Below are 137,044 nucleotides of genomic sequence, written 5' to 3'. Positions count from 1 at the left end.
AAGTTTGGCCAGGACTTTTATAGACTTAATCCGCCCTGCTTTTATAGCAGACAATATTTATCAGCTCCACGCAAGCCTTCACTTTTATGGCCTCCTTTGACCTTTGCTCCTCTCACCATGTTAGCTTTCCCCCCGCCTCCGTCTGCCCTCAGAACAAAACAGATTGAGACAAAAAAGGCATAGTATTTGTCAGCACTGATTCCACTCTCTACATGTAAGGTTTTTTTTTGTTTTTGTTTACCTTCTACAAGCCATGAGACCAGAACTGATCTATTATTGTCATTGCAAAGATTTTGGCGCTTTTCCTCAAACTTACTCGCAGGCTGTTGCTGACAAACTGGTCAGAAATGGACATTTTTGAAATAATCTCTGACGGGTTTGTTCAGTCCCGAGATGTTATATGGAGCAAGGGCCTAAACCTCCATGTTTGCAAACACAATAAATTACGAGCTCAGTAAGTTTCTAAGAAAGACATCAGCTCCGATGGAGTGTGGGAGTCTTTCCTGCCCTACCCTCCCTCTGACGGGTGCCTTGACGGACGCCAGTTGTTCATTAACACTGAGGACAGGTAGACCAGCCCATACCAAGGTGGAGGATTATTGATCTCCGGCTTCCACTGGAGGAACAACTTGGTGTCAGGACTGCTTTTCACGTCTTCAATCCACATTTTCTTTACCATTTACTAAAAGGGGTGAGGGTTACTACCTTACACAAAAGTTGGTTTCCTTCTCCTGTGTGGATGCTGGACAGTGAACCAAGCGATAGTGCGAGTTCTGCTTCGTCACCGAAGAGCCCTGTTCACCTCTGGTTTTTGGACTTATGTTGTCAATGGAGAAGATCAGTTCGGGTGGATAAACCTCAAGACCAGCGTTCAGCCTGCCTTTTGTCTGCACAGACTTATCCATACTTTTGACATGTAGAAACTGTGGAGAAGACACGCAACTCTGAGAGGACAAGGAAAATTCTCAAGGATCAAGATGCGCAGCTTACACAGTTTACTTTACCTGGGAGGGCTGATAATGGCGGTGGTCACAAACCAGATGCTAGATGACTGTTTGTCGTCGAACCGTAAATACGCCATAAATGCTGTACTGCTTGAGGACAACACTTACGAGTGGAGTCGACCACTTGTGCAGAAGGCTGTGGAGCAAGCTATCGAAGAGGACACGCTGGAGAACGAAAAAAACGGTACGGACTAATTGTTCCTAAATATGGATCCCACAGGTAACAACAAGTGAAAGCAATTGACAAACACATTGCTTTGTATCGGCCAATGAAAACTAATTATTACAAAAAAGAAAGACGACAAAACGTAAAAAGTAAGAAAATAGAACTGGTAGAATTCCTCCATGGCTGTAGGAGGGACAGCTAGGACGTGAATGTAACGAGGCAAGTGTGATGTGGTTTCTTGTTTTTAAAAGGCTGGACATCAGCAGTGATATTTTAAATGACTTTAAATGTTCTACATGCTGTTGACTAAGAAGAGGTCATCACTTTGTAAATGAAAGAATGCTGACGATGATAAAGATGATCAAAATACAGCCCAAAACCTTTTGACAATTCTTTTTCTTTTTCTCCTTTTCTTGATGGAGTATTTACAGATGAATAAAAATTTTTTTTCAAATGGATTATAAGTAATATGTTCGAGCAATTTTTTAATTTCTATTTGACAATCAGTTTTGACTGGTCGGGCCAATCACAAACGTTGATCGGAAAATGGGCCAGGTTTGATATGATGACTGACAGAGAGGCGCCACTGGAGCATTTCCCTTTAGCAACCAAGATGGCTGCCGCTGTTGTGGAGAGACCTGTTGAATCTGCTAATCCCGACTAATATACAACTGGAATAGAGCATTTTCTCAAAAACAACTGCTCTTACAGCATAATGCACAGACTACCTCACGTGTTGCATCCAAATTGATAATGACTCTCGTAAATCAAAAATAAGCTGTGAGGTTCCTGGACCATTCTCAAATGCGACGTGGTCTGGCAAGCCATTAATATTATTAGACAACAGCGAAGAAGCAGACAAGACACATGCACGGGAGAAGAGAGAAGGGACATGACATGCAACAAATATCCCTGGCCTGATTCCAACCATGGATGTTGTGTGATTATGTGGCATGATTTCAACATCAAATCTTCTCTCAACAAAAGCAGCCGCAAGCAAGGATTAAATCTGATGTCAGATAGATGAGATCAGAAAAAAAATGTGATTTGAAATCAGGATGTTTTTGTTTCAAAGTTATAGAATAAAATGAACAAGACCAGATCAGAAATTCAATGTTTATTTTGTTTCTTGAAAGTTTGCAATACTCTGTGCTATGGACACATTGAGGTCGGTACCAAAAAAGCTATTGAGATTTGATTTCCAACTAGACAACCAGCGAAGACTCCAGGAAGCCACTGGTTTTGATCTAGAATGAATCGAGCAAATAACCCCATCTGAAAACCAGAGCTGGATAATCTCGGCGCTCATCAGTGATTAGTTTCTTTTTGACAGAGCCCTGCTGTTTCCCCCCATTTCTTCAACGTTTTATTAAATCTGAAATAACCTGACACAAGATTGCAAATAACATTATGTCATAAAATGTTAAACTATTCCTTGTGCAGAAATAGAAAAACGATTTTAGGATTTGACCCATTGGTGTTACCACTTATCCTCAAGCTGGTTCTCCAATAATTTTCTAAATTTCTTCTACTTTTAATTCAATAAATAAAACAATATCATCATGCTATTTCAGTCACCATGGGTGTATGTGTGTACTCTTCTTACCCCCCAGTTCATGATAAATCACTTTAATCTAATCTCAACACAGAGCAGATTGAAGGTATTAAAGAGGTCATTATTCAGTATTAATAACTCTTATCTTGTTTCCATGACTCAAGACTTAAACTTCAATTTGACGGCAAACTTCAGTGGCTTCAACACCACCGTGTACAACCGGCAGGGCTGCGGGAGCAGTACCTGCGAGGGAGTGGCGATACTCAAGAAGCTGTATGTGAGTGTGGTTCTTGGAGCTTCTGCAAAAAGATAGGTGGACAACAGTATCAATTGTGTCATTAAAAATCAAGAGTAAAAGTCAATTTCTGATTTCACACAGTCAATGATCAACCACTGTGGAAGTTGCCACTGCAGCAATAGAAATCAGAGATACAAATATCCACAACTTTTAGCTGAAATAGACCACAGTGCAGTGCAGCTACAGGATGCTGTATGTTGAGGTGTGATTCTTTCTTTTTTTTTTCAATCTCTGCAAATGCTCCTGCTTATGAGATAAGTTTAGAAAAGTTTACTGGGGATTCTGGGAAATCACAAAGAGGCATAGACCAAGAAAAGAGGTCAAAGTTACGCCAGACAGGCCCTGAAATCACAGACTGTTGATTCATATTGTTTCAAAAACTGTTTCTGGGTGACACACCGATGACAGAATAACTGCATGTACCATACAGGATAATGGCGAAATCGGATGCGTCATGCTGGGGCCTTCCTGCACTTATGCCACATTCCAGTTGGTGGAGTGAGTATAACTTTGTTCCTCTCTATATTACATACACATGCTTAACAACTGACTGATTTCTGACTCCCCCAAACCCTGTTGTTTGCCTTAGTGATGAAATTGGCCTGAGCCTGAGCATTCCCATCATCTCAGCCGGGAGCTTCGGTCTCTCGTGCGACTATAAGCCCAAACTGACCCGAATCCTGCCTCCGGCACGCAAGATCTCAGACTTATTCGTCAACTTCATGAAGGAAACCTTGCCATTTAAGGGTGTTTGGAGGAATGTCTATGTCTACAAGAAGTCCATCAATGTGTCCGAGGACTGCTTCTGGTGAGACGACAGGGCCACTTGAGTGACACTGTAGCTCCGTTAGGCAGCATTGTTCCAGCACGTGCCATTGTGTCTCCTTTTGTTTTATCGCCGCAGGTACATCAATGCATTGGAAGCACCCTCTGCGAACTTTGCCAGAGAGACAAACAGAGAGATGCTGCGTGGCGAGGACGAGCTGAAGGATGCCCTGACTGCACACAAAAGACACAGCAACAGTGGGTATTGTTCTGTTTAAGAGTTAAATGTCTGTGAGCTGCAGATCCGACATGAGTCAACGGATCAGAACTGATCTGAACAGTCACAACACATGTCACGAGGAGTCAAAACATCCCAATGTGAAACACTGAGCGGGTTGGAGAATTTGAAAAAAAATAACTGGATGTGCAAATTATTTGCTACAGAATGAGCACACATTAAAGCCTGTTGGATGGATTGTCAGTCCAGCATGGGTTTATGACCAAAACTAATGATGCAAAACTAAAACAACAGTCTCAGCTGCACTTTGTGGTGTTTGGTGATGATGACTGTACCGCTGCCAAGGAGGTTGTGTGATTGGTTCGGTTCGTAAGTTGTTTTTTTTATCAGCAGGATAACTCGGAAAAAGAAAAGAGCTGCGGAATTAACTCTTACTATCTCCTTGGCTATTACTCTAGTCAAGGGCAACTAACTGTGTCAACCTAGTTTTGTGTTTCTTTTATTTGACTCTGTTCTCATTTCTTACGTCTGGGCAGAGCAAACTTGCTCATCACTTGCCCTCTTTTGCTTGAAAACACAGGAACACGAGCTTGTCGCTCATGCTTGCAGCTGTTAAGTGTCACAGGTCTGATATCGTGAACACGGATTTCTTCATTTCAGTTTTCATCTTATGTGGGAGCCGTGACGAGATTGTTTCAATAAAGGGGATGGTGGGCCAGATACACAAGGACATCATGTTCATTCTCCTCGATGTTTACACGTAAGCTTGCTTTTACACTCTAACAATTGATGAATCTTCTCAATGCGTGATGTGACATATTCAATGTGTAGAAGGGATGCTGATGCACATTGACGCCCTTTACCTTCCCCCAGCCCGGATTATTACGTCAACACAACATCCAGTAAAGTGATGCAGGACGTCCTGGTGATCACTCTGCCACAGAGGAACTTCAGCACTGGATCGAACTCGTCGTACAACAACACGGTGAGCTGCGCGTCGCAAACAAACACTGTGTAGGGAAGTGGTTACAGTGTGGTATAACAGTCTGACTGTCTTTCTCTGTCCTCCCACCTGATGGGCAGATAAATGACTATGTGGCAGGGTATCATGACGGCACTCTGCTGTTTGGCAAAGTGCTCAGAGAGAGAATGCTCAGCCACCAGCGCCACAGGGCATCTAACGATGTGCCTCTGAGTGACAACCCATTTGGAAACACCTCCTTCAATGGTACGTAGTGATAGCGCGAGGTTAGCATCCGAGTGGGAGGCGGAATCACAGTGCAAAATGGAGTGCGTAGACACCAATTGAACACAGGCATCATGTGAAATGTGCTTATTTTTCATTCTCCGTCCTTGAAGGCAAAAAACGCAGGGGGTTCACAAGATGCTCCCGGTTCGCAAATGCAGCAGTGTGATTTGTGATGCCTGCAGTTGGAGCTGAAATGATTTGTTTTTATGGATTGATTATATTGATATATGTTTTATTATGTGATCAATTGCTAAAATGTAAAATTGTTTTTTTGTTTTAAAAACACGAAATATTTGATGGTTGCAGTTTCAAATGACTTTCTTTGGGGTCTGAGCTATTTGTCAAAAAGTTCTTTGACTACGTTGTAATTAAACTAAACATTATTTCTCTGCTGTGTGTGTGTTTTCTTCGAGCAGGTATGGGAGGACACTATGTGCTTGATGAATATGGTGACAGAGACGCTAACTTCTCTATGCTTTACACCTCGCCTGTGACTGGCAAGGTGAGACTACTGTCCATTCGGTCAGATCTGAAGCCAAACAAATTAGCTGCTTCGCTCGAGTCGGTGTAAAGGTGAACGTTTGTTTCCATGCCTTGTCCCTCTCCAGTATGAAATCCTGTTGGTGTTTGATACTTCGCGGAATAAATCCACGGTGATGCAGTTGAACCCCGTCCTGCCGTGGGAAGAGGGTCGACTGCCCAAAGACGTGCCCGAAAATCCACACAGTAATACACCATACTGCACAGTTTCTCTTTGGGTCTGAGGGAGCGTGTGAATTCTCCGTACATAGACTGAGCCTATATAAATATTAACATTTATAAACATTTGTTGTTAAGGCCACTATGTGTGTGTGTGTTTGCCTCCAGGTTTAAATATGCAGGACGTGATTGTGATCGTTCTGAGCTTCAGTGTCATTGTGGTGACGGCCATCGCTCTCATCTTCTACAGGTACAGAGGAGACACATCTCACCGCTTTATCCCAGCTGTCACATGCACAATTTACATTTTTTACAAGACAAAGCTCGAGTGTTTGTATTCAGGGCAGCAGATGGACGGGTCAACACTTCAGGCTACGATTGAATGCCACCGCGACTAAAGGCGGTTTTAGTCGAAGCACAGAAACTGTATAAAGCTTTTACCACAAATGCCCCCTGTACTCATTGTGTGGGCGCGCGCGTGTGAATATCATTAGGCAGAACAGGAAAGAGCGTCTCATGCAGAAGAGGTGGTCGCACATTGACTCGCACCTGATTGGTCCACTGGATGAGAAGGAAGTCTCACTGAAGGTAAACAGCCTCATTCATCCACTGCTTCCTACATGTCAGTTAGAGTACACGTACAGTATATAGCAGCAACTGCTTCTGTTCACGGGCCACAGGTCGAAGTTTAAGTAGTGGAGGGAAAAGTTTAATATATCCCTCTGAAATGTATACGCTGAAGCACAATACGGGAACTTGTTTTATTTTATTTTGTATAATCCTGATTTGAGCTACTTTCCTCCACTGTAAAGAGTACGTTTTTAGACGCATTTGAATGAGTTGACATTCGTCACTCGCTGTTACCATAAAGGAGGTACCGCGTGATGACCTGTGTTTCATTGCAATCTCCCCTCCTCTCTCACTGGACATGGTGCATCTTTACGTCACAGATTGATGAAGTTAAGAGGAAGGACAGCGCGTTCTTCTCTCACCGAGGACGCTATGACAAGAAGGTACCAGCAGTCCAACCTGCAAAAATGAATGCTTAGTCGTACAGAAGCGTCAAGAGAAAGAGACGACCACGCCTTTGTGTTTGAGTGTGTCTCATCTTCGTCTCTGCTCTCCAGCCGGTAATCTTGAAAGAGCTGAAACACTCAGACGGCGACTTCAACGAGGACCAGAGGATTGAGCTCAACACGGTGAGACACCAGAGGTTTTTAAAGCTTCAGAGCATTTGGACGCCGTCTCCCCTCCTCACCTGCTCCCCTCCCTCCGTCTCTTCATGTTTCAGCTGCTGCGCATCGATTATTACAACCTGACCAAGTTCTACGGCACAGTGAAGTTTGAGTACGGTGTGTTCGGCGTGTTTGAGCTGTGTCAGCGGGGATCCCTCCGGGTGAGAGCGGAATGTCACTTACTCTCACTCACAGCTTCCACCGTTCCTTATTCCTTACTATCGGTGTATTTCATCCTTCAGTAGTTTATCAGCACAGTGGAGGACACTCCCCCCCCAAACCCCCAATTTGCAGGGCAAAACACCTTTAACAATTTCAAGGAGGTTAAGTGATCTTTATCTGTTTTTCCCCCTCTAGTACATCCTGAACGACAGGATCTCCTACCCAGATGAAAGTTTCATGGATATGGAATTTAAGATATCAGTCATGTACGACATAGCCAAGGTTTGTCAACTGTTCCTTTCGTTTCTCCTCGTTTGTGTATTTAGCTCTTCTCTCAGGAGGACAAACGACTGTGGGAAGCGAACTACATCGTTTTCAGTACTTAACAGGATTTATTTCCCCTCAGTAGTATTCGATAAAGTTTTGCTGTTCTGTGCAAACATCCAGGATTAAAGACCACCCCACTGCTTTTCCTCCCCTGCAGGGCATGTCATATCTCCACTCCAGTAATATTGAAATGCACGGACGCCTCAAGTCCACCAACTGCGTGGTTGACAACCGCATGGTGGTCAAGATCACTGACTTTGGCTGCCACACCATCCTCAGTCCAGGCCGAGGTGAGGTTGAGCTTCTCAACCGTCATAGCGGCTGATTATCGATCCGAACCCTGAGAGGACCAGCAGCTCACTCTCTCCTCTCCTCCCCTCCCCTCTCAGATTTGTGGACAGCCCCGGAGCATCTCCGTAAAGGTGGGGTGTCTCAAAAAGGGGACGTCTACAGCTATGCCATCATTGCCCATGAGATCATTGTGAGGCGTTGCCCGTTCTATACACAGCTCTGCTCTGACATCACAGGTAGGCCGTTACAGCACCATCATCGGCAAAACAAACAAACCGTCTCAAACTCACTTGATCAAATGTGAGCAAATGTATATTCTGTTTGATTTGAAGGGAATATTTTGTACAATGGCAATAATTACAAATTGATTCTTTTAGAAATCTACATTACTAATGTATTAACAGATGCGGACTGACTTGAATTTCAACAATTTGGTCTGAGCCCAAAAAACAGTGTCAGGGCAAGAAGCACATCATGAACAACCGCGCACAATAATCCTGCTCACCTTGTTCTCCTGACGATTGTGTGATTCCCTCAGAGAAGATCCACAGAGTCCAGTATCCCACCGACATGAGCGTGTTCAGACCGGAACTCAACTATGAGAGTGCATCAGAGAGGGAGATCGAGGTACGAGAGCCACCGAACACTGAGGAGGACATTTGCTGTCACGGTGACACCGCAGACTGAGCGCAACGTTTGTTGGTTGAGAAGACGCTCCCCTCGCTCTGATTCTCTCTCTGTCTGCATGTGTGTGTGTTTACAGTTGTACATGCTAATAAAGAACTGCTGGGACGAAGACCCAGAGCGGAGGCCAGATTTTAAAAAAATAGAGGTGACTCTGGGTAAGATCTTCAGGTACGTAAATAGCACACATTCATGTAGTTGGAGTCCTAATCATTTATGTAACATACTACACGGCCAATTGTGTGTGGACACCAGTTCTTAACACACACATACAGTACATGGTTGGTGATCATCTCAGTTCAAAACAGGGTTTCCACAAGATTTCATGTAGGAGCGGGAAAAAAAAAGGTCAGGGAGGATGTCCACATATTTTTGGCCATTTGGTGTATGTCATACTCTTCGGTGCAATTAATTGTTTAATTGATTAATTAAATCAGAAACATTCAAATGATATGAACAGTGTTAGTAATTATGTATACACTGTACGTTTCCTCTTTCCCAGTAACCTACACAACCAAGCCACTGAGACGTACATGGACAATCTGATCCGGCGCCTGCAGAACTACTCGAGGACCCTGGAGCGTCTGGTGGAGGAGAGGACGTCTTTGTACAAGGCTGAGAGGGACCGAGCTGATCGGCTCAACTTCATGCTGCTGCCCGGGTACGGTTTGTGCAATATCTGTGACACAACAAAAAAACAGGGAACGTGTTCAGAGCTTGACAAAGGGTGAGATGTGTAAAAGACGTTGCCGCTATACTGACAAAACCCACGGATGAATTATCACTCATCCCTGCACAGTCTCCCCCCAGATGTGTAGAGCACTTTTTGTCTATACTGATTAAAAACGCTGCTGATGAGAGCATAATTTCCAGCAATAGCAGGTATATATTTTCAGTGAAGAAGCTTTGAGAAACCCACTCTATGCTTCCCGACTTGTGCCAAATGGCAGACAGACATGTTTGCGACTGGCTTGTGGACATGATGTACAATATTTGGTCAAGATTTTTTCCCCCTCTTGGCGGAGCTAGAGGGAGGATGGCATTTTGACTTATTTGTGAGGGTGCAACATACAGCAACATTTAAAAAATATACATATTTTAACAATTTTTTTTATCAAGTCTGGATGTAGGATCCGTTTTTGTGTTCATGTTGTTGCGTATGTTAAGGAATGTTTAGGATTTTTTCCCCCCAGCTTTGAAGCAAAACATATATGTAACTGCAACTCGTCGCAATTTGAACGTCATTGATAAGGGAAGGCTCTCCCTCTTCCTCAGCCCAGTGGTGCGTTCCCTGAAGGAGACCGGCAGAGTGGAGCCGGAGCTGTTTGAGGAGGTGACTATTTATTTCAGCGACATCGTGGGTTTCACCACCCTCTGCCACTACAGCACGCCCATGGAGGTGGTCGACATGCTCAACGACATCTACAAGAACTTTGACAGCATCCTCGACCATCACGATGTCTATAAGGTACCTCATCCATTGAGTCTTTGATGATCGACTGTCAAACACGCACACACAAAGTGGTCGCAGGGCCGTGGTGGTGGAAGTCCGGATGTCTCTGTTGGATTTCGGCCTCAGCGTTGCCGTGGCTGGACGCATCTGTTTATCCCACTCTTGGTGAACGAGACATGTCAGTAATGCTTTGAGGGATGTTTCTCAAATTTGCTTCAAACTTTCACTTCAACTGATTAGATTCTGCTCTAACTCAAGGATTCACGTGCTAATTACATAATACACTTAAGACCTTTTTACATTTTCACTTTCGACTCAAGGATGAACTGACGAAAGGTCAATGTGATGGTGACCTCACAAAAAAATTGTTTTAGGCCATAACTCAAGCATTCACACACTTATAACTTTTACCTTTTATCAAATTCCTAAATGTCTGGACAGGCATTGATGTAAACTGCAACTGGTCGGTGGAGGCGTAAAAACTGTGAAGCTGTAATTCTAGTTCTGGTTGTATATCTCGTATTATGAAGAAGTTGAGATTGGGGTTAACGAGTATATGTGGTTGGTTGACTGTTTCATGAATTTTTTTAAGCAATAAAGCTTTTCATCCATTGTGTCTCAGGTTGAGACAATAGGAGATGCGTACATGGTTGCCTCAGGTTTGCCCAAACGCAACGGCAACAGGCATGCAGTGGACATCGCCCACATGGCCCTGGACATCCTGGCTTTTGTGGGGACTTTTGAGTTGCAGCACCTGCCTGGCATCCCCCTGTGGATCCGCATTGGTGTACATTCAGGTACCAGCCATGTTTAATTTGATCTTATTTAATGTACATCTGTCGAGCGAGTCCACTTTATAGCAATATAAAGGCATATGTTTTTGGTCTCCTAGACTAGCAGTTTAGTTTAACTTTGTTTTTTATCAGTAAGTAATAACATTGTTTCTGCTCATGTCAGATTGGAAGAGAGTGTGTCAACACTAATATTAGAATCCCAGGAGGTGGCACTGTTACAACACCTGGCAGACTGGCATAAATTACAAGCGAGAAGATGAAGCCCAAACCAAAAGAAGGCTCATAACACAGTTTTGATTATTTCTTGTAATCATGTGACTGACAGCAAATGACTGAATTATATTAATGATAAGCCGATAACAAATCAGACACCGACAAACACGCCTTTGAGAATGATAAAAAAGTTACAAAATAGATAGAGATACATAAACTTATATCAATTGACTGGATAATGACATTAATGATGGTTGTGTGTTTCTGTGTGTAGGACCATGTGCCGCAGGAGTGGTGGGGAACAAGATGCCTCGCTACTGCCTCTTCGGAGATACAGTCAACACCACCTCGCGCATGGAGTCCACAGGCCTGCGTAAGAGACAGCACACACACACACACACACACACACACACACACACACACACACACACACACACACACACACACACACACACACACACACACACACACACACACACACACACACACACACACACACACACACACACACACACACACACACACACACACACACACACACAGTCAAATCCACAGAATTTAAGAAAGCTGAGGGTTAGACTCAGAGGTTTTTTTTCCTCACGTCGTCTTTCCAGCTCTGAGAATTCACGTCAGCCAGTCCACCATCAGCATCCTGCAGAGGACAGACTGCAAGTTTGAATATGAAAAGAGAGGAGAGACGTACCTGAAGGTGAGCTGGGGCTTGCTTTGGCTTTTTATGCGCTCATCTATCAAGGCATTGACATCTAGTGTGAACCGTGAAAATAGTGGTTACTAGATCACATTGGTTGTGTGTGTGTGTGTGTGTGAAAACTTTACTCACAGGGTAAAGGAAAAGAGATGACATACTGGTTAACAGGGGTGACTGGGGGAAAATACAACCTGCCAACACCACCAACAGCGTGAGTAGATTTACCTCGAACACTCTCTTGTGAACACATAATACTGAAAGTTTCCTGCTCATTTGATTCATCCCTTCTCTAATATTTACTTTGATTTAGAAATTTGACAGAAAATGACAGGGCTTTGGCACTTGTAGTACATTTATATCATTCAGGACTTGTTTGTATCCACAATCCCAAATAATCATGATGTTACCGCTCAGGGAGAACTTCCAGCGGCTCCAGCAGGACCTGGCCGAGATGATCGTGTCCAGTCTGGAGAAGCGTGGCGGGAGGGAGGGCTTCGAGAAGAGGAAGACACTGTCCACCAAAATCCGTCGGAGGGAGACGAGCGGCAGCCTGCAGAGCGACAGCCCTCCGGAGTACTTCCACCTGGCTGTCACCGACAACCCCAGCACCTACTTGTGATCACAGGGGAACTCTTAGTACAATGTTGGCCAGGAAGTGGACGTTGTCGGAGTGCGTCACAACCTGTACCCGTCTGAATCAGCACTGTGGGGTCTCCTTGGCCAGCTCTGCTTGTCCAGAGCGAGCGGCTGCGGAACAAGCAGGCATGTCAAAGGGGAGACTTGTGTTCATGTAATGATAAAAGCGCCCGCCAAAGGGTTTATTCCTCTTTATTTCCCCTGACGTCAACGCTGCACACGTGTCCCCCCCCCCACACACACATCCTTCACCCTCCCTGAGGACACACTATCCTTCCATCACCCCGAATTAACTGCTTCTTGATGTTGATTTTGGCTCAGCAAAAGAACATCTTAAGTTGTATCTCATTTCCTTTTTGTATTGTGTGGCACCGACACATTTCCACACATACTTTGTATCATCACATTTGATCTTTTATTCATTATAAGAAAGAAACATGACCAAAACGGTAAGAAATGGCATAAAGAATACTAATATGGGTTTTATCTTTCTCACTTTATTAAAGGTTTATTAGTTGGTGTCTGCTATGGTCTTATTTTTTATACTACCACATGGGAGCATTTTCCAATTCCAAAGAATGTTAGCAATGAATTTGACGAGGGTTAGGGTAAGTGCTTTGAGAGGGTTATACTTTGTATATCATGGTCAGTTCTCTCTCTCTCTCTCTCTCAAAAGAAAAGGAATAGAGATATTGAGGAAAGATATCATATGTACTCTTGTTGACTTTGCCTTGAACAGTTTTCTATTTATGTTTAGATGTTGCCTGCTGGAAGCTCACTGATTGAGAAAGTTTGACAAAATTATTTACCATGTAAATAGCCTTTTTCTGCTGCAAAGACAGTGAAACTATATCCACACAATACTTGTCAATAATAGTTCTCTTTTACACCACAACAATTCTACCTTTTTTTTCAGAACATCAGAAATGTCTCTGTGATGATTTTTGTTTTGTGTTTTATTAAATGATGTTTGAAATATGGCACAAGTTTGAGAGCAGTTTTCTTTTTCTTCTTTTTTCTTTTGGCAAAACTTTGCAGTAAAATACATTGAACTATATACAGTGTCATATTATTTGTGGACACCAAAGTACATCACAACATATTTTTTCAAGCAGTAGAGAGAGAAAAAAACAACAGCTGTAAAAAAAGGAAAAAAATGGGGGGTTTAATGTTATTTAACCATTAAACGTGTTAAAAAAGAAAGATATTCAACATTTCCAACACACGCACGCTCTATACAGTTTTGGTTGTAACCAATGCAGTTCCCCCCAGCTCTGTGGCAGGAAGTGGGAGTCTGTTGTGCTCCCTCATTGTGCTGCATGCAGACTGCCCTCTGCCTGCCTCTTCCCCAGCATGCTTTGCATGGCCCCTACATGCAATGAAGCCCTCCTCCCGCTCGGAGCCCCTTTGGGCCCCCAGGTGCAGATGAGCACAGGGGGACACGGCCTCTGCTGCTCTCAGAAACATCTCCTCCTGACCGTTTCTTTCTGAGGGCAGCGGGTGGATTGTGGCCTTTGGCTCCGTTTTCTGAAGCGACTCCTGTCCTGGCTCTGCCTCCCCTATAACGCAAACAATAGAGATATGAGTGTCTCGGAATATTTACATTGACTAGAACATATTGTGTGATAGGATCCGGACAAAGATCAGCACATGTACGGTTCTGAAACTAAACACATCACTTCTTTTTCTTCTGATATAAATTACAAATGCTCCCCTTTTCTTTTGCCACAAAGATTTCCAGTCAAGTAAATATAATAAACAGTGGCTAGACAAGAAAACAGAGGCATTTTGGTTCATCAACCGTGCAACCGCATCCAGTATCTAGTGCCTACTTTTCTTCTTATATTGTATAATATTGTTTTCACTTGATTTAAAGGCTAAAATATGTTAGATTTGTCAGACTCTTTCCTGGCACTGTGTCACTATCACGTTATTCACTTCAGCTCCTCATTTGATTCATTAGAAACATAATCAGATGTTATAAAGTGTATGAATGAAAAAAATGGTATTTGAGAGGGTGCGAGGGTAGAAAATATTTTAAATAAAGGCTTATAATGTGTTAAAGTCCATTACAACATACCTTGACTAACCTTGTTAAATGTACATTTATTGGTTTATTGGCCATATTGGTTTATGTCAAAGTGTGAAGTGGCTGCATACCTATACATTTTTTTTACTTTAAGACAATTAGAGGGTATTATTTTCATGTCAAACCAGAAATTGTTAAAGGATGCAAAATGTCAGACAGAAATATGTAGGAGATTAGTGAACAAAAATACTTTCAAACATGACAAGACAAGCGTCAGACTCTTGTATTACATCACGAGCGAAACCAATGTGTTTCACAACAAGCTGAGCGGGCAAAGCTGAAGACCTCCACTCTGCTGATGAAGATTTTACATTCCTACTCGTCCTGTGGATACAGGTCTATTGACAGACAGAAGCATGCTGCTGATGAGTGAGCGCAGCTTCCCCTCATTGTTTTATACATAACTGGGTTAAGAAGACTGCACACAAGCTGCATTCCATTAGATTCAAATTATGGCCATGTTGGCATATTTACCATATGGAGCGATCGAGACCTTCATCAGGACAAGATGTCATTCAAAGCAGCCGCTGAAGACTTGTCACAGGACTGCCGGGGTTACTTTAGATTCAGTAGTTTTCACAAAGTAAACTCAGACATCAGCAGTTTTCACATATCCAGTTTATAGATACAGAATGAGGCTTTCACCTGGTCCCGCTCTTACATTAAGTTCATACATAGCTGGATGCAAGAGATTCAGATTTTACTGCTTCTCTTTTTGTCAGTTTGTGTTTTCATGGTTATATATCATCCTGCTCTCCAACGGATTTGTGTTCACACCAGAATAGCCGGTAGGAGAGCGGGGGGCAGACCCATGGGACGAGTGAGAAGAAGAGAACAGGAACTGTGGTGTTTCTGCTGTGATGATCGTCACACTTCATCGCCTGCCTGCCTGCAACCCCACTTCCTCCACTTGACGAACGCTTGAAAAACGAAATGTTGTTGTCTGCATATAAAGTACTTCACTGCTTAAATAATTAGGTGGGGAGGATCAGAGAACTTGAGCGACCCATTCCTTTACCTGTCACATTATAGTGTCTGACACGCCTGTGTTTGCTTCACGAGTCACACCGGCTTAGGCCTCTAAAGCTCAATTATTGAATAAAGGCACAGAAAGATGGTATTTTAAATATATTGCTCTCCCAATATCTTACCTCTGCGAGAGCAGAAAAGCCTAAAATTAAATAAAATCATCTTCTCATATTAAACATCAATGCAAGTTGTCCTTACCTGGGGTGCTGCTGGGTCTGGTTTGTCGTCTGTATATGACGAACCAGAGAGCCAGAACCAGGATGGACCCCACAGTGGCCAGCACCACGAAGATCCACAGCGCCGGACTCAGCGCCGTCACTGCATCAACCTGGGTGGCGGGGGCCGTGTTTCTCACCTGGTCCACAATAGCCGGCAGGGGCGGTTCTGAGGGGAACAGACGGATTAAATACATTTGAGAGAAAAACAGTTTACATTCTCATCATCTGTAAAAACCCAATTTATTCATCCGGACGTGAGCAGAAACATTTACAAGCATCAGTTTTAAAAATAACACCCAAGATATCTTCTTTTTTTTTTAAAGCCAACATAGGTATCTATCCTAATGTGGGAGCTCTGTGCCTCCCTCTTCAACAGACAACTAAATTAATCAGAGACCACGAGCAGGCGTAATCCCTTAAAGGGTTGGCTCCAAAAAGAAGACGGAAAACAACGTCAAGTCCAACATTGACTCTAAAACTAAGACAATTAGGATTTTACGACAACTACAAAAAAAATTTGGCACAGCAGCTCTGCTCAGGTGCAAGGAAAATCTTTTCAAAGGAAAAGAAAACAGTCAGCGCTGACCTGTTGGTGGTTCAGTCTTGGTTAGGGTTTTCTCCCTGGAGACACAGTCGTTGACGAGGGTGTCCCACTTCTGACCAGCAGAACAGTTCTTCTTGACCATAGCTGAAACAGGGGGAGCAGTGCGGAGACCTGCTGCAGCGTTACCTCCCTCTGAACGTGCGTTGGTGACTGTGAGACGCAGAGGAGGGATGTGACGCGGGCATTTAAAACGAAATGCAGACTGCCCCACAGATGTTTCAGTTCCCCCATTTGATAGTAGAAGGGTGAATCACTGGGTCTCTGGGGACACAGAGAGCTCACTCTGTATCTGTTTCAAAAACAAAAAGGTGCTGACCTCCAAGACCCTCATAGTTTGGATTAAATGTAGTAGTACCGGGTGTGTGACACTGGTGTGTGCCAGGCCACGGCGAAGAGGACCGAAATGGAGACGACCAGGTGGGCGGGTTAGTCATTACGATGACAAAAACACAAAACTTACATAAGTAAGTAAAAAAAAAAGAGGTACAGAAATAGAACAGAAGCAACAGGCTAACGGGGATAGGGTAGGAAAGGTTCAGGTTTAGATACAGGTAATAGAAGCTGGAAGCCCATGCTCCACAGTGGAGTGAGTAATGACGTTTGAAGGAAATTATTATTATTGTGTGTGAACAATGCGAGTTCATGTGTCACATGGAGACACTTGAATCTCTCCAACACAAGACACAGATCAGCTGTGACGGTGACAAATTCTGTCCCTCAATGGTTAAGAGTCACTGTTGTGCAGGGAAGGATTAAAGACAGGACAGTACTGGTGCAAGAAGCAACACTTTAATAAATCCATTAACACATGAAATCATAGCACGATAAAAGAATGTGCAGCATTTCACAAAGAAACAAAGGCTTGTTCAAAAGTACAAACCTAAAACCTGACTTTCATTTTGCACAGTGCAAAAAAAATTGATCACACTCCCAACTTCCCTGAGAATGGCATTGCACAGATTGTTTTTATTTACCATTGCAATGATAGTGTTTTCATTTATGGACACATTCAAGCATTTCAGAAAAAAATCAGCACAAAAGGACGAGACGTCTGCATTTCACAATATCACAAAGTGTTCAAGGCACAAGTGGCTGCAGGTTTTAAAGACACTTCTGATTTCTACTGTATTCCAAAGTTAATCAATCCTGAGTACAGGACTGATTTAAAATCAATTTGGCTGTTTAACAGATTGAAAGGCAAGTCTCGCATTTTATCAGGTGGAATGAAGAACTGTTACTCAGCAAATGTTTACATTGAAAAGGGAGCACATGTTGGTGGGACGCAATTCTGATCCTTAAGCAGCAGATAAAATAAAATCACAGATGAATGAACCGTAATAGTAACAGATTGTACCTTTTACCCTGAGAATTCAGTAATACGTATTATTAGAACAAAAGCATCTGTTTTCATCTCTCTCTCACACACACACCTCATGGCTGGAACAGGAGAGGCTGCATCCTGACGAAGGTGAAGTTGTAGTACTGCGGCAGACCTTGGTGGCTGATGCTGCTGAATTTATCCCAAGAGAACGGCAGGAGTCCGTCCTGTGTGGTCGGCCCGTTCACTGCCTCCGCACTGAAGTCGCCAGCCATTTGGAAATCTGTCACCTGGACGGAGACCAGCACACACACGGGCACAACAGAAAATCTGAGCTGATCTAAAAAAGCATTTGATGCCACAAAACATTTGAAAGACGATTTTGGTGACGGGATTCTACCTTAGTGTCATAGCAACCTCCTGGCGAAGGCCTCTCTGACCTCAAGTCGTTACGGCAGCAGATGGACTTGCAGGGGTCACCTTTGGAGTACGGATCCTTCTTGTAGTCTGAAATCAAGCAATCAGACGAACAACCAACAGTGAACATGTGGCCACAAGTTTATGACATTGAGGCTGGGCTAATAAGTATATCTTTATTTGGCATCATGCAAAGAAAAGATGAATGATTACTTGGTGAAAAATGCACCAGCTGCAATGCAAACCATAACAGTCAATTCAACCCAAAACTCCCCAAATTCCTAACCCTTAATGTTATGTATTTGTGAAGATAGATTTGTCAAGTTTTGCCCTATCTCGAAATGGTCACGAATCCTCAAAAACATTACCTGGATCCAGATCCAGATCCAGTACCAAACAAACAAACAAACAAACAAACAAACAAACAAACAGACAAACTGAACCAAATATAACCTCCTTGGCAAAGGCTCCAACCGACATCGACAGCCGGCAGAACGTGAGTCGTAAACTAATTCGGTCAGACAGAGCCACGCACCATTGAACCTCATGATGTGCTTCAGGGAGTCCAGGTCCTTGACATCGGCCTGGTCGCGGCGGAAGATCTTGGCTCTGGGACAGAGATCATAGGAGAAGTCCTCTCCGTGCGCTTTCCACATTTCTCCGTAACCGCTGAGCGAGTAGATCTTCCTGTGGAAAGGTATGTTGTAGGACGGCCAGTAACCTGTGGCAAAGAGGCAGCGAGACAGGTGAAATCTACCGATGTAACAAAGACTGTAAGGAACAGAAAAGAGACTCTGCAGTTACCTCTGCGCAGAGCCTGTGTCTGGTCCGAGTACTCCACCAGGCCGGGGATCTGCTCCACCACAGTCAGAGCACCGTCATCAACACTGTGGCCCAGCTTCACTTTGCTCCTGTCCAACACCATGTATTGGTTGTTGTATGTACCTACAGGAGTAGAGCGTGGGTGTTGGTTTATCAGTTCATCGGACCAAATCTCCATGAGGAGGTTAGTCTTTTTTTCTGTCAACACTACAGCATCAGGGAGGCAAACATTACTTCTTGAAAAAAAAAAAAGCAAAACTACTTGCTCTGATTTAAAAATGTTTAACCAATATTTTAAGTGTTTTCATCTTTCTTGTTACCTTTTAAAACCGTTGGAAACAGAGCTTAGTACAACACAAATACATGAGCAATGTGCTCCGCTCACCAGAGTTGTACATGGAGAAGGTCTTGGCCCAGTCCTCTCCGGTACGAGCCAGACTGTGAGCCAGCCGGACCCTCTGCCATGCCAGCAGGCTGTGGGGGGTGACCATGTCGAAAAGGGAGGAGTTGAAGACATTGTTGGTGGTCTGGGTCATCATCAGACCACTGCCCAAGAGGTAGAAGTCATCCAGAGACACCAGGAAGCCTGAGGGAGAAAGATGAGCTTCTGAAAACCTTCAGCATCACATGCATGCATCACAATTTAATCTAGTGATGCCCTTCTTTTTTTTTATTATAACATTTCAAAAGGCTGTGTGTGTGAATCAATTGTGGAAAAAACAAGTAAACTGCGTGAGCCCAAAAAAGAAGAAGTGAGTCAATGATATTAGGATCTTAAAATAACTGTTTTCTTTTTTCTGTTGCCATTGAGATGAAATGTCCAAAACAGGCATTACGTTACAGGCTCCAACTGTTGTAAAATTAGTTGCTGTGGTAAACCAATTCTGGAGTGTTTTTTGTGCAGTAACTGTGGTTACAAATTGCTGTCTTTGATGAACTATTGTTCTCGAGGCCTACACACCAGGGTAGCTGCTGAAGGACAGTTTCCCCGTGGCCGCGTGAGGATCAGTGATGCGGAAGTCCCAGTGTTTGTAGATCCGCATGGTGGCAGCGTACGTGTACCAGCTGGAGTGGGCAAACAGGAGGTTCTCAAAGCCAGGAAGCATCTGAGGAAGAAAACAGAAAAGTGGAGCTAAGAATCAGGCTTCAACAGACATTCCTGTGTCTCAGTGTGACCCAGCACCTCAGCACAATACTTTAGGGTCAGAGGTCAAGAGGCGGGATACTCCTGTTTCACATCTAGAATCTCTTCAACCAAACAGACTCCTCCGTGATTCCCAATGTTTCCAAAGAAAACCTAAATTATCCGGCTCAATTTGCAGGGATATGTTTCACTGTCAAGCGTCATATTGCTGCAGCTGTAGCTTGGGAAAAGATGCAGAAAGCAACTGCGGCTGTGCTCAACGGTGAAGCAAACACAACTGTTGCTACTTTGACACCACTTAAGGGATTGATGAGTTAATATGTTGGTGCAGCTACTTAATCACCTGCAATTCAAGTAATGTGGATTTTAGTAAATGCTGCACTACACAGACATGGGACAACAAATACAGTTAGAATAAGTAGATTGGTGGCATAATAAATACATAACACAACATAGGAAAGATGTTATTTTAAATAAAACAAAGAACAATACTGCACACAAATTAATGTGCACACATTACATCTTAAATGCGTCAGATTCATTACCACATCAGGACACAACATTTTAGCAGTCTGTGTTACTAAATATAATTTTCACATTGAGTAAGACAGAGGGATCTGCTGACACTGACACAAGGCACTGTAATCCTGTTGTGGCTGTTAAAAAAGGGACATAGGAGAAATATACACTACACCACTTTCATACTGTATGCATTCTACACAAGTTGCATTGTATTTTCATATACGCTTTTCGTGTTCCTTATGTGAAGTATGCTACAGCCTGAAGACGAGATGTTTCGGCCTCTGACCTTGATGAGCGCAGAGCAGTGTCCCATCCCTGGAAGTTTGAAGTCTCTGAGTGGGGGACTGGAGCCGGGGACCAAGGCCGGGATCAGATCCAGGAGGTCTCCCACTGCATTCAGGAACTGGATGGCAAACAGGGACAGCGGCTGTGGGAAGGACAGCAGAAAAAAACAGCTGTTAGTCTGAAAATGAAAACAAATAGTACGGCTGCCGGCTCGACGGTGAGACAGCCACCCAAGTTAAAATAAGTCTTTTGCAAAAACAACTGATAAAATGGTGAAATGAGAAAGAAAAATATTCAAAATCACTGAAGGCATGAGAGATTAGGAGACTTTCTCTGTCTATTTAACCCTGAAGTGATGATTAAAGCTCCACTACCATAGTACAAAGTATACTGTGTAGACAGAGGGAAAACTGTTTCATTGTTATATAATAAGACTGGCACCATAAGTTGTTTTCTGTGTATAATAAACAAACCATAAACTACCATAGTACAGTATACTGTATAGACAGACAAAACATACAACCTCATGTCCCTTGATTTTTTTGAGTGAGAAAATGGCACATGTTTGTTTTGCATTGGAGGTTCCTCATTTTAAATCAGATCTCGGCAGAGCACTATTTAAAGGTGGTGAGCCTGTCAGAAAAAGTTAGTGTCATGAGAAGGTGGAATTCTAGTTTCTTGCTCTTATTTGCCTCACACAGAAGATTGTAATATGCTCCGATGAAATAATCTTGGTGTTAAATGGCCTTCATACCTTTTTTCCTTGTTTCTTGGCCCAGTCCCTTACACCCGCGTGCAGTCCGTCCATCTGGGCCACGATGAAGCCTGCATGCTTCCACAGAGGATCACAGCTCTTGTTCTGCCTCACTTGTTCTCTGACCCATGAGTCCTGCTTCCTACGAGCACAAGAGTGACATTTTCGCTTTACTGCTGTCATTAGTCGTGAAAATAGTTTGCTGTAAAACACTACAAAAGCAAAAAGCCAAACACGGAGCTCTTTCATAAAAGCTCTGTATGACATTTTTAAATTTACTTAAACTGAGGTATCATACATAAGAAATGTATGAAATATGATCCTCTTGGATCACTCAAAACCTTTAAAATATTGTTAAAACAATACTCATAATCAATCAGATTGTGAACTAATTTAAGTCGGAGTCCGGTCAACAGCAGCCGAATGCTGTTCCAAAGAGTGACACCACATCCTGAGCTGGGCATTATAGCATGAGCTGAAGTGAACCTGTCTGAGAAGAGGATATGAGATGATGACAGTGACGTGTGATCGTGTTCTGTGGGTGACTGTGGTGCTGCTGCTTTGGTTTTTAGTTATTCAAAAAGGAAAAGAGAACAGACTGACGCCATGAAACTATGAACCGGGCCGAGGATCTTCGGGTCATGGATGAGCTGCGGGTACATGTTGGCGTAGTGGTCCATCATCTGCCTGGGGAGGGAGAGTCAAATGTGATATTAAATGAATGTATTCAGAATAAGAAAAATACAGAGTTTAGAATCTTGAAACTAAGTGATTTATAATAATCGGTTTAAAGTTTACTTATCAGCAGACTCAGGACGGAAGTGGCCACCTGTTCCACATTACATGACCACCCAATGAAATTCGCTTTGTTTCGATTATCAGATGTTTGAGTGGCGTGAACGGGGCCTAGAACTTTTTTGTGAAATGACAAGGACGCTAGAGGAAAACGGCCCATTCGTGGTACTGACTGGGCGGTGAGGAAGCCTTCGAGGTAGCCGGCCAGGAAGAAGGTGAGCTCGTCAGTCTCTGGGGTCTGTCCGTAGCCGGCGCGGATCTCTAGCACGCTCCAGCCTGTACTGGACAGGGTGTCGTTCAGGTACCCGTATGCATCCCCCTCCGTCTCCAGCACCCCTTCCTTGAGCAGGACCGTCTTATGTTCGGCATCCCAGTACACCGTGACTGCTGTCATCTCTGAGAGGAAATCACCAACACAAACACACTGACCAAACCGCATGGCCACACGAGATCTACTACAGTAGAGCGGACTGAAGGACAAAATAATAAAAAAAACAATCCTCCAAATCTAAAAATTCAAATGACTGATAATGCATTTCAAGTCTGATAGTGGAATCACATGCGACTTGAATGAGTAACTTTCAGTGCATTTTTCATATTTTTAGCAGGGGTGACAGATGACATCCACAGCACTTGAGGAGAGGCTGAGTCCCATTTACTTCAAGTCTCCTTCTCTCTTCCCTCCTACATATGTGAACGCAGCAGTGACTTATGATAACAAGGATTTACAGATCTTGTCGGAAATGAAAGTTAAAAACAATCGCTTCTTCGGAGTCACTTTTAAACAACACAAGATGTCATATCCAAACGCACCTTAAATCTCGGCAGCTGACCGAGAGTAAATATCACCGACGCAAGGCGGCACGCGGTATGCGGAACATTTCAAGCCTCTCGGTCCCGACACAACCACCACGCGTGATTCAACGACGACGCGACCGACTTACTGTCTGCAGGGGCGAACGCCGCGACCGCCGCGAACCACAGAAACACACAGAGGCTCTTGGCTGAAAGCATGGCCGGGTGGAAGCAGGAAAAGGGCTAGAACGACTTCAGAACTGGCGACAAGGACCAGCGTAAAGTGGACCCGACGGAGGAGGAAACCAGTCGTCCGCTGTCTTGAGGCGGAGGGAAGGTCCGAGCGAGCAGGAGCGGAGCGGTTCCTGATTGGCTGCAGGCGGGACGCAAAGGGCGGAAGACAAACCTTCAAGTGTCCTTTTGAGAGGTGAGAGGGTACGAATGGAGGGAACAGGGTTGTGTGCCCTACGTCCGTGTAGGTAGCAATTAATGCAGCGGAGCAAAAGCGTCCACCCCAGATGGGACTCGAACCCACAATCCCTGGCTTAGGAGGCCAGTGCCTTATCCATTAGGCCACTGGGGCTGTGTAGCACCCGCTGGTGACAACTGACAGTCTAATTCATGACCAGATACAGGACAAATATTCTGTGTGTGTTGTTTCCATAGGCTGTATATCAAAAGAGGTTACTTCATTAATTACTTTATATTTTTAATGGACTCTGCTGCATCCAAAATTAATAAAGCACAGCAGAACCTCGATTACATGCTGTGGATAGTTCAGAACAAAGGATAACACTCGTATATCCTTCTCAAAGAGACCAAACGTTGAAGTCATTCATATTTATTTTTGATACAAAACAAACGTTGAACTAGGTCTTAATAACCCCAGCACAAGACAAGAAGAGGTGCTGTGGTCATTTATGAGCCAAATGGTGCAACAGAAGATAACATATAGGAGGTCCCTTAGATGCATGACATTCCAGTTATGCAGAAAACACATTTGAAAAACATTTGCCCCAAAGTGAAAGCAATTGCCCCCAACAGGAAATCATTGAAATGCACAAAATCATCTTCACCCTCATGAGACAAAATTAAAGACAGAGAACGGACTCACATGATTGAATAATTACATTCACAACAATATATAATTCATATTTCCCGTTAAAACTTTCAAATATATTTTGAGAAAAATAATAAATAAAGTTGGAATGACACCAGTTTGTACAGCCTTTCTGCTTGTACGTCCCTATTTACATGTGTTTGTATTCCTCATTCCACAATTGAACCTGTCAGTCACTATCTTCAACAACTCCTTTCACATCTTGTATATTCATCCATCAGTTTCATTTGCCAGTGTAAAGTTAGGATGAGGAGAAAAATCCAGTCTTTGTCGTGACACTATTCATCACAAAATAATATTTTATGGAGCAAAGTAAGTGTCTCTCCAAAACGCAAAAATAAAATCAAAAACGTAAATGTCAAGGTATAACTTTTACAATCCACAATATGCACATTAAAACAAACCAGAAGCCATTAGACTTCATTTAACTAAGAACTACAAAGGCACAACTCATATGCATATAGTTCCTGCTCTGCAATGTGAAAACCCCTCCACGTTCCTTTTTGTTATGATGTATGTGTGGAGGACAGTCCTGTTGAAAAGCAAAAACATTGTTTGAAAAGAAAAGGTCAAGAGATGTAATTTACTATGACAAACACCGACAGATGAGAATACAGCATTATAGCAGCAATGAGTGTCATATCAGTAGTATTAAACCTTTCGAAAACAGTTCTTATCACTTCCCCGCTATATTGCACTCCAAAGATCACTGCTGGGTGACTTTAATATTATATAGCAGTGGACTTCATTTCCACAATAATGAACACACACACACACACACACACACACACACACACACACACACACACACACACACACACACACACACACACACACACACACACACACACACACACACACACACACACACACACACACACACACACACACACACACACACACACACACACACACACACTCATTCGTCATCGATCAGTTTCTCAGCGCCGTTCTCTGCTTGTCTGCCCCCTCCTCCTTCCTCTCTGCCTCTCCCATCATACTCCTCCTCCTCCTCCTCGTCTTCTGTGTAGGACAACGACTGGCTGCCGTAGTTGATCGTGGTGCGGGAGAGGTCCACTTCGATGGGAAAGACATCCGCCTCCTTCAGGACGGCGTAGCACTCGTCGTAGTAATGTGACATGCCCGAGACGAAGCGCTGCAGCTGGAACACAATGTCCTGGACTATAGAAGAAGCAGAGAGGAAGGAAAGGAAAGAATAATGTTCTATTGTCAATAAATGGAGGGACAGGTACAGTTCGCCAAACTGGTCATTGAAGTTCGTTTTAAAGTATGATTTTTGTTAGGGTTAACAAGAGCAAAAGAGAAAAAATAATGATGGTGTGGCAACAAAAATGTTTTCTGACAAGAGTGAGAATCTGAGATTCTGATACCATGGAAATGGCTGCTTTACTCTGAGTAAATTTTTGAGTTTCTACACTTATAAAAACATTTCTCTGTATCTCTCTTTAATTATCTATTATATAATTTTAATTACAATGAATGCAACATGACTGATTATCTAAAAACTTTGAATAAACATGCAAACATGCTTTCTCTTCTGTGCCCCATGTGTTGCATGTATACTGTGCTACCACTTCCCCGCACACATCCTGTTTTAAAATATAAACTGTCAACGTGAGCAAAAAAACAGTCTCTTCTATGTGTATTTAGACCTGTAACTTAATACAGCCTGTCATGATGGAGAAAACAGCTGAAACAAAATAATCACCGACCATGTTTCTGATCTAGCAGCTCTATCTTCTCCAGAACGTCCTTCCTCATTTTGGCGAAGCGGGCCCGGGCCTCCTGCCGACACCGCAGCACCAGACGGTACTCATAGTTACCGGTGCTCACGCGATACATGGGCTCTCCCATGGCCTGCAGAAAGAAGCACATTATTCCCTGGTTCATGTCAGGTCAGGTCAATGTTCATGAACATAACAAATAGAGGACACCCGGTGTGCTCAGCCAGAGTAGTGTGGCTCTAACCGTTTAGTAATATCAGTAAATGGTGACAAACTGTCAGTAACATCAAGAAAAATAAGGCCAGCCCCCCTGGACAGTGAACAGGCAGTACGCAGGGGTTTGGTCCTGACCCTCAAGGCCAAACTATCACAATCACATCACAACAGAATATGACTGAGAAGTTTGAACAGGGTAGCCATGAACATCTATGACCAGATACAGTGTTTTATCGCATGAAGCCAAATCTTTACATTGTTCCCTTATCTGATACTTTTCACTTAAGGGAAATAATCTGATGTGTCGCAAAAGAAGAAGAAAAAGCAGCACATTTTCCCAAAGGCAACATTTAAACCTTGTTTATATGATACTGATTTAATTCCCCATACTAGGATTCAAATGGCTACTCACAATACTGGTGTATTCTTCATCATCCATTTCCTTCACCTTCAGACAGTAAGACTGAAAGACACAAGGAATTCATACTTATTGTTCTGATGTTTAACAACTTACAAGTGGGGGCACTGTGCTAAACCAGAAGAACAGAAAGCCGTGGCTTTACCAGATACTCAAACTTCACATCCAGGTACTTGCGGATGGTGAGCTTTGTGTCGGGTATGGCCTTGTGAAGGTACGTGTTCAGGTCATGGAGCATCTGCACAACCAGATATAACTTGTCAGAGGGGTTGATATGACGTCAGACAGACAATACAGTCTTGGAATGACATCCATGAAACACACACGGCCAAAAGTTTGATAAAATATAACTGGACCAAAAATATAAAGCACAGAAGACGATGGTACATCATAAAATTTCACTCAAACCCTTTCTAGTCTTTCTTGTCCTTCACAATTAAAAAAACAAACCTCTTTGAGAGGCCTGATTGCGTTCAGTGTGATAAAAGCTTTTCAAAGCCAAACTCTGAGCTGTACTCACAGGTTTGATGGTCTTCAGCAGCTGAATTCCATATTTCTCAATGTTGCGGTGAGCATCCGCAAACTTCACAAACGCCTCGCTGGCTGCAGCCTGGGGCTCTCGAACCCCGATAACGGAGAAAACATCACCAAACGCTGGAAGGACACGTAACCAAATACCAGTCAGATATATTAGACGCCAAAGCTGAGATACATTGAAATTTCTTAAGATGAACTGTCATCTGTTTTTCTTTCTCTCTCTAAAAATAAAAGATGCACCAAACTATCCAGTCATGATGTTGTTTTTTTAATTTCTGATTCTGATCAGGGTAACTCACATCTGTGAGTCTGAGAAAGCTCAAAAAAAGCTCGGAGCAGTCTCTTTGTGTGCTCCATCAGCCCTGTAGGCAAGCAGAGGAAGAATGTCACACGAACAGCAACAACTAAAACATCATCAGACTAAAAGTGACCTGATTCTGTAATTACAGATGGTATTTACAAGTGTGACAATGTTTTGTAATTTAATTATTCTTTACCTTTGTAGAGCTCTGCTGTTTTCTCCAGCTCTTCCAGTCTTTTGACGAGTCCATCTGTAAGTTAACATGAATTTATAGAAGTAAATATCAATTTTATAAATAAACAAATAAACCCATAATGACCCAAAGAATAATCTCACCGTTGCAGAGAATAGCTCTACTGAGTCCAAGAGCGTCTGCTGTGCCCGAGCTCATATTCTCTACCAGCCGATGTTTGACCTTTTTCAGCACTAAAACACCCAAAACATGTATTTAGCTGCATGATAATACATGATCCACAGAAAGTAATAAAAACAAATAGTGGATCGGGACATAAAGTGAGTATGTGTGTGTATGTGTGTAGTAGAGGAGATACCTATATCAAGCGACTTCCCCTGTTTTGGGTCGGCCTGCAGTTTGTTGTAGTGGATCGTTGCTTCTCCCTGATGGAGAGACATTTACATCAACAACAGCAAAAATGACAAACACATTCAAAAGAAGACCACCTCTAGAAAAAAAATCCTCCAATCTTTGAATTTTACTAAAATAATAATAATGAATTAATGATTTGACGACAATGCTTTATCCTATTACATGTAGTAAAATTAATATTGTCCAACGTTTCCAGGTTCCTGGTGCCAAGGGCGAAATTCACATGAATGGGTAACAGCAAAACAATCTAATCCTTTAATTCCCACACTGGATATTCTCTTTAATCCACTTTGCAGGAAGTCATGGAATTTTCTGGGTGTGAACAATGGCTGCCAAAAACAACACAGGCACTCGACGCTGGTGACGTTATGCCGAAAGCTACGGGCTATTGTCCTGACCCCTTTAGCGTGGAATTGCAAGCCATTTAAGTCCCACCTCCCCACAGTCCAGGCGAGAGCGTATACCAATATTAAGTAAAGCGTTGGACTATTCACTGATAAAGCCACGGCCACAGCGGGACACCAAAAACGTGAGTAATTTTATTCATCTGACATGTTTCTATTCATGTCCATATGTACTCACTCACTCTTCACTTCACTCATTAACTCTGTTGAAAGGTGGCTGGGGTTAATTTCTTATCACTGAGTGGACTGTATAGAACTGGTGAAATTATGGACCATCAATCCACAGATGTAGGAGGCGCAAATGATAAGCCATCTGACTATATTTTGGTATTGTTCAGGACTAACTTTTGACTGTGATTCTGTCCCCAGAGCTCCTGTACCTGGACAGCTTGAATCATCTTGGCCACCTCCACTTTAGTCTTTCCCTTCACTGGTTTCCCGTTCACGCCTGTGATTTCATCGCCTGCTGCCAGCGTGCCTTCCAGAGCTGCTGGGGTGTTATCAAAGACCTGTGAGACAACAGTAACCACATTGAAAAAAGGTACCAATGACACGGAGTGTAGACATTTTCCCTCTGACTTCTGACTTGTGTACCTACCTGGACAATGTAGAGGCAAGGACAGTACTGTGCCCCACCCCCAATGCTGATGCCAATAAGGTTGTTGGCATCTTTCTTCAGACACACAGTACCAGGTACCGTTGGTATGCCCCTTTTGAGGAGAAAAAAAAAATCATACACTGAGATTTACAGCATTTAGCTGACCCTGTTCTAGGACAATTTTAGGAAGTACATCCTTATAGTATGCAACTCTTCATTGCTCAATACACAAACAATCAGCAATTAGTTCAGTAAGAGTGAGTAATGGGTGCAAAGCTCATATCAGGACTGATGTCTCTGCATTGTAAATTTATTGCCCCATGTGTGAACAGAAGAATCAAACATTGATATCTCTTTGAACACTCTCAAATTCTTGACTGGTTCAGATCATTAAAAAAAAGGTAAACATAACTATGACTCACAGCTTGTCTTCTTCCAATTCATAGTCCATGTCTGTGAACATAGCCAGGCAGTGTCACTCCTGTTCCTGTGAGTGAACATAACAAAGTCCATAACATTAAATAATGAGTGACAGTAGCTGAGGGCTGGTATGATGAGCTGCCATTTGCACAAACAGTGATGCAGGCATAATCAGCAAGATGGGCCAGATCACTCTGGTGGGGACTGCAGCATCTAACAAATGCGCTAAAGTGTTTGAAATAAACCAAGTGGCCCTGTCAGGAGAGCTTCAGACACTGACTCGTGGCCAGACCCCTGCGACGGAGGACGCGCCAGCTGCTGCAGCATATGCACTAACAGCTGATAACTAGCAGACGCTGCTAACTTCCTGTGCTTAGCCTGTAAAATGGGTCTAAATTAAGGTAGCACTTCAATTAACGCAGTGTGCCTGCAATAAAAACAACCACTGTAATATTAAAACAATTTTATTAACGGAGGGCAAAATAAATAGCTTGCTAACGCTGGCTAATAAGCTGCTAGCTGCTCTAGGCTACTTGCAGCTCGCACTTGTTCAGAGTCGCCACCAAGCAATTAACGACTTACCTTTATTAGAAGTCGCACCAGTATCTCATACAAATGTCAGCTATTATGCATTAAAAAGCAAAATATCTTTCTTTCCCTTTAGTCGCGACTCTGGATTTCTGAGACAACTGACAGCGCCTCTGTTTACTTTATTTTGTCACTTCCGGTAGCAAAGCGGAAGTTGTAATTGAGCAGAGTTTTTTTTATTAATTTTAGTTTCAAGTGGTCTCAGTTAGAAACACCAACCCTACGTTATTCACTATATATAATTAGGAAAATCCACACTGTCTGTCTGTATTAATAAACAGCTTGTTTTCATGCATTACAAAACGTATATAATTCATTTGATTATGACGCTTCAATGCCCTCTAGTGGTCACAGCGAGGACCCGCAATTGATTGAATTCTCAAACTACAGTAAATGCACTTTCACAGTAAAACTGATATCTTCTCATTGTACAGCTTCCCTAAGTTACAACCTTCGTCTGATTCAGGACAGTGCATCAGCCTCAAGACAACTGGTCCTTTAATTTGATGTAGAAAAATCAATCTAAAAGCTGAAAAATGAATAGCCAAAAATAAATTAGGTTCTACAAAAATGCATTGTTGATTCCTCCTATTCAATCTCACATTAATGACTCAAAGCACAAGTGGATGAATAAATGAATGATGCCAAATTAAAAAAAATGTAGAGCTAACTATCAAATCGAAATTCAGTTCAGTCCTTATGAGGAGACAGAGGAGGGGAGTATCGTTAGTAGATGCCCAAATGATTATTTTAAAAATCCAGTGTGATTGTGACGGAGAACAATAGTCTAAATATCAATGATAATCCTCCATGTCTTTATATTTAATTCTTAATGTTTAAGCATACAAATACAAAACGAAAATGTTGCATAATAGACGGGTACAGTTAAGTCCCCAAGGTATCTGATGCAATCAAAAGTGTCTTGAGGACCCTCCTCTCTATGGCTCCCAATCTCAACTAATTTGTTCATGCACACCATGTCACTCTGTTACTCTTGTTTGGTGATCAAAGAGGCAGTTGATCATGTTAAATAAATTCACCAGCAGTGATTAAACAGAGCAGGGACTCTGCATTGAATAGGCTACCTGGCAGGGATGATGGTGATTATGATGACATAATGCCATCACTACATCTTTTGTGCTTGACATTATAAAAGAAGAGAAACTTTACAACCACTCTCACTTATTTTTTTGTCTTCTGGGCCTGAAGACTGTGCCTGTGTGACAAGACCATTACCAATCACCTGACATTAGCTCCAGGACTGTTCACTCATACCAGGACCCAACGTGAACATGGTAAGTTTAAATCTGCAGCCTGTAGTTTGTTGTCTGTTGAGTTAAACAGTTGGCAGATATCAATGTCTGATTGTTCCCAAGTCTGCTACCATTATGATTAAGAATAATATTTAATTTTCTAAATAAATTGTTTGAAACAACACAACTGTTTCTCAGCAACTAGAACTGAAGAATGTGGAGCTGCGAGTTGGGAATCAGCTGAAAATAAAGGGAGTCATTCTGCATGATGCTGCGAGGTAAATAACCAAACACATTACATTTATTTTATATCAGCCTCTTTACTGAATAAATAATATGTTCATCTATGCAGATATATAACGGTTTATTGGTGTTGTAACAAATTAAAAATTTGGGCTTTTTGGCTGTAAATAGTCATTTTACATGTATCTATTGTCTGTGTGTTGCTCCCCAAACAACTGGATGTAAAGACTACAGTTCTTGTATAATCCCAGATTCCAGATCGACCTCGGCTGTGATGAAGACAACCTGGCGCTGCACTTCAACCCTCGTTTCCATGATGAAAGTGATGGAGCTGTGCTTGTGTGCAACTCAAGGACTGATGGTTGCTGGGGCCTTGAGAAACGGGAAATAGACAACCCTTTGGAGAGGGGCGCAGATGTCAAGGTGAGGGAAGCTGACTGAAGGAAGAGAAGATGTGTTTTCTTGATGAATCATTCTGTAAAAAGGTTTTGCGATGAGCTTTTGAGAGGCTTTGCTTTCTTTCCCCCAGCCATGTGGATAGTTTGAGTGTTTTTTGGAGCAGTTTTGATATATATATATGTCTTAGTTTTCTTTTTAAATTAAAAAGCAACATTTCTATTTTAGATTGTACTGAAGCTTGCTGGAGATGTGTTTGAGGTGGAACTTCCCAATGGACATGAAGTCCAGTTTCCTAATCGTGTTGGCATGGACGTCATCAACTACATCAGAGTCACTGGGGACATTAAACTGACGTCTTTCAAGGTCTGCTAAAAGATGCAGCTTCAGCAACATGTGCATGCTGAGTTTATCAGTTTGGTTGAAGTGACTTTGAGATATGGTCAGTTATTGTAAGAAAAATATTTAGGTATGCAGCTCCTCAGTACATGGGAGGTGTATCTACATGTCCTGTAGTGTACAAGAATATAAATTGATTAAATTCAAATTATTTTGATTTGTTGTGTCTAGGAGTCCTTTTTATAAACTAAAGCCTGATCCAAGCTTTGAAAAATATTTTCGCACATATAGTAACATCAACTGGGCTTAAAGGAAAAGTATAATATAGACAAGAGAGCGGTAATCCCACTAAAAGGGGCATTATACAACTTTTACATTTCAAAAAAATATGAATCGACCAGTGAAAAGAGCAGAAGTAGATTTGCTGACATAATGTTTGGCATCTGGCCTTAGTGATGTCACTAAGTAAAACCACAAACCTGACCCCAAATCTTACAAAAGTAAAATGAGTAAAGCCAAAGTCAGGCAGACAATGCACTGTAATAGTCCATTATGAGGAATAGCTAATGGGTGAAATACTGCAGCCATCACCTTGGAACTGACTGCTCCAAGGTAAAGACAAATAGAGACAAGAAGGTTTGCAATGGACAGTCTCTCTGTGAAGTTATATAAAAGTCTGAAGACAAATGTTGTAACTTGCATGGAAACATGCCAATGTGGTTAAATGATTGTGGCTGTGAGCTTGACTTGACCCTAAACTAACAGGTCATGTAACACTGTCATGTGTTTACGGTTGGCATTTTGGCATGAAAGTGATTGAAAGAAAAGGTCAAAGATTTGTTAAAATGCAAGAGAATCGTTCAGTGGGTCACAATGATCTAATTACAATGTCCCTATATTGTCTATTCAGCCAGTGGGTTTTCATATAGACCTACATACAGTATGTCATGTGATAAGTTTACCAACAAAGGTGTGATGGAAAAATTGATGCAGTTGAATCAGGAAGACGGGGACCGTAGATGTCTTAAGCAGAAGTATTTATTACAGGAGCTCAATACGGAGGGGATTTCTGGTTTGCACAAAGATCAGAAAAGTGTAAGTGCATAATGCCTCAAAACCCTCCCTATCCCGGTCAGGGTGATGTATTTCACTTTCAGAATCATGTCGTCATCAAACAGATAGAATGGCTCCTTAGTATCAGGATGTCTTAACTAATCTAAGACTATGATGTCCAGAGACAGTGACTATCCTGAACTGCCAAAGATAAGATGACCTTGCACAGTGTCCAAAGCACAGTCTCTCACACAGGAGAGGAGAGACATTTTGTGGAAAAAGGCCTTAGCAAAACTATTAGCATCCTTATCAGTGAGCATTTTGCTTTAAAATGTATATTTCAAGGTTTTACATTTTCACTTGCTCACCCATTTATTAATTTATCGACATCAAACCAACTTTCCTGTCTTGGACATCCTCTCACAGCTATCAGAGCTGTTAGTTTGTGAAAAAGGCCATAGCAAATCCATTAGCATCCTTATCAGTGAGCCTTTTGCTTTAATATGCATATTTCAAGGTTTGTATTTTCAATAGCTCACTCACTCATGAATTTAATGACATGAAACCACTGCTCATGTGTATGTGATATCCTCAGACACATGAAAGTGAGCTATTTTTTATGTAGCAACCTAAAATGCTGTTGCTTTCACTAATCCAAGTCTTCAAATATTACGAAAGCATGGAGTCCACTGGATAATATTGTACTGGGTTGTAAAATATTATTGATTTATTCATAATTAGAGAAACCATAGGAATTATCCACATAAAAAACACAGATTTCAAATATATGACTCATAAAATGTGAAAGTACATTGTTAAAGTAAAAAAAGCCTAAGAATGTTAAATGTTTAATAAACAATAAATATATAACATATGCCCCTGTAAAAAAAAACAACAACAAAGTACTCCTAATGACAGTTAACTTATTTATTACAATGTACGCAGACTTTTATAACATTTGTTAATATGAAAATATAATCCAGTCCATATGCTGTGTTATCCATATTCATGCAATTAACATTGTTTTTGAACATCACAATTATGTAGATGTTGATGTACTGTAAAAGTAGTCTTACAATATCCTCTGTTCTTCAGTGTCTCCAGTCAGTCAAACAGACATACACATAGAATCCTTCAGAGTCCTTTTATGACTTATACTATAGTTTCCGTTATAAAAAAAATCGTACAATATCACAACTGCAATGTTGTGTAGAGAGAAAAGGGAAGTCCAGGGTCCAGATCATCATCAGATCAGTTTTTCTACAGCAACTGAATAAAGACCAGGATCTGGTCGCTGATCAATGACGCCTTCATGTAGATGCATGTGAGAATAGGAGCAATGCTACTGTGAAGGGACAACAGAACATCATACAAACTTGTTTGACCTGACATACAAAAAGGTTTTTATGATTCTAGTGGCTCGATAAAGTTTGAAGCCTGTCTTTCGATTAGAGTTTCCATATCTAGACTTTGATCTCTTCCTCTTCCTCAGTGAAGACAAATGGTGTTTTGCGGTTGCAGGAAACAGCAGGAGACGGCCTGGTGTTGCTCATCCTCGTTTCCTTTGAGAAGGACCCTCCACCATAATGACGAGAGAGCACGTCGGCGGCCCTCTGGAACCTGTCTGCCTCCATCACAGGCTCCACTCTCTGTGGAGACCCAGTGGACGCATCTGGTGTCTGCAGAGACCTCCCGTCCTCCTCTGGCTCCGTCCAGTTAGAGCTACAAGGGCCCTCTCTGGTGTTCACCTTTCTGCTGAAAGACCCACTGCTAATTGAAGGGTTGGGCGAGGTTACCCCAGGGCTCTGCACAGGCGTCTCTGTTAGAGAGTCGTCATCCTCATCCTCCTCATCGCCCCCCCCTGCTGCCTGGCTGTGATAAGTCATTTGAAGGCAGCGGGGGTTGTCAATCAAGCTGAGCACCTCGGTCATTAGGGAAGGGCCGATGTCTACGGTGAACGAGGCGAGGGAGTCTGAGCGTGTCAGAGTGACGCCGCTGCTGTCCGGCAGAGACGCTTTCCGGACGTCTCCATCTTGAAACTGTCTGTCAAGGCGAGAGAGGCGAGGCAGAGTGACAAATCCAGACTGCAGACCTGGAAGAAAAAGAGAACACACTGGCGTCGCTCAAATGATCAAAACTAATTATACAACTGAAAGAAAACATCTTTCTGACACTTGAACTTTGATAATGGCAACATCTGTACAAGGATGATATCCATGTGGGTATGTTACACGGATTGTTTCCTAGACATGTGTAGTTGTTGGATTTTGGAGTGATGTTGTTGGATTTAAGTTGTGTTTTCTCTACATTTTCTACTGGCAAAACAATCCAATCTAAATTACATTTCACATTGGGCTATTTCAGTGATTTGAGTAAGTGATGGTAAATGGACAGTATTTATATGGTGCTTTTCTAGTCTCATCAAAGTCACATTCACAATTTCACACACAAATTCATACAACGTTCCTATGTACCGCGGCAGTGTCACATTCATACACTGTCGGGCAATTTAGGGTGAAGAGTCTTGCCTGCTGACTGGGGGAAGAGGAGATCGAACCACTGACCTTCCGGTTTGTGGACGACCTCTCTACCTCCTGAGCACCAGCCTCCCAAGTAAGTGTGTTTCACTAATTTCAACAATGATAACTAAGCAGGAAATAAGGCAATGAGAAGTGAAACGGCCCATGCTGAATATGTTTCTTCTTCAGAGAATAGTAGAATTTAGAAAGAAGCTGATTTAGAGAAAATTACAACAGAGGGGTCGCAAGGCCAGCAATTTAACCTTTTCACCAGAGGATGGCAGTATGGGTCAACAAAGCAGTGATTTTAGGTGTTTTCCACACAGCACCATCTTCACTCTCACAAACTCCACAGGTCTGCAACTCTCTGCCGGGAGGGGACACATAATGTTACAACTGTCAGACAGTATCAAACAGGAGGAAGAGTAAGAGTGGTATGATGCCACTGAAAGGCAGACGAACAAGAGAGATAGAAATCCAAATAGGAAGAGAGTGGATTGACTGGGGACGAGAAGTTACCACGATGAGAGTCTGGCAATAGGAAGTAATGGGCAGAATTGCAGAGGAAAATACCTTTAGAGATCATTGTGAGAAAATGTATTTAAATGGTTTTTTTTTACAAAAAATATAACGATAGATAATAATAATAATAATAATAATAATAATAATAATAATAAATGTTATTTATAGAGCACGATAGATAGATAGATAGACAAATAGATAAAACTACATAAGTATATATAAACAATAGTCTTGGATTACTGTATTATTATACAGTATCAATAAAAGAAGTTTTCTCTTATTAATAAAAAAAATGATACCCACTTTGTACCTCGATTGGAAATACTCTTTGATTTTTATCTATAGATTAACTTATTTGTGATCTTTCTGTACAGCGATGAACAGAGAAGAACACCCTTCAGTTCACCGACTGTATGGCAGCTCCACGTCACTCGGTTCGGGCAAATTCCTCATGAATTGAGTAACAAATCTGGAGACAGAAGAGGGGGATTTTCCAGTGCGGACCCTGCACACTGCTGCCTGATCATCTCTGATTGGTTAGCTACTATAATGAATGGTGTGTTAATGCTGTGCATTCAGGCAGTCACACATGCACACGGAGAGATGACAGGAAATGCCCACTAAGTGTCTTTCTTTCTCCCAAACCGGCTGTGTGTGTTTGTGTTTATAGACCTAATTGTGTACAGGTGTTGCCTAGGTGATTCCAGATGACTCAGAAGAAGCCTGTCTGTTTGCTGGTAGCCTTGGAGGAATGTGGGAACGATGTTGAGAGGAGGACAACCTCGCCCGCTCTTTTTATGTGTTCACTGACATTTATAGTCCTCTTTTCACCAGCTCTTACAGTTTTTCTCGATTGCTAACACACTATTCCTCCACCCATTAACTAAACATCCCAAACCATATCGCCATCTACCAAAAGACAGACACATTTGCCAAAACTCTCAACACTTCATTTATCATTGGTTACACCATGTGCTCATTCAGAAGCCACTGCATTCAATACCATTAACTCAAGTCATCACCACTGGAACACCATTAGCACACACTTTCTCAGGTGGAAACCCTGGAGTCAAAGTTGTTCACGCACCAATCAGAACCTCAGGATGGATCGATACAAGGGCCATGTGGCAGGGTATGGTTTTGGAACAATGGGTCCACATGAGCGATGGGGAAGAGCAAGAGGATGAGGAGGAAGAAGAGGAAGAGGAAGAGGTAGGAGACAAATTGTTTCAGATTAAATTCACGCAACTCTTGTTGACCATGTCCTTGTCCATGGGATGTGGATGAGGGAGGCTGGGCAAAGAGTGCAGCCAAATCTTTGCAGTTTTACTATTATACAAACCCTCAGGGGTGATAAGAGACAATTGACATACTGGTCTCTACTGTAACTTTGGTTACAGCACATACATGTACTGTAGCCATTGTGCTGTATGGTGTCGGATATGCATTGAATTACTGTACCATATCACATACAGGTACAGTAACATACAGTTACTGTATGCTCTTAGTTTGTAAATTGGATGGTTTCCCATAAGTACTGCTATTTTTACAGAACTGAGAGACCAGCACCTGAAGGAGGAAGAAGACATTTATTTTAAGAAGCGTAAGAGACGAGAAATGTAATTTATGGTCATAGCCACAACATTGTTTGCCTACAGAGGAGACTGACTCAATTTCCACATCATTTACAAACATATTATTAATTACAGTATTAGGTTATTTTTTGTTGTCATCCAGGAAATGATTATACTGTATTCTATAGTACATTACTGTAAGGAGTTAAAAAAGTTCAAAATGTATACATTGGTTGTGTCTTTATATTATTCATCATTAAGAGTAAAGAGTTGTTGTTCAGGGTTAAAACCACAGGCATCATTCATACAGTAACATGTTTTTATGGAAGTGTTTTGAATTGATCTCACCACTGTTTAATGGCAGTTTGTAGTGTGTGCGAATTTGATGCTGTAGTGTGATGTCTGAAGGCAAAGTTTGGTTTTGATGTAAGAGTACATGGTTTTGAGAGTAGAGTTTGGTATTGACATGGAAGTTTGAAGTTTGTGAAAGTGATCGGCAGTTATGCAATTGGGTTAAGAGTTTTGGGAAATGGAGCATTATTTCAATGAATGTGTCTTAGCAATCGAGAAAAACTGTAATGTAACTTAATGTGAACTGTAATGATGTATCATTGTACCTGGCTGCCCTTTTTTTCCTCTTATTCATGGATACTACATGATTGCTTTACCAATGGCAGCGCACAAGTAGGTCATTGGCCACTCAGTTTGGGTTGCACAGCTCAGTGGTGTTTTGTCAACTGCCTGGTGATTGCCTCAGAGTTTCCTGTAACCTTAAGATAGTCAAAAGGAGAAAGTGTTCTACCAGTAGCCTGCAGTGCACCTCTTCACAGATACTGACATGTCACATCAGGCACAATTTGTTTCATTTGATTTCATGCTCAAGACATGCTAACCAACGAATCCGTTTTTTTGTTTTATTTGAGAGAAAAAATATATTACATCAGCAGCTAGGAACATAATCTTATCTCTTTTTAGTTTTTCTCGATCATAGTCCTTTTGCCTTGTTCTCTTAGTTCACAGTCTGTGAAACAGGACTCATTCAAACTGAAAGCTGAAATAAATCAATTCAGGGGGTCTGTGGAAATGCTTCAAGCTGTGTTTGATGAGTTGTAATATCAAAACAGACTGAGACAAATCCATTCAGCCGAGCATGTCATGGAAGTCAGCCAATTTGAAAACCGATTTTGGGAAGGATTGGAGCTGAGTGTAACTTTACAAGACCACTACATTTCCTCAGCCCACTTTTAATGAAGGTGATCTGGCGGCTAAGATGCTTTTCATATACCTCGTCCCATGCTGGAACTGATTATCTATATTATCTCACCATATGTGCAGAGGGAATCGTCTGTGGAGCTGATGGAGCTCGGGAACATCACCCTCTGTAGGCACCCATTGGGAGAGTCCATGTTCAGCTGGGGCAGGGAGACGGCGTTCTTGATGATGGGCGAGATGTCTGGTGGCAGGGAGGACAAGTCCCGGGAGTCCCCTCGCGGCCGCGGCACCGAGTTCTTCCGTACGTGCCGAAAGGTGCGTGTGAAGAACCCTGTCGTCTTGGAGCTGCTTGTAGAGTCTGGACTTCCTGGCTCCTTGATGCCCCCGTAGTTGCTCAGGAAGGAAGTGTCACCAAACACGTCCCCGCCACGGCCAACGTGCATAGTATGTCGGAAGTCACCTAGCGGTGGGCTGATCATGTCCACAGAGAGCTCGCTCTTGAAATGGCGTTTCCCCTGAGAGCCAGACACAAGGCCCTTAATCCCTGGCAGTTTTCCCAGACTCATGGTGGCAGAAAACTTGTTTAATTCCCCTTTTAACGCGAAAGAGAGCGTCTGATCACATGTCAGTCAAATTTGAGTTCCAGTGTCGGGTCCACTGTAAAACCAGAGAGAGAAAAAAAATAGATTAAAATGCCGGGACGGTGAGGACATAAAACACAAATATGTGGTCGTTCAGTCAGCAGAGAATGCGTGTACAATCCATTCACCACAGGACCAGAGCCAACTATTCATCCAATGTCCGCCCACGGTTTCCCTTTTGGACCTACACTGACAGATGCCCGTTTGGATGTAGAGTCGGTTAAGTCCCAGTCGACATCCCCTTTTCATTCTCCTCTCTCTCTCTCTCCATCTCTCTCCCTCTCTCGTGCCCAGCTAGTTCTGCATGTCTGTCCAAAACAACCAAACGCTCAGAAACGCACTTCTCCTGCACAGCAACAAACCTTCATTCACGAATTGCAAGGTCATAGTCCGTTTCCTCTGGCAACCACAGCTCATGTGGCAGGAGAAACTTGGGGCCGACTGGGAACTTGTCGTTCAGATTTGGTTCAGCAAATGACAGTTTAGAAACGCAGAACGCAGCCACGACTGCAAATGCATTGAGACGTGATTTGAGCAAACAACTCGTCCGGTTTGTGCGACGAGGAGACTGATGTTTACACTGTGTTCACTCATCTCTATGTCCTTTTAGTCACGGAGAGTTGTTGTGTTGTCAGTGTCAAGTTGCATCTTGCTTTTGCAACACTAAGAGGATCACCCTCAGCAGGAAGCCTTGTGAAACCGAAGTATGCTTGATTTGCCCTTTACCCGAACCTATAAAAGAAGCTTTTATGAAGGAGATAGGTTGATTTTTAAAGACTGGCCCATCGTCCATCCAGCACGCTTGTTTTTAGTTTATAAATTACTCTGTAAAGGAAATGTAATTGGATTTTTAACCCCATTTCCACAAGACTGTGTTTCCTATACATTATTGTTTAGGTGTCCAGTTAACTAAATGAAAATTAGTTAAAGAATTAGTTACCTGTGTTTAGCATCCCACCTCCACAGTATGCAGTAGCAGTGATGAAACACAGGCATGATGAATCATTAATTGGAAATTCGTCATCCTTTAGCGACCGTGATCCACTTCTCTCCTGTCTCCTCCTCCACGCTTCAAAGACCTTCAAATCCTGTGCTTATTAACGACAGTAATACACAAACACAGCCGCATGACGACACAGCGGCGTCTCCACTCTGTTGCTCACTGGACGTGGTTCCCTTTTTTCCGTGTGAGGATCTTGTGCGCGTCTCAACCGATAAGTTGATCTGCACTTGTCTTCCTCAAAGTTCAGGCAGGGAGAGAGAGAGAGAGAGAGAGAGAGAGACAGAGAGAGAGCTGGGGGTCCAACTACATCGCACGCACCGTGACGCACTAAAGAGACTAATCCATGCGTGCACCACGCTGTCCATAGAACTTCTCTGTCCTCTGGTTCCGCTGAGACGTCCAGACCTTGGACAGGCAATGAAAACATCAGAGTCAAGGAAAACCGAGGGGGGGGGGGGGCTTTCTTGAAAAGGCCGATAAAGTAAAGCAGCGTAATCCAGCAACTGTTTTGTCTGCTAAAATAAGGCTCCTCTAGGATTGTCCATGCACTGGATTAGCTGATAATCTCCTCTGTCTTCCCTCCCTCACTTGCTCTCTGCCTTCTCCAATCCACTTAGTTCTTCAATGGCGTGCACGGGCAGGGGGCTTCTCTCTTTTTTCTCTTTCCTTTCAGTTCACTTGAGGCCAGCTAAAAGAACAGACGGAGAGAAAAGGGGAGAGATGTGAGTTACGCATGGCACTTAGGCTGGAGGGTTCAGGCACATGTAAATGTGTCAGGCACCTAAAGTTATGGATCGACTGATGCTGGGAGTGTTTTGTTTTTTCAGTCAGCAGGTTCTCGAGAGACTGAACTTGTCAAATTTGAGTCATTTGTGTTTTTTCTGTGTTTTTTTTTTTGTGGTCTTGTTCTGTGGTAACTATGGTTAATAGTTATCGCAGAACAAGACCACTATTTGGTTTTCACTGAAATAGATTGTTAATCAATTTATCCGTTGAGGAAAGATAAAAAAAACTAAACAATATTGAAAATAATCATAAGCCCAATTGTATTTAATGTAATGGATGAATAGTTATATTCCTTTTGTGATAAAATACTACATTTTATCTGAGATGCCACTCTTGACAGTTTACATATTACATTTTTCAATTTAAATTCCAATAAAAATAATGAACAATTTTATGAATCAAAGTGTTGGAGACACTTGGTGTTTTTTCCTACACCCGAGTATCTGTTTTTCCTGGATTCACTCTGACCGTCGTCTTCCTGCCTGCTGAAGAAAGGACCCCCGGGCCAAGGGAGCAGCGCTAAGCTCCAAACCCTTGACCTCTCCAAACCGCAGCTAGTGTTGGATTAATGTCACAGTCTGATGGAGACACTAGCCGAGGCGGCGGCCATCTGGGCCTGTGATATAACAACCTGAGCAAGGTGATGGTGCCAACCGTCTCGGGCACTGTCCCGGGCTCAGATTACCCTAAATCTTCAACTAATCCCACTTTTTCGACAGTTCCAGGACAAATGTCCAGGGGGTGGTCATCATTCACTGTCACCGGCCTGATCAAGGTACGGGTGGCAACAGCAGGAGTATAGGCCATTAAAATGGAGGAGAAAGGGCGGTATGACTGGCTGGATATTAGCTGTTGCCTGACCCCCGTTGATCCCTCAACTCGTAGCAGTTAACTTGGTTTAAAGGAGCGATTAGGGCCTGTGGGACACGATAAGGTGAGAGGCAGATAAACAAGGGAGACAAACTGTCAGCAAGTTAAGATCAAATCAGAAACTGCTTCTTTTTCTCAGTCAGTTCCCAGATTGATGAAGATGCCGTTTCCATCCCTAAATCCCTAACTAGCATGCTTTTCCTTTCATCTGTCTCTTTTGATGTTGTTGTGTTTCAGTCACCTGATGTCACAGCTTTTCACGGTGTAATTGACATGTTCTCTGCTTTTATAGCTGCCAATTTCCTCTAACCCCGTATCGGCCTTTTTATATGGTCGCATTCTTCCCCTCGTTGATTTGTGCGCTGCGAATGCGGCTCAGCTCATACCTCTCCGTGTACAATAAAGTGCAACACTAGCGCAGAAACTCCCTTTGGAAACTTAACTCAGGAAATTGGCCTCGTTAGGAGCACGCAGGGAGACGTTTGGATCTGCTAAACATGTTATTTATCTGTAAATTGTACCTGCAGACGTCCATAAACAAGCCTGCTTTGCGTGAGCTGGCTGACTGATTGCAGAGACAGAGACCGATGGGTTGGAAAGTGTAATGGGAACCGCGGGCAATAGGGAGAGCAGGCCGGACGCCATCTATTATAGCCATCAAATATGGGATCTGTGGAGACTGATGAGAAACACATTTTTACCTCTGGTCTTCATGTGTTTTTTTCCCTTCCAGACTTCTATTTTAGGCTCGTCCTTCAAAAGCTCTTTTTCCTTTTGTCGTTTATCTCTCTGTTTTTTTCCCTCTGACACAAAAACACACACATTGTAAAACATACTTCCCTTCTCTGTCACTCTCCCTGCTGAGAGGAGGCTCCTTGAGTTTGTCATACATCTGGAAGCACGGGGCCACAAATTGTAGCACCGGGCTGTGTTGACATTGGAAGTGCCGATCAAAACCACGGCGGTTCGGAAAGAGATACGTGTGTAAGTCCATGTACGCACACATGCTCTTCCCCACACAAGGCTGTGTCGCAGTGGGTCAGCTCTGAGGTCGCTCCCCTCACTGGACCGGAGGGCCACGCTCCTCCTGCAGCACGGCACCAGCAAACTGTGGTTGAGGTCGGAACACCCTGACCATTTGGAGCTTGGCTCCAAAACACAACATGCGCTCAGTTCAGAGGGATCCACTGCTGCAACGTGGCACACGGTGCAGCCCGGTCCATACGGTGAGGATGTGTGTGAGTGTGGGCGACTGTGATGATGCATGAGTTCGCTGATATCTGATTTGGATGTCTGATATCTGACAGTGATGACGTGCAAGGGTTCACGGTGTTGTCTCAGCGTATCAGAGTGTAAACAGATATATGTGAATATGACATATGTGTCATATCTAAACACCCTCCAGTTAACTCCCACACTCTATGTTCTGCTGAGCAAACAGAAAAAAAACTCACAGAGGAAACATTTGAGATAAGAACTCACTGCACATTAGACCTCTTTCAATAATGGTTTCTCTTGCAAGACTTTAAAGACAACATTGCAAAACAATAGCGGGCAAAGCAAACCAATTAATCTTCACGGTCAGGGTTAACTCCTACCCTCATTCATTCTTTTTTATTTTTTTCATGTGTGGGACTTCTGTCAACAGAACAAAGGGGAAACGGGGCCAAGCACCGACAGTGAAGTGCAAACATATCTCATTCCTTTTCTAAAGCTCGGCCGAACAAAGAGCATAAGGAAACGTTACCTCACCAAACTTCCACCAAGCAAACATAAACAGGGAGGTGCAGTTAATGAAACACATAAGTGGCTATTCAAAGGGAACGCTGCAAAGTGATGCGGCAGGGTCGACTCCGTGGCCACAGCCTCACGACCTCAACGGACGCACTGAAATGTGACGATTTCCCCCTCTGAGACACTTCAGGTTTACATTATCCTTCATGCGGTTCTACTCTTATGTCACAGTCACGTCGTCTTCACCTCTTCAAAAACATGTATTGAAGCTATCTTCGCAGGGAAGACCCCAGTGTGGCACAGACGCCGGCCATTGTTCGAAATCATCCAGGACAAAAGTCTTTGTCGAAGATGGAGCTACAGTGCTTCAGAGACAGAAGCAGCGTTTCGCTGAGGGACACCTCAACTGGCCAGATGTTGGGATGGGTAAAGGGACAGTGTCTCACCATGACGCCACCTCCCTGACAGGCGTCCAACCCACTCGTCTGATTCCTGCCACAACTCTTGAACAGCTGCTCTGCGGTTTCAAGCACAGTGACCGATTGATTTTCACTGGAGAAGCTTTCCCTTCATGACAATGCAGCTTGCTTTCTACTTGTTGCCGATATTTCCGGGCACTCTTCCCCTGCACATGGGCTTTTTTAATATGAAAGAATGAGACTGATGCACCTATGTGAGCACATGTTGTTTGGCCTCTTTCAAACATTGGTCGTTTTTCCCAAGCTTGCTGCCAGATGCTATTTACATTGGACAAAATACTGATCATTTGCATTTACACCGACAGTTTGTATAACCGTGATGAAGTCATGAGGTGACCGCAGCTGCTTCACCATCTCGACGCACAAGGGAACGGATCACCTTTTACGCACAGTGATGTGACAAACATCTGCTTTGCCCCAGTGCAGCACACCAGACTCGTGAGCAGCGCAGAGACATGCAGGAACAGAGTTGCAGCAAAAGTCCGCAGGACTCATCGTTCTTTTGGGCAGAGACCCACCAAATGATAGTAAGTAAAAATAGTTTAAAGTTAAGATGGTATGAACTCTTAATGAGAATAGTCTATTGCGGTCGCCGTTGATTCCACGCGCACTTGGCAGTTCCCAGTGCATCTTATGAAACACACACACACACACACACACACACACACACACACTACACAAGGTGATTTACGAAACCATACGTTTGCTGAAAAATCTCACCTGAAAGTCCGAAAGAGTTCCTCGCGCAGGGACGGAACTTCACCGACTGTCTGCTCCGGTGCGCTCAGACATGCGGCGGCTCCGGCAAGTGGACTGGGAGGAGATGGAGTGGAGGGGGAGGAGGAGGAGGAGGAGATGGAGAGGAGGGGGAGGAGGAGGAGGAGATGGAGAGGAGATGGAGAGGAGGGGGAGGAGGAGGAGATGGAGAGGAGGAGGAGGCGGAGAGGAGGGGGAGGGGGAGGAGGAGGAGGAGGAGATGGAGAGGAGGGGGAGGAGGAGATGGAGAGGAGGAGGAGGAGGAGGCGGAGAGGAGGGGGAGGGGGAGGAGGAGGAGGAGGAGATGGAGAGGAGGGGGAGGAGGAGATGGAGAGGGGGAGGAGGAGGAGGCGGAGAGGAGGGGGAGGGGGAGGAGGAGGAGGAGGAGATGGAGAGGAGGGGGAGGAGGAGGCGGAGATGGAGAGGAGGGGGAGGAGGAGGAGGAGGAGATGGAGAGGAGGGGGAGGAGGAGGAGGAGATGGAGAGGAGATGGAGAGGAGGGGGAGGAGGAGGAGGAGATGGAGAGGAGGAGGAGGCGGAGAGGAGGGGGAGGGGGAGGAGGAGGAGGAGGAGATGGAGAGGAGGGGGAGGAGGAGATGGAGAGGAGGAGGAGGAGGAGGCGGAGAGGAGGGGGAGGGGGAGGAGGAGGAGGAGGAGGAGATGGAGAGGAGGGGGAGGAGGAGGCGGAGATGGAGAGGAGGGGGAGGAGGAGGAGATGGAGAGGAGGAGGAGGAGGAGGAGCTGGAGAGGAGGGGGAGGAGGAGGAGGAGGAGATGGAGAGGAGGAGGAGGCTGGCCCCTAGCAGCGTTAATAAGTGAAGAATACTAATGGATGGCGTTGAGGCCAACATCAACTTCCTGCTACAAGTTTATCTACACGACAAGTGTGACAAAAGGTCTGGGAAGAAAATGGAGAATGCTGCAACATGACACAGCGGGTCATGCAACCCGTGAAAAAACGAGCAGAACTATGAAAACACATTCGAAGGATGCGCATCCGTAAGTGTGTAGATGAAAAACAAGAAAAGCAGAAGAACAAGTGAAGCACGTTGCACATTGCCCATTGTGTGTGTGTATGTGTGTGTGTGTGTGTGTGTGTGTGTTTGTGTGTGTGCGTGCTTGTGCCTCTGGCTGAATATGGCTATATGTGCATGTTTATTGGCTTTATTTATTTATTTATTTTTTGATCTTCTTGTCATTCTGCAACCTTAAAATTGGGGACAGCCAGTATTCTGAAACATGAGCTGAGATATGCAATAAATGATGAAACACACACACACACACACACACACACAAACACCTGACCTCTAGTCAGCTCTGTGAACACGATCTCTTTATAGCCTCCCCAGGGTCTCATCTACCTTTCTTCTCTCCGTGACCCCTTTTGACCTCGCTCTTGACAAAAACACACTTGTCACCGGCTTTCCTTTGTGCATGCAACAACAGTGTGTATGTGCTTGAGAGGGTGCATGCCTAAGTGTACAACAATTACATTAGCCAAGACTTGTAAGCAGAGTGTTATATTCTAGATAATGAAATACTGCTGACCTTGCACTTCTTTGTGGCAAGCTCTCATCAGGCCTTCAACCAGCCCAACTCCATAGATTTATGCATGACTCTGGTCGTTGGGTTCAATGTTTGGTCATCACACATATACAGCACATTTATCAACCCATCCGAGCTTTATGGTACAAAAATTCAGATCATTTTGTGGCTGTCTCTCAATGTTCCAACAATAACAAAAAAAAAAAAAAAGTATTAGGAAAACCAGAGGACGGTGGGGAAAGAGAAAGCAACAACAGGAAATCAGACACCGTAAACTATCATGTTAAAAAATGTATATTCAAATGGGACATAAGAGAAGACAAACAGAGGTAAAATGTGAAGCTGACAAGAGGAAAGAAAGGGAGGCAGGGAGGAAGGAGGGTGAGTCAGACAGGATGAGAGGACAGAAAAGAGGTTTTCTTCACAGGAAAAGACTTGTGCTTCACAGCACAATGAGCCTTGTTCAGTATTCAACAGCTCACAGTCGCTACAGCCACACAGAGCAAAACAGCCTCAACCAGTAAAAACATTTTAACAAGTCAGGTATGAAATGGTGTAAAGGTGATTTCACCTTGCTCAGAGCACCGCTCTTCATGGTGGGTGAGTGTCCGGTGTGGACGGATCCAGGTTAGTCTCCTGTTCATGTGAGACCCAGACGAAGTGGGTTAGGTTAGTTGAAGTGTGGGGGAGTGTGATGGCGCTGGGTAAAGAGGTGCACGAAAGAGGTCGCCCCCTGTGTCTTTGTTTGGATTCTGCTCCTGTTTGTTGTGGACCTGCGAGGATGCTGAGCGTCGGCCCAGAGACAGTAGAGCATTGTAACGTCAGACCTCGGCTGCTTTCTAGGCCGCAATAGAAAATAAAACCCAGACAGACACATTTAGTTTCTGGACGGTGACTGTTCAAATTTGTTTTTAGAAGCCTGCTCTAAATTTAAGAGTCAGACGTTTTTCAGAAGTTGACCTACAATCCAGAACAGAACTTGTTATATCAGATCGACGTAGTGAATATTTCACAGGGAAATCAAGTCTTAAAGTGGGTTAAAAAAAAGTCCTCACCGAAAAGAAAATCTATATATTAGGTATTAAACAATCCCCTTGTATTAGATCGTAACATCCATAGAAGCCTTTCTATCTGCTCCTGAGGTGATTTCACATGTGGGCAGGGTTTACACGATTGGGATGGTTCACCACAAAATCTAGTGTGTCAAATGTAGTGTATTGTAAATCTAGTGTGTGAAAATCTTGTCAGAGCAGACGACGTCACAGGACAGAAGGAACGAGGCGGGTTTGCCTGAGTCGTGAGGACTCAGCAAGGGTTGAACACTCGCTCCTGTATGTCTGCACGGTGGGGAGACAGCTGATGATGTCTGCGATGATGGTGAGCTCTGAAACCAGCCATTGTGCTTCCAGACATACTGTATTCATGGTCAAAGCATGCACACATACTGTATGCCGAGAGCGCTGGATGTGGAAGCAGAGACGGAAACATTGTCGGGGCTTTGGGCAGTAACTAAATGGCTTAATGAATAACTCACATCTCCATTCATTCATCGTCTACCGCTTTATCCATTTAAGGGTCGCGGGGGGGCGCTGGAGCCAATCCCAGCTAACATTGGACGAGAGGCGGGGTTCACCCTGGACAGGTCGCCAGCCTATCATAGGGCCACATACAGAGACGGACAACCATTCACTCTCACATTCACACCTACGGTCAATTTAGAGTCTTCAGTGAACCTAACACCATTCTGCATGTCTTTGGACTGTGGGAGGAAGCTGGAGAACCCGGAGAAAACCCACACATACACGGGGAGAACATGCAAACTCCACACAGAAAGGCCCTGGTTGAACCGGGGATTCGAACCCAGAACCTTCTAGCTGTGAGGCGAAGGTGCTAACCACTACGCAACCATGCAGCCCAACTCACATCTCCAAATTCCTGTAATATAGAATAAAATCTGGCACTGTTGGACGAAATGTATTCTGTCCGTGGTGTTACATGTTGGAACAGAAACTGTCAACACACTGACACACTCTTACTTTATTGTCATACTTCCCCAGAAGACTGGTGCTTACGCTTGTCGATAGATAAAAGGGGGAAATCCATAAAACCCAGGGAATGTGCACCCGCAGCGGGTGTGGCATGCGGCGATTGTGACCCTTCACTGAAAATATGGAGGTCCCCTCCAAGTTTGCACAGAAGTGCAAACATCCACCCACAATACAGTACATGTGCTGAAATGTGAGCTTAAATACACTGCACATATAAATACTCGGAAAGACATGTGGACTGTTGAGGCCAGAAGTGTTTTGTTTACCGTGACTGCTCTATCACTATGCGACCCCGTTTCTGTTTTGGGGCAACTTTTGAGTGTGTGGTGAGCGATAGATGCATTTTTATATCTGTTTATGTATCTGGAAATTGATGTGCAGCGGTTGGTAAAGCTGTCCATGTCTGCAGTTCAACTGTGTGGTGGAGCTCAGATTTAGACAGCTATGCTACACCCTGTAATTCAAACGTGCACTCGAAACCTCACTGCCCTGGAAGGAGAGTGACAGGATGGGGAGCAGGCCGGGCCATCAGCTTTCACTGGCATTTTTTTCCTCTGTGGCTGTGTCCGAATGGGAAAAACACGGACTCTGAGCAGCGTAATGACTCAATCAACAGGCCGTTCAGATGCCATGCGCCGGCTGTCATATAGTGTGAGAGACATGGGCACTTATTGGCCAACCACTGTGGAACCAGAGCAGACATTTGTACTCTGGCCATGTTTATTTATGGCTTTATTTCTTTGTTCACACAGCTCTAGTTCTCGACGATATATCTGTTTTTGAGAACTTAAAACTGAGAAGGTGATTGTTAATATCCAGTCCCAGCTCTAAACCAAAATACATTTGGTCACCTCCTTCCAGAAGCCTGGACCAAGAGATGATACAGTGTTGTGATTTTAAGAAAAAGAAGAAAAGGGGGGGGGGCTTAACTCATACAGTGATAAATATACACTCCCTATCGTGGCCTCTAGTTTATTGTTCATTGTTTTTACAAGCTTTTTGTTTGCTTCACTAAGAACATTTTCTTCACTCTGACCCTCTGGTGTTATGGATGTTGATTCCATGTTAAACAGGAAATTGCATGGTATTACTGTGGGATAGTTACAAGATCTCATTAAGTTACACACTGTCCTATATGCAGTACAATACAGTATTATCTGCTTGGACCACATACGGCTTTCTTGGTCAATGCAAAGTTATCTTCATCTTTACAAGTAGAGCGGTCGACACATTCACTCTGTTTACATTCTCATTGATAATTCTAATAACTTTCAACTTCGTAAAGCACCGAGCGCACCTTGAGGACCAGTAGTGAACAGATCAGTGGCAAAAGATTCTGTCCCAGTATCCTGGCTACAAAGGAAGCACAAATCCCCATGTCAAGATTTAAATCTGTCTTAATTGCTGATGCCCCCACCCCTCTCTTTCTCTGCTTCTGTTTTTAAAAAAAAGAAAAAGAAAAAAATGTCAGAAAAGACACATTCTTCCCGGACACAAAGAGGCAATTCTGTGCAGGCTTGAGTCATAGACGGAGCCACGGGGGGTCAGCTGCTGGGTGAAGAGCCAGGCCTGTTGTGTGCAGGGTGCAGAGTGGAACACACATAGAAATGAAGCCCACAGACACTGGTGCTGTTTACGCTGTGCATTTTTTTCATCGAGGGTATATCTAAATGAATTCAGCTGTCTGATTTCATTGTGTGCTTAAGCTCTCAAAAGGTGTCTCCACTCCATCTAAAAGTATTAATACTCACACAGATGTGAAAAGCAAAATTTTACGGCACTTCACAAAGCTGTGAAGCTGCAGATCAAACAAAGTAGCTGCCTCATCAAAATCTGTTGTGTTGTTCAAGACTCATCGTTCAGCCTCATCTCCCGTTTGTCTATCTATCCCATACAACAGCCTCGTTTTGCCTTTATCAAAAAAAGATGCTGAAACCAACACCTGCTCACATGCTTTATTAGAGAATATACATGATGCACTTAAGGAATTCTGCGCAGTCTATTTCTGTTGGAGCAAGCTGTCCCGATATCACACATTCCAGCATGAGTAAACTGTGGGGTCCAGTGCCGCTTTCAATGGCCCCTCTGTACCGCGGTCACCTCAGAGACAACAGGAATGCTCATCCACTGCAGCTCCCCCTCCCTCCCTCCGCTGACCAAGGCCTGGACGGCCTGTTGGAGGCCTGGTGGCTCTGTCTGGAGAAGCAGCAGAAAGTCAACATTGCAGAGAGAGGACAGAAGAAAAAACAATTTGAAGAAGAACAGAGAGGAGAAGATGGAGCGATAGAAAGACAGTGGCAAGATGTGAGTTTATGAGTCATAACTAAATCAGGGCACAATATAAGATAAGAACACAAGGAGGATAGTGAATATGACCTACACTTTATTTCCTCTCTGTAAATCAATTGCACACACTACACAACTACACACCCTTCGCAGAGTGGGTTAAATGAAATGATGTCACCAATTCTAGGTTTTGCACAGCGAGTATGGCCACTGTCTTTATTTACTCGTCAACTAGAGAAACTCGCTGCTTTGTTCAGAGGTCGTTCGCTCCGCATCCTCACCTCCCCACTCAGCCACAGAGACCCTGTTAGTTCAGGGAGGGAGGGAGGAGGAAGAGGAGGAGGAGGAGGAGGAGGAGGAGGCCCGGAGACGGAGAGCAGTCTGACATTTCCTGTCCACATGCCAAGAAAAAGACACGCTCTCCTGCCGGGCACCCCATATTTCCTGTCGGCCTTCATGCTGTACACTTCACACCACACACCCCCACACTGGAGGAGGGGTTGGAAGTTACTTTTCAAAATCATATCCACCCAATAACTTCATCATTTAAAATCGTAGATGTGCATTCGTGCGTAGATGCATTTCAATGAACCAAGGACTTTGCTCACATGACACAAAACCATGTCTCTTTTTCCCAAGGCCTTCATTTCCTTCACCAGCTGCTATGGTGCAGGATATTGAGAATGTCCCAATTAAATCACACGTTCTTACATAATGTGTTTTTGGCCAGATGCTCTTGTCTGTACGTGTACGTTATTTCCCTCCTCTCGTTTCCCAGGTAAACCCCTCAGCTGCAGGTGAGTGACGTGGCCCTCTGACTCAACCGGTGTGAGTCAGCTGAGCCACACATACTGCGGTGCAAGAGACATCACAATCATTGGATCTACTATGGCTACTATAATAAAACCAACAAACGCAACGACGAAACTCTGTGTCACTGTGTTTTGAATGTGCCGGATCAGTCCATTTTTCCTTGGCAGCGCTGGTGACTAACGTGCTCTCCTGCAGGGCACAAAGTTCTCCCTCTAGGGTTTTTTTTTTTTACAATGTGACAAGCTGTTTTCTTTCCTTTTTTTTTGCTCGATTGCAGTCAAGCACCTGGGAAAGTGAGTCAAGGAGTCGATGAGTCATATTCTCTTTAAGATGCGATAAGCCTTCACAGTGGCGAAAAGGTTCCGTAGATGAGCGAAGGGGACACTTTTATATTCGGTTTAATTGATGTTAAACAGAATTCACCTAAATCCTGGGACAATGAGCGACAGCTTCTTGAACCCCTCGGCCAGTCGTTGGCTGAAAGCGCCACCTAGTGCATAAGGACCGCGCCATTCCGCCGTGATATGTTGCGGTGCGGTGGGTACACTTGTGGCTGATCGGTGGATGTGGTCGTGGCTTTCTATCCAACCTGCTCCCAGGGCGCTGTGGTTCCAAGTGGGGATTTCCCCCCCCCCCCCTTCTCTATCTGCTGCCGATTGGCTGGTTGTTGTTGTTGGCTGAGGGCGGAGGAGCTGCGTGCGCCAAGGCGCGCGTAAAAGGCAGGGACCTGCGCGCCCCGTGGTGGCGCACACACACACCTCAGTCTCTCTCACTCGGGACCGTGGACCTGAATGGGATCGTGGTAGACCTGACCTCCTCTGCGATTTACATGGGCAACATATATTCACGCTGGTTGAAGACATGAGTGGTGAGTCAACATTTTCTTTTTCTTCAGATTTCTGGGGCGTAATGGGGGCACTGTTCGCTCCCTGTACACGGTCATGTTGGTGTCGCAGGGAAATAAGTGACAGACTTAGTATATCAGGTCAAACAAATACAGTATATCAGTCAATATGTAACTACGCCCTATATGGCAAGAGGTCTGTGCCACAGCCCTTTCAGCTGGTATATTAACACTGACTGGCTACGTTTCTCAGGTAAGGGTCAACAAAATGAAGTTTACTCCCTGTACTGTCTTAAAATGGCAAACCCCGTTATGTACAATTCCCAGACACATGTGGCTCTGCAATATAATGTCTGATAAAAAGAGAACCCCAAACCAAACAATTCTTATTTGTTGAAATGGTGCATTTCTCCAAAATAAAGGATATTTTCTCAAAACGGTTATCACAGTAATCTAAACCCCTGGTAATTTGGCAAAACTATCTATCACATACTGTACATCCGCGAGAGATTACATCTGTATTTTATTTGTATTTCCAAAAGAGTAAAGAAGAGTCAAGTCTGTTAACAAATGATGGAGGCAGTCTAATGAATTATCTTATCAGATAGCACATTCATAGTTTTGTAAGATTTTTTTTTTTTTTTTTTGATGATCACCTCTAAATTGGAAAAAGGTGATGGTAGATTAAGGTTCATTTAGGTCAGCGTTTCTACTATTTTGAGTGTAAAGTTTGGGAGTTAGGTGGCAATCACATCAGTGCAATGTCTCCATAGAGTGTTTTTGGGTAATGACAGAGATTCCAGAGCATGCAGACCTGCCAAGACCTGCCTGTTAGCCGAGATAACTCTGATCGGCTGCACAGAGCCGCAGACACTCACTCTCGGTGCTGGCGAATAACCTGGCTGGCTGAAAACAGAGAGGCAGTGAGCGTAGATGTGAGGGTCATTTTTCATTTTTAAATAATCTAAAGAGTTTTTGATTTAAATAAAGACAAGAGCGGACCACTGAGCCCAGAGTGATCTTTACATGTACACACTTCATGTACAGAAAAAACAAGCATTGTAAAATGAAACGTGAGCCGCACAGCACTTGCGCTGCAATGAGACAGGCAAGTCTGTGATTATAGCAGACTTCAGTCACTACAAGACATGAGACATGGGGAGATCAGCGTGGCTGCGGAGGCCTTGTGCTGTGACTGTGTGCCTTGTTCAGCTATTTCTCACTGGATTTGAACAGCTGGTAAAAAATTTCCCTCACTTTCACCATTGATGATGGAGTAATCTATTCTGTTAACATTACTATAACATGCAGCAGTTGATGTTGTTGTTGTTGTTGTTGTTTTTTAACAAACTCATGTAGTGGCAGGTTTACTCACTTTCTCTCCGTGTCTCCTCCGGTGTGAAGTGAATGGGGCAGAGAAAAGCTTTTGTCTGTGGTCCCCTGGTGTGTTTTTAGACGTGCAATATGAGTCACGGCAGTATATCATTCCTGCGCTCTGAGGCACCAACCCACAAAGTGTCTCTCCCACTGGTTTATGACCCTCATAACATAAGAGCCTTTGCTCCACAAGAATTAGTTTAAGAACCCCTGCTGCTCTTGTGTTAACCCACACTGAGTGTTAAATAGAAGTCGTCCACTGACCTGATCAGATTTCCATGTATGACAGATTTAGCACCATATCTGCTGCCTTAGGGTAAAATTCTGTTAATCTGGCACACTCACACACATATTTTGCAGTGGGAAAATCCCCCTCAGCCTCGGTAGATTTCCAGTCACAAGCACCGTGTCTTTCCTTCACTATGCAGCAGATCGACCCAGTAATTTTTCATGCGTCCGCAAGACGTGGTTCGACGCCACAGCCATTCAGGGCTGGACAGAGATGATGTGAGGTGTCCTTACATGGAGAATGGAGGAATTTCAAACTTTTTCATGAAAGTGTCTTACAAGTTTGCTTCTGATTGCTCATGCGTCTTGCAGAAACAAAGTATCCTGCTGACCTTAACCACTTCTGATGGTTGCAGGGACTCGGATAAGCGTAGTCAGACGAAATCAAATTCCAATTGGAAACATATTTAGTTGAGGACTGGATATAAGGTATATCTGTAAATCTGGCCCTTAGGGTTGACATGTGAATGTGCAAGAGACATGGCCCATAGTATAAAACAAATAAACAAACAAAGTATTTCTTCATGACATCCTATCATTTGACCGTGCTCTTCTCCTGCAGGTGTCACAGTCTGGGCGGAGGACGGGGACATAGCCTCAGAGGAGGGGAATTCTTTACCCCCCTGGACGGAGGAGCGCTGTGAGGAGCTGTGGGAGCGCGTGGAGGGTCGGCGACACAAGCTCACGCGCATCCTGAACCCAGCTAAACTCACACCGTACCTGCGACAGTGCAAGGTCATCGATGAACAGGATGAGGACGAGGTGCTCAACTCCACGCAGTACCCCCTGCGCATCAGCAAGGCTGGTGAGAGGGAGAAGAATGAATCTGAAAAGCACAGAGAAATCAATAGTATCGTCAACCATCCAGCCAAATCTAGCTCCTCAAGCGAAGTCATCAGGTGTGATGAGGCAAAGATGCCGTATGTGGTGAAAGGGACAGGTCACGTTGGTGTTCTAAAAACAATGTCTGGTTAGTCGTTGTAGTTCGGCCCCTGTTTTGGCACATGTGCCAACATGGTGACTAGTTGCAGCAGCAGTGGCTGTGACAAACAGCTCACCTGCAATTCAGGTACTAACTCAGGGGATATATGGACAAATATAAAACATAGATATACATGTATTGCATATTGCATTTAGGTTTTCTCTAGTACCAAAGTCATCCACTCACAGTTGCATATACATCCACATTTTCGCTGCAATCAGGAATTGCTGGTAGCTTATTTGGCATACTTTAATAGTGCCTATGTGCAAAATGAGCGGACAACCTCAAGTGTATTTAATGTGATTTCTTGCATTACAGGATTGTTTCATGGAGTTTCTTCTTTTATGCAATGTTGACTTTACTAAGATGAATGAACACGAATAGTTGCCTGGAAACTAATCCACAATCTCACAATATGCTTTGTGTGGTGCTTTTGTAACTCCCCCAGAAGAAGAAATATTACGTTTGCATGATAGTGCGCTAGGTTGTCGGAGAGGAACGTGGTGAAGATAAATGTTGCAGGAACCAAGGCGAGAGTAAGATGAAAGACATTGCTAAGTAAAGGGGAGTGCAAAGACAGACAGAGAGGGAAGAATTGGGAGTGAAAGAAGATAAAGATGAAGGAGAGATGTTGCAAGTAAAGACGGGATGAGGACAAGCACCTACAGTTCATACCATTATTTGTTTCATTGCCTGTGACTTGGCTCATGCTAGAGCCGGTCATTCATGTCCTGTTCATGTTCATAATGCCTACATAACTACATGGGTGAAACACACTCATTTCAAAGAGGCAGCATTTTTTTGTGTGTGGTTAGACAGTGTTAGTGCCTGGGCAAGAATTATTACAGTTTTTCATGAGCATGTTTCTGTCTTTTGTGGCGCAGGCCGTTTGCTGGACATTCTTCGTGGTCAGGGCCAGCGAGGTCTTCAGGCCTTCATGGAGTCTTTGGAGTTTTACCACCCAGAGCAGTACACACAGCTGACAGGAGAGCAGCCCACACATCGGTGCTCCCTCATACTGGGTAAGTAGGGATTTCAAAAGGTGCAGACTCAACACACACATGAACATCAATTCTAAAACTGTCTTTGGGTTCAACAAAAAAACTGTTCCCTGTGAAGCCTGCCTATTAACTATGGGGTGCCGGATGCAAAAACTTGACTACAGTTTTCAAACTGATATATTACTTTCTTCACATTTGAGATATTAAAATAGTGTTTATATTTAAAAAGCAAAAACAAAATGATGATGAACTCGATCACTTCTCCGTTAATGTTGGATGACACGTTTTTTTCATTCGGCGAACCATAATTAAGAGCCTGTGTACAAACTTTAGTCTGTCTGGAAGGACAATGCGACTTGCAGGATTGGAGATAAAAAGAGAGGGATTATGATAATGCCACAGGGCTGTGAGGAGATTTTGAATAAGAGTGAATAAAACTTTTGATTTGATTGGAAAGAGACAACTTTCTGTCTTGACTATCTATGTCCTGCAATCGAAAACTTCTTAAAGCTATGAAATGCTACTAAGATGAATGTGTGTTAATGATTTCATAATGATAAAATGCAAAAAATTTGAGACTCAAACCCCAAAGTTACGGGGCCACTGCTGTTTGCTGGATGTCTGCATGGGAAATTGTGTGAATGGTTGTTTACTGGCAGAGTTTGAAGTTAAGATATAAAAAACGGCGAGGAGAACACATAAAGGTTAATATTTAAACGTTACATAGCTAGAAAACAGACCTGAGATACACGCAAAAAAAACAACCTTAGTTGATAAATGCTCTCTGCATAACTGAACATGGAATTCAAGGAAAAATATGATATAATGAAGGCCGTCTGACATTTGCCACTGATGGCCTCCGAGACAAAGATCATATCATGTAAAGCCAGCGTGGTGAAACATCTAACCCGGAGTAAAACATTTTCATAATGCAACTGCTTTGTCTCCTCACACATTAAATTATATATATACATATATTATAAACTCCACCTGCCTCTCTCCCCAGATGAGGAAGGTCCGGAGGGTTTGACCCAGTTTCTGCTCCTGGAGGTACGAAAACTCAGGGAACAGCTTCGGAATAGCCGCATGTGTGAGCGGCGCCTGTCTCAGCGATGCCGGGTGGCGGAGGACGAACGCAGCCGCGCCGAACGTAAAACGCAGGAGTTACGTCACAACAGACTGCAGCTTGAGAGGTTTGTTCGAGGTTCAATTTCTAGTTGGAGAAGAGAGAAAGAAAAAACATGATCAACGACAATGGCCGAGTGTGAATTGAGAGATTTATGATAATACTCTCTAATGATGCAGCTTCAAACAACTACAATTAATCCATGTGTTGTTTCTTTGTGTCTTCACCAATATGCAATATGTGTGACACAAAAAACGAATCAATGACAAATAGTAAGAAAGTGTCCACTGGATGATTTGTGATCTCAAGGCTGCGTCAGGACTGGGAGTTGGCCAGCCGGGAGCTGGGAAAACTGAAGGACAGACACCTGGAGCAGGCTGTGAAGTACTCCAGGGCCCTGGAGGAGCAAGGCAAGGCCTCCACCCGAGAGCGAGAACTACTGAGGCAGGTGGGTTGGTCAGGAGAAGCATGGCTAAACACTTTTCATCGTAGCCAGCCATATTGACAGATATGGATACCTATGGCGAATACAACCACAGTCCTCTTCTGAGAAGCTTTACTGAAGCAGAGGAGGCCCCTAAGTGCTAAGAGGAGTCTCAGTTGAGTCCAAAAGCTGCTGTGTCCTTTCTGCAGAAATGTTAAATTTGCAATTTGTATGTGCTAGTAATCAAATATTTATATTTAACACAATGGCCTGTTTAGCAGAGAAATTGTGTTTTTGCTAAACCATTTCATATGCAGAGACAGACAGGGAGAGGTATTTTAATACTATTTGTAAAGTTTTGGTCGACTGAGCTTGAGAGGGTGAGGAATGTTTGATGGCACATACACGATAGGGCGGCAAATATCTTATCAGTGCCCAAGGCAGTTGAAGTGCAACTTCAGCAGGCCTTAAACTGCAACATCAAAAACTCAAACAAGCAGTTTGGACCAACTGCGCAGATGCTATCAGGCTCTTTTTATTGTGCTGTCACAACATGTCGACCATACCACTGAGCAATAAACCACTGGTTGTGAAGATGATTAATGTTCATAACCAGCTGCAAAGTTTAAAGTTTGTAATTGCGCAATATTAAATTCTGTATATCGAATAAAAGTTGCACAGAAAATATGAGATTTTTGTTTTATCATTTAATAGTCCTGATCTGACAAGTTACAGATAGTCATTGTGAGGGGGAAAAAGCCTGTATTTATTTTTACAGCACACCTTTTTATTAATAACATGCAACCTTTTCCCCATGTCACTGCATTTTAAACCTGCTTTGCAGCAGCACAACAGTGTCTGGTGTCGAAAGGCAAAAATGTCAGGATTTGTCTTTGTACCTGCTTTGCTCTGTCTCCTTCCAGGTAGAGGAGCTGAAGTCCAGGCTGACAGAGGCCGAGAAACAAACAGTCGGTGCTGTGGACAGCACCAGGCCAGTCAAAAGAAACAGTTTGCTCTCTAATGGATTAAGTGTGTCTGCGCCAGAGAAGCCACTTCACCATTCCGATTATCAGAAAGCTGAGAGTGCAGAAACTCAGATGAGTGTCTCGCCTGTTCCTGCCCCTGGAGTCATTGTATGTTTTTAAATATGATTCGCCCCTCAAGACTTGTGATTTTGTTTTTCTGTCGTGTTTTTCTGTTGTATAAATGTTTCTTTCTATTGTTTTCCTCAGGCTCTAATGGATATCCTGCAGCAGGACCGCAGAGAGGCTTCAGAGCAGAGGCAGGAGCTCTGCAACATCATCGACAGATTACAGGGAGAGGTGCAGAGCACTGAGGAGCACACAGAGAAGGTGAACACTCATCACTCATCAGCTTCAAAATTACATATATATTTTTTAAATCGATATTTGGGCTGCAGTGGTTAGCACTGTCGCCTCCCAGCAAAAAGACTCTCAGTTCTAAAATCCTGGTTCAAACCATCCAGCGCCTTTCCGTGTGGAGTTTGCATGTTCTCCCCGTGTATGGGCGGGTTCTCTCCGGGTTCTCCAGTTTCCTCCCACAGTCCAAAGACATGCAGAATGGGGTTAGGGTTAATTGGAGATTCTAAATTGACCATAGGTGTGAATGGTTGTTCATCTCTGTATGTTGACCCTGCAATACGCTGGTGACCCGTCCAGGATGAAGCCTGCCTATCGCCCAATGTCAGCTGTGATTTACCCCTTAAAAGGATAAAGCAGTATAGACGATGGATGGATATATCAATATTTCAATAGTTAATCATGAAGTTAAAAGGTTCAATGTGCTGCAAAAAACAAAACAAGGTTCGGTATCATTGTTGTTCTGTCGTAAAGACAACCTTACTCCCTTTGAATGGAGATAGTAATGGTGAACTACGTTTTTAGCTGGAGTTGCAGTGTGAGCAGCTACAGCTGAAGATGAGGACTCTGCAGCTGGACTGGGAGACTGAGCAGAAGAGGAGCATGTCCTATTTCAACCAGATCATGGAACTGGAAAAGGAGAGAGACCAGGTCGGTGTGAACGGAGGGTCTGAATCGAGCCTGGACTCGTGGCAAACATGTGTAGCCCTGCACAACACTATATAGTCCTTTAACATGATGAGGATTAGAGACTGTGTAGTCAGTTAGTAACTTGTAGTTAGCTGGATTCCAGTTACAGCTAGGGTTACAGTTGAGACGGCCAGTGTTTCGCCTGCTGCAGATTTAATTTCCCCCGTATTAGCATCCGTGACCAGTCGTTGCTGATTTCTTCTCACGTCAAAATTGTTCTGTTCACACACCTCCCCATCATCTGTGGCCCGGCCATAAATTGACTTGCTTGACATGAACTCTAACACTAAATCCACACACATTAGACTACTGTAAAACTGCAGCTGCGTGCATTTCAGACAGGGTCAGACCCCAAACTGCTTTAGTGGGAAACATAATTTTCTTAATCTCATAACACAGAAACACACGCTTTTGTATAAATATTAACCATTGCTTTTGTTGTACAGTTTTTACACCATGCAAACTGCCTTGCTCTCGTCTGTTTTCGCCCTTTTTTCACCAGGCCTTGCGCAGTCGAGACAGCCTGCAGCTGGAGTACACCGACTGTCTGCTGGACAAGAACCGTCTGCGTAAGCGCATTTCGGAGCTGCAGGCCAACCAGGAGCAGCAGCAGAGGGAGCTGGAGCGAGAGAGGGAGAGGAGCCAGGAGCAAATGGACCAGAGCAACCACTGTCTGCACTGTGTGAGTTTACATTCGAGGAAGGCAATTTAGGACGAGCAGAAATGTCCCTCCACTGCAACGGCAAAGCATTTACAGACAGACTTCTCCGTGTGTCCGCTCCCCAGTCCCACCTGTCTCTGTGCAGTGAGGACCAGTGCTACGGCCCCTGCTGCTCCCTCGGCCTGGACCTGAGCCCCTCGGCCAATAGCACCCAGCAGCTGCTGAGAAAGGTCAGGGCTGGCTTTCATCTCCATGTTTTATATCACGTAGAATCACCGTCTCCCCAGGCATGATTCAAATCAGAATCGGGGGTTATCGTCGTAGGAATGTCGTTCTCCTTTCAAACATAGTAAGAGTTATGGCCGCTGTTTTTGTAGTGTAACTACTTCTTTGTTTTACTGTAAGGCCTCATTTCAACACGACACAGCTGTTTTGGGAACCGCACAAGTGTGTTTCTCTCATGTTGTTATTATGCCGTTCAAGGAATGTAGCTTTTGGACTGCAAAGAGGGTTTCTTCTGCTAGACTTGGGTCTTGTTGTTGTTTTTGGAGAATATGGGATGTTGTACTTGTCGGCGAGTTTGTACCTGCCCAACACCTCTCACCGGCAGCGAGGTCATACGGCAGTGCATTAACTTGTCTTTTTGCTGTGCCACAGACGCCATCTGGAGCAAAAACCAACGAAAACTCAGAGGGTAAGTTGAGTGCACTGGCAGCTGGAAGACAATATTTTAAGTTTTGCAGAAGAAAATATCTTCTATTCTCTCTGCTGCTTCACAGACTCCAATTCAGAGGAGAATATCTTGTCATCGGTGAGTACGACAGCTCTGCTCATTATAAACACAAGAAAGAAAGAAAGAAAGAGAGAGACTTTTAATTTACTTCTACCCTCAGACAGAAGACAGTGAAAAAGAGATCAATCGACTCTCCACCTTCCCCTTCCCTCCTTGTGTGAATTCCATCAACCGCCGAGTCAACACAGAGTGAGTGTATCAGTTGTAATCTTGCCAATACATATTTTCAGCCGTTTACGACTAATTTCTGCTACTTTACATTTGATTTGATGAACTTATTTTTTTCTGCTCTTTTAAGGTTTGACTTGGACTCATGGGGCAGTGACGAGAATGATAACATTACAGGTACATTTGCTTCTTGCATGTTTTGCATAAGCTTTCAATCAGAGTCTTCTCTGCAAATGACACGCGGACCAGTCAGGATGATTTACTCTTATCAGTTGGTCTATGAGAAAAAGAATATTACTTTTAAATGATTGTCTATAAAAAAAAACAAAAAACTGACCGAAGTTCAGGTTTTGTTCTCTTTGCATGTTACATATAGATTGTAAGTAACGAGGCTCTGTGGTTGTTTTAGGTGAGCAGACTGAACCGTCTTTGGGGGATTCCTGGAACTCCCTGCACTCTCATCTCTTTCCCCCTGACCTGGTCAACCTGCCCTCAGTCTCCTCACACCAACCCAGTCCCAATGATCCCAGGTGCATTGACTTGAAGCTGTGCGCTGCTTAATAGCTAATCCTACTTGTTGAATGTGGATATGGATATGGTGTGAATATTGGTCCACGGACATTTGCGTGATAATGAAAGCTTTGTTTGTTCCTTGCAGCCTTAATATTCAATTGCAAATGAATTTGAAGCACGTCAAGAATAACGTAGCTCAGTGGCTTGCAGCAAATCAAATATTAATAATTACACTTGTAAGATTTTTTTCCAATGTTGCATTGCTGGCCATCCGTGCCATCTTTCAGGAAACCCGCCCGCTCCCCGTCTTCAAGTCCCCCCTCCTCACCAAGGAACGGGAGAGCCAGTCTTGCTGATGATGTCACGATAGTTGGAGGAAACCAAACGGGGATCTTTGTGAGCCATGTGAGAGCCGGTTCCCCAGCTGAGCAGTGTGGACTGAAGGAGGGCAGTGAGCTGCTGGAGGTGTGTGTGTGTGTGTATGTGTGTGTGTGTGTGTGTGTGTGTGTGTGTGTGTGTGTATGGTGAATAAATCATGTTTGGGGATTGTGTGCATGAATGTTTGCTAGTACAGCGTAAAAGCGTAAATTAATTAATAATAAGTCGAGAGGGAGAAAACGTTGAAAGTACTATGAGGACGTAAGGCTGTGATGTAACATTCAGTTTCCTCTTCATGTTGTCCAGCTGGAGCGGGTCCTGTTTGGTGGGGGCAGTGTCCAGCTGGGCCAGTGCACTGCTGAGGTCGCCCACTTTTCCCTGCAGTGGTGGACAGAGCCTTCGACACTGAAACACCAGAGCAACCCAGAGGGTGAGACCATTACTTCAGAGATTTGAAAGATTAAATGAAAACTTCCCCCATGACACACATAAAGCTTGATCACTTCATGTCTCCGAAGGGAAAGATTAACCATACTCTCTTCTGCTTCCTGTCGCCAGCGTACTCCAAGCTGTGCACGCAGCTCTTGTCGCCTGGGTTCACGGGGGCCGACTCTTTCTATGTGCGCGTCAATCTCAACATGGAGCCTCACAGTGACCCGCCGTCTCTGAGTGTGTCCTGTGATGACATTATACATGTCACAGACACACGGTACAAAGGGAAATACCACTGGCACTGTTCACTTGTGGACCCACACACAGCCAAGCACCTGCAGAAAGGAACCATGCCCAATTATAACAGGTACAGTCAGCCAATCAGATTTGACTGCTGTCTTGTTTTAGACTGTATTTTATTTCTCACCAATGAGGACTTTTCATAGTAGCTCTGAAAGACAAATTTTTCCTGATTTAAATAATATTGGGCTGTAGTGTGTATTTAAGTTAAAAGTAAGCCCTAGGCAACATGTTTTAATGATGCAGAATTATGTAGATTAGTGTAAACAACCTGGTTTGCACTATTTTCCATCTCAGGGCACAACAGCTGTTGCTTGTAAGGCTCCAAAAAATGTCCCTGGGGCAAAAGGATTTCAAGAAGAAAGTGGTAAGTCTGCTCATACTGAAATGACATGAACAGCAACTGCAAGTGCTCAAGTATCCAAACTTTCACCATAGTCCTTTTTCCTCCATGTAGTTCTCGAAGAAAGCATCTGGCCGTGTAAGATTGGTCAAGGCAGTGGACCCCAATGGCCGTGGGACCGGTTCCACACAGCAGGTCTTCTACACACTCAGCAAACGTAAGATCCCGCCATAGTGTTCTAGAAGTGCTAAACCCAAGTCTCTTTTTTTTCCCAATGAAAATATCCGTTTTCTATGACAGCACTTTGCATTAATGTGGGTATATCTGCATGTGTGCATGTCCCCCTCAGGTCACGAGGAGCACCTGATCCCTTATAGTTTAGTGCAGCCGGTGCAGGCTCAGACTAAGCGGCCGGTCATCTTCTCCCCCTCCCTTCTCTCCCGTGGTCTCATAGAGAGGCTGCTGCAATCAGCAGAGTCCGGTTTGAGCTTCAACACCTGTCCGCCAGGTACAGGACACTGCACAGCTCGCACGGAGCCCCAAACACAGTCAAACTCATTGAACAAAAAGGTTGACCATCCTTTATATGACTATCACGTGATACAACGCCACTTTCTACTCTTTCCTGTGTTTCCTGTGGTTTGCAGAGCCCATCCAGGCTTCAGAGAGACGAGACAAGGGCGTGTTCTTGTTGGATTCCTGCAGTCCACAGCAGGCTATGGGCATACGGCTGAAGTCAATACAGGAAGTCATTAGCCAGGTAATGAAATAACACACCACTGTTAAGTTAATTGTATTCTTCCTATCACTGAAGTGCCCCCAATTTTGATAAGTAATTAAATTCATCTCAAAAAACAAGCCAATGTCAAACAATCTGTCTCCTTCAGGGACAAGTAAGAAAGGGTGTTTGTAGGTGAAATAAATTACCAATCATAGCTATTACCTGTATCACTTGTTCACTTTATGGATAAAGAAGGTTGCCATGGGAATATCAATACAGTAAATTCAAATGCATGATCCAAATCTCCCTCTGTCTCTGTCTTAGGACAGGCACTGTCTGCTGGAGCTGGGGCTGACCAGCGTTGAGGGCTTACTGAGACAGGGGATTTACCCTATTGTAATCCATATCCGCCCGAAGAATAAAAAACACAAGAAGCTGAAGTAAGTGCTCATTTGTTTCCTTAACCAATAGTGTAAATTCAGTGCGCATCCAATCACGGCTGCATAATGATACTTTTGATTGTCCAAGTTCGACATACACTTCACACCGTTCAGTGTGTAAAATTGGCTTTTGACTTCACGTGCAGACAGTGTGGTATTTTCAAGTCTTCTTTTCAAATAACCCCTTCTTTTTTTCTCTCCCACGCTTGAAACAGGAAATTTTTTCCACGCTGTGGGGAGGACAACATCATGGAGGAGGTGTGCCAGGCTGAGGAGTTGCAGCTGGAGACACTGCCCCTGCTGTATTACACCCTGGAGCCCAATACCTGGAGCTGCACCGATGAGCTGCTGGCAGCCATACGCAATGCCATCCAAAGCCAGCAGAGGGCAGTAGCATGGGTGGAACTGGACAGGCTGCAGTAGAGGAGGGACGGAGACTGTGAACTGTACATATTAAGAACAAACTAGAATCTCCCTTCTTTGAATAAAGAATCTGGCAGCAGACCACAGCCAAGTCTTTGGAGAGGATTAACATTAGTGATTAACATTTAGTGATATATCATCCTGCTATTCTAAGTGAGTGAACTAGCGAACTTTAGAAAAACAAAGGAGGCCGGATCAGTGCATGCATGCAAAACAGACATTTCATAATTCTCACATATGTTGCCAAGCTGGACTGGCTACAGTGGTTGAATAATAATTATGATAATAAACTACATCTAAAAAATAAATATAATCAAATGCTCCCTCAGTAGTGACCCACTGTATCTGAAATTTGCTGCTTTTAATCATCTTGAATAATGTTTCTTTTTTCCATGACAGCTTTATACATGTTAAGTATGAATATACTGTTTATCCTAAATGCACTTTGCATAATTAGACTTGAGGATCACACAAGGTGCCCATTTTTTAAGGCATTTGGATCAGTGGTCATGAGGTATTTTGGGAGTGGAAAGTGAAGCTGTGAGGACACAAAGTGGGACCCAGGGTTATGGGTGAAGGAGTCTGAAATATGTTTTAGGAAGGGATGTAAGGAGGGTGAAAATCTGGTCATCCACACTTTGTATTTTCAAAGATGACGATGGCCTTTTCGGCTGACGTAATCTTTAGATCATAAATCAATAATACATCATACTTAAAAGTATAAAGTGGATATAAATGTCATTATATGAACAATTTCTTAAAAGGAGAAAAGCTTTTCATTTTTGGTTATTCTTCAGATGGCCTTTGTACGACTGCAGGTCAGCTGGTGCTGCATTTTTATTTACACTACAATGAAAGGTTCACAATGACCAAATGATTTTGTTTTATAACTGACAATTTTATTTTCCCCTTTGTTTAAAAAATAAATTCATAAAAAAAAGAGCTTTACTTCTCTTGTGTGCTCAAATACACTGAACACTTTGAATCTAACGGATTGTTTTTTTTAAAAATTGAAATATCAGAGCATTGATTTAGACATTTAAGTGCAGTTAGTAGATTCAATAAGGAAACACACTGACAATCTGAAACTCAAATATAGTTAGATAAAGTAATCAAATCAACCAGTTCACTGTTTGACGACTTATAGACATACAAATATATCCTTACATTTTTTGTAAGGATTTTATACCAACGAAAATACAGACAGAGCACGATTTCACCCGTGGCCTATTTAACATGTTTACCAAGACTGAATAAACGTACAATGCGGTCCACATAAAAAAAAAATAGTCCCAATTTTTGACCCACCTGTTCACTTGTTTGTTTCGCCCGCGTCTATGACGCCCCCTGGTGGCCGGTGACGGCGGGCGCCCCCTGGTGGCCGGTGACGGCGGGCGCCCCGCTCCTCCTCCCCTCCCTGATCAACAAGCAGCCTGGTGATATCATACGCTCGCTAAACCCCTTCACAGCACAGAAGCAAAATGGCCGATAGTAAACTAACAGATCACACAGCGTCTGACAGTCATCTAGGGGTTATGCGTGTTTTGTTTACAGATTGAGGACCACAGTGGGCGCAACAAAGACCGCTCGCCTCTCCTCGTTTTTTTTCTACGACTAAGGTTTTTCGCATTTCGGTGATGTCATTTCTTATTCCACTCAGCCTCGAAGAACTCGCTCGCTAGGCTAGCCAGCTAGCTCGCTAGCCCGCTAGCGGCAGGTCTGCAAGAATCTTCGCACACAAGCACTTTATGTCCTACGTGATTCCCGCGGTGAGTATTGAACATCGACCGTGTGCGGCTTTCGGTAGCTTTCGGGGAAACGAGTGCGCGCTCGGACAAACGTCGACGTCGTCCACGCAGCAAGCCGCCAGCGTCTGTGGTCGTCGGTGTTCGAGGAGCCTCGCTTGTTGTGCGTTGCATTGCCGAAGGAACGTCACTACAGTCCGTCGCTTCATTCGGCCCTGTCCACCATTAGTGCTGGCGGACCAGCGTGCCAGCACTCGGCCCCCCTGGCGTGTCAGTTGAGGGCTTTTATTGTTGTTGTTGTTGTTTTTATGCGAAGTTTGGAAAACGCAACATTAAATCGTGTGAATGGACATTTGCGTTTGACAATACGGGGCACGTCTTGAGCCAGTGTGACGTGCGCGTTGTCCGCAGTCAACTGCGTACATGTTGGATCCGTCGTGCAGAGCGACGGAGGGTCAGTCTCCCCCCCCCCCCCCCCTCCATGAGCCCCCGGCTGTCCGGGTCACGGCGCTCGGCCGCGGCATAAGCTAATTGCTCACCCCGCTGTGCGAAGCCCATTTCGCGTTAGCCGCACGGCTATCCCTCGGTGGCCTGCTCTTTTTTTTTTTGTTGGTCTTTTCTAAATGAAACCCGGCTCGTCTGCTCCCAGCCTGGCTGCGGAACGCCCGCCGCCGAGGGGCTTGTCGACCGGGGGCCAAGTGCAGCGGCAGCTGGGAAGTTGTCCGGTTAGCTCACATTAGCGTCGTATGACTCGATGCTAACTGTGCGCCGCTCAGCGCACTGGAACCCTGGGCCCGGTGGTACTTCCTCTGGAGCATGTTTTGTTTTCCACAGAAAACGCCCTCACGTGGCTCGTGTATTTGCATATTGCACACGTTTACGTTTGCCGGTGGTGGTGGTTGTTTCGGCACAGATCCCCCTCGTGTGTTCGCGTCGACGCTGGCATCCTCTGGATCCTGCTGACGATACAGACCTCTCTATTATGAGAGCAAGCGACGCCGAGTCTGACAGAAACGCTGGGAGTTTGGCCGCTGCCTCTGTTGTGTGTTGGCTCGCTGGTTGATGCATTATGCAGCGTGGAGCCGGGCTACCGTGGGCTCTCGGTTGACGTTACAGTCGTCACACCTCTGACTGTGTACGAGTGATCTGCTGCTGCACATGATGTTAGTTTTGTCATTGCGTGACTTCCTGTTTGGCTTGAGGTGCAGCAAATAATTCAGCGTGTACCTTCGTCTTCACAGACAGGAGAATTGGGAAAGGGAGCAGTAGTTCATGGAAGACAAGAAAAAGAAGAAAGAAGATAAGAAGAAAAGGGAAACCTCTCAGAAGGTATGTCACCAGATATTTGTGATTGATTTGTGTCTATCTTGTATATTCTGCAGATAATCTGTACGATGTCCCTGCTTCCATATCAGTACGGTTTACTCGGCCAGGTTTCTATTCCTATCTTATCTCGAACGCAATTCGCCATTTTCAAGATTTTCTAGGATAACTTCAGTTATAAAGATTTGTGTTCTTTCATATAAAATCAAATGAAATTATTTTGATTATAATTTTTTGCTAATATATTCCTCAATTGCAGTAGAAAGACTAAAGCCTAGTAAGATTATGTTTGTAGGTCTGAAGGGATTCATGTAGGTAGTGATATGAAAGATAATTTTTCTTGATGCTTGACCTTCTTACCAACAGCAATTTCTCTTCTTCCTTATACCCTAATTTTATTTCTGTTTTAGGTGCCAGAACAGAAAATCAAAGGTACGTTTTATTTCTGTTGTTTGCAATGATCGCTCCCTTCCTTCTTGTATCAGTCACAGACTAGTCAGTGATTTGAATGCTATGACTGCTTTGTTGAATATGCTTTCATCAGCATAGCCCAGTTCTTATAAGAACTTAAACGTGTTGTGGTGACCAAAAGCAATTATTGCCTAGGGTTAGGCTAACATTTCACATAACACATTTTCTTAAACTTTTCTTTAACTGTTATCTATAGTACAATACAGAAATTGTCCTGTTTTTTTTACCATACTTAACTCTTATATTGATTCACATCCGTTATTTGCCTATTTTAGTGCCAGAATCAGCCAAGCCCTCCTGCACCCAGCCCCTCGCCACCCCAGGCTCAGTGTCCCCCAGCCCTGGCCCGGTTGCCCCCTCATCCCCCAGTCCTGGTGCAGCTGGGGTTTCTGCACAAGTTCCTCCTGGTGGTGGGAACAATGCAAAGCAGCGGACTGCTGTGGCCAACGGACAGCCCTCCCCCTCCGCCTCTGGAAGCCAGACCTCCCAGCAGCAGAGATACATGTCCAGAGAGGTTCCACCGAGATTTCGCTGCCAGCAGGACCATAAAGTGTTACTGAAGAGGGGCCAGCCACCGCTGTCCTCCATGCTGCTGGGGGGAGGAGGAGGGGAAGGGGGTGCAGGAGGAGGAGGAGGCTGGGTAGCCACCACCCCTCCTGTATCCTCACAGGGAGCAGAAAACCCCAATGCAAGCACAGCTGGAGGCACAGGTGGGTAAACGTCTACGAACAAAAAAAGATTGCAGCGTTGATTATATATGTTCACTGTACCACAAGGGGAAATTTTAGATCTTCTGTCTTAAAGTGGGAACAGAGGAGAGAAATCACAGTGCGTTTTACATCTTATCCAGCAGCTATGGGAAGGATTTTAATCAACCACACTCGGATTGCACCTGATTAAGAATTTTGTCCGAATCAGATTTAGCGATACAACATGAATACTCAACAATGTGTTCCTTTTTTTCGTTTAGACTAGTTATCCCTCTGAGCTAGTGTGTGCGACAAGAAAGGATCAGAAATGCCTGACAGTATTTTTTGCCAATACTATATTGAAAACAAAAAACAGAGCCTATATCGTACTAAGCTCTCTGATATTTTATTTTTCTGACTCTAAAAGGGCAGCCCAACAGAACGCAATTGGTTGGCGTTTTAGCATTTTAGTGTCTTATACATTACAATGATATACATTCATTTTAGTGACTAATAAGCGACATTACTGGAACCACCAGATGGTATGTTCCACGAGTCATTAGTTAGTTTGTCAGTGCTTCACTTGTAAATTAAATGAATTGTCTTAATTTTGTCCACATAGATTCCAACCTGGGTTCATCTTCCCCTTCACCCCCCAACTCCTCATCTTCATTATGTGTCGCTGCTCTGTCGTCTTCTTCTACTACTACTTCAACTTATGCAAATTCCACATGGGGGGCAGGCTCTGGCAGCCAGTCCTCTTCTCAGGGCTGCGGGACGGTGATTGTGGATGGGACTGACCTGGAGGATTGGCCAAGCATCCTAGGCGGGGCCAAATTGAGTTCTGACGGGGCTGGAGAAAGGGTGCAGGAGCCAGACTGCCCCGGTAACAACAACAGTAGTGCCTCATGGAGTGAGAGAAACATCCAGCAGAAGGGAGGAGCAGCAGTAGGAGGAGGAGCAGGGAACATGGACAATCCTTCCCCATCTCGTTCTTCTCCTCTTTCTCCCTCTTCCTCACTTAATGAATGTGTTCAGTCAAGTGATGTGTGGGGCTCCTCCGCCTCCTCTCAGGTGGAGGCAGGGCTAGGATCAGCAGCATTTTACAATTCCAAAGTCTCCCATCTTCGACCTGGGCCTCAGGAGAGCCCAGTGGGTGGCAGCAGCAGTGTCCCTGGTGCCAATTTTAACCCCAACATGAACCCCTCTGCCTGGCCTGCCCTGGTGCAGGGTGGGACATCAACTTCGGCTAGCGACAGCCTTCCACTACACTCGTCCATTACTTCAGCTTCCTCATTCTCTGCCAGCACCACCCTCATCACCACTCATTCTCTTTCATCTGTGAATCAAGCTGGCCTTCATCAGCAGCACACTGAGATAGCTGTTGTGGCCAGACGTGGAGAACCTCAGCAGCACTTAGGAAACCCAGGTCTGGAGCTGGGTTCAGTCGGGGGAGTGCGAGGAGGAGCAGGACCAAATCAAGGAGGTGATGATGAGAGGGACTGTGTGGTTGCTAGTGTTGAAGAAGAAAGGTGTGGCAATCTTTCTGGCTCTTCCTCTTCCTCCTTAGCTGCCTCTTCTTGGAAATCCATGCCACCAGTGTCCTCTGACCTCAGCACAGATGCATCACAGGCAGATGGGTGGGGTGGAGGAGGGACTGGAGCTCAGGTGCAGGCAGGGAATGTGTGGGGCTTTGGTAGCCAGGGTGAGAAGGCAGGGTGGGGCAGGGGAAATGATGGTGGCTCAAATACCCCAGTGGTATCTCAGGGAGCATGGGAAGGAGGCAGTTCAGAAGCAGAGTGGGGTGGAAAAATGGGTGGTGTTAGTTCGAGTAACTTAGCAATAGGAAGAGGAGGAGAGGGAAGCAGCAGCAACAGCAGCAGCAGTGGAGGCAGTATTGGTGGTGCCGTTTTGCAGGACTCTGCCTCACCAAAGTTAGAAACTATGACAAAAGCATGGGACAATCAGAAAGGGGTGGAGAGTGGGGATGGGTCAGCTTGGGAGTGGGGTGGAGGAGGAGGGCAGGGTGGAGGCACTGGAGGTGGAGGACCTTCATCCTCTAGTGGAGGAACGTCCTTAGCTGGAAGTGGTGGAGGAGGGAGTGGCAGCAGTCAGAAGCAGGACCGATCCTCGCCTGTGTGCCACCAGACCTCCAATGCTGAAGTGGCCTTAGCAAGCATGCTCAATCGATCTGACCTGGACCCCAGAGTTCTGTCTAACACGGGTTGGGGTCAGACCCAGATTCGACAGAATGTGGCCTGGGACTTGGACACCACAGCAGCAGCAGCAGCAGCAGGAAGAGGAAACAGAAATGAAAGAAGTACTTCATCTTCCTCTGCATTCTCATCAGCAACCATGAACACTACCACAAGTCGTGGTCCTGGGTACCCGTCTAACACCAGTTCAATAACTAATGATCCATCTGGCAGTAAAACGACCAGCCATAACTCTGGCCTTGCTCCATTGAAGGATGGCTGGGATGGTGGTGCTACACAGTCCACCTGTGGTACTCGCGTGCCTAGTAGCACTGTACGGAAGCCAGGACTGCCAGAGGAAGATATGAAAGGTAACCCAGGAAAATCAGCTGGAGGCTGGGGTGATCTTCCACCTGAAAACCAGGGCAAAGGATGGGGGACTGAAGAACAACAGTGGCGGGATCACAGAGGAGGAGGAGGAGGGGGGAACAGGAGAGACGCCGGAGAACAGGGTAGTGAGTGGACAGATGGTCCAGAGGAAAAAGGGACAGGGGGATGGAAGGGGACTGGAAGAGGGGAGGCAGGTGGTTGGGGGGGACAGTCTCGAGGGGGAGGAGACTGGGGAAAGAGAGACTCTACACCTGGAGGTGGGTGGGGAGATGGGCGAAGCAGAGGTGGAAGCAACTCTGATGAGGGATCTTCCTGGGGTAATGAAGGGGGGTCTCAGAGAGGAGGATGGGAAGGGGGAGATGTGGGTGGAAGCAAATCCCACCAGGACTGGGGGAGTGCCAAGCCCCACACAATAGCAGCACAGATACCAAACAGCCAAGTGGCACCAATGAAAGCCCCAAATCAACAGCAGCACCAATCACAGGGCCAGCAGGGAGCTCCCATGCAAGGTGGGTGGAACAGCCGGTCCAATGTTGGAGGTGGAGGTCCACCTTCCAAGAATCAGAACCAAAGTTCGGGCTGGACTTCCGGCCCGATCCCCCAAATATCGGGAGGGGGAGGGGAAACCCTGGAGTCCAGTGGCTGGGAAGAACCCTCCCCTCAGTCTATCAGTCGCAAAATGGAAATTGACGATGGCACTTCAGCCTGGGGAGACCCGAACCGTTACAAAAGCAAGAATGTGAACTTGTGGGACAAGAACAATGCTACGCCCAGCCAAAGCCACAGTCAGCAGGCCCCACCTCCAGGCATGCAGCAGCAGCAGCAGCAGCAGCAGCAGCAGCAGCAGCAACAGCAGCAGCAGCAGCAGCAACAACAACAACAACAACAACAGCCACCTAGGAGGCAGCAGGGGATGCAGCACAGCAGGGACCCAAACTCTCGTAGTGCTGCAGTGGGTAAGGAGAATTTTGAATCATGACAATTGTGCAGTTTGCAAGCCACACCAAAATAAGATAAAGAATTGCTCTTTGCAAATGTTCTTTACCCTGATCATCATCTGACAAGAGACAAGACTCTTATCGTCATTCTCACACATATAACTTGATATTTATTTGTGGTGCATTCTAAAGGGTAATTTTAAATCAATTCTTCAATCTCTAGGTCCAGGTATGTGGGGAGGAGGCGCACCATCTGTGGATAATGGTACGAATTCATGGGGCCAAACATCAGATGCAGCAACAAGTTGGGGGGATCCAGATGAAACAGGCAAAGCTTCTGGCTGGGGGAAGCCTGCACCTAAACCTGGTGAGAGCAGAAGAAAATGTGCAGAAGTAAAAATATTACAATATCTTAAATGTGAGGTATTGATGCTCTCTATTTTTTCAAGACCTGATGCTGAGTCTCAAATCAAGCAACATTACTTATCTCTTAGTTTTAATGCGGTTCAGCATTTTTCAATCCACACCGAACGGAGGGAATCTAGAGAGATGTCTGCCAACGTATCATAGCTATTTGCTTTGTTCTTGCTGCAGGCACCAAGCCGATGGAAAGCTGGGGTGGGAAGGGTGAGGGCTCTGTTGCAGCCTCCCGTCACCCCAGCTGGGATGAGGAAGATGATGGTGGTGGAGGGGTGTGGAACAGCACTGGCCCCCAGGGAAACAGTTCCTCTTTCAACTCTGGAGGCTGGGGTCAGACTCATGGAGGCAAGAGAAGCAACATCAAGGTAGGGAACTTTGACCTCTAGGACAAGTTCATGTGCCCTTTTATTTTTCACAAAATTGTTTTCGTTTTGTCATTTAGCTTTCCTCCCGTACTTTTTAATTTTCAAATTCTTATTTTTTGAGAATAATATTTGAATTTCTTTGCCAAAGGGTGGAGGTGGCGACAGCTGGATGAACCCAGTTTCACGCCAGTTTTCAAACATGGGCCTTCTGGTAAGTTTTCTATTCACTAAAAATAAATGAATCAGCAGTTGTAGTGTCCCATGTTGATAATGACATTATGTGGGATGGATTATCGGTGAGATGTCTGTTGCTGTCCAGTGAATGGGTGAGATTCCACTAAATTACTTTGTTGTTTCTTAGGGTGATGACCCAAGTGATGACAAAAAGATAGAAGGAGACAAGAGAGGAACTGACTATAACGGAGAGATGCGTCGGGGAGCAAGAGGTGGGGGAGGTTACCGCATGCCTAGTTCCAAAGACATGGGGCCTGTTGAAATGGGGCCGTATGGAGAAAAGGTATGAGTCTGTTTATAGTGCTAACTAGTATAGTCACCTTACGGACCTTCCATTTTTGAAATTTCCTTTTATATTATTTCGTTTTTTATATCAACAATGTCTGATGACATACGTGTGAAATTAAAAGTCGTGTATGAGTTTTGCAAACTCCAATGAGATGTGATTCACCACGAATACAATTCTATTGTTCTTTGGTTTTTGTTGAACTGCAGATGGGTGGCCACGGAGTGTATGTTGGCAGTGGTGGGGGGATGGCTCCGCCTCGAGGGATGCATCAACCTGGCATGCATCCAATGAACTCGCAGGGGTTACGTGCTCAAGTGCCTCATCAGTTCCTGTCTGCTCAGGTCTGTTGTCTTCTGTTGCAGATGTTATTAGTCAGGATGAATATTGTATCCACGAGAGCTGGAGATTCTCCTGAGTCTTGCCAATGTTGGCTCTATATAAACAAAGGTTTTGGTTCCTTTTATGATTTTCTGTATGAAGTGAATATTTCCCATAATGATGCTGACGCTGCATGTCTTAAATAGTTTGGGGCAAAATGATATGCAGTAAACCTGCAGTGCTGTGTTAGTCTGGTACTTAGACTTGCATCTTGTTCGTTGGGCTTGCTAGCTGTTGAAATTAATTCTTTATTATTGCCTATTGGTTGGGCACTTTCCTCACTTTCCAGGGTGCATAAAAATTGGGGTCAATGAGCCCTTTAAATATAAAAAATATACACAATACTGAGCTCTGTGTAAGTAAACATAAAAAGGAAGCTTACCAGCATTATAGGTTCACGTCACAATAAGACAGTCTTGGGAGAGGAGCATTTTAAGTTAGATATGACAAAATATAGTCTACAGTCTTCAATAAAGACACAAATAAATCTAAAAATGGGGGGAAAAGCTAAATAGTCACAATACTATAAAATCTGTCATATCAACAAGGAAAATCTACAGGTAAAATACAGCAACATAAACTATTAATTAAAATATAAACCTGTATATCAACAAGATACACAATTCGATGTGTTGAGCTCTCATCTTCACCAAGACTGGACAATGTGGGGGATTGTTTTGGCCCCGTCAATAGTGCTGACCCAACACACCAGTCACTTAGAGTAAATAGTGTGCATTTAAATAGCTAAATTATGAATATGAATATTTTAAGTCACTAATACATTTGGAATGAAAGGAGTGAGAGAAACAGCCATATATAAATAAATTCCTGTGACGTGCAGGTGCCGGGTCCTATGCTGAAGCAGATGCCCTCTCCTAGTGGCAGTGTGGGTGGTGTGGTTGGAGGAGTGGGAGGTGTCGGAAGCGTCGGTGGTGTTGGTGGAGGAGTGTTCCCTCCTCAACTTTCCCCACAGCAGCTAGCAATGCTCAGCAACATTTACCCCCACATGCAGCAGTTCCATCTGGTATGTGCCTAAATCTTAGATTGTTAATTAATGGATGGATGCATCACATTTAAGTAAATAGTTCCCTTTAGACTGCCTTTGTCTATATCTGCACTGGAGTGTCTTGTAATCCCACCCCTAACAGCATACTCACAGTGTCTGTGTGTGGGCACTGTCTTAAGTATGCTGTGTTCAACTCCATGTCTTGACCATCACTGCCCACCACCCCACAGGCTTGTCAGCTCCTGCTACAACAGCAGCAGCAGCAGCAGCAGCAACAACAGCAGCAGCAGCAGCAGCAGCAGCAGCAGCTCCTGCAGAACCAGAGGAAGTTCCCACAGCCTCAGCCTCTCCGGCAGCAGCCAGACCCACAGCAGGTGAACATGATGATATTTGACACTCCGTACCATGCAGTGTCATCAGTGCCTCAACCCGTACTTACATATTTCTCTGCTGAAACAACAGCGTCTTAACACTAAACTCTTGGTCACGGTCACGTTTTTTTGTTGCGGTTGAAGTTGAGCTTTATTCGAGAACTTAACAATAAGACATAACAGAATTACCCTGTGAGCTGTCATAGCCGGAAGCAGTAAATGTTGGTAAAAAGGTGTTTTTTGACCATTCACAATACTCAGTGGTTATATGATTAGTTTTCTTGTATCCTGTCTTGCCTCAGCTGGCAAGGATTATGGCTATTCTGCAGCAGCAGAGACAGCATCAGCAGGGTGGCGTTGGAGGAGCTGCAGTTGGAGGAGGGAGCTCCAAATTGTCCCCCTCTCACCTGGGAGTAGGCCACTCCAAACTGCCCATGGTAGACGCCCTGCCTCATCCTGGAATGGGGGGGCCGTTGTCAGACCTTCATGCCAAAACGCAAGGGATGTACTCGGGTGAGTCAAACAGGCGAAATCTTTGTGGATTAGACTAATGCAGTCAGCTGTATATGTAACTATAAAACAAATGGTATGTTTAGTATGTAAGTTTACTTTTGGTGGCGTTTCTTTGGCTGTCAAAATCTGCTTGGTATAATCCTATTTTAAAGTACGTTACGTCAGCAAATCAACACTTGGTTGAGATCAAGTGTGAAAAGCGAAGAGCTATGTCCCCCTTTTGTATTTACGTGTCATTATCTGGTTGCTGGTCTGTGCATTTTTCTTGGTCAGCCAATAACAGCAAGTGATAGCTGTCAAATGTGTGTGAACACTGACCTCTTTTCAGGGCTTGCCCCCGGCGGTAACCTGTCAGGACTGGAGCTTGGTCCCATGATGGGAGGAATGAAGGACACAGGAGGACAGCAGTCCCGCTTCAAGTGGATGATGGAGGGACACTCCCCAGCTCCCTCTCCCCCCGACTCAACCCTCCATAAGAACGGTAGGTTAACAGATGGCTCATGACAGGATATTTGCAAAGGGAAAATTCACATTTTGTGAAAGCTCAGCTCCCCACAGGCTGCTGTCAATCTGGTGGTGACTGTGCTGATAATCACCTTCATTCACAATGTATCTGAATTAAGCACTCTGAAGTGTTTTTGAAACATAGTCATGTCAATCTGTGTGACCTTATTTAACTCTTGTGTGCCATTCTGAAGGCCCTTTACCCAGTGCTATGAAAGTGAGAGGAGGATCCCCTTACTCCCAGTATGAAATGCTGGGCGGGGATGGTTTAGGGATTCCCTCACAGAGCTCTGCGGACAACTGGCACCGAACTCCTGGTAGTAAAATGGGGAACAAGCCAGCCACATCCAGCTGGCCTCCAGGTGAGTTTGCCTTTACCTGCTACTTGCTGCCACAGGATGATGAGGCAGGATGAGAAAGAAATTAATAATAGTAAACTTAAGCCCAGGATGAAATGTGCAGGGTAAAACAATTTTAGTACCTAGAACAAACTAATTGCATAAATTTGACTAATTATAGTCAAATGGTTCCTAAATAAATCCATAATAATAAACTTGGCCATAACCATGATAGCACTTACCCATTTCAATCAATCAATACGTTTTCTTTTTCCTGATGACAGAGTTCCAGCCTGGTGTGCCCTGGAAGGGAATCCAGAGTAGTGGAGACCCCGAGTCTGACCCCTACATGACCCCTGGTAGTGTTCTTGGCTCCCCTGGACCCCAGAGCCTCAATGACTCTGACCACCAGTTACTAAGAGACAACATAGGTATGTTTTTATGAGCATAGCCGTTTGTATTCGAATTGGCATAAAGATATTACTTATAAATCTGAGGAATCATAAGATTTTGATTGACACATCCAGAGTTTTAGTATTTTAATGGTATTAGTCACTTTTGGCCAGCAAGGAAATTAAGCTGAACAACCAAATTAAACCATTTTTAAGTATAACTATCTAATGAGTATATTAAGTTATAGCTTACGATGCAGATGTTAAGAGAGCACAATTTCTCCCATTTGAAGCCACTGAAAGGTTTGACAAACAGTCTTCCTCAGAGTCAGTCTGCAGTCCAGCTCTACATTGGTTGCCTTGTGTTGTTTATCACAGGATGTGTTAATAAACCGTGTAATGTTTTGCAGGGCCAAACCCCTCCCTCAACACCTCGCTGCCTTCACCTGGTGCCTGGCCCTACAGTGCCTCAGACAGCCCCCTCAGTAATGCACACAGCACAGGTATTTGTTTATACTCTGTATTTCCTTTTGCATTTTAACCTTTCATCTCTCCTCATATCTCTTTCATTTTATCAGTTTCTTTGTTTCTGTTTTTATAATTGTGTTAACATTGGTTTTGTTTTTTACTGGTGTACAAGATACGCCTTTTCTGCAATGACGCCTAAGCAGTTGGATGTACTATGTCCTCTCCATTCCCATTTCTGTGGTCTGTTTTTTCAAAACATATACCCCTATATCACCCCTCTTGCTCCCACCCTCTCCATTTCCTCTTCAGGAAAGTACTCGGAGTACAAGCCCAGCTGGCCCCCAGAGCCCATCGGACAAAACAAGTTTTGGAAGACCAATCGCAACAGCTCGCAGCTGCCACGCCCCCCTCCTGGCTTAACTAACCAGAAGCAGGCCTCGCCCTCCCCATGGGGCAGTGGAGGCCCACGGTTGGCCCGGAGCTGGGGAGGAGGTGGGATGAATCAAGAGTCAAGATATGGGCCAGGTACTGTTTAAAGAGACAAGATGTTGTTATTTCATAAAAGATTTGTCAGCTTATTACTTACTATATACTGAAAAGCGAAAGGCATGATGACTCAGGTTTGACTACAGTGTGAGGAAACTTAGTGTTAAACTTGTCTTCATTTAAATATGGTCATGATCTTAGGTGTAATCCCTGCTAATTGCTTCATCCTTGTCGTTTGTTCTGTTTGTCTCACTTTTCCTTTTACTCTATAGGCTCAGCTTGGAGTGATGGTGTGGCATCCAGAGGCAGCTGCTGGTTGCTGCTGAGCAACCTGACCCCTCAGGTAAAGTGCGAGGAAGAAGGGAGGGATGGCTTGGGAGGAAACCCTGAGAAGAAACCACACAAGTTTTCAGGGAATTTGTAGTAACACTGAATTTAGACTGTTAATAGTGTCACCAGCAGTCAACCTGCTGTCTGTAAACAGAAATGTTGCTGATGGGAAAGTACACTGTGCAAGCAACGCAGACTTCAAATGTTCTCCCTTCATCACCGTCGAGTTTGTCGTGGCTGTAAAGTAAAACACCTGCCCAGACAGACTGGTCACAAGCATTTAACCTCTGTGCTCATTCATCTGTATTCTCCTGCAGTTTGTCTTATGTAAATTAGACAGAACGATGCGTGACCGTCTGTAATTGGATTGTGAAGTTGGATGAGCCATTTAATCAATTACAGTCTACACAAATGACACTGGCGTGACACTGCTCTGGGAAAAGAATAGAAATGAAAATGTTTAATTATAAGTCTTTGCAACAAAAAAAAAGTGGGTTATTCTATTAGATTTTTTTTACAATAATCCATATGGCTTTAATCAGGGCTTTCGTGCTCTGGCTTGCACAACTTGTGTATCTTACAGGAACGGGCAGAATTACAAACAATATAGCTACAGTGAACAGTCTCAACACATTAATTATTAAGTCAGGATCCTTCATACACTTCGTAACTATTGTGTAACCCCCTAGATACCCTGACCTTTCACTGTCCCTGTCATGGATGACTCAAGATTGTGGACAGTATTCTAACATCACACAAACTAAATCTTTTGCACTTTCATTCTTCTTTCCCTGTAGATCGATGGCTCCACACTGAGGACTATTTGCATGCAGCATGGCCCCCTGCTGACCTTCCACCTTGGACTGACCCAGGGCAGCGCTTTGATTCGCTACAGCAGCCGGCAGGAAGCAGCCAAGGCCCAGGGTGCACTGCACATGTAGGTTAACCTGTAAGCTCACTAATACACATATACCTAAAATTGATCATGCTCCAGTTGATCTAAAGAGCCTGGTCTTGTACCTCCATTTCAGGTGCGTTCTGGGCAACACCACAATCCTGGCGGAGTTTGTGAGTGAGGAAGAAGTTGCTCGCTATTTTGCACATTCCCAGGCCGGAGGGGCAGAGGGGGCCAGCTCAGGAGGGGCCCCGGCCAGTGGAATGCAGGGCTCGTCTGGTACAGGCACCGCTGTGGCCAACAGTGGCGGTAGCTCCCCAGGGGGTGAGCGGGCAGCAGCGGGTACAGTTTCAGGTGGAAATGGAAACGGTGGAGGGGACAGTGGAGCAGCGGTTCTAGGTAGTGTGAGGTCCTCCGGCACTGGCTGGCAAGGTCTTGATGGTACAGGTAGTTCTTCAGACGCCACTTCAGCCCAAGGACCCGGGCTGGGGATATTTTCCCAGTGGAGCACAAATGGGTCAGGGGAGGGAGGAGGTGTCGTAGGAGTTGAGGCTGGGAGGTCTGGGCTCTGGGGGGGCATGACTGCGGGATACCCCAGCAGCCTGTGGGGGGCACCGCAAATGGAGGAAAGGCACCAAATGGACAGCCCTGCTGCATTGTTGCCCGGCGACCTGCTGGGAGGAGGAGCTGACTCCATCTGATGAGGCCCCTCCGTTTGTATGTGTAGGTTTGGACACACTGATACATAATACACTGGGTTACATATGTACTTACTATAGCACACACACACACACACACACACACACACACACACACACACACACACACACACACACACACACACACACACACACACACACACGGTATGCATATTAATGTACTACACATATACCACATGTGCATAGCATACATATGTACACACACTCAAAGCAGAAATGTGAGACATGCTTACACACATTCTTGTGGCCAGACTTAAGCTATTATATAAACAAATGCAGGGACTGTTAGATGTGTATACAGCCTTTTTCCACAGATGAAGATTTCAACTGCTTAGACTTGAAACCTGATAAAGAATGAAAAGTCAGTTGGTCTGAAAGACTTGACTGGATTGCAATGTGCTTAGTAAATAGGGGACTTTTCGACAGATTTACATACACATGCACACACCAAATACAGACAAGCCTTCAGACAGTTGGGCACTGTAAACAGCATTACCTTCATCGTATAAAAAACGTCAAACTACTACATGATGTGAGGTTATAGTGCATTTTGTATTCATGTCCCCTTAAAAGACGGAGACCGAATCCAAACACATGCAAACAGCTCTGATTGACAGCAGAACTGTATCTTACTGTGTATGTTAAGTTTGGTTTTTTTTTCCTGTTTGTATGTATGGTTTTAATTTTTGAACAGTGAAAATATTGAAAAATGTCATTGTTCCGTTTTCAAAATGCTGACCTCCTACTGTTGTATCTCACGCACTCTTTCTCTGTTATACTCTCTTGAACATGTTTGTTACTGTTGCAGTGATAAATGTTAAATTGCTGGCAGTTTGAGGCTATGTTGCATTTCTCCATGTGTTGATACTGAGTGCAGTGTCATATACACGATATGGACTTGTGAATGAGTGAGACTGAGACCAAGTAAGTGGATTAAACCACCACAGTTTGTGTGAATGTGAGAATAATGTGTGTGCGCGTGTTAATGCCTGTCATAATGTGGGCAAGGCTGCTTACTATACAGAAGGTCTATACAAAAATGTTTTGAGTGCATTTGGTATACTGCTGACTGTGTTAAGAAATATTGGCACTAATGCTTTTTCTCATTTGAAGTTGTTTGTTTTTTTAGCAGACTTGTCTTTTTTATTGTCTGACCTGCAATAATAAAAAAAAGAACATTTTAATGACAAAGAGCTGAAGGCATATGCGTTGAGAAAATGGACATGCCAAATCTTATCAAACTGTGTGGAGCGGGAGGGAAGGGTTGTTTACAGATGCCGAGCAAGAGTTCCCGTACGTTTTTAATGTTCTGTTGTTGTGTATTCATTTTAAATTAAGACAGGCTTTAACACTCCTGTTCAGTGTTTTCGTTTTGAGATTTTACAAAGGAAAAAAAATTTATTTAAACAAATGAGAACAAGATTAATAAAGATGAAAAATATTGGCTTCTACATGTGTCCCTGTGGTCATTCCTGTCATGGATTTGATGTATGTGAAATCCAGGTTTGTGGAATTTGGTGAAAAGTAGCATACAAGGTTTTTCAACTTATGGCTGCTGGAGCAGTCAAACTGCCCCTTATGCTTTCATGCAAATGTGAAAACTTTGCGCCGCGTAGTTATTTGACTTGCATGAAGGTGGAATGGCCGTTCAGAGACTGGACCACAGTGAAACAAGCCAGCGCGTCCCATCTGTCACCATCCACAAACCAATCCTATTTAACGTGCACGTCATCCTGCAGTAAGCCACTGCTTACTGTATGAAATGACTTACCTCCTGTGATGCGCCTGCCAGCTTTCCATTGTGTAAAAGCCGTGACACTGACGCGATGTGTGCCGATCACAGACATGTCAGGACATTGGGTGGGACATGCTTGGCACATGATATTATGATTATTGTGTATGATTATAATATATTACACATCATATTTTTAAAAAAAAAGCATAGTTATAATATAATGTATTGCATATATAATATGTATTGCTTATGCTTGCTTTAGTTCATCTGACTTATTATTTTAACTTCACAAGCAGCCTTGTTACTCAAAGTGAGTAGGAGCGGCCGGGCGTGACGTTGTCGTGCTCCACTGGCTGTGCGCTGGCATCCAGAGGATGACATCATCGACGCCGTGTGAGCGGGCACGCCGTTAAGTAACGAGAGGAGGAGACAGAGCCGAGTGGAGAACGGCCGCCCGTGCAACTGGAGCTTCTCGGGGACTATCGACAGGGAGTGCAGCCGACGCCAGAGCCCGAGAGCTGGGGGGTTATGAACGCCGTCAGAATCCGCTCCCATCCTCCTCCGCCCGGGCCCCTGTCCGACTGACAACCGCCGGATCACAGTCTACGCCGAAGCAGCTCTCGGACGAGCCCAGTATCGGGTGAGTTGCGGCTCGGCGGACCGGAGAAACCGGGCGGCGAAAAGCGGCCCGACTCCGGCCGGGTCGGAGTCTCGCATTCGCGGCTTAGAGGAGAGGGGGAGGGGGGCGAGTGGCGAGCGGCGAGCGCGGCCGCCTGCACGGGCTCGTCGCGCTGGTCCGTGGGCGCGGCGCGACGTGTCTCGTGTGGCGGGGCGAGGTGCGACCGAGCGCCACATTTTCGAGCGTATTCTCGTTAAATGTCAAGACGCAGTGCGCGTCGCGCTCCGCTCCGCTCCGCACCGCCACTAGCAGCGGCTAGCCGTCAGCCGACGACGGTGCTTCCGCCTGGCTCTCTGGAAGCGCCCGCCGCCCCTAACGTACACCACACCGGGCTTTTCTGAACAACGCAACTGCTAAGATTCCTTTAATTATTTCATATCTTTTTTGTTGTTGTGGTAATGAATTTTGATACCAAAGCAAATGCTGTCTACTAACGTTGATCGCAATTGACACATCGAATTGCAACCGGGAAAGAGAAGGAGGAAAAAGAAAGAGAAGCCTGACGTCTGCCGACATGGCTCCGAGCACCGACGGTCCGACTGTTGTTTTGAAAGTGCGGGTCACGTCGATGGGACACGGGACAGGACTGTGGACTGTGGACTGACAGCTGCCCGGCGGTGGGAGGCGCAGCGGGCTGATTGTGAAATCCTCTGGCTCTAAGTCGTTGGACACTTGTTTTTCCTCCCCCTCTCTCTCTCACAGTGGATTTGCTTTTGTCCATCTAGGGCCCATTTGCCTGCTTTTAAGAAACGCTCTCTCACTCGGGACGTCCCGTGTCCACGCAGCATCGCGGCCCGATCCCGACCACATGGGCACGTGCAGTGTGACAGGGTGATTCCTCTTGCTCCTCATCGCACGCAGGCCTTTTTTGACACATCATCCGATGTGTTGCTGCCAAGTTGTTACCGTACATGTCTTTGCAAAGCCTTACCCTAACCCTAATGAGGGTGCCTGCAACCTATAAATGAAATGTAGTAGTATTATTATTATTATAACTATAACCGAACCACTTGGGCCCAGTCTGGACCATGTACCGACGCTGTGCAGTTTGAATTTTGTGCCTCACTTTCTTTCTGAACCAAGCCATTAATCGGTGGTTTATCAACACGAATCCATCGGCCTCCATCACTTTCACCGCGGCGGGCGGTTCTCTCCTCGGCTACAGTTGACGGGGACGTCTACGGTTTACATGTTGCCGTATGTGGGGTCGGCTGATGCTCTGCCTTGAAACGAGGACAGGGCGATGCTAGTCGTTCGAGTTTGGATTCCTTTCACGAGGCTCAGGTGATCCAAGTTGACGGCGTAGCAGACCTAAGTTCACTTGTTTTAAAACCACAGCTGATGTCTACAACTTTATTATTCCACTGTTCCAGTCTGGCAAAGTAACTTCTGAGAGGATTTATGTTGACACAGGACTGGTTCTGCAGTTTCACTTATGTCCCCAAAACTGAGGTCGTCTTGAGATTGCTTTGTTTCGTGGTTTCTCTGTTGTCATGAGACTGTCACGTTTTCAAATACACAGGAATCCGTAAAATGATTCCGTCCATTTAATTTATTGTCAGTGGAGCACATGAGCGTCTGAGTAGAAGAGTTATTTGAAGATGCAGCAGTGCTTCATTTGGAACGAGGGTCCACTCTGTTACTATAAAGGGCACCGTTTGATTACATGCTGTTCCCAAATTACTGGTTAGGAAGCAAATTACTTTGATGCATTCTGTGCAGCACTTCTCTCTCTCAAGTTCATTGCACAGAGTTGTCTGAGGGCCTTGACACAGATAAAGACAGCCAGCGCTCTGCGCCCGCTCATGCCTTCCCTCCCTTGGCAGTGCCAGGACAGAACAGTGGAGCTTAGTCTTGCTTTTGCAGTGGCTGCACAATGTGGCGTGGTAGAGCGCGTACTAAATAAATAATGACCCTGCTCCAGCGTCACGTGCAGTTCAGCTCAGAGGATGCACTTCATTTCCCCGTGTGCCAAGTCCCTAGTCCCTAGTGATGCAGCAGCTGATTTGGATCCACTCATCTATGTGGCAACTGGTTTGTCTGTGTAGCCTTCATTCTGCTTCATGTCTTTCTCCTTCTTTCCCCTGTGTTTGCTGATCTCACAGCAACCCCCTCCCCACATCTTCCAAATCTAATCATGTGTTTCTGTGGGCCAGACAGCTGTTTGCTGATCAACAAGTCCCGCGTAGGTTACATTCTCACACAAACACGTGGTCAGTTCAGCATGTCTGGCATTGGCGATCATCATGTGAGCAGCTCACTGGCGGTGGTAGGAAATACCTTCCCTCGTCCCACCGCCCGGGAAAGTCGAGAAAATGGTCTGATTGTTGTGTCCGTTTGAGTTTCACTTGAGTGTAATCCCACAGTGTTTCAGAGTTGGCGGCGAGTGAAAAGAGGTTCAGCTCAGATGAGCTAGCCTGGTGTCATGTGACATTTGCCGCCTTCTAACCATGACTATGTTGTCTGTCAGTGACAGAGACGACTTGCAACCATGGAGCTGAGAGTGGGGAACAAGTACCGGCTCGGCCGAAAGATAGGGAGTGGTTCCTTTGGAGACATCTACCTTGGTAAGTGAAAATTGAGTTTTTGTTATTTTTGCACATCTTGCCAAACTTTCCAATTTTTCTCCTATGGTAAGTTTTTTTCCCCACATGCAACATTTAATTGATTAATGGACTTCTAAATTAATCGCAAACTACTTAGATAATCAGTTCAAGGAGTTTCTATGAAAAAAGGGTCAAAGTTCTATGATTTCAGCTTCTTAAATGTGAATATTTTTTGGTTTCTTTGATTCTCTATGATCTTTGGTGCACGGACAAAACAAAATCATCATCTTGGAGTTTGGGAAACACCATTAACATTTCACCATTTTATGGACCACACAACTAATCGATTAAACTAGAAAATAATCGACAGATTAATCAATAACTAAAATAATCGTTAGTTGCAGCCCTAATTTCCTTATTAATCTGAACATGATTTTCTGTCATATTCATCCATCACTGACTTGGTATTGGTGAAATTTACATGGATTTTACATCTGTGATGCTGTGTATGTATATATTTATATTTGTTGTGTCTCCTCTCAGGTGCCAACATTGCCACTGGTGAGGAGGTAGCCATCAAGCTTGAATGTGTGAAGACCAAGCACCCACAATTGCACATTGAAAGCAAGTTCTACAAGATGATGCAAGGAGGAGGTAACAAAATGCTTTGACATGCATGATTTTTCAACACTCTCCTGCAGGAAATATGTACACTGACTTCTTTTAACAAGAATATCTGAAGGACTGTCATCTTTTCAAACTGTTTCAATATGAATCCATCTTAAACCGACCCAGACAAGTGAAAGTATCTCCATGGAATTGTTCTCTGGGGTAAAACTCACTAGGTTGAAAATATGATATACAGTATCACAAACAAGTTGCTGCACAGCACATAATATAAATTGTAAGAGTGCAGGTTATAACAGACAACAAACCTAATGCTAATCTTGTGTGTATTGTATTCTAGTGGGTATCCCATCGATAAAGTGGTGTGGCGCAGAGGGAGACTACAACGTGATGGTAATGGAGCTGCTCGGTCCCAGTCTGGAGGACCTGTTCAACTTTTGCTCCCGGAAGTTCAGCCTAAAGACAGTTCTTCTTCTGGCTGACCAGATGGTATGTCTTGTCTCTTTGCATGTCAGGGGTATTATAATGAAGACAGTTCAACTGTGTGAAACTGTTTACAAGCAGAGACGGAAGATGTATGATCGAGGTCACGTGCGTGACCTAAATGAATTTTACTTGTTGGCGCATGCTCATACATAAACATTGCACATTTATCCCCTAAAGGCTTTTGTAAAGATTATAGACGTTTCGGTCTTCACTACTCTTGTGCATCCACTGTACTGTAGAGTTACGGTCTCTATGCTCTGCTCAGGCTGTGCTGGCCTAGATATTTTATTTCATCGATTGCTCTCAAGCACAAATCACCTCACCTTTTGTTCTAACTGCAGCCAAGTTGCTGTGTCAGTCCTTTTATATGGGTGTTTGGTGCTACACTTATAGCACCTTCTGGTCTCCTGTTTTCGTATATCCTCTTGTCCTTTTAGTTTGTCCAAGGTATTGATGCATTGAGTGCACATAGTGAGCTTAGAAAACTATACGAGAGAAGTGCTGTGCTGACGGCATGTAAAATGTGACCCTGTGGCCATGTGTTCTTGTCATTATGACGCAAAAATATATTTCAGCTGCAGGAGCTGACGGTTCGATCACTCTTTGTCTCACCTGTGCTCTCCAGATCAGCCGCATTGAGTACATCCACTCCAAGAATTTCATCCATCGGGATGTGAAGCCTGACAACTTCCTAATGGGGCTCGGTAAGAAGGGGAACCTGGTGTACATCATTGACTTTGGCCTGGCCAAGAAGTACCGTGATGCCCGCACACACCAGCACATCCCTTACAGGGAGAACAAGAATCTGACGGGCACGGCACGCTATGCCTCCATCAACACACATCTTGGAATTGGTAAGGTCCCCTGCAATCATACAAACAACCCTGAATTGCCCCCCCCCCCCGGATTAAACAGTCCTGCTGCTGCTTCTTGACCCTCTTATTCACACTTTGTTCTCAGGCGGTCCTGTTATCACCGCATGTGATGAGGCTTGGTGTGATTCATGTGTGTTATCATTCTGTGTATGACTGTCAAGTCAGAGAGGTTCACGTGTCCAGGGCTTTTACTGTGCAGACAAATGGAAAGAAAATCTGACTTTTGTGACCATTTTTTGGTGCGTTAATTATTGGCTCTAGAACAATGAAAGTTACATTTTATTGCCTTTTTATTATTGTCTTAAGAACGTTCATGATGGTGGACTCTGAGTGATGGGCAACCTAAGGTGTGTGTCTTCTGCTCCCTCAGCATCACACTTTGTCTGCTGCCTCTAAACCCCATGTTAAATGTGATTAATCAGAGCTGGGTTATGATGATATCTCCCTGTACATGAAGCTCATCCCTAGCTTGGATGTGCGCCAGATTTTACCCGTCATCTGTTATCTTAGGAATTTTTACTTAAAGCTGTAACATCCCCTCATCCTACTGAAGGTCTCTGTCTTTTATATCCTGAGTTCTTACTGGTGCTTAACTATTTTATTTCAGCGAGGGTGCTACCACTTTCAACTCTATTCTTTATGATTTTGGAAATGCCTTCTTCTGTCAGTCTTTGTTGACACACCCTCTTGATTTTTTGGCGGATGCAAGGGAATGCTTCTCATGAGAATGGAAAAAGGAGGAAATGCCCTCTGGGATAGAAAACAGCCCTGTTGTGGTTTTGTCATTTCAGTGCAATGCTCTGTAACACATTCTGCAGAACCCTCCGGACATGACCCTAAACTCTGAAGCGATAGAACTATCTCTGATGAAATATTTAACCTCACTCTGTATGAAATAATTCAACCAAGTAAAAAACACAATTAAATGTCGTGCTACATGAAAACAGAAAATGAAATGTCATTACATAACCATTATCTTTCAGATAGATTTTGGTGACCTGCTGATCCTGATTAAAATAGTTGAGCCACATAAATGACTTCCTTAAGTATCTAAAGTCATGCGTGGGGCTGTTGTGGTATTGATTTTTTTTTTTCTTTACTAAGCCATTTACAACCATAAAATATTAATACACAAACCTGGTTCTATAAAATAGTTTAAAACGTTTGTTTGGGAACTAAGCCGATATGCAGACTTCAGATGCCGTGTCGGGTTAGTGATGTTTCCCCCACATCACATGAATTACCCTGCGTCGGCATAGCCGGGAGCAGGGGTTGGTTTCCACCCCTGGGAATATTACTTTGGAGGGTATCTACTTTTGGAACTGATTGGTCGTGGGGTGCTTTTAGGGGAGGGCGACACATTGTTTGCTCTTACGGAGCAAGACCGGTGTTAAGCCGAGGACTGCCGGCCTGCTAAATGTCTGCAGCATCACCTGAAAGCACAATAACCCCATGTTACTCTTATGCCTCTTTTATCCTAAGTCATAATGTTTCATTTTTAGACTACATGAGCTGTACTTTATTGACCTATTGCTGAATATTAATTGTGTTGATTAACAAGCAGACATCGCTCACTCTTCCATGCTCTCTCGCTTTCTGTCCACAGAGCAGTCCAGACGTGATGACCTGGAGTCCCTGGGCTATGTCCTCATGTACTTCAACCTTGGCTCCCTCCCCTGGCAGGGCCTCAAGGCTGCGACCAAGAGACAGAAGTATGAACGGATCAGCGAGAAGAAAATGTCCACACCCATTGAGGTTCTTTGCAAAGGCTACCCTTGTAAGTGTTGCCTCTGTGTATATGAACAGCAACGTGCCTATAGTTGTGAAATAATCTTCAGCAGCAGTATTCCTGGTATTCCCTAATTTAATCTTGTTTGTTTTATAGCCGAGTTCTCCACATACCTGAATTTTTGCCGTTCACTCCGTTTTGATGACAAGCCAGACTACTCCTACCTACGACAGCTCTTCAGGAATCTTTTCCACCGACAAGGCTTCTCCTATGACTATGTCTTTGACTGGAACATGCTAAAATTTGTAAGTTTATGACAGGTGTTTTTAACTGAAATGTTGATGTTTGTTTTGGTGCATAGCTGCCACAGACTTTTTTTATCAGTGCTCAACAATCTCAGTTCTAAATGATAAGTTGACAGTTTACAATATAATACAGGCAATTTAAAACTATTTTTGTCAGCGGAAAAGCTTTAATGAGGTTGTATTCGTCTGCCAGGGTGCCAGTCGGACAGCCGAGGATGGTGATCGGGAGAGGAGGACAGGAGATGAGAGAGATGAGCGGATTGGAGGAGTCCCCAGGGGGTCTGCATCGCGAGGCCTTCCCCCAGGTCCCAACCCTGGAGCTCCCAACAGAGTCCGAAACGGGCCAGAGCAGGCAATCTCTAACCCTGCCTCACGGGTCCAGCAGTCTGGTGAGTCTCAAACTCCCATCTTTCTTGGTATAACTTCATTTTGAGTGATGAAAACACAGATGGCAGGAATGTGTTTTCTTGAGTATCTGCATCAGATGTGCTCATTTTCATCTTAATACATAATTTCAGGGAACACTTCGCCACGCGCAATTTCTCGAGCAGAGAGGGAGAGGAAGGTGAGCATGCGGCTCCACCGTGGAGCTCCTGCCAACGTGTCATCCTCTGACCTCACAGCCCGCCACGACCAGTCCAGGATTTCCACATCACAGGTGAGAAAACCCCCCCCGGCTCCTTTTGTTGGCTAGGCGACACATGCTGCTGGAGAAACATTGTTAGACACAGCAGAACATCCACCAAAAAATGGTTGATTAAATCACTGTTCCTCAAGCCCATTATTCCGTATTTGAGTTATCTTTATGCATCACAACTGCGGCTGTAATGTTTGACTAGCAAAGGCTGACACCACTAAGGGTTGTGATATGGACTGAATTATTATTATTGCAATGGTTGTCCCAGCATTTCCATTTTCAGCTTGAGGCAGTATTCGTGGGAGTAAACAATTTCAGGCAGACTTAATGTGGTGTTAAGTTAAAGATGTGAATTGTGAACCACTGTATTTTGAACTGGAGGTTTTGTATGCGAGTGTGAGCAATAGCTAGCCAGTGAACTCATCCTCTTGAGTCTAACTCTGTTTGTTTTGCAGGTCAGCGTGCCATTTGAGCACATGGGGAAGTAGAATTCTTTGGCTCTGCATGCACATGAAACTGACAGGTGAGGTCTAGTTTCACACGTGTATTCACATGCTGACTGCAGAAATACACTTCTCACCGATACATTGCCTTCTCTAATAACCAACATTCCTCTTGTCGTTGCAGGGCTGCAAGGTATGATCATTGCTCTGATTTATTTTCCTGTATTTTTTACCTTGTCTTATTACAAGATGATTGCCAATGGACATGTGGATCTTTTGGAAAAGGACCGTACATTTTTACAGGATCCAGAGAAGTACATGACACCACCCATCATGCACTCTTTTCATGAACCATTTTGCTGATTCCTGGATCATCGCCACCACCACAGTACAAAATAAACAAAAACAAACGAATGACAGTGCTACGCCATTGTTACTCCATGGTTGCTCTTACCTGTCCCCCCTCTTCCTCAGAGTATTCCCTCAATACCCTCTGTCTGACAAATGTGAAGGAACTGATGGTATCAAAGAAGCAGAATGGTATCAGGGACACACGCATGTTATGATATAGGCTTAGTAAGATGTATCTTTCTTTCAGTTTTTTTTTTCAGCAAACAACTTTTAAATTAATGTTTTCTCTTGTCTTTGGCAAGGACATTTTAAATTGAACCTTGTAATGAGTTTACTTTCTTTGTATTTTTGAAAGTAACAGCTAAAATAAGAGGTGGGTGGGAGGGTAGAGAATGTAAAGAGAGGTGACTTTGGAGAGGATGAGTAAGTGATGTTTTAGCTGTTAGAGTAATGTTTCTGGTGAAGTAGCAAATTGGTCCTTGCTTGCCTTTCGTCCATCCATGTTGTGATGATGTTCTTTCCTTCAAAACTCGGCCACCAAAACCTCCGTTACCCTTTTTATTTTGCCTGTTTTTAATTGTGCGTTTTCTGTGGTTTTAATGTGAGTGGGTAAGATGAAGAATGACCATAGATATTGCAAAGACACACTCCCAAGTCTTGAGGGAAGCTCCTCAGGAAATTCTCAGTGTATTTGACCAGAGACCACAGCTGCCCATTTTGGCTAACAAATAGTGGCTGCAATTTTTATGATAGTTCTTAATGTTACCTTTTTTTAATTATTCTTTTTGTTATTGGAGGTCAAAGGGGAGTGGGCCAGCTCTGATAATGATTACAGTTGGGGTAAGGGGCATCCAATGATTTTTTATTTTATTTACTCCACTGTAAATATATCTTTTTTTTCATTTTGATGTAAAGGCAACATGTGGTTATTTGTTTTAATATGTAAAGTAGAAAATTGCATACTATTGACAAACAGGGGCTGGGTTCAGAGCTTAAGGTATTTTAAGTACAAAAATTGTGGGATGGGCTACTGTTGCTTTGCCAGCTGGGTCATCGTGTGTGTGTGTGTGTGTGTGTGTGTGTGTGTGTGTGTGTGTGTGTGTGTGTGTGTGTGTGTGTGTGTGTGTGTGTGTGTGTGTGTGTGTGTGTGTGTGTGTGTGTGTGTGTGTGTGTGTGTGTGTGTGTGTGTGTGTGTGTGTGTGTGTGTGTGTGTGTGTGTGTGTGTGTGTGTGTGTGTGTGTGTGTGTGTGTGTGTGTGTGTGTGTGTGTGTGTGTGTGTGTGTGTGTGTGTGTGTGTGTGTGTGTTGCAGATTATCCCTGCTAAGAGTACATGAATCATTCTGTCTCTGTGTGCAGATTGTTTTTAATCTTTGTTTTCTCTGCTATTTATGTTAAACAATTTTATTTGTGTGAAATAACTTTCTGTTTTTATTCTTTTGTTTCATTTCATCCTCCTGTAACTTATTAGAATGACCTTGTTAATCTTTTGCCTATCCCTTTCTTTTTCTGTTATGCTTCAAAGGTTGTCTTTCCAACCCCATACAAGGCACAGGGCTTTCAATATTCCTTCTGCAAAAATTATACCCCAATAGTTTGATGTCACCTTTGGATTTTAACCCCCAGCAGCCTTGATGATGTCATTCAGCAGAAAACATAACTGATACAATTGCAGGGATGTGTAAATAGCAGTGTACCGTTTGTAAATCACTTTGTACAGGCCGCCATGACCCAGTGGCATTGTAACTGTTGGAAGAGGCTGAGGCAACGGGGATTTCACTATATGTATTGTGTACTGATAGCTTGTACAGATCTTTAACACACTTTATTTACAACAGTATTTGTGTATATTTTATGAAGTAATAAAAATCAATAATGATGCTCACAACTTTTTGGTGACCTTTCTTGCTTATGGTTTGCTTATTTGTTGCGTTTGCGAACGCTTTGTCTTATTTTGTTAGTTTGTTTGGTTGTTGTTTTTACCGGGGGGTGTTGCTTGAATTGCATTACATCATGTCCAAGACCCTGGAAATTACAGCAACGTGACTGCGCATGCGCCACGAGCGGAGTATTTGTTGGCAGCGGCTGTGTTGGTACAGTGAACTGCTGGTGCTGATGCGGAGGAAGTAACGGTGCGTTGAGTTCATGAGCACTGGACGGGAAATGGAAAGATAAGAGTCGTTTTTCAAAGACACGTTAACGGTGACCACGGAGTGCACCGCTTTCTCAGAAACCCGTCATATCACCTTTATTTGGACTTTGACGGGAAGAAACCACAGCAAGCTAGCACCTGGCTAGGAAGGCTAGCTAACGTTAGCTAGCGACGTTCGGCGTAGCTGACGCTCAGCTGCCGACACAGTGCAGCTTTATTTTTATTTGTTTTAAAGAGTCAAACAGTGATACGTTGATCAGAGAAGTGTCTGCCCGTCGTCTGAAGTTTGGCCGAATTATTTTTCGAACACCAGGAGGTTTGCAGTCGACTTTGAGACGATGAGCTAAAATCGATGCTTGGATTCAAACCAGCGCAGATCGAACAACTGCTAAGGTAAGCGGAGCAGGGGGCGGAGCCATGACCACGGACCATCGGCTGCTTCGAGAACATTATTTTCCTCATTGAGTGTGATTTTGTTTTGTTTTGAACTTCGCAGACGGGTCTGAAATCGATCAAAATCGGCGTAGGAAATGAATTGAAACAAAGATGTCTACCTTTTTTTCTCCTTTTTTTTTAATAACGCTGCACTGCTTCGTGTGTGCATCGCTGCAAAGGCTGAAGGCTAGAAAACCACCTCTCGGTCCTCTGATGGGGGTTTGTACCAGCTACACGTAGCACGACGAAATGAGTTGCGGTCACTGCTAAGTGGCGACTTGACCGCCTCTTGAGTGAAACCCACCACAGTGGCCCGGTGCTTTACAGTATGTTCCAGGCACCCCCCTCCCAGCTCTGGGGGACTTGGTGATGGTCTGTTTACAAAGACTGCAGGTTCGATTGAGGTCAAAGTACAATGCATGTTTTGAAATCTTACCCACTAGTGCAGTCAACGGGATTGATGAGTTGCCCCCCCCGCCTGTGGCCCGCAGGGCTACATTAGCCCTGTTGTTGTGGGTGCAAGCTGGTGCATGAAATCATCATCGCCAGTGCTCGGTATGAACACAGTCCTCGCCCTGTGGTAACTCCCCTCAGATAATCCACAGGTCATGTTTATTAATTATGCATGTTTAAATCGTGGTCAAAGTAGATTCCGTTTGCTAACTGCCAGTCTAAATTCATCAGGCATGGCAACATTTGTGCCATGAGAAAAATGCTAAGACCCACTGTGATATCAGAATAGGGTGTATTACATCTGATTGGACGCGGACACTTGTTAAATGGTCTACTTGATGCATGGTTATTATGGTATGTCAAGTTGAAGCTGCTGTATCAGAAATCATTGTGTAAAATGTTTCACTGTTTCAAGTGGTTGCTTTGTACTAGTTGAAAATAGTCCTGTCATATTCTAGCTACGTCTTCCTGGTAGTCATCCGTCCATTTTCTATGCCACTTTTTTCTTCAAGGGTCGCAGGGGGCTACACCGTGGACACGTCACAGAGCCGCATACACAGACAAACAGCCATTCACTCTCACATTCACACCTATGGTCAATTTAGAGTCTCCAATTAACCTTACCCCAGTCTGCATGTCTTTGGACTGTGGGAGGAAGACAGAGAAAACCCCCACAAAACTTCCCAACAGAAGGGCCCTAGGTGGTTGGTTGATCCGAACCCGGATCCGAGCCAAGAACCTTCTTGTTGTGAGGCAACAGTGCCTAACCACTAAACCACCATGCACCCCTTCGGAGTAATTCTTTAAAAAAAAAAATGGGTCCATTCATGCATTTAGAAAATTTAATTTTCTACGCTGTCTTGAACATCCGTCCTCGCAGTTTCTTCGTCTGAATAGTTAAACATATTCAGGCGTCGGTCACATGAAGATACGTTGCAAGTCACTGCATTGTCACAAAGCTGATTGAGGTCTTTGGCGAGCAATATGAGTCACCCTTAATCACACTGTGCCAACCTATATTTAGCTGGGGCGCTGGGGAGTTAGAGAGTCCTCTTGAAATGAGTTTTCACTCCGAATGATTCGATTATTGCCTTCCTGGCATCCACACAAACACAGTGACGTAGGTCGAGAGATGACAGTACTGGGAGATCCGCAGTGATTTGATGGGTGTGGGGGGTGTGGCACATGGAGCATATCTGTAGATACTTTGTCTTGTTTTAATTTCATAAATTGTTCTAAATCTGTGCTTCATAATGATGTGTTACTCACCACTTGTCTTATTTACACCAATTATAAATCGTTGTTGGTATTTCGTAGTAATGGGGGATTTCCTGTGGGTGTGATTTCTTCCCATTTTGCTCACGTGGCACAAATTCAGTGTAAGCCTTAAGACTGAGTGCAAACCTGATGAAGACAACTCACTGGGTTTTGGACTATACAGTTCTGCACAGCTGGCTAGGCTCTTTTTAATGTCAATGAATGTTGAGAAAAAGTGAGTATGATGCTTGAAGCCATCCTGTGTCTCCCATCTGTCCCATCTAAAGCTCTGGTCATATAAGGGCCACCTTTTCACAAAGCAATGATTTCTGGCGTTGGAACGGGAACCTCACAACACCGTTATTTCACTGAGTACGCATTTAAATGAGATTACATTATAGTTTTTCTCCATGTCAGCTTGATGTGAAGAATCTCCCCAGTACCAGTATGTGCCTGTGGCCAGAGCTCCCACTGTATTTAGCTTGCGCTGTGGGGCTAATTTGTGGGAAGGTGTCTTAAATATAGGAAATATGTGAAATGAGTTTGTGTTTAGTGTCTTTTTGAGCTACACAACACTTCCTCCAGCTCCCAGTAAAGCACAGAGGAAAGAGAAGAGAGAAATTGGGTCAGCAGCCCTCAGCCCATTGCTGTCACTCTGATTTGCTGTGTTTGAATGATTCACCCCCCACCATGTGCTGGTGTGTGTGTTATTTTTTCTTCTTTCCATTCTTTATAAGCCTCTCCTCACCAACCTACCTTATGCCTCCTCTTGTGACTCTCATTTCATCTGTCTTTACACACAATCTCTTTTGCACTGTAGATCTGTGCACTGCCCTACTTTGCTGCTAACATCAGTGGATGTTGGATTGAGATTTCGGTTTTAGACTGTTCAGGCCTGTTGCGATGCATGTAGACATTTTCATTCGGGGTTTACGAGCTGCAACGTGGGGTTTTCTAGCTGATCGTTGGTGACCAATTATTGAATCTTCATTGATGAAGTCTCCTCTATGCTCTTTCTTTACACAGATGAGTCAACTCTGGCCGCGAGACATACCCCTGTCAGAGAGGTTGGGGAATAACTCTCCAGCCGGCCTCGCCCCGGCGTCCCCAGCCACTGTGGCACCACAGGGATCCAACTCCACTTTGGTACCAGAAGCCCCACTCGTCACACCAGAAGAGCCATTTTTCCTCATGACCTCGACAGCCCAAACTATATCAGGATTTTTTGTTTGGACAGCTGTTCTAATCACATGTCACCAGGTGAGAAGATCCTGGCATTTGGTGGATGCACATGGTTCATTGGTCAGATGGTTGAAACTGAACTAAACAAGATTTCAGGTTTCCTCCCATCACATGTAGTTATTTTGTCCAACAATGAATATGTGTACAGTCAAAGTACCGTTGAGAAGGGAAAATATGATATAGGAGGTTGAGCACAACAGCTCACTGGAGATTTTTTTGCTGGGCCCTAGTGTCATGGGACAACCTGGAGGTGTTTTATTTACTCTGCAACATTATCAGGCTGAAGCCTAAGGATCATTAAGCAAGACGCTGAAGCCCTGTGTGCGTACTCATATGTCACTCTGGATTAATACAAAGTGCAAATGAGGCTGAGGCTGCATCTGTTTTCTTACCTTGCCAGCCTTTAGGCAAAGGGGTTAAGATGGAGTACTTGAACAAAACCTAAATCTTACACGTGGTCTTTCAAGTCTACCTACTGTTCTCCCTCTTTGTCCTCTTTCCTCCTCACAACAAACAAATATCTAAGATAAATATGTCTCATACACTTTTTGTGTTGTTTTTTTTTATTAACCCACCTCTTATGAATGACAGAACTAGATTGAGAATTCTGTTTCTATTTGTACCACCATACTAGTATGAGTTCTTTCATAAGCTGCATTAAGCACCAGAGTTAAGATTTACTTCTCTTTTATTGTTTGAGATGGTGTTGCTCAATCAGCAGTTCGCAGGGGGCAACCCAAGGCCACCAGTGAGCCCCCATGTGTCTGGAGGCAAAACCCTCATGTAGCTACAGGGGAAATATGTGCAGGACATCAGCGAGCGCTTCCTTAACTGCTGCTTGTCTGCATAGTAAGCCGTTTTATGTTTTTGCCTTTTGTGTTATGTTAACAGTAGCGTTAAAAGCATCTGGAGAATGGAAGTGTTGAGTGTTAGTGTTGCAGTACAGACTGAGGATAAGTGCTCTTTATCAGCCCTAATGTTACAGTGACATCGTAGGCTTAGATTAATGATTTGTCTTCCATTGTCTGCTGCTGCTATTCAACTACAGGGTTAAAGAAGCGCCTTCTGTCTCTCTGCAGGAGGTGCTCCTTGCTTAAATAGGACATTGTGTGTGTGCCTGCGCATGTGCGTGCACAGAGGAGCGATGACGATTACCTAGCAACAAGCCCTATGAGCAAAGTGCACTGTCTCGTTCGGTGTGTTGTCACACACTGTTTGTTATTTTACCCAAGGTGTGTGTCTGTTTACCGGCCTGGAAAGGTGATAGGTGGGGCATTGTGTAAGTGGAAAGGATCTGGATGGTGTAGACAGAGGTGCCACTGACAAGGCCCACCCGGTTCTTCCTGTCGTCTGCTGCTCTGAATAGGAGCGATAAAAGCCCAGTATCAATTACCTGAAACAAACCCCATGTCAGAGCACTCACACAACAAACACACACCTGGCCTGCAGTACTCCAATATCCGACTCAGGCAAATGCACACTGGCTGTATTCTGACCTATACAGACAGACTAGAGCCTGATGAGAACATATACAGGTTTCACGAGGGAGCCATTAGATTCTGCTAACCGACTTATCCATCACAAAATCTTTATTGTAACAGTATTGAACTCACAGGACCTAACTCCTGGGACTTTTAGCATATTTCACATGATTGCAAATGTATACCTGCCAAGCAACTGTTAATCAAATCACACAGGTGCTCAACTTTGGGTAGCTTCTAATGTGGACGTGGGAAGAACAGTCCAAGGTTCTGCCTCACTTTGTCGTCTTTGATCAAATTAATGGGTTAGTTTTGACAGCTGTATCTATAACCCAGAAAATCAACTACACGTTTTATGTGGGTTAGTGCAAGTGTAGATCTTCTCATGTGCATGTGTATGCACATATCCTTCTCTCCCTCCTTTGATTATTTAATCTCTATCTCTAATGGTTTAAGTATTCCCAGCACGCGGAGCTCTACCGCAAAGCCAGAGTTCCAATGATACAATGTAATGCCTTCAAGAAAAAATAATATTCCAGCTGTTTCCACAGCAACTTGCAGATAACTGATGTTGTAGTTGTAGAAGTTAGAAGTCGAGTGGAAAAAAAAACCCCCTGCTGTTCTGGATCCACAAAAACATCGCTTTGGTTTCGACATCAGCTGTAAGATCCTCCTCAGTTTCAGGTTCTGGTAGTGAAACATTTTTGCAACAAACTGTCATCGTAAGATAACAGGATTCATATAAATTCTACCATACAACAGATATTTGCCATTCACTCAAGCAATGAAACTTGTCTGGCACAAATTGTGCTCTTGGATTTCTGACCATGTCACATTTGTTTTTTCACTGTCCCTCTTCCCCTTTTTCTGTTCTTTTAGATCTACATGCACCTGCGTTACTACAGCTCTCCAAATGAACAGAGGCACATAGTGAGGATCCTCTTCATAGTCCCCATCTTTGCCTTTGACTCTTGGCTCAGTCTTCTTTTCTTCACCAATGAGGAGTATTATGTGTACTTTGACACAGTCCGAGACTGCTACGAGGGTGAGTGGATAGAGGAGTGAAATGCAATAAACTGGTACACAAGCATTTTCTGCTGCAGCCTGGATTGTGTGCTGCGATATTGTGGCACGCACACTACAGACCAATGTTCAGCACGGTGTTAAGAGTGAGAGTTTTGTGCTATTTGTGTTATTTGATTCCCAGTAGAAATAAGGGTGTGAGAATTTATGTGCTGTGATACCCCAGTGGCAGGCGGCCTTTGCAGTGTCTTCATTTGCAAAGGTTGCCATCTTTTTTCTCATGTCTCCATGGGCCATTGGGATTGCAGGGGAGGGGAAACCTGTTCCCTAGCAACTGTATGAAAACGTGCAAATCCTTGAGAAGACTTTCAGGAAAAATGTGTCTCACTCGTGTGCAGATAAACCACAACCTCGTTATTTATCCCACCAGCCTATAATGCAAATACTGTTGCAGGATTTTAATGCGCTGTTCCAGCAGAGGATAAAATAAGCAATCACATAGCATGCTACAACATGCTATGGTTATGTTAATGTGAATTTGCCTTTATCAATACATAATCAGATGAGTCATATCAGTATAACTGCTTGTACATGCATTTAGTGCTGAAATGACTAGTGGAGCGACAGGAAAGGAAAGATGTTAAACATTAACTGGGTCAAGTTTCACAAGGGGAGATTTGCTGCATTTCGCTGTTAAAGGTGCTATACCAAATAAATGTGTTATCATTATTGTTTTTATTGTTTATTTGAAGACAATTGTTGGGATTGTCACTATTTTATTTTTAATCTAAATTTACAAACTAAACAATACATGGACAAAAACAACTTTGACAGATGAATGAAAATAATGTTTAGTTTGCACCACGGCACACACCAATATCATCTTATCGTATTGAGAGACAGATATACTGTGTATTTCTGTTTTTATATGCATACAAAAATATCATCTACTGCAGGTAAATTATCTCTTTGAGTGTGTATCACAATTCAGTATATACTATACAATGAGCAAATGGTAGAATAGTGTGTCAAAGTCATGGGTATGGGTGCGTGCGTGTGTGCGTGCGTGCGTGCGTGCGTGCGTGTGTGTGCGTGCCGGTGTATGGGTACATCCTCTAACCTATTTGTTTTATTTTTTCATGCTGCGAAGTGGATTGCTCCAACAAAGTTTCATTGTATAACGTGCAATGACAATAAAGATCTATCTATCTAAAGTACAAGTTACTGTTAATGATATTGGATATAACTGACAGGCAGTTGGCTTCATTTAAGCACCGTTGAGCACTGGAGGGTTTTGTCATTTAAGTGTTCATGCTTTTATGGTTAGCAATGTTGGATATTCTTAAAATTCCAAAATTATTTTTACCTTTCACACAGCCAGTCTTTTTTCAAGCCAAAAGCAGAGCATGGCGGTACAGTTTAGAGAGAAAAAACTGTTTGGATAATGCAGCATCAACAAAGACTGTTCTGGCACACACTGTCAGTGCACTGTGCTACAATAAGAGGCTTACCTTTACACTCAGCCACTTTGAATATTAAAGGGAGCCGAGGCCGTGGGGAGCTGGTATCTGTGGGTTACCACCTGGGGCAGCAGATGAAAAACATTCTGCTCGGGGACACTAATTACCGGGATCAGCGTGCTGTCCGGTCTGGTTGTGTTAATTATGCGTTACTTCTCAGCAAAACAGTCAACACATTTTTGACCCAGTACACAAGATTTGATTAATGTCCTGTAAACTTATTTGGGTTACCTGCCTATGTGCATGAGAAGGACAGAGTTTCTTCCAGTGAAAAAACATCAGCATGAGTGTATGTAAAATGCAGAGCCACAGGTGTGTGGTCCATCTGAAGCCATGCATTAATGGAATGGAAAAAAAAATACATTTGTTGAGACTCACTGGAGATGTCGGGTGTCTGTCAGATTAGTCCAAAAGCCGTCAGTGTGTCTGGCTGCATTGATGAGGCTGATTACATTTCATACCTGACCAGGGGATATAACAGAAAGGGATTAGGGATGCACCTGGTGAAGCACTTAGGCCCTTGGTGCTGGTGAGGAATAACACAAAACATTACATGATTTTGATCTTAAATAACAGTGGTTATCTAACACATTACATGAGCATTATAGCTTCACATTATTTGCAGTGTGAACACGTTTCTCTCGTATTATGTGACACATTGTGTCATGACCATGAGCTTTCCTCCCACAATGCTCCACTTTTGCTCCCAGCCCTGGGGGAACACACCTTATGATTACGCTTAGGTTTGTATACCTAATTCACAGCCATCACCCAGTCATTTCCAAGTCTGCTGATGGGCATGATTCACCTTTTATGCTTTGAAATGGGGAGTCAGCTGTTCTGAAACAGAATCAGCAAAACATAACTGTAATTCCATCAGTTAACTTCAAGTGCATTAATGTGTTATTTTGAGGCCGTTAAAATATCCAGTGTTTTCAAGAGTGTATGGCTGTTGCATATAATTAGTGAGTGATTTCAAAGACACCAGTGATCACCTTGAAAGAAATCAGTAACATTATTTTCATCTTTGTGACACTGCAGCCTTTGTCATCTACAACTTCCTGAGTCTGTGTTATGAGTATCTGGGAGGAGAGAGTGCCATCATGGCTGAGATCCGAGGGAAACCCATCGAGTAAGTCTGGTTTGCTCTTGTCATCCATTTTTTCTCTCTGGTGTAGACCATTATTTTAGCTTAAATTAATGGTTCAATAGTCTTCTTTTCTCTCCAACTGTTCTGACCTGTATGAACTCTCACTTTGCCGTAGGTCAAGCTGCATGTATGGGACCTGTTGTCTGTGGGGAAAGACTTACTCCATTGGTTTCCTCAGGTTTTGCAAACAGGTACCAAACACCATTATGGCTTCTATACCCTGTACATTGTGTAATATCATTTAAAGGGTGGTTCTAACTTTGTTTTAATAGTGCACTTCACAGTAAAACAGCCCACTGTAATTTTCACACCAGGGTTGCCAACTCCTGACATATAAATTCACTTTTTTCTCCAATGTTTTTTCCCTGCCTTTTACTCTTTCTTACTCTTGCTTCCTCAGGCAACTCTCCAGTTCTGTGTTGTGAAACCCTTGATGGCGGTGATCACTGTCATTCTTCAAGCCTTTGGGAAATACAAAGATGGAGACTTCAAGTATGTTTCCACTGAACGTTTACTATTCACGTTGATGTTCTGAGTGCGTGTCACACCACTAAAGACACTGACCAACTTCAGCCGAAAGTCTTTTCAGACCATAGCACAGGTCATCGTCAGACCACAGAGTATCAGTGTACATGTTGCCATATATGCACTAATAAGGAAACATGTTTTTAAAGAACATAATGCAGAAAAGGATGCTTGGGGCAAAAAGGAAATTGTGTTGTCAGGTAGTTCACTTCTGGTATTTGGGACGGCAATATTAAAGAATATCAGAATTTTTTTTTATCCTCTAAAATCAGTATTTGCATCTTCCCAAAAACTTCCAGCATCAATCAGGTTCTACTGATGAGTAATTATTTTCATAAGATTCTTGTTATTTCAACTGTGCAGTTCTTGGGTCATCACACTGATATCCGTCTCTCCTCCAGTGTGGCGAGTGGCTACCTGTACGCCACCATTATCTACAACATCTCGGTCAGCCTGTCGCTCTACGCTCTCTTCCTCTTCTACTTTGCCACGCGTGAGCTGCTTGTCCCATACAGCCCTGTGCTCAAGTTCTTCATGGTCAAATCAGTCATCTTTCTCTCCTTTTGGCAAGGTAAGAAATCCACATTCTGGCCGTCTTAACACACAGACAGGCACACACTACAGCACACACACCCATTTATGTTATTTATTTATTCTGGTGTTTATTTTGTTCCCATATTTTAACGGGGCAATATGTATAAATTCAAAATGCATAGGGAAAGCATTTGCTGAAAACTATATTCTCTGTCTGCCGCTCTTTGTTTGATTCAGGGATGCTGCTGGCCATCCTGGAGAAGTGCGGTGCCATCCCTCGGATCAACTCTGCCGATTTCTCAGTGGGCGAGGGAACAGTTGCTGCTGGTTACCAAAACTTTATCATCTGCATTGAGATGTTCTTTGCTGCTGTTGCGTTGCGCCATGCCTTTACTTACAAAGTCTACATGGATAAAAGGCTGGACTCATATGGTAAAAGGAGTTTGTGTGCATGTACAGCATGCATGCGTGTGTGTGTGTGTGTGTGTGTGTGTGTGTGTTTGGGGGGTTTTAAGATGCTGGTGTAATTTATCACGGGTTAAGTTAAACTAGTTGTGTATATAATGACAACAGCAGTTTGCTTATTTATTTAATGTAATATTTCAAATAATCTAGTTGTGCAGTTCACACAGGGCTCTTGATAAAGATAGTCTTTCAGAACTGACCTCACTCTGTCCCACCCTTTCACTTTCTTCTGCTGTTTTTCTATTTCTCTATTTCTACATTTTCGTCTTGACTTTATTCTGTTCCTTTTCTCCCTTTTCTCATTGTTCCTCTCTTCTTCACTGTGCTGCACTGAAAGGCTCATTTCCTATCTATGGACAGTACGGTAGGTCTGAAGTTAGCTGTCTTTCGTCTGTATCTGTTCTGTGTGTGACAGTGCTTTTTATTTGCTTCTTGTGTTTTCTTTGCGGTTAAATCTCCATCTTTTTTAAATATGAATTCAGTCGATACTTTTAAGATCATTGGTATTGTGCTATCTTGTTTGGTTTCCTTTCCTGTTCTTTTTGCAGTCAGTGAAATGAGGCTATGAACATTTTGTTTCTTTTTTCTAGTACATGTTTCCCTAAACGTTTTTCCAAAAAAATAAGCACCTGCTTGCGAGTAGCATAAAAAACATTTGTGAAAAATTTTAATCTATCTTGACTTCGAGAAATATCTTATCACCCACTGTTGCTCTAATACATAATTCACAGGTAACAGATTAACTTCTTCAATCTCGCTGATTCCTCTTTTTCCCCCACACTTATCTTTTATCTTATCTGGAAACTTCACTTGACAGCTGGTTGGAAACTGCTTCAGCCGTTTCATCACTCATTCACCTTCCGTACTACTCTTGTCTCTTTAATAACATTTCCCTCTCCACTTCCAGGTCGCTGTGCCCCAATGAAGAGCATCTCCAGCAGCCTGAAGGAAACCATGAATCCTGGTGACATGGTCCAGGACGCCATCCATAACTTCTCCCCAGCTTATCAGCAGTACACCCAGCAGTCCACATTGGAGCGTAGTGGGGGGCCAGCCCTCTCCCGCAGCCACAGTAACCTCAGCACCCGCGGTGACAATGAAAAGACGCTGCTGCTCAGCTCAGACGACGAGTTCTGAGACTCAAACTCACATGGTCACTTTACCCTCGTAGCCCATTTAAATTTTTAGGAGGTACATGAGACAAATCTGATCTTTCGTTTCAACCTGAACATGGAAGATCAGATTCTGCATTCTTTATCATATTAAGAGAGCAATGAAAGATCAGATTCATGTCAGTCTTGTGAAATTGTGGTTAGCAGACTACTGGAAGGAAAGGAATAAAAGGAAATAACGGGAGGGAGCATGGTGAGGGACGGGCAAGTAAGGGGGAGAAAAGTTGGGAATATTTGTGTTGGTGTCATAGAGGCCATTACTGACAGAAATGCTGTATCTACATTTATCCGTTGAATATAGATCAGTACAAATAATCATGCCTGTGTATAGCATCCTTATGCTAGACTTCAGACTCCATGGCAAAAAAAACATGTCAGATATAAGGGGTTTGCAAGAGAACTTAAGTGCCATCCTCATCTGAAAAACATGGCCTCTTCCTTTCTTTGGTTTTTATATTGATGCTTAATGTATTCTCCCCCTCAGCCCTCTGCCAGCTCTGCCTCTCACTGAAACATTGCCAAATAGAGGGAGCAGTGCCCTGCACTTCAGTCAGTGAGACACAATGTCTTAAGATATAGACGTGATTTATAGTCAAGAAAACCAAGGAGCCTTTGAATTGCAGTGCTTCGTTTTAATATATAATTATTGAATCACAAATGTCTTTTATTCAAATGGTGTATGACCTTGAAGGTCTTGGAAGAAATGTTGTAATTATTATTTGTATGTTTTGATTCTCTTGTGGGTTCATATGAACAAGTGAATCAAACGTGTATTAGTATGGCCGCAGCTGTTGGCCCCATTTGGGGCGAACAATGTTATTGTTTGTGGAGCACCGAGGGAACAGCTGTAGGAGAGATTTTAGCGTGGGCATAGGGACTGGCGGAAGCACAACACCCACACAGATTACAGATTACTGAAGAAGCAACACTTCCCGCAGAGCCGGCCCAGCTGTGATGTGCTGTGGATTATATTCCCTAATTAAGGGCATTACAGGCAGCACAGATCAGGCCTGCCTCTGCTGGTACCGCTTATGATGGCAACACTGTTATAGATGTAGGAAGTGAGTCAGGACGTTGGTCACTACAGACCGATACTGACATATGAAGACATTACACTTGACTTAACTTGGATCCTGAATAGGATTATATGGGCAGTAAAGGTTGGTATGCAAGATGACAATGTTTGGGTACAGATAAAAAAATCTATATATTAAGGGGACACTAGAAGAAAACATTGATGCACTCTCAATGTGTGTCAACAGTTTTTAGTTTGAAAGCAGAATCCAAAAGGATTGACTTGGGGTACTCACTACAGGTAAACATGTAGTAAAATACAATCATTGTGAGTAAAGAATGTAGTCAGGATGAACAACTTGTAGCCAAAATGGATGTACATCCTCAACAGTGCACAATCAAATACATAACAATATAATAGTATGCCATTGTAATGGAAGCGTTTGAACTGTGAAAGTCACTACTGGTGGATACTAAAGTTGGTTTCTGGCTGTGACTGCTGACCCATATGCCTTCCAAGCACCTTCTGTTCTCTGATTAATGCATTCACATTCACATCTGTCCACTGAGCCTGTAGTCATTGAGTTAAAGGCAAAGTCAGTTTATTCTATTAATTTAACATTAACTCAATGATATTGAAAAAGTGAAATTCACTGTCTTGTGCTGTTTCGTTGGTCCAACTGTAACATCTTTATTCAAAACCCTATCAGATGAAAGTTTTGATACTATTTGATTTTAAAAGCTGAATGTATAAAGCTGAATATATTAAACCAGGTAATTTTATTCCAGAAAGGAAAGAATGTTGTAAATAGAGTTAAAACTAAGAAAACATTTATAATGATGACTGAGAGGCTTTGTCTGGTATAGTGCATTGTTGTAGTATTTTTGAGTTTTTAATATTCTAATTTTCATATATTATTCTGTATTATTTCTATTGTATACTTTTTAATTTGTATATTGGTAAAGTTTTCTCATGTTTTGATGCGATATCGGTTTCTGTTGGTGTTGAAGAGCAAATAAAAGACGAATGAAAACAAGAATTTGTGCCATAGTTTTGTTAGTGAGCTTTTTATTACATCAGTCTATGTGAACACTATTGTCACAACAGTATGTAATGTGTTGTGACATTGTTAAAAATGTCAAATTTTGATGATTATACTTATGTTATGTTATCATTCTTATGTACTGCTATTTGAAAGCTATTATTTTTATACTGTGGTAGAAATACCAAGGATGCGATGTTTTGTACCACTGGTTATCATTAATGTAATTCAAGAAAATAATTTTAAATTTGTTCTGCAATTGTGAATGAGTAGTTGACTTGATTCGAAACTTGTCTCAGCATTATTATAGATGAAGACAGAAATCAGTATAAATCATTTATAAGTAGTAATTAGTAGGTTTTACACATTTAAGACGAAAATACATTGTGTAAAGATGATCATTTTCTACAAAGTGGTAAACGTAAACAAATGAATAAAAATATATAAATACTATAATATGTAGCTACAACAATATTAATGTATGTTATTCATAATTTGTAATACAAAAAAACACTAAGAGAAGAGGATGTCAATCACACTTGAGGGCGGGGCTTTTTCAAGCAGTCGGCCAATCATAGCAGCGAACGCTGGGCCCATTACAACAACAACACAGCAGCTGTGCAGCCTGCAGCGCCTCGTTGTTGTGCTAGTTGTACCGAAGTTAGGATTTGTCTCACTTATAATGTCTCGGTGTGATAATTGACTTTCCGGAAAACCCCAAAAGAAGGATACAATGTCATAATTTACTCCACGTTCCAAGTTAACGTTGGCGTTCAGCTGGAAGAGAGGGCGCGTCGGATGTAGTTAGCTAGTCTTTAGTCAAGCAAGGCCTGAAAACCGTAACGATAAGCGAAACCCAGGTAACCTCTTGGGAAAAAAAAAAAAGAATCGTCCAGAAAATCAACAGTAACACCAGAGAGGCGCTTTTTCACTCGGGAGAAGAATGAGAGGCTCGTACGGAGACAGAGATAGAGACCGGGGCCGCGACAGAGGGTAAGCGACGCTGTCAGTTAGCTCGTGAGCTAATGCTAGCGCAAACAGTTGTCAGCTGGCGACACAGACTAGGGAGACGTCGTAAAGCTAGTTTCATAACTGGTGTTTCTGTATCTTTGCAGCAGCCATCGGTTTGGCTCCAGCAGGGGTGGCCCCCCAGCTGGTAAAAAGTTTGGGAATCCCGGGGACCGTTTACGAAAGAAGAGGTGGGACCTGGACGAGCTTCCCAAATTTGAGAAGAACTTCTACAGTGAACACCCGGAAGTGCAGCGTATGAGCCAGGTATCCCTGTGGTACCACAGTCCGAGCTACAGATGCGGCTTCATTATACAAACTTTTCACAGTGGTGATCAAGAGAACATACAATCTTTTTCCCTTTTCTCATTTAGGCCTGTTGGTTTCACACAATCCGTCTGTTTTCTTGTGCTCACAGTACGATGTTGAAGAGTATCGCCAGAAGAAAGAAATCACTGTTCGAGGTTCAGGCTGCCCAAAGCCTGTCACCAACTTCCACCAGGCACACTTTCCCCGTAAGCACGTGCACACATCACATCTTCGCAGTTAACTGTACTGCCAACACAACAGCTGCATTAAGTCTGCTGGCTGCTAACAGAAATGTCCTCTTCCCCACCTCTCCTTGCAGAATATGTCATGGATGTACTGATGCAGCAGAACTTCAAGGAGCCCACAGCCATTCAGGCACAAGGTTTTCCCCTGGCCCTCAGCGGGAGAGACATGGTGGGCATTGCCCAGACTGGCTCTGGGAAGACCTTATCGGTGAGACACACATCTTCCTCTACTCCTGTAATTGCAAAGATCATTACATGAAATACTGGTGATTTGCACAGCAACAAAATCAAACTGACCGCCCCTCTTTTTCTCCTTTTCAGTATCTTCTGCCCGCAATCGTGCACATCAATCATCAGCCCTACCTGGAGCGAGGAGATGGACCCATTGTGTGTGAACAAAAACTGAATCCGTTTGAGTTTTGCTGTTGGATTTCAGTTTTTACAAGAATAATAATGGAATAATAACACTATAAACACTGGTTTGTTGTGGTGTTTCTTGTGTGCTTTGCAGTGCTTGGTTCTGGCCCCCACAAGAGAACTGGCACAGCAGGTCCAGCAGGTGGCATCAGACTATGGAAAGTCATCCCGCATCAAAAGCACTTGTGTGTACGGGGGTGCTCCCAAGGGACCCCAAATCCGAGACCTGGAGAGAGGTGAGGAGTGTTCACTGTTTGGACCAACGCCAACACCGTTTTTGCACTGCACAACTTATTGTTCTGTTTATTTCTCCTATAGGTGTTGAGATCTGCATTGCCACTCCGGGTCGTTTGATTGACTTCCTGGAGGCTGGAAAGACCAATCTGCGGCGCTGCACTTACCTAGTGTTAGACGAAGCTGACCGTATGCTGGACATGGGATTTGAACCACAGATTCGCAAAATTCTGGACCAGATTAGGGTAAAGCTAACAATATAGATTTTTATGACATATTTTTTTTGCAGCAGAGGAATTCCTGCATGGATAACTTATCCATTATGTTGTTTTTATTTGTTATTATTAGAAATTCAAGTATCTGTCCTTACTCGTTGTCTATTCCATGTGCTCTTTGACCAGCCTGACAGACAGACACTAATGTGGAGCGCTACATGGCCTAAAGAGGTTCGCCAGCTGGCAGAGGACTTCCTGAAGGACTCGGTCCAAATCAACGTTGGAGCGTTGGAACTCAGTGCAAACCACAACATCCTGCAGATAGTTGATGTCTGCATGGAGAGTGAGAAGGACCACAAGTAAGAGGCTGGTCACACAGCAGATCCTTCAGATCTTGTGTTCTTGCAGGGGTCCTCTTTCTATGTAATATTCATTTTTCTTTCTTAATTCTTCTTTTTTGTCTCTAGCTATGATTGTTGCCTCTCTTTTTTTGAAGTGACTAGTGAGGCAAACATCTACAAGTATAAATTGTAGTAATGTTGTATCTGATATTTACTTGATATTTTTCTCCCCTCAGGTTGTTCCAACTGATGGAGGAAATTATGGCCGAGAAAGAGAACAAGACCATCATATTTGTGGAGACCAAGAAACGATGTGATGACCTCACACGCAGAATGAGACGTGACGGGTGAGTACAACCAGCTCGTGTGAGGAGTCTCCTTAACTTGCTCTTCTCACACAGTATTAACTCATCATAACACCTGTTATTTAATTTGATTCTATATAGTGAAGTTTATGCAGGTTTTTTCCTGATGATCTCATGCATAGTTAAAACTGTGTGGTTAAAACTTCTTAAAACTATGTGGTCATATTTGACAGTTTGTTTTTTGTTTTCTTTTTGTTTAGGTGGCCGGCAATGTGTATTCATGGTGACAAGAGCCAGCCAGAGAGAGACTGGGTGTTGTCAGGTAACAACACACACTTGATATATGATCTGCAGTGACTCCATGTCATCTCTTTGCTCTTCATCATCCATCCTTCGTCTTGTATTGCAGAGTTTCGCAGCGGCAAAGCTCCCATCCTCATCGCTACTGACGTGGCCTCACGTGGTTTGGGTATGTCAAGTGTGCCTGAGTCCAAAGCATAAACCTTCCTCAGTATAACTAGACACTGATAGTATGGCATACAGCACATACAAGATATTTGACCATTTAATATGTAGAATAATATGAACAGTGATAATCAGGCTTTTGATGCATGTTTATGATCAAAAGTCAACCACAAACACTTACAGATATGCTATTCTTACAAAAAATACACAATGCTTCTTACACAAAGGGTGTGTCTAAGACGAACATCATATGTGAAGCAGGATTTCCTGTGAAGGTTTGAGCCACTGTGCTCTGTTGAAAATAGGAATGATGTTGAATGAAGTGTGAAGATGTAAGGGGGCGAGACGTAACCCCTTACAGGACGGCAATCAACCGTTAACCTAATTCTATGTTCATTTGTTTTCTTTTCATTTTGTTTTTGTTTATTTGTTTCCAAGTCTCTCTTCCGGCAACTAGAAGCGCACAGGCCCTCGGGAGCCTGCAGCCGGACCTAGGCATGACAATTCGAAAGCTGACTCGGGGAGAGAGACGGCCCGATTAATCAGTCCCAGACACAGCCATCTCTGCCGAAAACCTAGAACAGTGCCCACAAACAAAACTCTCCCCCCTTTCCAGGACACTGGCTGCCTGGGCGTCAGGGGGAAGGGGTCAAGCGCGGGATGCTGCTGGGCTTCCAAATTTGATCCTAGGGTCGGGGGCAGCTGTCAGGTGAGAGGGCAAAGAGAGGGGTGCGGTGGAGGGTGTGCTCCCCTTGGCCACACCATCATCACCGTGACACACCACAGCATTTCCTGATTAGATTACCTCCGATCTATCCCATGATAAAGTTTGTATTTATTCTAATGGGACATGGATTAAGAAAAAGACGCTGCACAGGAGATACCTTTCCATTCCTGAATACCAAAGTTTGGAAAACAAATTTCTTAACCCAAATTAGTCCAGCAGATATCACACCCAAAGTGAGATGTAGTGGTGTGGGTCCAGAAGACAGAGAAACAGACAACTTCCAGGAAATGAGGGCGGACAGCAATCAAAGCCGGACATGGACGGCTATGCTGGAGGCTCCCCTCTAACTGCCCCCTGATGCCAGCCCCTGACACCCCCCACCACTGGCTGTGCCGGCCGGCCTCTCCCTCTGCGGACGTCATGTCTGGTCCTGGCTGGCAGGAATCCTGGCCTGGAGGATCCACCTCTCTAAAAAATCGATTTCCCTCTCTTTCACTCTCTCAATTTCTCAGCCCCCTTCATCACCACCTCTCTCTCTTTCCCTTTGCTCTCATTTTCTGTCTTGTTCATCTCTTCTCTCCCTCTTGCTAATTTCTTAAATGTTTTCTTTTTTCTCTAACTCTTTCCACCCTTCCCCTTCAACCTCCTACCTTTTGCTGTCCTATTACCTCCTTGTTGTTTTCTTTAGACCACCTGACCTTTTTGTCCCTTTACCTTAATCCACCAAATGTCCCTCTTTCAATTTTTCTTCGTATACATTTTACTAGCCACGAGTTATGTCTGTCAATAACACACAGGCCTGCTAAATCTTCCATAAGGACAAGCACAGCTTTTGAAGGACTTAAAATCCCTAGCAGAGCCCACCTTCAAACTCCTCTTACAGAAAACTCCTTGGTGTCTGTTTCTTTCTTTTTTCTTTTTACAAAACTTGAAAAGCTGGGCTCTATATCACTGCCATTCAGAACAAGCCACTCTAATCAAAGACAATAAAGACCCACAACAAAATCTGCCACTCCCCTGCACCGCTTTTAGACTAGAACTGAATTGTCACCCACACCCACTAATGCAAGAAATGGCAGATCAAGTATCTAACAAAGACTTAGGATCGTGGAAGTTTACGTAATAATTAAGTAAGAGGGCTCTCCATGATTCATCACCTTATGCTACAGACAGCTGAACCCAGCAGTCTCTGGGTCACTAACACGCTGGGGGGACACAAAGAGGTACAACACCTCGACTAGAGTAGGACCACATCCCAGCGCTGTAGAGCTGGAGCTCCAGCCCAGACAGTGTCCAGCTTTGGGAGTGTTGTGGAGGAGTGGCGAGGTCGGAGATGGGACTGCTTTTGTCCTGTGTGCTCTCCTCCTGCCCCTGCAGACCTCCCAGGACTGGTGATGGGCAGGGCGGCAGAGGGGTAAACTTTGTAAATCACTAAATCTCATACGGGGTAAGTACTGTACCTCATTCCCCCCTTCCCCCATTTTCTCCTCTGCCAGCCTTCATCATAATGCTTCCAATACAATACTTATTTCTCTCAAATCAGCAGTGTTTCTGAGCCTTTTTGTTAACCATAATGAGAAACAGAAAAGTCTTTCTCAAATAAATGATTGATTCTCAGTTTTGTTTCACTCGCTTCTCAAAATTAGAGTCTCCCTTTTTCAATTCCTCTTATCGTTGTCTAAATTATTCAACAAACCACTTTTTTCACGACTTCATTGATCTGTAGCTTTGGCTGCACGTAAATACTTGATTACTGTACTAGAGAACTGAGTCCTGTTTTGTAATTGGCATGGTAAGTAAATTAATTTTCTAATAGTCCATTTAACAAATAATTGCCGACCCACAGGTAAGTGGTGCCTTCAGAGGATGATGAGTGTCTTGCAGGTATTGTCAGTCTTGAGTGTTCCCAGTTTCAAAAAGCACAAAACTTGAAAATTCACGAATGGTCTTAACTGATTCATTCCCATCGAGTGTTAATTTAGTTCTGACTTCAGTCTGTATCTTTTCCGTCCCTGTGACCACACCGCTGCCTCACATGTCAAGACGTGGAGGATGTCAAGTTTGTCATCAATTACGACTATCCCAATTCGTCGGAGGACTACATCCACCGCATTGGTCGTACGGCCCGCAGCAACAATAAAGGCACTGCCTACACCTTCTTCACGCCAGGGAACCTCCGCCAGGCCCGCGAGCTGATCCGGGTGCTGGAGGAGGCCCGGCAGGCCATCAATCCCAAGCTGCTGCAGCTGGTTGACACCGGACGTGGCGGAGGCGGAGGAGGAGGTGAGGGGCGTATCCTGCCGGATTAGATTACTATTGATTTAACATGGAATCAGATTACTCAACAGAAGGATAATCTAATATTTGTCCTTGTGTGTCTAATATGACATTATCATTGTGAGAGATGGGATAGAGCAGCTCAATCTAACAAGATTCCCTCGACATTGTTTAAAATGAGACGCTTGTGAGATAAAGCTCTATATTTTTTTTTTTTAATGGGTCAATTAAAGTCAGACTAAAATCTGTCCCCTTTCCTTCTTTGTCCTCTCACCCTTGTCATTTCCAGGTGGCCGTCCCCGTTTCCGTGGCACCTCCAGTTCGAACAACCCCAACCTGATGTACCAGGATGAGTGTGACCGGCGAATGCGTTCTGCCGGAGGGGGCAGTGGCTCCAAGGAGAGTCGCGGCAGCAGCAGCAACGGCTACAGTCGCGACAGCCGAGACGGTCGCAGTGGAAGCAGCCGGGACGGGGATCGCTCCTCTTCCTCCTCGTCCTCCTCTTACAGAGATCGCAGTAGCAGGGACGGCGGACGCAGCTATGGCTCCAGCTCCAACTCGCACGACCAGTACCAGAATAACGGCAGCAGCAATGGCCAGTACAGCAGCTCCAGGGGCGCCGCTGGTTCTGGGGGCGACGGAGTGGGGAAGGTCCAACCGTCCTCGTCAGTTCCCCAGCCTCTGATGGCTCAGCAGTTCAACCCCCCACAGCCCATGATGGGGCTGATGGGGAACTCGCCATTCCAGTTTGCTCCTCCACCCCCGCCTCCTCCCTCAGGGAGAAAGTAACGTGGTCTGTGCACCACAGTCACAAACACACACACGGCACAACAAACGTTACACCGTCAGTCAGAAATGTCTTTATTTCTTGATATTTGTCCTATCAACATTCAAATGATGAGCTTGTTTGGGTTGCAACACATCAAGTGTGCTGTGCTTTAAATGGCTTCTCCCTTCAGCATCAATATTTTACTGAGTGGTCAACCCTTTTCAGTGTTGCCCCCTTTTATTTGAAGTCAAATGAATCCGCATTAGTTATGTAGTTTGACAGAAGCTTGTTTGTTGCCGCAATAGAAAAGAAAACCTTTATACAAATGTTGGTTTTGTATTGTGAGCCTCTTTGTGAGCTGCTGCAGGGCACTTACTCTATAGAGGATCTAACTATTTCTTTAGGTGTATCAGAGGTGAGTGCTTAATTAATCTTGTCTATAACCTTGTTTCTGTTTTATTTTCAATATTTTAATTTTAGATTTGATTCTTTGTTCGCCACACCAGGTTGAGTCACAAAAGGAAACGTGGGATTCCTATTTATCTTCAGCAAAGGGATTAACATTTATTTTTCCTAAATGAGATTTCCTGTTCTTTTGAACACTTTCTTTGACTTGTATCTTGATGATTTCATGATACAGATATTAATTTAGGCCTTGTAGTGCCAAGTCCGCAGAGGACTTGTAGCCACGTGCATGTAGATGAGCTTTCCCCTTCGCATTTTGAAAGTTTGTGTGCGTAACAAATATCCTAAGACCTGCCATAGGTCAGTCAGTCAGTCAGCAGTGTGTTCAAGTCTTTGCTGCAGTGATATTTGAGATTTTTCCTAGCTAATAGTAAATCCCTTTATACAGTTTGTTTTTCATGTTTAATAAAGCTCTTCAATAAATCAGTGTGTACTCTACATCCTTGAACAGTAGCTTTGGATTTTGTGTTGTAGAGTCTTCATGTGGCAGGAGTAGGAATGAACATGTCTTCAGGTCACCAAGAAAAAAAACAACTTTATTACCCATTTGGAATATTTTACCAGTGTTATACTCTTGCACAAATGTACACAACAGAACTGCCATCGTTGGTATTTACAAAGCAGTCATATCGGAGGTTGGTGCAGTGGAATGTGGAGAGCCTGTGGGGGGGAGGAAGTGATCGGCGTGGCCAACATGCATTGCACATGGTTAGAAACAAGTCGGGCATGTCTGAGACAGACACTGGGCTCGAGCCCGAGTGCAGTTCGGTTTGCATATGCTCAAATCATACATCATAACCTAAATCACAAGTTAAAGAAAAGATCTGGCAAAATCAAATATTCATCCCACTGGAAAATATTTTGAATATATATGAAGAATTTAAGGTTATACTGCAGCTGACAAACTACAGAGCCAATATGACTGACATGTAACACACGAGATGAACAAAATCCATCCAAAAGACTAAGTAAAGTTTGAACGGAAAAATAGGCACATATGGCAGATAATACGCAACTCTGATGCTGTAGTTTGTTTTTTTACATAAGATGAAGAAAAAAATAGTGAAACTACCATTGAAAAGAATCATACTGTGCAAATCAAATAGGTGGAGTCCTTGCAAACAAAATAACCATTATTCACACAAAAACAGAGGTCACACTATGTAGAGCTTTGTTTTTCAAACTAAAACGAGCTGTCTATGTAATGATCATGCTCTCCCCCTCCTGGTGTGCTGGATTTCACGAGCATTTTGTCCCGTGTTGGCAAAGCATGCAGAGATGAAGGTCAACAGAACTGTCCTAGCTGAAGGAAAAAAGCAAAAAAAGAGAGCACACCAAATGAGCAAACGTCCAAACGTTTGTTGTCGTTTTCTTCCTTTGTGTCACTATTTGTTTAAAAGATGGCCGGACTGCAACAACTCGGAGGAAGGAGTCGCAGGTTTTCGTTTTGAAGCGGCCACATACAACAGACGAGACTCGTTTAGAGCAAAGCGGGGAGACACATTTCACGGACCGAGCATGAGCGTAGTCCAAAGGAAAACAATCGACACCAATCAAAGAAAGTACGATGTGATTAGAAAGGAAAATGGGCGTATGCAGTGTAGGGTTGGGGTGTTGGTTTAGAAGGAGAGCCGAATATGAAGGCAGAGTCTGTCCGGTTGGGGTTGTGTTCAAATGCTATAGGTTCCCCCACGTGTCCGGAGGAGGAAAGTGTTCTAGACTGCCGCTCTCGCTGTGCTCCTGCTCTCCCATGGTGAAGGTCAGTCTGTACTGGAGCTGCACCTTCTCCTGAAACACACACACAGTTATTAACTTCCAGAGACACTCGGCTGCATGGGCAGTCACTACAGGCCAATACAATATGTGTTAATACAATATACGTTTCCACAGTTCACTTGACCAGTGTTGGCGAAATAATTTGATGTGACATTTTTGTCTTTTCCCAGTTGTTGTTTTAAATTCAAGTTGTGAAATGTACTTGTACTTGTCAAAATCTGCAGCGAAATGTTTTTACTTGCTGTGTTGTTGTCATCATGTATTAGAGCACTGCTATGGAATTTCTTACACAAAACCAAGAGTATCACTTTGTGGTTACCACTGTGGACTGTTCTGCTTGAACACTGCTTGCAGTCCGTTGTGTGATTTTTTTATATGCTACAGACATTGAAGAGAAAACTTAGTGGTTTCTTTTCAAGGGGACACCTTGTGTCTAGACAGTTAAAAGTCTCCAGCCACCTTGTTTGGGTTTGCCAGCAGCAGGATCTGTGTGACGGCAGCAGGAGGGAGGATGGGGTTGAAAGCAGGCAGCTCTGTTCCTGATGGCGGCTGCAGCTTCACTGCCATAGTCTGGAATGATTCAAAATAATTCTTAACTCAGACAGTAAATCCGTAATAATAAGGTTACCAGATGAGCAGTGCATCTATTTAAATCAGCTGGAGACATAAGTGATTTAATATGCTGTATCCTTCAGCTTTCTCACTGCTGACCTTTGGAGCTGTCGTCTCGAAGTTTATGTTGGTGACGGGGACAGGGGCCGAGGACAACATGGAGATGATCACCACCAGCACATCAGGACGAGACGTGGGCGAGTCGCGAGCAAAGTGAAAGAGGACCCGCAGACTGTGCTTGTCAAACACAGTCACAGGTAACAGACTACCTGTAAAAGGAAAGAACAGAGAGAGGAGATGAGCAACAAAGTGATAAATCAGGGGAGCTGAATCACAAAGCTTTTCGGGTGACCTCAGTTTACTTACTGGGCTTAATGGATTCTAGCGGTACAAAAACGTCGGTCAGGGTGATATCAGCAGCAGGGGAGTCTGTGTGAGTCTGGGTCATATCCAGCAGCGTCGATCCGAGGCTGGGCTGAGAGCTGAGAGGTGCAGAGTGTTCAGAGGAGAAGGCTGGGATGGGGTTTGGGCTTATGTTGGCCCCACACTTGCTCTGGAGATCTCTGAGGGTTGGTTTGAACTGCTGCTTGTCCCTGAAAACAGAGAAATGTAACAGCTCATCTCCGTGCGCTTTTGCCTGTTTCACAGGCTGCTCAATTCTACCTTCACAGTCATAACTGGAAAGAGCTTTAATACAGGTTTCACTCTTGTTTATGATAAATAATGCTAAAGAAGGTGCTGCAAATATGTTGAGGTGTTCAGTTTGAAAGGTGAAGCAATTTTTAAAAAATCTACCTGTTTTCATTGCCTCCCTCCCTTTTGCATCATGACGCTGATCAGCAGCCTTTTAAGCAAAGTGAACTTGAGAGATTTTGTATGTAAAATTTTCTTTCCTGTCCCAACCACCATTCCTACATTCATGTTTGAAAACTTTAAGCTACATAAAGTCCAAACTTAAAATATCAAGGCTACGTATCTACAGGCTGTTCCCTGTAGTTTTAGCAGTGACAATGTTAGGACAGTGGTGGTTGAATACCATTTGACCTGCAGGCCCTCTGGAGGTAGCGACTGCTGCATCAGTGTCTTCCCAAGCAGGTCGAGCTCATCCAGGGCAGAGTTGCCAGGGGTGGAGCCAGACGAAAGGGGCTGGGAGTGGGAGGGCGGGTCGGGGCTCAGGAGGAGGCTCGGTGCTGAAGGGATGTCGGCCTCTATGCTGTCAGAGGACTGAAAGTACAAAGAGTGAGTGCATCAGGATAATAGTGGCGCACATGTCTTGTTGAGTATACTCGAGCAGTATTAGGAGCAAGAGTACTATTTTGCTCAGGATCAAAATAAGTGTTTGACAGATGACATTCATTTAACACATACACACTCCACTCACCTGGAAGGAGTCCCAGGCTGTCGAGTCCTCGGGCTGTGAGGGAGGGTTAGAGGTGTGTGTTCCTTCACTCAAACCTGCAGGATGCACATGCTATTTATGAATGTGTTTCTAGAAGTTTTACTCTTTAATTTAAACTGGAACATTCCTCAGTGGGCACTCTTTAACTAATGGGCAACAACAAAAAAAAGGCCAGACACGCTCTTACCGAGTGACATGAGCTCGTCGTCAAGGAGACTTATTCCCATCTCCTGTGAGGGGGCGTTGAGGCTGTCTGTCGGAGTGGGAAACTCTGGGAAGGATGGAGGCGACTGGGGAGACGAGTCCAACCCCGACAGATCGACCAGCGCAGAGCCTCCTCCTGTGAGAAATGGATTCAAGCATGTTCATATGAGCAGGGACATGCTTAAAAGACCAAAATGAATAACTACAAAAATTCATACACATTTTTGCAATAAACCTATTTGTTGTTGTTTTTGTAGCTTGGCCCACCTGTTTGTTTCTGTGTGTTCAATGTGTTGTTGCCATTAACTATCTCCCCCTTCACCAGCTGCTTGTAGAGGTTGATGACGTGAGTCAGGCTGTCGTTTGCCTGCAGGATCTCCGCTGTGGAAAGACACAAGAAAATGCTCCTTATCCTTTTTCATAGTGTTGATAACCATCAGACGGAGTTTTTGCATGATATTAAATGATCGATTACAGAAGAAAGTATCACTCACCCAGAGCCTCGTCGTTGTCCTCCGTGTCACTTGCCAGTCGGAACAGCGTAGGTCTCATTTTCTCACAGCGCTGGTACAGGTCCTGACCACACATCACACGCACACAATTAAAAGCTTGCAATCAAGTTTCTGATGTACATGGCGGGCAACTATTTTGCAACTGAACACGACTGAATTGTTGTGAATCTCCTTCTGATTCTCAGCTCACCTGTAGGAGCTCAGCGTTGCTCAGATTGCTTGCAGCGCTGTCGTAGTCCTGCAGGAGCTGAGTCAGCAGAGCAACGCTCTCCTTCACCTCCTGAATGGCGTTCACCCGCTTGGACACCTTCTCTGCTCGCCTCTGATCCTGAAAAAATGGAATGAGACAGTGAGTTTGTACAGTGAGGTTGGAGATAGGCCGTTGGAAAAAGCAGGGATAAGAGCAAAGAGCAGCTCCCTTCAGCAGCTCCTCTTAAATCAGGACAAATTAACTCTGAAGCCCCGAGGAATCACTTTGGCAGCAACAGACAACACCCCACTCCCCCCCAAAGGACATCCGACCCACTTTCTCATTAATTTCCCTGCCATGAGGTCAGCACTCTGATTTTCTTAAAATCACACACAATAGACTCTAAAGTAGCAGTTTAGTTAATGTATAACTGGAACGTGCCGTTCATAAAAGGAGGATGAAGAGGTTTACCTCTTGGACCATTTCCTTGATAAGATTGTTGGCGGCTTTCAAGTCCTCGGGGTGCGAGCTATTCAACAGGCGGGACAGCGTCTGAAAATGAAGGACAGCCGTAATACACACAGTGAAATACGAGCGAACAGTCTTTAGAAATCCTGAAAAGGGAGACGAGCACAATCGCAACCAGAAGGCAAAAATGCATGGTGGATAAGATACTGGCACAGGTCACTTTTTTTTCCTCATAATGCAAAAGATGTTTCCTTGTTCAGTACGAGAATAATAACTTGTACAGTTATATGAAAGCATGCTTTTCAAATGTGTTTTTAAATGATTACTTTTGACTTCTCCTCGTCCTCAAAAATGGCATTCTTGGGTCTTGGCGGAGGAAGGTTCAATAGTTTGTCAGGTGGTAGCTCTGGGTCTTGTTTGATTATACCTGATTTAAAAAACACAATATGAAGAAAACGTCGCTACTCATCACTGTAGTTATCAGTAGCTATGTTGTTACTGTATAGATTCTTTATCCAGGTTAAGCTGAAAAATTGATCTGGGCTTTACCTTTAGGATGTTGTTGTTGTTATTATTATAACTACTACAGAAGGCAGACGGCCTCTCACCTTGTTTCTTCAGCATCTGATAGGCATCTGAGATCTTGGCCTCCTCAGGCAACCCCAGTGTCCAGCTATAGATTAACTCCAAAACCTTATTTTTTACTGGCTCTGGTGACCGTGAGCCCAGGTACTGAACAGGGAATTTAAGGACAAGAACAACAGTGATTTACACATAGACACACACACAAGCTTGTAAGAATATATATGTATATATACAAGAACACAAAAAGACACATGTAGTCTTACCTTTGGAGAAACTACCTTGATGAGTTCATTAAGAAAACGGAACTTCCCCACTTCACTGTGAAACCTTTTCCCACAATTTTTCATGCACGTCTCCAGGACCTTATTATGAAACACAATGCAAAAAATATTTTTATATATACAAAAGGAAAAAGGGAAAAAAAACAGCAGGGCAGTACACAGCAGGGCAAACACAGACTTGTTTGAAAATGTAACAGTCTAGTACAAACTGCTGATTTAGGATTTGACACAAATGGTTTTGGATAGCATCGTTTGGATAGATTCTGCCGAAAGTTATATTGTTTCTCATGCTGGAATGTAAACATACATCAACTGTGAATATAATCTGTAGAATCATAACCTAGAATCATAAAAGCGGAAGGGACACTAAAACGTTTGCGCTGATAAACAGGAGCGTCACTACTGAGGCACTGACAGAACATCGGAACTCACCAGCAGCGCCTGCATGGCCTCCCACTCCTGTGGAGACTGGATCTTGTGGGCCAGTAGCCTGGTGGCCAGCTGAGGTCTGGAACACACGGGAAAAACTATAATGAATATATATATATATGTATAAATGTTCTACACATGTTTATATCTGTGCATAGTAGCTAAATGTTTATGTTCATCTTATTCAGCTCTGTCGTACTTTTTGTTTGTTTGTTGTAAGCCTATTCTGTATTAGTACCATGGTTAGTACACTGAGAGAAAGCAGAATGTCCAGAGCACTACACACAGCAGAGGATGGAGAGTGTGCAAGTAGTGCTGAGCAAGTTATCCGTAATTTATGATTTGCTTTTTCTTTTTTTTCTTTTTAATTGCTGTAATCATATCGTACCATGTTAAGGTAACGTGACAGCAATTAAGCAAATTCAACACTGGAATGAATTCAGAAATACCTGTAAAACTGCTGAGAAAAATTCGGATTGTTTGATTTCCCAAAACAGAAAACTTGACATGCAAATTTTCCACACCCTGAATTAAATTCGTGGCTGTTTTACATATCTTCCCAGGCCTCCCATACGCATGATCTGCATTCAGCATTAGACGTCCTCATTTGCAACCGACCACATGGGAAATTCACTTCCCCAGTTCAGGTCAGTAAACATTTCTAATTTTCTCACTGATCTTTAAATGTGCGGTGGAATCAGACGCCTCAAAAGTGGAAATCAGCAACGAGCAGAGCCTCTTACCCCTCCAGATCATTGTTGAGCTGGTCGCAGAAGGCTTGGATGCTGCTCCAGTCTGTGTCTCTGTTGAGCGGGTTTGTGGCTCTGTCTGAAAAGGTGAGCGAACGGCACGTCAGACAACGCGGATGATAGAGCTTCCCTTCGAAATGGGATCAATTTGCAGTCATGTAGTTGTGGAGATGTTATAAGCGATGTGTGTAGGATTTCCGTTCCAGCAATTCTGGAATTTAACGATATACTCTCCAACGGTTTAAATTGGCATTGCGGTAGAATTATCACTCTGTCGACATTGATTTGACTTCTTCCACTGTGCCAAGACGTAAACACCTCTGACTATTCACTTGCTGTTTGTACACTCAAGAGCCACTTTATTAGGCACACCTGTCATCAACCGAGGTAGACCAAATGTGACAAAATATTACACATGCATCCTCCAAAGTAGCCATCAAGAATACAGAAGTCTCAACAAAAACATCAAGCAACCTTTACGAAGGGTTTATGGCACGAGTTTTTTTAAATCTTATTTTTGTGCCACACCAGTAGCTTCGTGCACCTCTTCTGGACTGAAGATGAATGATACGCTCGATATTCGCACCTACAGTCATTTGCTATTACAGCGCGGCACGTTGCCATGGTGTGGGTGTCGTGAAGTGAACACGGGAGAAAGGGGACGAGGGCTCACAGGCGCCTGAAGACGTCACGTCGGGTCGGGTCCGAGCCACCGGACGTGTCCCCGTGCAGGGGCGGACCTGCACACAGCGCTCTTGCTAGCGGAGCGTTGACGTTAGCTAGCGCGCTGTCCGCGGTCGCACCGCGGCACCCTCTCGCCTCGAACTCTCTCACGGGGCCACAGCTCCGATTATAACTCTGCCCCCCGCGACTGAAAGAAGAGCCCCCCCTCGCCGCGTCGCCCCCCCCCCGCCCGGCCGAGCTGTGTTGTGTGTTGACAGCGGCCGCCGGGGCGCCGCAGCCGCCGCAGCTCCCGGAGCTACGTTAGCATCCTGGCTGCGACGCCAGGGTCCGAGTCCCCCTCCGCCCGGGTCGCGCGCCGCCGCCGCGGCGAGCTGTCACTTCGTTCAAAGCAACCCCGCGAGAACGTATGTGTTAACGTGCGGGTCTCCGGGCGACACGGGCGCAAGAGTAAGTTTGAAATACTCACTGATGCGAGACTCCAAACTCTCCGCGTCGGGCGGCGCAGCCATCACTGCGAGATTGTGGGTGGCGCGCAGGTCTCGCGAGGGAGTGACGTCACGGGCTCGCGGAGGCGGAGGAGAACCGAGCCAGAACCCGGGCGGATAGAGAAGACATGCACAAATTAAAACCATTGCTTTTCGGTTTGGTTTGTTTTTGTTTGTTTTTGTTTTTAAGATATTTGTATATTTGTATAATCCGCCTTTTATTTACGCCAAATGTTATAAAAAAAACAGTATACATTAGCCAAGGTCATTGACACTTCCGGGTATACAATAGTAATAATGCAATGATAACTAATGATTGCATCTTGTAAATGAACGTCCTTACCTCAGGCACAATAATATTCAAGCGTCGTATACATATCAACCTTGTCAATGAAAGCGTAATCAAATTCAGCGCCATAGTCAGAGATGACATGAGGAAATGTAAAGTTTGAACGGGAATAACCGTTCTAGCACGTGCAATTCTATGACCACAGACCATGACTAAATGATATATGTTTGTGTTGACCTAACAGTATAAAATAGCATTGTAACAAAATAAAAATCATCATCATCCTTATCATAACAATAATAACAACAACAACAATAATAATACTGTTATATTATTATTGTTGTTGTTGTTCATTGTATCAAAATATATTGTAAGGAAGGACCGAAATGAGCACGTGGCCTGTTTTGATGAAGCCTAAATCCATCCAAGTGTTGATCATAAGGTTGTTTGTGATCAGTGTGCTTGAAACCGGAGACCTCCCCGTCCTAATTATAGAGGCGGCAGCTCTCTGTCTCCCTCCAGCGGCAGACATCGTGCACGCCACTGAGTGTGGCGCACAACATGGAGCGCCACTGACTGCGAGGTAACGGGACTTCTTGATTTGAACTCGCCACCTCGTCCAACCGCAGGAAGCGGAGGATGCATTGTGTTTCAGCTCATCCAGATGGTCGTCTATGCGGCGGTTTGAGGTGAAAAGGGACGCGTTGTTGTCTTGAGGTAACTGAGAGGAACCGTCTGGGACTTTGGTCATATGACCGGAGACATTGAAGCAACGTAAACCTTGTTTATTGTTTATGTGAAGCAGCATCAGAACCGTAGGGGAACAACGGGACGCCCCTTCCTGCTGCATCACCAACCAGATGCACAAGTTTGGCCGCAGATCTTTTGCAAAAGTAAAACCATTTTTGCACGGGTCGGAGATAGCTCGTTTCCTGTCTTGTCCCCAGACCTGCCCAGTTTTACTAACTCTCTAACTCGCAAAGTACCATGTCCGCCCAGCCGACATGTCTGAGCCACCACGAGAGAAGATGCCATCGCCGAGGACTCTGCGGGAGTGGTGCCGCGTCACGTGCGCCTCTTACCCCAACGTGGACATGAAGGACATGTCCACCTCGTTCAGAGATGGACTCGCCTTCTGTGCCATCATCCACAAGCACCGACCCGACCTGATGTAAGTAGACCCAGCACAGTGGTGGCCCTGCACACTCTCCCCCGGACAGGCGGGGGAGGACAGGGAGTTACATTCTTGTCTTGTGAAGCCTAATCTGCAGGTGTGTTGCATGATTTGGACACTTCTGACACACACACACACACACACACATACACACACTGTAGACACACAAGGTGTCCTTGGAGACAGTGCACTGTAAGTGTCTTCTTGACCGGGACTGCTGCCGACTGACTGGCGTGCTGTCTAATCTGGAGCAGAGCAATACCTGCTCACTGTGTGGGACTAATCTCCTTTTATTGGCTTAATCTCTCTCCCTGTCTCTCGCTCTCTCTCTCTCTCTCTCTCTCCTCTGCCTTTTTCTCTTCCCATTAAATGGGATTAGTGACTTTTTTTTTGCCTTTTAAAAACATCAGTTCAATTTGGATCTAATCTCATCTATTATTGAATAATCTCTTAGTCCAAACTGCAGTTTTGCTTCATGTCATTCATCAATATGCATCATTTAATCAATCTGTCAATTTTTCCCTTTCTCTCGCCTCAGAGATTTCAGCTCCCTCTCCAAAGATAATGTTTATCAAAATAACAAACTGGTGAGTCATTAATCTCTCTGCGTGCTGCGCACAGTGCAAGCATGTTCCTTTCACCTCTGTGTTGGATTATCATTCACTGTATAATTTACTGTTTCCCTCGTGTGTAGGCGTTTCAAGTTGCCGAAACCAAGCTGGGCATCCCTGCACTGTTGGACCCGAAGGAAATGGTTTCCACCAGGGTGCCTGACTGTTTGAGCATCATCACCTACCTCTCACAGTACTACGACGTTTTCAACAGGAAGTCCCGTGGTTTGTGGTATTTTCTAGACATTCAAAACATGCTTTTACTTGTAGTTACCTGCAGCAAGTCGACAAACAGGTTTGTTGTTGGACTCTGTGGCATTTTATCAAGGCACGGTGTTGTTGGAATGCCCCTAAACAGGCTCCTTTGATTATAAATGAATGTGTGGTGTTCTCCTGCACTCAGATCAAGATGGCACACTTTCATCTTAATCTCCTCATATGCTAAATTGTGCCTCATGTGCATGTCTTCTTCTTGCCTTTGCAGCAGGTCCTGCTGGTTTGAGGTCATCACATGCCACAGTCCTAAACAGTCTCACCAAGTGTAAAACTCCTGATGGTCTGAAACCCCTGAAGGTAAGATCATTCTAACTGGAGGCACATCCACTCACAACGTGAACTCACCAGTTTTCACGTGCTCAATTGTCACCTCCTCAGCTGGAGGAGTAACTGCTGCCGGTTCCTATTCTCATTTCAGAGCTCGACTCATCTGGAAACCAATCGCTTGTCCGCCACGAGGCCGAGGGCGGTGTGCAGTCTGTGTTTGAAGCCCGTCCACCTTATACAGAGACATTTGATCGACGGGAAGGTCTACCATCGCAGCTGTTTTAGGTAAGAGTGGAAGTTCACAAGGTAACATCAGTTTCGTTGTTGTTTTGCTGCTTACATCAGACGTGTGGATCCAGATTTACCCAGACTCTTTCGACCTGGTTGAGACAGACTGCAGTTCACACCTGAGAATTCGGTTCTAACGTGATACAAGTGACCACACATGATTATATCTGTGGGTGAGAGAACATTAAGAATTTTGTTGTTGTTGTTGTTGTTGTTTTAATTTATTAAATAATTGCATTTTTATTCCAAATGTTATTATTACCCCTCTATTATTTAGAAATCAGTGCAGGTTAGTGTTAATATGTGTAAAAATTCTTTCACAGCAACACATTTCATTTTTATTTTTCAGGTGCAAAGTGTGCCACAGCACCCTTTTACCAGAGTCTTACACACAGGGAAGTGATGCTGGTTCCTTGGTCTGCACCTACCATGTAACAGACCTGAAAACTACTCGTATTGACCTCAAACCGCAAATTGAATCTCCTGAGAGTCGTCCCAAATGTAGCTTCCAGGCAGGCTGTTTCCCTCTCGGTGGTTTGGCGATCACTGACATCCCTCGTCCCACTAAGCAAACAGAGTCACGGGATCGACCGGTTTGTGAAACAGCAGAGAGAGAGGTGAGAGAGGTGAAAGACACAGAAAACAGAGACCCAGCTGTAGGACTGAAGAGCATGTTAAAGAAGCCAGCGCCTCCGTATCCTCCCCGACCCAGTCATGAAGACAGGACAGCCAAAAGAGCTGGAAAAGCTGCACCTTCTCCCGTTCTAGCAGATGACAAGACACAACAGGAAGCGGCAAAGGTTCAACAGCCGCCTGAGGTCGCCTCGTCGCGTGATCGAGTCGCAGAGGGAAGTGGTCGGCTCCTACCAGCACCCAGGCGAATGTTAAACTCCTCTGTGGCCCCTGTTCCTGCGCCCAGGACCAAACCCCCCCAGACAGCAAACAGCTCCCCTGCTGCAGGTGATTAGGCAACACATTACCGTGGCTGGTCAGTGTTGGTTGTCAGTACTATCTGTATGTGTGTATGGTAAGTCATCTCTTCTCTAGAGAGGATTCTCTTTCGAAATGAGTGAAGCCATATTTGTTTTTCTCTGCACAGGTGATTCATCCCACCAAAGTAAATCCCCCCGCAGCTCATCAAGCATGTAAGTGAACAGAAAGTGTCTGTCGTTTGCTTGTCTCCAGCTCTCGTCTGTATTTCATGTATATCCTTATGTCAGCAGTATCATATACTGTCAAACATCTCTTCTTTTAAATATTATATTCATTTGCTAAATGTCCTTGGTGTTTTACAAAGTGTACAAATTAAGAAAGAAGTGTAACAATAGATAAAAATGTAAAACAAATGGTGTAAAATCTAAATGTTAACAAAACATTAAACATCACATAAAAGAATCAATGACTCACTGGTGGAGTCGCCTCTAAAGCCACTTATTGTCTTTGCCCTTTTAGCACCAGCCCAACCAGGGGTAACCCTAATGTGAAAACCAACCATCCGTGGATGACCATCGTCCATCCGGGACCTTGGACACAGTTGCCGCCCGCTCCGGCCCCAGTACCCACTCCTCGATCCAAATCTGTCTCTAGACTGCGGGGGTCCAGGTACAGACCCAAAGTGCCCCCTCCCAATCCTTTTGAAGAGCACGTGGACGAGGCAGTGAAATCCGAGTCTACAGACCAGACAAAGTCGTCAGTGGAAGCTGGTCGTTCAGAGAATGCGTGCTGTCTGGCAAGTCTATCAGGAGACTCAGAGGTTGCTGTTGGGTCAAGTGATGCAGAAACGACTGCCATTGGATTTGATGACCAAAATGCAAAACCACTGGATAAACCCACTCCAGCTAAGAGACCAGATTACAAAGAGGCTGATGGAACTACAACGCCTGACCCAGCAGAGGGAGTGAGTGCAGTTCCTATCACAGTGGGGACTTCCAGTCAAATCGGTTCGCCACTTTGGGATGTAAACGGAGGCCCGAGTGGCTCGCTGCCGGACGTGACTGAAGCAGCTGCAGGGCAACACGTCGCCCCAGATGAGGAACAAAGTCACTTTTTACCCAGAAGCCTTTCCGTGCCAGTCATCTCCTATGTCCACTCTCGAGGTTCCTCAGTGCCCGACGGTCTCACAGGGATAAATGAATCTGTAACATCGTGCCAAAGTAAGGTATGACCAGAGTCCCAAGGATAATTAGTTATTACGCGTAACTGTTTTATGCTCCTGCACGTTGTTGTTGGATGGAATGGGTTCTGTTCACAAATTCACAGGGCAACATCTCTTATGTCACTAATGACCTTATCAAAAGGGGCATCACTCAACTAAAACATGGTTACTTTTGTAATGAAAAATGCAGCTTATAGTTTAAAATATATGGAGGAGACTCCCTCTGCCAATTTTCTTGAGGACGGCTTCATCCAAAAATGAATTTCCCAGTTGACATCGACATTACCCTGTTTTCAGGTCCTCTGCGACACGAAAGTTTGTTGTCGATCAGCTGGGCGGTTGTTGAGAAGTCTAAGAAGACAGAGAGTTCATGATCATGTTCTTCATATAACTACAGTCACAGACTACGTGGTGCTTGAATGTGCAAATAGGATGCGTTGAAGGATGTTTTTATGGGATCTTAATGCTATGTAAACAGAGCAGGTTAAGCAGGTTCAAGTGCTGAAGGAGTTTGACTCTGCTCGATGTTGTCTGAACATGACAATCATGTACAGTGTAAAAAAACCCAAAAAACTAAGATTTTCTTTCCTTTCGTTTTTTAGCCGGCCTGCAGAGAGAATCCTTTTGATCGAACACCCACGATGACCAAATCAAAGACTTTGCAGGTCTTACCATCTAGACGGGCCCCTGCCCCTGGACATGGATTCCCACTCATCAAAAGGAAGGTATAATGGCTGGCTTTAGACCTCAACAGGCAACCATCGTTAATAATAATGCAATCAATGTGTATACTAAGTTATATTTTTATTATTCTAAATATAAATGAATGACTTTAAGGTTTGACTCAGTCGTCTTCAATCTTACTAGAAGGGTTAGGTGCATTATTAAGTTAATTGGTGTTGTCCACACTAGTTATTTTAGCCCTTATTACAATGTTCAGTCATTAGGGATTGCATGTAAATGGTTCCAGTGTGAATCCATATGTGGATTTGCAGGTTTCTGTGCACAGCGTCTTTGGATTGAGAGATCCCTGAGTTGTTGTCCTCCGTGTCGCTGGCAGGTGCAGACGGATCAGAATCTTTCGACAGACGAGCTGCAGACGGAGATGGGAGAGCTAGAGAAACGTCTGGAGGTGCTGCAGCAACGAGGAGTCCAACTGGAAAGTAATCTGAGAGACTGCAAGAACGGTACGATGGCACAATATCCCTCTCCTTGTGATATGCTGTGCATGAAATCTAACGATGTTACAGGGATGTTTGTGTCTCTGCTTATTTATTTATTTATTTATTTATTTGAACAGGGACAGTGCACAAATAAAAACATTAATAGATGTCTTGTGCCAGGTTGTAGCAAACTGCTATTTTACGCCCGTAGACCCTGGGACGGTAGATGGCGCAATAAAATACTAAGTATTTACAGCATACAATACAGATACATGAAGTCATAAAAATCTACAGACATAATTTTCCCTATCCCACCCCATCTTGAACTGAAACTAGACCCCCCCCCCCCCATAAACACGCTGTAATTTAGCACATCAATTCACTGGTGGGAGCAAGTCTGCTTTGTTAACAACCAATGCTTTGCTAAGCGTGAGAATGAGTGCAAATTGGTGCATGAAATTAGCTCTATAGGAAGAGTATTCCACTGATTTATAGCCTCATAGCTTCAATGGGTCTGTCTGTTTGTTTCCAGATAGAGACGAAGAACAAATGCTGATGGAGTGGTTCTCTCTTCTCCACGAGAGACAAGTGCTGGTGCGCAGAGATACAGAACTTGTTTATCTGTAAGTACAGGACAGGTGATTTGCTCTGATCATGTGTTGTTGTATATGTTACTCTTTTTCATATCCACTGCTGATCATTCTTTAAAAAAAAGGTGCCTGAGCATGTTGCTGGTTGGTTTTGCAGGACCCTCTGCCTCCACCCCTGGAGACTGGAGTCAGTCTGTTCTGATGATAATGTGGTTTTTGGAAATTATTTTTGCAACTGTGTCTTATTCTTTTGAAATGTTCAACTCCAGTGGCTTTGGTGCTCTTAACAGATAACAGATAACAGGTTTTATACAGTTTTAAACGTGACTCAAACTGATTGTCCTGTGCCTCTTGTTCAGACAGAGAGGAGTTTTCAGGCCCTCCAGTCAGTTACACACAGTTAATATTTGTGTTTCAGATAGTTTTGTCCTGATAGTTGTGGAAAGGCTTGGCTCTCCACCACCTTCCTTTAAAACCAGCTGAGAAACATTGCATGACTTAAGCTCAAGAACCATTTGTTTGCACTTGCTTTTGTTTAAGTTGTTCTGCTTTTTGGTTTGGTTTTAAACAGTTCCTTTTTGATTATTTTATTCGGAAGCATTAGCGTGATGTTTGTTTTGTGCATTTCCCAGGACAAAGCAGCAGAAGTTGGAGGAGAGACAAGCAGATGTGGAGTATGAGCTCCGATGTCTCCTGAATAAACCTGGTCTGTAGGATACTGTATATGTCACTTTTATCAGCTTACATATTGTACAATAATAACAATTATTTATCTATATAACTTCAGGCACTACTATACTGAAACTCTATAATGGTTGAGGGATCTATCTTTGAACGGGGAACATACATTGTGTAATCACATAATTTATAGGCTCAACATTTCTAGTTTAACTCCTAACCATAGCATTTTTCTTATGTGGTTTAAGAGCTTTGCTCATGCACATTATACTGTATATTATATTAGCACGTTATATACATTAGACACACTATACTGTTTATAATGTGCCTATGTAAATCTACAAGATGCAGCAGACAAAACAAGCAAAGCAGAGTGCTTTGTTTTGCTTTTTGTCAAATGTTAACAAACCATCATGTGCACATTCAGAGAAGGACTGGAATCAAGAGGATCGAGGACAAGAGCAACAGCTGATGGACGAGCTGGTCGCCATCATCGAACAGAGGAACCAGATCATCAGCAGCTTGGATCAGGACAGGCAGAGGTGCAAAGGGAAAAAAGAAACAACAATACATTGTGCCTTCACATTCATAGATTTTTTCATGTTATAATGTTGAAATTTTACTTTTTCAAATCAGGGAAAGAGAAGAAGATGGGCTTTCGAAAGCCTCAATGAAGAAAAAAGGTGAGGAAGTAACCTCTGCTACCTTTTCTCCATCTCAGTCTGACTCTCGTCTTTTTTTATGAAGAAAGCAGAGCATCGTTTACCTTGGATTCTCTGAAACGTATCAATGCTCTGAACTTATGCTTGCTTACAAAAACGTCTCAAAATGATGACCCATGCTTGAAATGCACTTAATCTCGCTATTTCTCCTCAGAGTTCCAGAAAGACAGACTACAAGAGCTGAAGAAGTCAAAAGGAAAGTTCAAGGCCACAAACGTATTTAAGATGCTGAACCATAAAGCAGAGAGCACCAAGTACTTCATGGAGAAAAAGAGCTGACGTGACATGCAAAAATGTTGCACAATTAAAACATTCTCTTGAAAAACAAACTCATCTATGCTTTTAGATAACAAATGTGTTTATTTATTTTTACCACAGATGGTGATCATCACATGAAAAGACCATAGTAATGACACAAAGAGTATCTCAGTAGCATAGAGAAAGGGAGATATGATTTTCTCTGTGCAAATGATTCAGTGTTATCAGTGTATATTTTCTCTTCCATGTTTCTTTACTTGCCCGATCTGCTGTACGCAACCAATATTTATGTATCTTAATTGTATTACATACTTGTATGCAATAAATATTTATGTAGGAAAGCTTCATGTCTTGTCTTCATGAAATAACTGTATTGATTAACCTACCTGAAAAAGGCCGTTTTCATAAGTTCATCAGCCATCTCAGAAGCCTGAAGTTTTCTTAAACTAAATAGCATTTAGTGCAGTGTTCTTTTTAAATATTTAAATAACGGGAAGAAGCATATCTGCATTACCCTGATGGTTTAAAAGGATCATTTGTAATGAAGCTGTGTGAAAACTAATGAAGTTGTGTGTAAAAGGATGGATCAAAAGCATTATGGAGAAGACAAATAAATGATGACTTGTGGCAAAGGGGTTACACTCCTCCAACGTTAGTCCATAGATTTATTTAGGCATACTGCAAAATAAGCGGAACGAAAAACGAATGTTCCTCTTAACCAGCCGGAATCCTTTTCGCCGTACCGAGTCACCGGAAGTCGAGCTAGCAACGTTCATGCGTGTTCGTGTTGACAACAAAAACTGTCACAGATAGTTTGTAAGAGTAAGGATTGACAGGGTGCTTCTACGAGCTTCGAAATAAAACATGTCCGACAACGAAGACAAGTGAGTAACGACGACATAGTAGTTTTACACGTTTGTATGATTTATTTGCGTATTTAAGCCACACAACGTTGGCTAACGTTGTTGCTAACTAGCCTATTAGCTAGCAGAACTGGCTTTTTTAAATGAATTCTGGGTCTGTGATCTTTGCCATAACAATTTATTTTTGTTCAAATTTGTAGCTTCGATGATGGAGATTTTGATGATGCCGAGGAGGACGAGGGATTAGATGATCTGGAAAACGTGGAAGACGTAAGTTCGCCGTTTAATTGTTTGTTAGTCAAGTACATCTATCTGTCTATTTATCTATCGAGTTGCCTTTTCTTACTGCAAAAAAAGGATATGTGGCTTGTGTTTAACCGAATGAGCCACGTATTACAGTTATTGCTCGCTCCCGCTGTCCTGTGATAATGTGATGTGATCCATAGTTAGTCCTAACCTATTTCCTTTACATGTGTGCGCAGGAGGACCGAGAGAATGTGCAGATCCTGCCAGCAGGGGAGGGACAGCAGGCAAACCAGAAGAGGATCACAACACCGTACATGACCAAATACGAGAGGGCCAGAGTGCTGGGGACACGAGCTCTCCAGATAGCGTGAGTGATGTCGCACGTGTGACTCTACACACTCCCTGTATCTGGGTCGGCATGTTCACAGCGTCCCGTGTCCAGATCTAAACATTTCTTGTACACTCTTGCCTTCTGTGTTCAATGTATTGTGGCCATACGTCCTAGAAGTGGATGTTCTGCGTGTGTGGACAGAGACTAATGTATTGTCTACTTTTGAATTGGTTTTATTTATGTATTCTATTTTCTTAGGTTTGTAAGACACAAAAAGGTACAGTTGCAGTAGTCAAACATCCCATTGTGTTTAACTTCAACACACACTCATTTCATAATCATTGAGTCAGAAATAAAGTCAGAAGGACATTTTACTGAATAGTAAACTGTGTAGAAAGGGTAAATATCTGAATAAATACCATCTGCTTGTGGAATTGAATTGTTAATGCGTTGGTAGCTATGTTCAGTCGTCATTTCACTTACAATTACCATCGATGACAATTGCTGTGTGTAAATGTCTTGTAAAACCTCAGATAATCTTTTTCACAAAAGGGACATATGTATATCAGTGTTATGTAAATCCATATTGAGCTGCTTGGTTAAAGGTATTGTGATATTTCAGTGCAGTATCACCCAGCTTACACTGCAAACTTTCAAATTGTGACAAAGTTTGACTACGGCAGCAGACAGGATACATTGAGGTTCATATCTGGTAGAGGAACTGTTCTCTCCAAATCACTCAATAGATCAAAGCAAATTTTTATATAATATCTTGACAGCCCTTAGCGACATAAGGAGTGAATGAATGATTTGTTTGATTGGCACTAGTCGATGAAGATCAATGTAGAGAACCAGTATCCTGTACTGCATGGTGGTTTGTTTGTTCCGAGGAAGCTTTATTTGTTACTCTGCCACCTGGATATTGACTATAATATCTGCTGGCTTGTTTCCAACAGGATGTGTGCTCCAGTCATGGTGGAGCTGGAGGGAGAAACAGACCCGTTGCAAATAGCTATGAAAGAGCTCAAGTGAGTGATGATTTTTATAGTTTGAATTATCTGTTATGCCTTATAAATATATATCCTTACTCAATCTCTAGTTTCATGTTGTCATCATTTAAACAGCAGGAAGTTGAGCTTCTCTGTACTGCCCTGTATCTCACTGTGCCTTTTGTTTACCCCCAAAAACAGGAGCAGAAAGATCCCCATCATCATACGCAGGTACCTTCCTGACGGGAGCTATGAGGACTGGGGTTGTGATGAGCTCATCATAACTGATTAAACGTATTATCCAGTCAGAGAGGTGTATGCTGTTTCACACCCACCGTTGTACCAGGTCAGTCAGCTGCACAAATCCAGGGGACTCTTCAGACCGATGCCGTCATCGCCCACTTGTTCAAGCCTCCATTGGAGCCACAAATGATCTGGTGACTCTGTCAGCTGGTGAAATACAAACACATGAAAGGAAGGTTGATATTCTCATGGTCTGACTGGCGGTTGTTTCAACACAACTAAAGTGAAATTCAAAGTTCGGTTCCACTGTACTTCCTGATTAAACAGCCGCAGTATAGCTGACAACCACAAGGGGGAAATGTAACTTAAGTCAAACTTTTACTCTGTTTTACAAATCCTGTGTTATATATTTCCATTTGTTGTTTTGAAGGAGAAAGGGTATTAGTGTAAAATAGATGTTTTATATTTTAGAATAAACTCTTTTGTATAAATAACCATGTCTTATTCGTATTACACGCACACTGACTGTAATGACTTTGAAGTTACACTCATGGTTAATATCTATGTCACAAGGAGTTAACAGTATAATCAGGCAATAAACCGGTTACCCTTCAACAAATGGGAACAGCAGAAGTGTTATTTTGTTTCCATTAACCTCCATAATATACTGCTAAAGATATCATGATTTTTAGACTGAAATAATTTCACAATATTTCCAAGTGGAGTTTAACTAGGATACTCAAGGAGAGTTATACAAGAAACTGTTTTCATTACCAGTCAGCTATATGTGTCCGCTTGAAAATCACCATAATTGCACATTTCAGTTCATTTATCACATAACACTCTGCATAATTAATATAGATGTGCAGGGGAAAGTCCCAAAAGCAACCTATTCCGCTTCAAAAATAAAAATATATATATATCGGGTGTAATACTTACTTTTACTAGTAAAGGGAAAACTGAACTTTTATGAGCTTTCAAACCTTTTTCTTTTCTTTTTTCCAACCTGTCTTCGATAATTACTGTGAAAGCCTGACGAATTCAGCATCTGATGAAGTGTTATAGCCGTCATCATGCTCTCTGTAACACCTCCCCCCAAATACACATATACACAAAGCAGTATTGTTAAGGGGAAATGGGTTGATGCCTGCATGGGCAGAATGAGGGCCAATACATGGCGGAAAGAGAAGCGGTATGAACGTTTTTGCGAATCAGAAGATTGACAGCTTTGTTTTATAAAAGACGCTGCGTGATGATACGCTGGTAAATGGATGTCTGGATTATATGTTCTGTGTGCGCGTTTGTATATAAATCACTCATGACTTGTGTATAAGGGCATCATAAATAAATGATAACAAATGCAGCTGGGGGGAAAAAACAGGCGAGATCCAAACCGATTAAGTTGCATGTTTTCTTGTAAAGGAAATAATGCCAAGGGGATATTTGGAAATATCATTATCAAGAAGCCAGTTTGTACTTGAATCTTTAATTCTGTATAGCAAACAGTCATGTTATTATTTTCTGGGAAAAAAAACTGCTTTTATCTGTGAGACTTTTGATTGGACGAGACAGTGCCTCAGGGTGGCGTTACACTCCTTTCATGGGATGGGATGGGGGTGGGGGGGGCAGCCCATGTGACACTCACCAGCACACACCACAGTGAGGCCACCATCAGGTTGCCCATAACCCAGCTCAGGATAAGACTCTGAATTTCTGACGTATTCTTTTGCTTATTACTTTTTACGTTGTGCCAAAAACATTATTTCTTTCTCCAGTTGATTCAGGTTTGGAACTGTGGTCATCATACAACTATTACTGGACTTTTTTATCGCACCGGGACCAAATAACATTTGATATAATTCTTACTTTTTGTTTATGGGATTGAAATCAGACACCCATGGGATAATAAATAGTGTTAAATCAAATGGAGCATTACTATAAATATGAGTTTATTTATAACATATGGTCCGATATGATTCCAACTTTGTGGCTGTTCCGCACTATATTTGCGCTCTGGACCATCTATGTATCCAAGAAGTTAATAATCAACATGACCACATGAGAGTAATGACTCCTAATGCAGTAAAATGCATTTTTATGTAGTAATCAGAGCAAACTCGATGGTTTGAGCAAATCCTTTCTTTGTTAAATGTTGAGTAAATCTCCATTTTCATATCTCCCAACGGGATAGTTTTTGTGCTTCACAGTCGAACTCTTGTGCCAGTTCCGTGGATGTCTGATGACTGCTCACATTACAAGCCAGAACTGTCTAACTTTTAACTGAGAGAATTAGAGCAACTGGGTGTTCTGCAACACTTTGAGACCGATTTTAACAAGACCTTCAATGAATCGGCATGGCTGAGAGAAACCCAACAACACAGTCCCTCCGCCCAGCAAAAAATGTTCACCATCCGATCCTGCTCTGCACTCTTTTTGTTGTGGCAGGGTGAGCTGATGACTCCTTCTGATCCTGCCTGACACGTGCTTTGACAGTTTTAGCAATTTAATTAAACAAGACAAATAACTGTACTTGCATCTTCTGTCTGGGTAACTTCCTTAACTTTTGGAATGTTTGAATCTCATTAAAGCCTCAACTTAAGCTGAATTTAATTTTTTCGTTTATGGATGGGGTGAGAGTAGGAGGAGGAGGGTGGGTCGCGGGGGTTGCAGGGTCTCTGCGCAGAGAGTATGAGAGTCCCTTTGTATCCCAGTGAAGCTACAGGTCCGGCAGTTATGGGTAAGGCTCCCTCATTGCCCTGTTTCCCCCCTCCCTCCCCAACTCTCCCTCAATGGCCCTCTTTGTCTCTCCAAAGTATCACACAGCCGATTAAAGAGAG

The 137,044-nt window shown here is 43.9% G+C and overlaps 14 protein-coding genes and 1 non-coding gene across 27 annotated transcripts; 9 read left to right on the top strand and 6 right to left on the bottom strand.

Annotated features, from left to right (window-relative positions):
• The first annotated feature begins 174 nt into the window (after positions 1-174).
• gucy2ca (guanylate cyclase 2Ca) lies at positions 175-13,458 on the top strand. The gene is made up of 27 exons (XM_035614938.2): positions 175-1,188; positions 2,890-3,002; positions 3,454-3,521; positions 3,613-3,831; positions 3,928-4,046; positions 4,687-4,786; positions 4,900-5,011; positions 5,110-5,254; positions 5,692-5,777; positions 5,884-6,001; positions 6,143-6,224; positions 6,469-6,562; positions 6,925-6,987; positions 7,102-7,173; positions 7,266-7,370; positions 7,567-7,653; positions 7,856-7,988; positions 8,088-8,225; positions 8,528-8,616; positions 8,753-8,844; positions 9,176-9,334; positions 9,949-10,141; positions 10,749-10,923; positions 11,408-11,506; positions 11,748-11,842; positions 11,977-12,053; positions 12,257-13,458. Exons 1-27 carry the CDS (start codon positions 978-980, stop codon positions 12,459-12,461), a joined length of 3,249 nt encoding a protein of 1,082 aa, XP_035470831.1. The 5' UTR covers positions 175-977; the 3' UTR covers positions 12,462-13,458.
• On the bottom strand, positions 13,417-16,596 carry LOC118288645. Its single transcript, XM_035614944.2, has 3 exons — positions 16,401-16,596; positions 15,795-15,980; positions 13,417-14,037 (listed from the first exon to the last, which is right to left on the bottom strand). The coding sequence occupies exons 1-3, from the start codon at positions 16,498-16,500 to the stop codon at positions 13,712-13,714; spliced, it is 612 nt and encodes a 203-aa protein (XP_035470837.1). The 5' UTR covers positions 16,501-16,596; the 3' UTR covers positions 13,417-13,711.
• A 595-nt stretch (positions 16,597-17,191) lies between these two features.
• On the bottom strand, positions 17,192-23,560 carry plbd1a (phospholipase B domain containing 1a). Its single transcript, XM_035615497.2, has 11 exons — positions 23,420-23,560; positions 22,649-22,871; positions 22,284-22,367; positions 21,681-21,822; positions 20,928-21,068; positions 19,937-20,081; positions 19,361-19,561; positions 18,958-19,098; positions 18,689-18,874; positions 18,137-18,243; positions 17,192-18,026 (listed from the first exon to the last, which is right to left on the bottom strand). Exons 1-11 carry the CDS (start codon positions 23,487-23,489, stop codon positions 17,850-17,852), a joined length of 1,617 nt encoding a protein of 538 aa, XP_035471390.2. The 5' UTR covers positions 23,490-23,560; the 3' UTR covers positions 17,192-17,849.
• A 220-nt stretch (positions 23,561-23,780) lies between these two features.
• Positions 23,781-23,853, bottom strand: trnar-ccu. Its single transcript has one exon. It is a non-coding gene; the product is annotated as a tRNA-Arg (tRNA).
• A 242-nt stretch (positions 23,854-24,095) lies between these two features.
• Positions 24,096-30,355, bottom strand: pick1 (protein interacting with prkca 1). The gene is made up of 13 exons (XM_035615498.2): positions 30,219-30,355; positions 29,639-29,703; positions 29,217-29,328; positions 28,999-29,127; positions 28,159-28,225; positions 27,944-28,033; positions 27,804-27,857; positions 27,606-27,668; positions 27,290-27,423; positions 26,915-27,007; positions 26,764-26,814; positions 26,124-26,268; positions 24,096-25,572 (listed from the first exon to the last, which is right to left on the bottom strand). The coding sequence occupies exons 2-13, from the start codon at positions 29,677-29,679 to the stop codon at positions 25,310-25,312; spliced, it is 1,242 nt and encodes a 413-aa protein (XP_035471391.1). The 5' UTR covers positions 29,680-29,703; positions 30,219-30,355; the 3' UTR covers positions 24,096-25,309.
• On the top strand, positions 28,994-32,630 carry LOC118288908 (galectin-1). The gene is made up of 5 exons (XM_035615499.2): positions 28,994-29,159; positions 31,434-31,519; positions 31,676-31,755; positions 31,972-32,143; positions 32,345-32,630. The coding sequence occupies exons 2-5, from the start codon at positions 31,517-31,519 to the stop codon at positions 32,489-32,491; spliced, it is 402 nt and encodes a 133-aa protein (XP_035471392.2). The 5' UTR covers positions 28,994-29,159; positions 31,434-31,516; the 3' UTR covers positions 32,492-32,630.
• A 1,790-nt stretch (positions 32,631-34,420) lies between these two features.
• On the bottom strand, positions 34,421-45,688 carry cdc42ep1b (CDC42 effector protein (Rho GTPase binding) 1b). Of its 4 annotated transcripts, none has more exons than XM_035616252.2 (3): positions 45,569-45,688; positions 39,448-39,992; positions 34,421-35,600 (listed from the first exon to the last, which is right to left on the bottom strand). In XM_035616252.2, the coding sequence occupies exons 2-3, from the start codon at positions 39,899-39,901 to the stop codon at positions 34,972-34,974; spliced, it is 1,083 nt and encodes a 360-aa protein (XP_035472145.2). In that variant the 5' UTR covers positions 39,902-39,992; positions 45,569-45,688; the 3' UTR covers positions 34,421-34,971. The 4 variants fall into 4 exon arrangements, with proteins under 4 accessions (XP_035472145.2, XP_035472144.2, XP_035472147.2 ...); XM_035616251.2 differs by lacking the exon at positions 45,569-45,688 and adding an exon at positions 40,917-41,406; XM_035616254.2 differs by lacking the exon at positions 45,569-45,688 and adding an exon at positions 40,339-40,577.
• A 7,345-nt stretch (positions 45,689-53,033) lies between these two features.
• zmp:0000000896 (caspase recruitment domain-containing protein 10) lies at positions 53,034-65,659 on the top strand. The gene is made up of 24 exons (XM_035614621.2): positions 53,034-53,163; positions 55,367-55,609; positions 56,671-56,808; positions 57,794-57,980; positions 58,223-58,361; positions 59,261-59,470; positions 59,570-59,689; positions 60,242-60,367; positions 60,909-61,088; positions 61,193-61,297; positions 61,725-61,761; positions 61,847-61,878; positions 61,961-62,049; positions 62,159-62,205; positions 62,438-62,558; positions 62,829-63,006; positions 63,226-63,349; positions 63,478-63,718; positions 63,949-64,018; positions 64,109-64,211; positions 64,344-64,502; positions 64,642-64,754; positions 65,040-65,155; positions 65,371-65,659. Exons 1-24 carry the CDS (start codon positions 53,157-53,159, stop codon positions 65,576-65,578), a joined length of 3,093 nt encoding a protein of 1,030 aa, XP_035470514.2. The 5' UTR covers positions 53,034-53,156; the 3' UTR covers positions 65,579-65,659.
• Positions 65,660-67,034: 1,375 nt separating this feature from the next.
• On the top strand, positions 67,035-82,488 carry LOC118288476 (trinucleotide repeat-containing gene 6B protein-like). 2 transcript variants are annotated; one of them, XM_035614620.2, is made up of 21 exons: positions 67,035-67,347; positions 68,565-68,652; positions 69,057-69,078; positions 69,393-69,827; positions 70,429-73,347; positions 73,553-73,696; positions 73,924-74,114; positions 74,263-74,325; positions 74,476-74,631; positions 74,844-74,978; positions 75,857-76,039; positions 76,252-76,395; positions 76,695-76,905; positions 77,234-77,386; positions 77,604-77,771; positions 78,032-78,178; positions 78,550-78,642; positions 78,917-79,132; positions 79,366-79,436; positions 80,221-80,360; positions 80,455-82,488. In XM_035614620.2, the coding sequence occupies exons 2-21, from the start codon at positions 68,596-68,598 to the stop codon at positions 81,017-81,019; spliced, it is 6,213 nt and encodes a 2,070-aa protein (XP_035470513.2). In that variant the 5' UTR covers positions 67,035-67,347; positions 68,565-68,595; the 3' UTR covers positions 81,020-82,488. The 2 variants fall into 2 exon arrangements, with proteins under 2 accessions (XP_035470513.2, XP_047184294.1); XM_047328338.1 differs by lacking the exon at positions 75,857-76,039.
• Positions 82,489-83,169: 681 nt separating this feature from the next.
• On the top strand, positions 83,170-92,612 carry LOC118288586 (casein kinase I). Its single transcript, XM_035614853.2, has 11 exons — positions 83,170-83,412; positions 85,922-86,018; positions 86,541-86,651; positions 86,965-87,113; positions 87,736-87,964; positions 89,592-89,762; positions 89,871-90,019; positions 90,213-90,408; positions 90,538-90,677; positions 91,112-91,179; positions 91,284-92,612. Exons 2-10 carry the CDS (start codon positions 85,943-85,945, stop codon positions 91,142-91,144), a joined length of 1,254 nt encoding a protein of 417 aa, XP_035470746.1. The 5' UTR covers positions 83,170-83,412; positions 85,922-85,942; the 3' UTR covers positions 91,145-91,179; positions 91,284-92,612.
• An 898-nt stretch (positions 92,613-93,510) lies between these two features.
• LOC118288585 (transmembrane protein 184B) lies at positions 93,511-106,910 on the top strand. 4 transcript variants are annotated; one of them, XM_035614848.2, is made up of 10 exons: positions 93,511-93,992; positions 96,771-97,004; positions 99,347-99,512; positions 102,052-102,142; positions 102,276-102,351; positions 102,561-102,652; positions 103,087-103,256; positions 103,457-103,651; positions 104,022-104,048; positions 104,592-106,910. In XM_035614848.2, the coding sequence occupies exons 2-10, from the start codon at positions 96,771-96,773 to the stop codon at positions 104,819-104,821; spliced, it is 1,281 nt and encodes a 426-aa protein (XP_035470741.2). In that variant the 5' UTR covers positions 93,511-93,992; the 3' UTR covers positions 104,822-106,910. The 4 variants fall into 4 exon arrangements, with proteins under 4 accessions (XP_035470741.2, XP_035470742.2, XP_035470740.2 ...); XM_035614849.2 differs by having other exon boundaries at positions 93,529-93,579; XM_035614847.2 differs by lacking the exon at positions 93,511-93,992 and adding an exon at positions 94,088-94,253.
• Positions 106,911-107,496: 586 nt separating this feature from the next.
• LOC118288651 (probable ATP-dependent RNA helicase DDX17) lies at positions 107,497-115,113 on the top strand. 2 transcript variants are annotated; one of them, XM_035614964.2, is made up of 13 exons: positions 107,497-107,906; positions 108,032-108,188; positions 108,340-108,436; positions 108,550-108,683; positions 108,797-108,862; positions 108,987-109,128; positions 109,211-109,371; positions 109,528-109,700; positions 109,919-110,029; positions 110,248-110,309; positions 110,397-110,456; positions 113,223-113,462; positions 113,746-115,113. In XM_035614964.2, the coding sequence occupies exons 1-13, from the start codon at positions 107,857-107,859 to the stop codon at positions 114,243-114,245; spliced, it is 1,953 nt and encodes a 650-aa protein (XP_035470857.1). In that variant the 5' UTR covers positions 107,497-107,856; the 3' UTR covers positions 114,246-115,113. The 2 variants fall into 2 exon arrangements, with proteins under 2 accessions (XP_035470857.1, XP_035470856.1); XM_035614963.2 differs by having other exon boundaries at positions 108,029-108,188.
• A 92-nt stretch (positions 115,114-115,205) lies between these two features.
• LOC118288650 (ADP-ribosylation factor-binding protein GGA1) lies at positions 115,206-123,192 on the bottom strand. Of its 4 annotated transcripts, none has more exons than XM_035614959.2 (17): positions 123,046-123,192; positions 121,890-121,974; positions 121,150-121,225; positions 120,700-120,798; positions 120,460-120,583; positions 120,178-120,278; positions 119,855-119,935; positions 119,384-119,521; positions 119,176-119,257; positions 118,949-119,062; positions 118,665-118,817; positions 118,460-118,533; positions 118,115-118,302; positions 117,445-117,671; positions 117,178-117,347; positions 116,926-117,036; positions 115,206-116,478 (listed from the first exon to the last, which is right to left on the bottom strand). In XM_035614959.2, exons 1-17 carry the CDS (start codon positions 123,086-123,088, stop codon positions 116,368-116,370), a joined length of 1,977 nt encoding a protein of 658 aa, XP_035470852.1. In that variant the 5' UTR covers positions 123,089-123,192; the 3' UTR covers positions 115,206-116,367. The 4 variants fall into 4 exon arrangements, with proteins under 4 accessions (XP_035470852.1, XP_035470853.1, XP_035470854.1 ...); XM_035614960.2 differs by having other exon boundaries at positions 118,665-118,814; XM_035614961.2 differs by having other exon boundaries at positions 118,665-118,811.
• Positions 123,193-123,741: 549 nt separating this feature from the next.
• LOC118288649 (MICAL-like protein 1) lies at positions 123,742-131,880 on the top strand. Of its 2 annotated transcripts, none has more exons than XM_035614958.2 (15): positions 123,742-124,524; positions 125,066-125,114; positions 125,222-125,363; positions 125,626-125,711; positions 125,833-125,966; positions 126,319-126,929; positions 127,069-127,114; positions 127,422-128,127; positions 128,727-128,849; positions 129,185-129,311; positions 129,820-129,910; positions 130,510-130,583; positions 130,983-131,097; positions 131,192-131,238; positions 131,432-131,880. In XM_035614958.2, exons 1-15 carry the CDS (start codon positions 124,358-124,360, stop codon positions 131,554-131,556), a joined length of 2,643 nt encoding a protein of 880 aa, XP_035470851.2. In that variant the 5' UTR covers positions 123,742-124,357; the 3' UTR covers positions 131,557-131,880. The 2 variants fall into 2 exon arrangements, with proteins under 2 accessions (XP_035470851.2, XP_035470850.2); XM_035614957.2 differs by having other exon boundaries at positions 123,746-124,524; positions 125,623-125,711.
• Positions 131,881-132,259: 379 nt separating this feature from the next.
• On the top strand, positions 132,260-134,826 carry polr2f (RNA polymerase II, I and III subunit F). Its single transcript, XM_035614973.2, has 5 exons — positions 132,260-132,419; positions 132,599-132,668; positions 132,881-133,011; positions 133,932-134,003; positions 134,166-134,826. Exons 1-5 carry the CDS (start codon positions 132,400-132,402, stop codon positions 134,254-134,256), a joined length of 384 nt encoding a protein of 127 aa, XP_035470866.1. The 5' UTR covers positions 132,260-132,399; the 3' UTR covers positions 134,257-134,826.
• Positions 134,827-137,044: the final 2,218 nt, after the last annotated feature.

This window comes from Scophthalmus maximus, chromosome 17 (assembly GCF_022379125.1).
Source record: "Scophthalmus maximus strain ysfricsl-2021 chromosome 17, ASM2237912v1, whole genome shotgun sequence".
NCBI lineage: Eukaryota > Metazoa > Chordata > Actinopteri > Pleuronectiformes > Scophthalmidae > Scophthalmus > Scophthalmus maximus.
Note: the sequence above shows the minus strand (reverse complement) of the source record. Positions and strands in the feature narration are given on the sequence as shown.

Coding starts and splice junctions, on each gene's coding strand:
- gucy2ca (XM_035614938.2), top strand. CDS start 978: ATGCGCAGCTTACACAGTTTACTTTACCTGGGAGGGCTGATAATGGCG. Junction 3,832..3,927: donor GTGTCCGAGGACTGCTTCTG/GTGAGACGACAG, acceptor TTATCGCCGCAG/GTACATCAATGCATTGGAAG. Junction 7,371..7,566: donor GTCAGCGGGGATCCCTCCGG/GTGAGAGCGGAA, acceptor TTCCCCCTCTAG/TACATCCTGAACGACAGGAT.
- LOC118288645 (XM_035614944.2), bottom strand. CDS start 16,500: ATGGTCAAGAAGAACTGTTCTGCTGGTCAGAAGTGGGACACCCTCGTC. Junction 15,981..16,400: donor CAAGACTGAACCACCAACAG/GTCAGCGCTGAC, acceptor TGTTCCCCTCAG/AACCGCCCCTGCCGGCTATT. Junction 14,038..15,794: donor CAGACCCAGCAGCACCCCAG/GTAAGGACAACT, acceptor TTTGCGTTATAG/GGGAGGCAGAGCCAGGACAG.
- plbd1a (XM_035615497.2), bottom strand. CDS start 23,489: ATGCTTTCAGCCAAGAGCCTCTGTGTGTTTCTGTGGTTCGCGGCGGTC. Junction 18,875..18,957: donor GACACAGGCTCTGCGCAGAG/GTAACTGCAGAG, acceptor TCTTTGCCACAG/GTTACTGGCCGTCCTACAAC. Junction 18,027..18,136: donor GAGGTTGCTATGACACTAAG/GTAGAATCCCGT, acceptor GTCTCCGTCCAG/GTGACAGATTTCCAAATGGC.
- pick1 (XM_035615498.2), bottom strand. CDS start 29,679: ATGTTCACAGACATGGACTATGAATTGGAAGAAGACAAGCT. Junction 28,226..28,998: donor AGATGATTCAAGCTGTCCAG/GTACAGGAGCTC, acceptor TCTCTCCATCAG/GGAGAAGCAACGATCCACTA. Junction 27,669..27,803: donor AACAGCAGAGCTCTACAAAG/GTAAAGAATAAT, acceptor GCTTGCCTACAG/GGCTGATGGAGCACACAAAG.
- LOC118288908 (XM_035615499.2), top strand. Junction 31,756..31,971: donor ATTCTGCATGATGCTGCGAG/GTAAATAACCAA, acceptor GTATAATCCCAG/ATTCCAGATCGACCTCGGCT. Junction 32,144..32,344: donor AGAGGGGCGCAGATGTCAAG/GTGAGGGAAGCT, acceptor TTTCTATTTTAG/ATTGTACTGAAGCTTGCTGG.
- cdc42ep1b (XM_035616252.2), bottom strand. CDS start 39,901: ATGAGTCTGGGAAAACTGCCAGGGATTAAGGGCCTTGTGTCTGGCTCT. Junction 35,601..39,447: donor CGATTCCCTCTGCACATATG/GTGAGATAATAT, acceptor TTTTTCTTCCAG/GTCTGCAGTCTGGATTTGTC.
- zmp:0000000896 (XM_035614621.2), top strand. Junction 63,719..63,948: donor ACCATGCCCAATTATAACAG/GTACAGTCAGCC, acceptor TTTCCATCTCAG/GGCACAACAGCTGTTGCTTG. Junction 65,156..65,370: donor AAAAAACACAAGAAGCTGAA/GTAAGTGCTCAT, acceptor CGCTTGAAACAG/GAAATTTTTTCCACGCTGTG.
- LOC118288476 (XM_035614620.2), top strand. CDS start 68,596: ATGGAAGACAAGAAAAAGAAGAAAGAAGATAAGAAGAAAAGGGAAACC. Junction 74,115..74,262: donor GCAAGAGAAGCAACATCAAG/GTAGGGAACTTT, acceptor TCTTTGCCAAAG/GGTGGAGGTGGCGACAGCTG. Junction 74,326..74,475: donor TTTCAAACATGGGCCTTCTG/GTAAGTTTTCTA, acceptor GTTGTTTCTTAG/GGTGATGACCCAAGTGATGA.
- LOC118288586 (XM_035614853.2), top strand. CDS start 85,943: ATGGAGCTGAGAGTGGGGAACAAGTACCGGCTCGGCCGAAAGATAGGG. Junction 86,019..86,540: donor CTTTGGAGACATCTACCTTG/GTAAGTGAAAAT, acceptor GTCTCCTCTCAG/GTGCCAACATTGCCACTGGT. Junction 90,409..90,537: donor CTCACGGGTCCAGCAGTCTG/GTGAGTCTCAAA, acceptor ACATAATTTCAG/GGAACACTTCGCCACGCGCA.
- LOC118288585 (XM_035614847.2), top strand. CDS start 94,146: ATGTCTACCTTTTTTTCTCCTTTTTTTTTAATAACGCTGCACTGCTTC. Junction 102,143..102,275: donor ATCCGAGGGAAACCCATCGA/GTAAGTCTGGTT, acceptor ACTTTGCCGTAG/GTCAAGCTGCATGTATGGGA. Junction 102,352..102,560: donor TCCTCAGGTTTTGCAAACAG/GTACCAAACACC, acceptor TTGCTTCCTCAG/GCAACTCTCCAGTTCTGTGT.
- LOC118288651 (XM_035614963.2), top strand. CDS start 107,857: ATGAGAGGCTCGTACGGAGACAGAGATAGAGACCGGGGCCGCGACAGA. Junction 109,129..109,210: donor AATCCGAGACCTGGAGAGAG/GTGAGGAGTGTT, acceptor TTTCTCCTATAG/GTGTTGAGATCTGCATTGCC. Junction 110,457..113,222: donor CGTGGCCTCACGTGGTTTGG/GTATGTCAAGTG, acceptor TCACATGTCAAG/ACGTGGAGGATGTCAAGTTT.
- LOC118288650 (XM_035614959.2), bottom strand. CDS start 123,088: ATGGCTGCGCCGCCCGACGCGGAGAGTTTGGAGTCTCGCATCA. Junction 119,936..120,177: donor AGGACGAGGAGAAGTCAAAA/GTAATCATTTAA, acceptor CTTCATTTTCAG/ACGCTGTCCCGCCTGTTGAA. Junction 117,348..117,444: donor GCTAGAATCCATTAAGCCCA/GTAAGTAAACTG, acceptor TTCCTTTTACAG/GTAGTCTGTTACCTGTGACT.
- LOC118288649 (XM_035614957.2), top strand. CDS start 124,358: ATGTCTGAGCCACCACGAGAGAAGATGCCATCGCCGAGGACTCTGCGG. Junction 124,525..125,065: donor AAGCACCGACCCGACCTGAT/GTAAGTAGACCC, acceptor CTCTCGCCTCAG/AGATTTCAGCTCCCTCTCCA. Junction 126,930..127,068: donor AAACAGCTCCCCTGCTGCAG/GTGATTAGGCAA, acceptor TTCTCTGCACAG/GTGATTCATCCCACCAAAGT.
- polr2f (XM_035614973.2), top strand. CDS start 132,400: ATGTCCGACAACGAAGACAA. Junction 132,669..132,880: donor ATCTGGAAAACGTGGAAGAC/GTAAGTTCGCCG, acceptor ATGTGTGCGCAG/GAGGACCGAGAGAATGTGCA. Junction 133,012..133,931: donor ACACGAGCTCTCCAGATAGC/GTGAGTGATGTC, acceptor TGTTTCCAACAG/GATGTGTGCTCCAGTCATGG.